Source organism: Phacochoerus africanus, chromosome 8 (assembly GCF_016906955.1).
Source record: "Phacochoerus africanus isolate WHEZ1 chromosome 8, ROS_Pafr_v1, whole genome shotgun sequence".
Taxonomy (NCBI): domain Eukaryota; kingdom Metazoa; phylum Chordata; class Mammalia; order Artiodactyla; family Suidae; genus Phacochoerus; species Phacochoerus africanus.
In genome coordinates, this window is record NC_062551.1 from 92,462,672 (window position 1) to 92,606,265 (window position 143,594).

The window sequence follows — 143,594 nt, forward strand, 5'->3', positions numbered from 1 at the left end:
AATAAACAGAATTGGGAGTTCCCGTCGTGGCGCAGCAGAAACAAATCCGACTAAGGAACCTGAGGTTGCGGGTTTGATCCCCGGCCTCACTCAGTGGGTTGAGGATCTGGTGTTGCTGTGAGCTGTGGTGTAGGCCAGCAGCTACAGCTGCGATTCGACCCCTAGCTCGGGAACCTCTGTGTGCCTTGGGTGCGGCGGCCCTAAAAAGACAAAAAGACCACAAAAAAAAAGATAGAAAGAAAGAAGCAGAATTGTGTTAAGCCATTAAGATGTGGGGCTCTTTGTCATTGTATCTTAGTCTAACCTAGCTTAATTGCAGTTTCTTATTGGCCTACTGTGTGCCAATAACTGTGCTAAGTGCTTTACATGCACCATCTCATGAAATTCTTACAGCACCACCCCTACCCCCACCCCAAACATTCCAGGCACAACCTGTTTTTAACTAACTACATTTACATTTGAGGAAACTGAGGTTTAGAGGGATTAAGTAAGTAACTTCCACAATTTATCACACAGCTAGTAGGTGGCAGAGCTGGAAGTCAAGTCCAGGACTGTCTGATCCCAGAGCTGAAATTCTTTTTTTTTTTTTTTTGTATTTTGTCTTTTTAGGGCCACACTCTATGGCACTTGGATGTTTGCAGGCTAGGGGCTGAATCAGAGCTGCAGCTGCCAGCCTACAGCACAGCCACAGCAATGCGGGATCTGAGCCTCGTCTGCGACCTACACCACAGCTCACGGCAATGCCAGATCCTTAACCCACTGAGCAAGGCCAGGGATCGAACTTGCATCCTTATGGAAACCAGTCAGATTCGTTTCCACTGAGCCATGATGGGAACTCCCAGAGCTGGAATTCTTAACACACAAATTCCAGAGAGGCTACCTTAGGTTTTTGGCCCTTATTGGGATCTAGGCATCAGGGCTTGGAAAGACCCAAGGGAGCCTTTGAAATCTGTCTCTAGAGAGTCCTAGGCATTAGTGGAATCCCTGAGTGGAGTCAGTAAAGGGCTATAAGCATCCTAGTCCCTGTTCCCTTGGAGTTCACAGTCTGATGGGGACCAGCCAAGCAAAAGTGTGGAGGTTGGAATGAGTGGTGTGTGTGTGTGTGTGTGTGTGTGTGTGTGTGTGTGTCTGTATGTGTATGAGTGAGGTGGGGTAGAGTAGGTTCAGTGAGGAGGCGGCTAGTCTGGCCAGAGGGGAAAGTGTGCTGATGAGTAGGGAGGAGACCAAATGGAACCACCCCCAACCCCACCTCCACTGGGGAGAAGTAGAGATGCTGAGTTCACTGGGGGCCATAAGTCTACCCTTTACCATCAATCCTTCCCGAGGGGGATGCTGGGCTTCCTGACCTGTTTAGAAGCCAGGAGACTATAGCAACATACCTCTTCTTGCTTTTCAGGTTGTAGAGTGGGGCTGATGACCCCAGAAAGCAGAGTGAGGAACCCGTTTATGGATCGCGGTCCTATCAACCCTCGCAGAAGGCACTGAGCAGTGATGTTTGGCTCAGTTCTGGCTCCTGTAGGGTCAAGGACCCCCTGAGCTGGAGATAAGAGGGTATGTAGAGTAGAAAGAGGCTGTGGGTTCAAATCCAGCTTTTACCACCTGTCCTGAGTGACCTTGAACATATCTCTTTACTTTCAAATGTCAGTATCTTCGCCTGATCCATAAGAGCAATTACATTTCCCTTGAAGGCCACTTGTGAGGACGTCACCCGCAGGCAGTAAGTTTCTCTCCCTCCTTCCCTTCCCCCTCTTTCAGAAATGCCTTCTCCAGCAGGCCCTGGATGGCAGAGGCCAGGCCACAGGTGCCCTCTGGCTGCGGGACTCCCTTGGATTCTTCTATGAGTCCCTGGAGGAGGCCTGCCTGAGGGCTGCCTGGGACCCAGCTGGGGGTGGCCCTGCCTTCATCCAGAAAGGAAAGATCAACTCGAACCTACAACTCCCCCAACTTCCCCCAGCAGCGCATCCCCAGAGGGAGTTTGCAGGCGGAGTAATGTATGGCTCCATTTTTAGATGTTGCCGAATTCCATTTGCCGGAGATCTGTGTTTTATTGCCGTATCAGTGTTTCTAAATTGCACTATATTTTCTTAGCTTGATGGGAATTTACGGCATCCGGATTGGAGCAAAATTGGGCTCTCCCCGCGGCTCGGAAATCACGGGGGTCGATGGCGATGGCAGCTGCCTCCCCGCTCGGACTCTTTCTGCTAATTATTCATTTTAAGAAGACTCCGAATCTGAGAAAGGACACCCAGGAGGCCCACTTGGGGAGACGTTCATGAAGACGGGGAGGTCTGTGGCAGCTGCCCGTGGAGACCTGGGCTGCCCAGGATGAGGCGGGAGGGCTATGGCGTGGGGTGCTGAGGCAGAGATGAATTTCAGGCTGGGGAGCCGCCTGGAGCATCCTGCGGTGCGCTAGACATTAGGTTGACAGCCAGAGCAAAAGGGACAATAATGTTGCACTTTAGAATTTCCCTTTAGTGGCCTCAAAGCACTTCCATGTTTCCCTAATTCTCTGGTGAGGAAAGAAGGACAGGGGTTTTCAACCCCATTTTACAGATGAGGAAACAGAGGGCCTCGGGGACCAAGGCACACCGTGGAGCTGGGATTGGAACCAGGACTGTCTGACTCCAACCTAGTTCAATCCCCTCCCCTCTCACTTCATGGGGTCTGGTCCCCTCTCCATGTCCATGCTGGAGACCTAGATGGGGTGCTTGTTTACAGAGCCCTTGCTGTGAATAGGCCTGGAGAAGATTCCAGCATCAACTCCTCTAAGCCTCCTAGAGGTGAGTATGACTCAGCCCATTTTACAGAGAGGCCTCAGGATGTTAAGTCACTTTTGCAAGGTCATGCAGTGACTACTCTGAGACAGAGCCGGATTCAGCTCCAGGAATATCCAACGCCAGAGCCTGTTCTTAGCCGCCTTGCTCCACTGTTGCCAGCTAATCCAACTCCTGCAGGGACAGGAACGAGTGGCCCTGCCCGTGGGTGGGAGTCAGATGGTGCCTGTCTGGTGCTGCCATACTGGCGGCTGTGGCTTGCGCGAGGAAGGCCAAGGTGCTCAGACGGCCCCTGTGTTTGAAATACACAATTTTCCCAACTGCAGCCTCCCAGGTGGCTTCCCTGCCACCCAGGGCACTGGGCAGGGAGAGGAGGCAGTTGCCAGGACCCAGCTGGGGACTGCAGGAAGCTCTGGCCTGTCCCTCTGGCAGGTCCTGGCAGTTTATCTCACTTGGCAGTGATCCTCTGTCTAAAAGCACGTCCGACGTTTTGTGCAATAAAGTTAATGGACTTCTCCATCTTAGAGCAGCTGAATTCTCTTGGAGCAGATGCTGAGGGTTATGGATGTTCTAATTAGGAAGCTGCCTTTGGCACTGAGGGAAGGAGGGGAGGCTCTGACGTTGCACGCCCTGCAAAGACCCCCTGCCAAACCGCTTTCCCGGAGCTTGCCAGAACAGAGCCGCTGTGCAGGGAAGAGAGGTGGTCCTCCCCGCCCCCATTCCCCACTTCACTTCCTGTACCAACGGCCCTCCTTATTTCCAGAAGTGACCATGGGCTCCCAAGAATGGGCCACGGCCTCCCAAGTCGGAGCCACCACAAACAGGGTTTAGTGTTGCAATCACATAAAACTTACACCCAAGTTAATCTGACACATTTATTGATGTGCATAATTGTTATTGGACTGCACTGCAATTAGGCATAAATGGTAGGTCGTTCCTGTGAGCGGCTGTAATTAGTAATTCTCGTTTTTGGCCCAATCATGTTTGGATTTTTTTTTTTTTTTCCCATAAGCATGGAAGTTCCCCAGTGTCTGTAAACAGCATTGGTTATTGACTGTTTTCTGATTCCCTCAATCATTTAGCCATTTACTTGTTTATCAAATCCATGACATGGAGGTCCCAGCTGGACAGCCTCATTTTGATGCTGACCAGGGAATTGTGGGTGAGTTATTCTACGGCTTGTGGCCTCAGCTTCCACATCTGTAAAATGGGAATGATGTCTGCTAGCTCATAGGGTTATGGTGAGAATTCTGCGGGGTGAGGTATTGCAAAGTGCTAAGCACTGTTTAGGGTCTGAAGCTGTCACTCAAGTAGCTGGAATGTATTATTACTGTTGTTGTTGTTATTTTATTACTCTTGATAATTTCTCCTGGAAAATAAAGAGCCAGGCACTAAGAGATCTTATGCTTTGGCCCTCAGACGAGAGGGCGATTCCAAGTGCAGAGGGGACCTACCTCTTGGACTTTATGGGGGACTGGAGGTCAGGGTGATGCAAGAGAGCACAGAGCCAGTGACATTTGGCTTATGGCAACGGCTGTGACCTTATTCCCTCCACACCCCCTTCAGATGAGTGGGGCTGGGAAACATCTGATTTCTTGCATGTTTCATCACATCACTGCCTGACTCTGGGGAAAGATGAAGCTGAGTTAGACCACCTCGTAGAGAAGTAGGGAAGAGGTTCTTGTTAAATGTTTGGTCTGGAGTTCCCATTGTGGTGCAGCGGAAACGAATCCGACTAGTATCCATGAGGCTGCAGGTTCGATCCCTGGCCTTGCTCCGTGGGTTGGGGATCCAGTGTTGCCGTGAGTTGTGGTGTAGGTCTCAGATCCTGTATTGCTGTGGCTGTGATGCAGGTTGGCAGCTGTAGCTCCAGTTGGACCCCTAGCCTGGGAACGTCCATATGCTGTGGGTGTGGCCCTAAAAAACCAAAAAAAAAAAAAAAAAATTGGCCTGCTCCTGACCAGGAAAAATGCATTGTCAGGCTTGCAAGATTCCCAAGACTGAATTAGGGAGAAGGAGGGGGGAGGTGGTCCCCACAGCACATTAACTGTGAAGGCTTGGGCCAGAGGGACTAGACAGAGGCCGGACCTTCTGGAAGGAAAACCTCTCCGCCTCTGAGAGCCTCTGGCCTGACTCAGGAGCATGTGAGCTTTTCCAACACAGCGCTTGCTGGGGAAAAACAGCTGGGGAGACAGCCTGGAGCAGGTGTGACCTGTGGGGGCTCTTAGAGAGCCCAGAGCTGCAGAGGGAACCTGGGGGAAGTCTGGGCAGGTGAGAGGGAAGGACAGAAGGCCAGCACACAGTCTGGTATTGGAGACTCCCGGAGCTGTGAGGCAGGCAGCCCTGGGTTCACTCTGCCCTGCCACTTGCTCGTTGGGCAAGTTGCTTGGCTGCTCTGAGCCTCAGGCTGTTCATCTCTAAAATGGGGTCTTAGCTGATACGGTCGGTGTCTTACATGAATCTCCTGCCCTTAATCATGTTGGCACAAACCACTCAATTGCCTACGGCCACCACCTTTCCCTGAGGCTTTGTCTTACCCCAGAGCCCATCTTGCACCAGTGGCCTGCCAAGAGCACATGGGATTGCCAACTTCTGGAGACCAGCCTAGACCAGAGATCGGTGTATCCGTTCCCCAGCTCTCTCCCCCTTGAAGGGGAAACTGGGTTGGTAATTACATGCAGTTCTCAGAAGTCCTTGGCAGTTGAACCCCAGTTGTTCCCCATCTTTGACTGAGGCCTGGGCCAGGCTGAGCTGACCCTTGGGTCATTGGAAATAAAGTACCAGGGCACTCCTATGGCAGAGGAAGGGCCTGGGGGGGCTTGTCTGGCAGGAAGTCATGTGTACCGGGTGGGGCAGCTGCTCCGGAAGCCGTCTCCACAGGGCCTCCTCATCCCAGATCCTGTCTGGAGGCTGAGGCAGGCCATAAATCCCCTCGGTGGAGCTGGTCCCAGCATGGGCCACCCTGCAGAAAAGGCTTCATCAGTGGTCTCATTTGCATAAGATAATGAAACCGCAGTAAAAATAGTAAAAGAAAAAATGGCCTGGCAACTTTGTTTCCATAATGACAGATGCTTCTTAAACCCTCAGCTTCTGTTTCCCAAGGAAGTGTCATCAAGGCCCCAGAGGGAGCCGCGTGCCCTGGCCCAGCCTGATTCTCGCAGTGCCAACCCTCACCCCCTCCTGCTCCAAGCTCACTCCAGATGCACCTGCGGGAGAGGGGAGGTAGACTTGGGAGGAAGGGAAACTGACAAAAGTGCAGAGAAGGACCCACCCACATGGTTAGCCTGATGTCTCACACTTAACACACCTGCTTTCTTTCGTTCTAACGTGAGCTTCCTGAGGCAGTCAAAATGAGCATCCGCATTGCATAGGTGGGTAAGCTAAGGCTTGCGAATGGCCCAAGGTCACCTGCTTAAATTAGGTGGCAGAAGGGCCTTGAAGCTTGTCCCTGATTCTGACATGAGTGATGCTAGGAGGCCCTTGCCACGAGAGATGGCAGGGGAGAGGGCACATCCCTGTCCTAAAGGATGGTGGGACCTGTGGGAGGTTAAAGCCAGCTCAACGGGTCTCAGACCTCTGTGCTCTGGGCGGGGTGAGGGGACCACCGTCAAAGGGAGCCCTTGACATCAATGGTACGGTTATCTGGAATGAGATTTCTCTAGACCTAGAGGCCAAAGACGAGTCCAGCCAGAACTGCTTCAGTACTGTCTTTTCTGGAGTTCCTGCTGTGGCTCAGTGGGTTAAGAACCTGATACAGTGTCTGTGAGGATGCAGATTCGATCCCTGGCCTTGTTCAGTGGGTTAAGGATTCAGCATTGCCATAGGCTGTGGTGTAGGTTGCAGATGTGGCTTGGATCCTACAGGGCTGTAGGCCAGCAGCTGCAGCTCTGATTCGACCCCTAGCCTGGGAACTTCCATATGCTTCTGTAGGTGCCACCCTAAAAAGAATGAAAAAAAAGAAGAAGAAGAAAAAAAGAACTGTCTTTTCCTATTACCGCTAAGCCACCAGGCTCTACAACTGCCTGGGGAGAAGAAATTGCCACCACCTCCACAATAAGGATGATGAGAATAAAACAATGGAGAAGGGGCTTGTTCTGAGGCTCAGAGGGAAATCTCTAGCCCAGTCCCACTTGGTTAGAGGTGGGGAGGTGCCTGGACACACCACCAACTTCCCTCTATGGGGTCGGGACGCTGTTCTGATTTCCTGATTCAGTGAACGACACTTGGCCTCATGGGGTGTGGAGGATGGGGTCTGAGCGAATTCTCAGGCTACAGAGGACTCTTGGCTCATGTTAAGATGGCCAGGGGCTGTCACCTGGTGGCTGAGGAAGCTGTCCTTATGGAGGTGCTGAGGGTGTCTAGCGGGACATGTGTCCCCAGGTCTGTCCAGGACTTAGACAGGTGGAGACGGGAACCCGCTTCCTGGAATCGTCCTGCACCTGACCCCATTTCTCTGTGGCCATCCCTCCCCAGGTTCCCTCCTCCAGCCTGGGGAATCTGTGGCCTCACTTGGGAAGTGGTGGGAGGGGAATGGAATCACATGTTCTTCCAGATGTTCTGAGTCTTAGACAGGAACCCAGATCTTTGAACTTAAAGGCTGAGTATCTGGCCATCTTTTAAAAATAATTTTATTTTTTATTGTTATAGTTGATTGACAATGGTGTGCCAGTTTCTGCTGTACAGCAAAATGATCAGACATAAATATACATTCCCTTTCTTATATTATCTTCCATCATCGTCTAGCCCGGCAGGCTGGATATAGTTCCTTCTGCTATAGAGTCGGACCTCATTGCTTTTTCATCTAAATGTAATAGTTTGCATCTACTAATCCCAAACTCTCCGTCCATCCCACTCCCTCCTGCTCCCCCCTTGGCAACTACAAGCCTGCTCTTCATGTCTGTGAGTCTGTTTCAGTTCTGCACATAGGCTCATCTGTGCCTCTTTGATTTCTCTGTCTCTAGCTCTTGGAATATCAGGGAGGGGTCCAACCATTTGTTACTTTCCCTCCACAATAAAAGCTACCAGCCGTTGAGCTGTACAGGTTCAAGGTCGGTACGATGTCATTGAACCCCCATAATGCCCTCTGAGGTGGGTCTAAGTCTCTCTTTTCTGCAGGCAAGACAACTGAAGCTTGAAGAAGACTCAGCAAAGGGTAGAGCCCAGCAAGTTCAACTCTGGTGTCCCTGATTGTGCTGCTTGGAGGGGCTTGTCATAAGGCCTAGGGATCTGATGTCCCCTCCAGCCTAGATATTCTGGGGCCAGATGAGAGGGAGGAAGAGGGCAGTGCTGTAGGGGGCTGAATTAATAAGTATTTCAGATGGGGAGAGTTAAGGGTTAAAAGGGGGCGGGTCCAGCTCTGTGCTGCTGTTGAATGGGGTGGATGGACCTATGTCTTCAGAATTGGGAGCCGTGCGGCACCACTGCTCCCCGCTGGGGCTCGGCTACTCACTGTTCGGCAATGGACCAGCAGCCCCAGAATCACCTGGGAGCTCGTCAACAATGCAGAGCCTCAGGCCCATCCCAGACCCACTGAACCAGAGTTTCCGGTTTAAGGAGATATCTGGGACATTTATGTGCTTATTAAATTGTGAGAAGTGCAGGTCCAGAGCTGATTCTCGGATACACCCCTTCACTGAGAATTTCTCCATCCAGGCCCTCCGCTAAAGGGGTGACAGGCAGTGTGGAATGGGGATATTTTCACACTAGGGCATTGCTGTTGGGCCCTGGAGCAGGGGGGACTTGAAACCAAGACTGGGGTGGCCATTTATTGCCATGAACAAGGAAAAGGTAGAGAGAGAGAGAGAGAGAGAGGAGCTTGGCTGTGCTTCAAAGTCTCTTCTTTTTCCAGTTAGAGAAGGTCTCTGTTCTTGCAGAGACCCTGACTGAAGAACCTTCTCGAAGGTTCTGGTCTGGGGGCTTGCTACATAGGAACTAGGAGCCAGTGTCTTGGTGACTGGAGACAGGAACACAAGGGACATCGATCAAGGAGAGGGAGAGGCAAAAATGGCTCCATTAACAGCAGCTGGAGCCTAAGCCGCCCCAGCCACATGGCTGCCCCACCTCGGGACCCCCACCTCAAGGCTTCCGGATTGCCTTCCCCTCCGCTGTTTGCCATCCCTCCTTCAAGAGGTGGCAGAGGAGGGAGGGGCTTCATCTTGAAGGGGGAGGTCCTGGGAGGAGCAGAACAGAGAGGGTCCAACGGCCCCTTTTGGTTTCCAGCTCTGCATGTGGAATTGTGCATGGACTAGCTGTGTGACCTTGGGCAAGTCCATTCACTTCTCTGATCTTTTGCTTCCTTAACTTAAAATGGGATATAACAGTGCCTACCCCAGAGGGTCATTGTTCAGTGGGTGGAAAATCGTATAAAATGCCAGGAGTGATGCGGGGCTGATATTAAGTGCCTGGTAATGGGGGCTCTGTTTCCTTCCATGGAGTAGGAGCAGAGAGAGCTGCCTCTGTGGGGAGACAAGCAGCAACCCTGCTTTTAGGGGTGGGATGGGGGTGGGACAGAGGCAAGGCCCAGAATCACCTCCTTGTCTCATACAGACAGAGCCATGGCGAGGGAGCTCCGTGCCTGTGAGGGCCAGCAGGTGGTCACCCGCTGCGTGGCAGAGTGGTGGGCTACCCAGAGAAACTGCCCAATCCAGAGACACTCAGAGCCACCCCACTCTCCCAAGAGGCCTGGCTGACCCTCGTCCAGAGCCTAGAGTGTCACAGACAGGCTTTTGGGCCTGTCATAAAAACTACTGTCACTTGTGGGCTTATGAAATGCCTCGCCCTCTGCTAAATGCTTTACTGTGTGCTTTTTCTCATTTAAGCCTCATAGCCACTCCAGGAGGCAGAGGTTTTTATGAGCATGCATTTTATAGATGAGGAAATGGAGGCTCAGGGTTGTGAGGCTGCTTGATCAAGGTCATGCACCCTAGCCGTGGCCAAGCTGGAAGGCAGACAGAACATTTACGTCTTTAGGTGATGGAATAGGAGGGTGTGTATTTTATGAGGTCTGCCCAATCTGCTTGGCTTTTGGGGGGAATTTTCCAGTGTTCTCAACCCTCCTAAAGCAAAGGCCCTGAGTACCATGATTGGGATATGTGATCCCACTCACGAAATACACATGATTATATCATGTGACTTCCCCTGGCCACAGATGATTGGACTCTGATTATGATGATGTCATACAGAAGTTTGGAGGGTTCTGGTTGCAAATTAGTCTCTGCCAATGAAATCTGCTTGCATGCGATTTGGAAGGAAGAAATGAGGCAGAGCCCCTCTTTCTGCCCCTTCTGGGCTGTTTGGGCCATGGGAACGTGAGGTTTTTCCAATAGCATTGCTCCATTTTGCTGGGTGCTGAGCAGCCATTGTGATGGGGTTAGTGGTGGCTGCAACGTCTTTCTTTTTTCTTTGTCTTTTGTCTTTTTAGGGCCGCACCAGTGGCATATGGAGGTTCCCAGACCAAGGGTCAAATCGGAGCTGTAGCTGCCAGCCTACTCCATAGCCACAGCAACGTGGGATCCGAGTCACTTCTGCGACCTACACCACAGCTCACGGCCACGCCACATCCTTAACCCACTAAGCAAGGCCAGGGATCGAACTTACCTCCTCATGGATACTAGTCAGGTTCATTAACCACTGAGCCACAGTGGGAACTCCAGCGGCCCCAACTTCTTGATCCAGGCTTTTTGGAGCCTGGATTGCAGCTCTGGTGTGTTTTGCCTCACAGTTCTGGTACCTGTCTCAGAGGTGGTCACTCCTCTAGTGGGTCACTTCTATATTGTTCTGGGAACCGCTGGGGGCCCAGCACGGCCTCGCTCCTTCACCTTGCATCGGTTTTGTAAACATCTGTATCCAGTCCCTTCCTGCTTAGTGTCCTGCCTTGAACCCTTTCTCTTGTGTATATTTTCCATCTCTGAGAACAAGTGACTGAGAGCTTTCTTTGTTTCCAGTTTGAAAAAGCTCTGGCGAGACCTCTGATTGGCCAAGCTTGGACGAGAGGCTCACCCAGCCTCCCCAGCTATTGCCAAAGGGACAGAGTCCCATAAGGATGTGGCAACATCCAAGGTAGCTATGTGGCAGCGAAGTTAAGTGGCACGACTGAACTGCCAGCCCCCCTCTGGTTCTAAAGAGAGAAGCAGAGAACACACCTCCAAGGGGGCCCTGTTTTCTAGAAACATTTCTTTATTTAAAATTTAAAACCATATTACTTCATACAGCAAACTGTGCACTTTGATATATCACAGTGTCTTAAAAAGGAAAATAATCGGATTTGTTTGGAAATTTATTTACATCAGCCTAGAATGATTGGCAAGTAACACAGTTACTATGAAACCCAAATTGTTACAAAATGTTTACAAAAAACTATATTCATAGAAATTCTGCGTGTCCACAAAGGGCATCCCCTGAATGGCCCAGAGACCAGTGTGTGGGAACCATGTTGAGTGGGGTTGGGGGGCATCCAGGCACTCTGGTCTGGGTGGTGGGACAGGCCAGGGGGCTCACATGGTGCTGTCTGGGGGCTCAGCTGAGGGGCCTGGGAACCCAAGTCCCCATTATGGGAGGCCCAGCCAGGAGGCTGGCCCAGGCAGAGGTGGGTGGGGGGCTTGGAGCACAGTGGCACGGGGGCCTCTGGAGTCAGGACAGGCCCCTCCTCAGGGGGCTGGGTTCAGATGTGCTCTGGCCAGGACCCCAAAGGCAGACCCAGAGTTAAGGACAGACCAGTCTGAGGCATGGGCTGAAGCAGAGGGCGGGCCAAGGACCACGCGGAAGCCCACTCCAGGTCTTTTCTCTTGCGCATGCTCCAAAGATGCTCTGACCAGCGATGGAGCAGGACCCCTAGCTCAGGACTAGAATGGGAAGAACGGGTGGATCCAAGTGGGGCAGGGCAGAGATCTGCAGGTACTGTTGCGGGGTGGGGGGTGCTCTCTGCCAGCTGCCTTGCAGGGGGAGGTGCAGAGGGGAGGAAAGGCCAACAGAGGCACTGGACTTCGCTCAGACAGGAGTGCCTGCTTTGCTTCCCCTCTTTCACCCCGTGTCACTGTCTGCTCTCGTCTCTGCTCCTTGCTCACTGCCTGACACCTGGCCTCGGGGTCCAATGGAGCTGAGGAGGCTGTCCGAGGTGGGCCAGACTCTTGGCTGGAATTACTGGGTCTGTCGCTGCTTTCCTGCATCTGGAGGCCTCAGAGTTCTGATCTATAAAACAGAGACACGCTGTGGCGTGATTTGAGGTCTGTTCTAGAAGGCAGGGGATTGGGGCAGGGCCAATACCTAGGGCATGGGGACATTCGACTGGCATGCTGGCAAGGCCCAGGAGGCCATTCTCTTTAGAAAAGGGGTTTCCCTATGCGTGAGCCATGCCTTCGTTTGGGGTTGAGAATGAGGCAGAGGCCTTTGCTGCCTAGAATAGTCCAGCCTTCTATGGTATCCTGGGTGGAGCCTGATGCCTACCTGGTGGTCAGGCAGGCAGGTGTTGAGAGCAGGTCTGGGGAGTGGCCCCTCTTTCTCAACCCTTCAGTTCCCTGTTAACTGCCCTGACACCAGCATGTCACATCGGCTCAGGAGCGAAGGACGGGTATGACCTTGCTCCCCAGACACGGGCCCAGCTGTCCTGCCTCAGACTCTCTCAGATGCAGACGAGGTCCCTGGGCCACTCCTGCCCGTGCCCATGAGGCCCCGGCTGTGCAAGGCCCATCTGCCAGCACCCACTCCCTGGGTTCTCCCTTCCCCCTCCCCATGGGGGCTCTCTGCCACCCCGTCCTGGGCGGCCTCCATCCCAGACTTTGCAGCTGCAGCCCCCATCTCTCACCTGGTCCCCACCCATACTGGCTGGGTTATGTACACTCTGTGTGCAGACGTGCGGGGACGGGTGCATATACACATGGGCTACAGGTCATATATACACTGTGCATATATATATATATATATATACAGCATATATATATATCTTTTTACATTCATATATATAATGTACAGAACATTAACCTTCTACCAAAAACGGTTTGGTGACTTTCCTGGACGGCCGCAGCTCTGAACGTTTTAACTCCAGGGTAAATCTAGAATGGAAATGAGGGCTTGATTTAAACTGGCATGTGGACAGAGGGCAGGGCCCTTCTACTGGGGCAAGCAGCTGGGCCCATTCCAGATGTGTCCACCCAGCCCGGGGCTGCTCCTGATGTGTCCATTCCAGAGACCTGCCTACAGAGCTGGACTCACTTCTTGCGCCTGTCCATGGGCTGGGCCCATCCTGGATGTTCTGTCTACACAGCTGCTGGTCCAGACCCCTAGGCCCTTCCCAGCTGGCCATCTGCACAGGGCCATAGGCGTGGGCCGGAGCGGGGCCTATTTCCAGCTGTTTGTGCAGGTAGCTGGGAATAGCTCCGGGAGGGGTCAGCTTCACGCTGAGTGAAGCAGCAGTGGCCACAAGCCCGTGCACAGCTGGCCCTGGAAAAGATGGCGGGGAGGGGGCTTCTGATTGTTCTGGGTGAGTTTGTGCCTGCGTCTGACTTGGCTTTCCTGGAGTTTAAGAAAGGGGAGTGGCTTCTAACCACGTGGAGCCTTCACGCACCACTGCCAGACACCCGCTCCGTCCTGGGCTGGACTTGCCTTCTGCCCATGCCTGGAGCCTTGGGGGAGCCCATGTGCTCTTCCCAGGGGAGACAGAGCCTTGGCTGCGAGGTGGGGAGGTGCTCCCACCTTTCAGAGATTCAGCGTTAGCTGTCGGCCAAGGGGGCCTTAACCTTCTGAGAGACACTCACAGCAGGGGGCCACCTGAAGGGTGACAAAGTCCTCAGGGTTTTCTTATCTGTCCATAGAACAGAGACCAGTAACAGGTCAAGAGGAGAGAGATGGGGAGGCCTCAGGGCCCCAAAGCCCCAAGGCCTTGGCGGGGTGTGTGCGTCTTCACTGCTGCCCTCAGTTTGGCAGCTTGAGCCAGCTGAGAGGAAGCGCCAGCCTTGGGGGAAGGTAGGGGTGCTCCTGTCTTCAGGGCCGGCCTGCGAGGCCAGAGAGGGGCAGCCCAGCACCTGCTCAGCCCAGGCCCACCTTCTACTCCATCCAAACCAGTGCTGATGCTTCCATCGCTCCCAGCCACCGGCCTCAGTGCCTCCATGCGCATGCGCCCACGCCCCTGGGGCTCAGACCCACACCCACTGGCAGGCAGGTCTGAACCTTAATTCCATGTGACTTGCCTTGCTAAGAATAGCTCTGCACCCAAGATGCAGGGGCTCCTTCAGGACCTCGGGAGAGACACAGCTGATAGGTGGGCAGAAGTGGTCTTTGCTGGTTCCAAAGACAAACACAGCCAAGCAGAGGCTGAAAGTCATCCGCACACATGGATATAAGGCTTGAACGGGAGGCGAGATCAGGCAGCGTGTCCTCCTGCTTCCTGTCCTCCTGCCTCCGTTGAGGACCCAAGAAACCATTTCAGTCCCTTTCAGGGGATTTCCCTAAATGTGCCTCTGATTTCTGCCATTCTCCCCTCCTCTGATGCTCCTTCTCCCCCTGCCACCTCCCTGTCCTCCTCTGGTCACAGTCTACCTAGGTGCATAGCCTCAGAAGGAATGACACGTTCAGAGCGTGTCACACACGAAAGCACATACACGCGTGTGTGCTAGGAACACGGATGAGGGCACGTGCTATGAAACTAGATGGGCTAAAGAAAGATAGTGGTCCATGTCTGTGGTTGATGAGAGCAAATTGGCAAACACCTTCACCAGAATCTGGCGATCTGGGCACTGCCCCTCCCCCAGTGTCATTTTCCCTTCCAACAGGACACTCTACCTGGGGCAAAGGAGTTACCAGCCAGGAGTCCCTGAAGTATTTCACCCTCACGTGGCCAGCGTCCTCATGCCTACGCCTATGTCATCTCAGCAAATCTTCGTGACACAGGATCTCTCCCCGTGACAGAAGTGCACAGACTCTGGCTCCCTGCCTTCCTGATTGTCCATCTGTGCTCCTGCTGTGAGCTGGAACTTCTGTGTGCATTTGAACACAAACAGGTGAGCGTGCTCACACACACACAAACCCCAGTCCCCCATGGCTTCTCACATACAATGTGCATCGCTCTGGGTGGTGCGGGTTCCGTCCCCCCACCCCCACTGCACACACGTGCACACACACGCTCACACCTGGGCCCCTTGATGACATGGCTTCTCTTTGAAAACATATTTGGCAATGTTGGCAGGTTTGATTCTGACCTCCATCCTCTGCCATTCGGTGCACAAACGCACGCGCACACACACACACACACACACACACACACAGTCACATATGCATGTGTACATATGCATACTCACCAGAACCCCATTACCACATGGCTTCTCCTGTTTTTACATGTATGGGGCCCTGCTGCCTGATCTCTCTCCTTCACCCCCAGTTCATACTCATGCCCACGCAGACGTCAGAACCCCAAATTTTCTCCTATTATTGCATGCCTGAGACTGTCACATGCCTCATCTGCCCTCCATGCCCAGCCCCCAAAGATCATACATACAAAGACAAACACATGCACACACACACTCTCCTATACCCCGGAGCTCACAACAGCATGGCTTTTTCTATCATGACATGTGTTGTCTACACGGCGTGTTGTCTACGAGGCCTGTTCAGCCCTCTGCTCCCACCACCAGTGCACAGAGCCTGTCGGAGCTGCTGTGAATCGGGAGACCAGCTGGTCTGGCCTCACAGCTCCGGTTGGAGGGGGGATAGTATTTATCACACGAATCTGCTGCGCACTCCCACTTTGGGAGTCCTAAGGGGAACTAGAGGTTACCCTTCACCTCCCCTCTGAGAAGGTTCTTGAAACCTGAAGGCAGCTCTTCCCTAACCAGAGTCCCCAAGCAGAAACAGGAGAGGGGTGGAGGTGGCTGGCTGGCGTCTCCTCCTGGGTTCCAGCACACTGCCCACCCCATTCCCACTCAAAGCCCGCCCTCTGCCCTTGGCTGTGGGTAGCCCTGCTGGCCCCTTTGTGTTCTCTTTAAGGACACTTTGTTCCTAATTCCTCCATGTCCCGCACGTCTCCCAGAATCTTGGGGTCACAGACCTCTATCGTAGTCGTCACAGCGAGCTGGAACCCCCAGCTCATCGGGACCACTCTTCTCTGTACCTCATCTGCTATTACTTCTCTGCTGAACCCCCAAACCCCACAAGGTCCCAGCTGCTCTGGACAAGAGACCAGGGCCCATAGTGACCTTGTGTCTCTGCGTGGGGTCTTTGGTTAAATCTCGGGATGCAGCGTCTTCCCACCCTCGTGGCCTTTCTCAGGGAGGCTATCCTGAGCCTGAAAACTTCCTTGAAAACTTCCTGGAGCATCTTTAGTTTGGCAAGGAGTTCTTTAGGGCCCCCTGGCTTTCCCCATCGCCCCCAAAGCAGGCCTAGGCAGTAGGCCTCCATCTCTGGAGGAGAGGTGATGGCGTTTGCTTCTATCTCAGCTACTTTTCTCCTTCTGTGATGACAGAAGAAGGTCAAGGTCAACTGGCCAGGAATGGGAGTTGCTGAAGAGTATATGGCAAAGAGCTCATGCTCCCTAATGCCACGAGGGTTTAGAAAACAGCTTGGTAACCAGGAAAGTAAAATCCAATGTCTCGAGGGCCTGCAGGATTGCCACGAAATCCGCTTTTCCTCTGGGCTTCAAATATCGGCCGTGTCTCTGGGAATCCCTTGTGAGAGATTCAGGGGGTCCTCTCTCCTCTGGCCAGAATGTGGGGAAGAATTTGCTCTGACCCCCACTCCCCACACCTAGAGACCTCCTGGAGGAGGGAACCCACTGGGACATTGTCCAGAAGAATTCAAAACGGCAGTCTCTGCGCATTCTCCACGCTCCCAGACGCCAAACTCCTTTCTTAACCCATGGGGCTCTCTGTTTTCAACTCTGCCAAAATGGGAGCTGCCATGGGTGGTGTCAAGTCCAGGAGATCAGGACCACGTGAGCAGCCCCTGGGGGAGAAAGTCTTCCTTTTGCCCAGACAACGTGGGTGGCATCCCCCCATCTTCGGCTCCCATGGGCAGCCGAACTCTGATATCCTTAAGGTCCCCAAGGTCTGTGTCTCTGGTCTCATAGTCAAGTTCCAGGAGGCCTGGGCTCACGGGGAAGGAGTGGCAATATAAGAGCTGTTTCCCATTTCCTTTGGCCCCGCAGGACCATGGTAGAAACTTCTGCCTGTAGAAGAGAGTCGAGGGGCAGGTGAGTTTGGCCTGAGAGAGGCCTGTGCTTCCTTTGGCCTTGGCTGTCTTGGCTGGCAGCTTTAGAAACCCATAGAAGAAAGAAGAGGAGGGTGACGCCCAAGCAGCTGGCCTGGGGGCCCGCTGCTTTCCTGGTAGGGAAGAGCAGAGGGCTCCTGGTCCAACAGGCGGGCAGCAGCTCCTGTCCCCAAGCCCAGTAGGGGGACTGGGGACGTTCCTTCCACTCTCCTTTGCTCTCCTCCACCTTGTCCCCAGGCCTGCGGTCCCCAGCCCACGGGTGCCTAGGGGAACACAGGGGCCAGTGATGTGCTGCAAGTCATGCTATCCTTGCCCGGAAGCCGGCGATCATTGAACGTGTGCATGTTGATGACGGCGTCGGTCTTGACCATCATGGGAGGCTGCGGCTTGTGCTTGACCCGACGCTGGCAGGTAAGGGAGAAGCGGATCTCGTCGGCCACAGTGCTGCAGAAGGAACGCTGGGGTGGGGGGTGGGGAGAGGAAGGGGCACATGGGTGAGATCCGACCCTGCAGCTCCAGCCAACTCCTCCCCTTCCTCCCAGAGCCTGGGCTCAGGGTGTCCCTCACGCCTGTACCCCCACCCATCCTCTCCCCACCTGATTGATTCGTTTGGGCAGCAGCCCGCAAAGCAGCACATTCTTCCTCTTCTTCTTTTTATTTAGGGCCGCACCTATGGCATATGGAGGTTCCCAGGCGAGGGGTCAAATGGGAGCTGCAGCTGCCGGCCTTCACCACAGCCACAGCCATGTCTGATCCAGGCTGTGTCTGCAACCTACACCATAGCTCACGGCCACGCCAGAGCCTTAACCCACTGCTCGAGGCCAGGGATCGAACCTGCATCCTCATGGGTGCTAGTCAGATTCGTTTCCGCTGAGCCACGATGGGAACTCCTGGTGGTTCTTTTCGGATGTCATAATTTTTTAAACCATTCCCTACTAATGGACATTGAGATTTTTTTCATATTTTTTCAGGTTATGATTAATACTTTAACAAACATCCTGGTCCATAAAATTGCACTTGTCTTTGGCACTTCCATTGGCTGCATTTCTAAACGTAGAGCATGACTGGCCAAAACACGTGGCCACGTTTAAAGACTCCGACCACACTGCAAAGATGCCTTCCAGAAACACCCTCTTGGACTCCCCCCAGCAACACAGGAACAAGTCCCTTTTCTCACACCCACGAGAACTTGAACTCCAGGAATTATCTTTGCTCCTGCTCTTTGCTGACTCAAGCTTCCTGATTACGGAGGACTCCCTTTTGTTTTGGATGGATGTATACACGCATCTGGACATAGGACTTAACTGCCATCTCTTTCCACACCCACCCTGTATCCCTTTGAATGTCTCTGTGGGAGAAGCGTCCCCCCCACGGCCCAGTGGCCCTCAACTCCAGGTGCACATTTAAATCACCCTGGTCACTTTCTTAAGAAGCCAGTTCCAGGCTCCAGCACAGACCAATTAAAACACAGTCTCTGGGAGTGAGGCCAGGGTATTAGCACTTAAAACAGTCACTCCCTGTGATTCTAATTTGCTACCGGGACCCAGAACCGCTGCCCAATCACACTTGAATTAATCAGATGGGTTGAACCTAGCAAGCTTGGGCCGGCCCTCTTCACTCTTTTTCTTTTTTAAACTTTTGATTATGGAAATTTCCAAATATATGCAGAAGTAGAGAGAACAGAATAATGAACCCTATGTAAGCATCGTGAAGCTTCCACAATTACCCTGGAGGGTTTTATGCAGGGAAATGACATGGTTTGAATTAAGTTTTAAACAGGGCCGTGACCGCTGTAGGGAGAGTGGCTGGGAGAGAGAGGAGGAGTGGAGGCAGGAAGGCCAGACCGGAGGCTGGTGCATGGTCGGCTGCAGATGGTGGGCGTGGAGCCATGGTGATAGGAAAGCCCGCTGGAGTCAGGGCAGAGGTGGGGCTGGCAGAGCTTCCTGGGGGATCAGGTGCAGAGTGGGCTACAGTGGGGATGGGATCAGGCACTACCTTGTGCCTGGCAGGGAGGGGGGTCTGAAACCAGCTCGGATCCTGTTCCGTCTTCGTCCCTTCCCCACGCGGGTCCCAGTTCGGGGGGCTCACCTGCTCTCGCTCTGCGGTTTTGCGGAGCTTGTACACGAACTCGCCCACAGCCACCAGCACAGACAGGACGAGCCCGGCGGCCAGGACAATGAAGATGCCCCCGATCTTCTGGATGCCCAGGGCGCTGGCCTCTTTGTTTTCCTCCTCCGGACACCCGCTGCCCCGCCACCACTTCTCCTTCATGATGTGAAGCTTGTCTTCCTCCTGCAGCTGCAGGATGGCGATGGTGATCTTGTCCCGATATGGGGACCCTGAGTCGGAGAGAGAGGCGACCCGACTGTCAGCAACCTTCTGAACGCGAGCAGGGCCCTGGGGGGCTCCTGGGCACACGAAGCCTTTCTGGGTCCCCCATTTCTTGTTTTTAGGGAATAGGTTTCAGCCTCCATGACCTTCCCTGAGTTCCAAAGGGCAGGTTCAAACAGTTGCTAATCAGGGAAGGGAGGGGAGGCAGAGACAGGGGAGGACCAGTCAAGGGACAATGGTGCAGGGTTGCGGCAGGGTCCTGGTTCCCAGCATCCCCATCCCTCTTGTGTACCCCTGCCAATACCCTGGTGGGTGCCAGCCACCATCACGTTCCCTCTCAGTAAACGTGTACAAAGGGGGACCCGAATGCCAAGAGGCCCCTCTTTAAGTCTGTCTGTGGCATCTGGGTGGGAGGGAAGGTCCTAATTCAGGATGGAGAGACTTGCTTCTGAACCTCTGTCTCCACAGGCCTCTGGAAGGCCCAGTGTATCTGAGCTGCCATGATAGGGATGAGGTCACGGAGAGGGGGCAGGATCTCTGAACTGACCCCCCACCTCTGTGTGGGTCCCAGGTCTCCCCAGGGCTGACCTCAAAAGGCTTGTGGCTCTACCCCTTTGTCTCCGGGCTGAGGATGTGCCGCCCTTCCAAGCTCAATAGGGTGATCTGGGAGAGGGAGCGGGAGGCCCTGTGTGCGCCCACCCTCTGCCCCCACCCGCGCCCCCGCCCTCCCGCCTGCGGCCCCACGCTCACCCATGGGAGTGCCGATGCCATAGCCCTTGGAGTCGATGAGGCCCCCGATCTGGGTGAGGTTGCAGTTCCGCTGGGTGACGTACTCGATGGTGGTGGACTCCATGAGCAGCGCGTAGTCGGCCGTCAGTGTCCGCTGGATGCCCTCCTCGTTGTTCTTCACCAGCGCCGAGGGCTTGCTGCTCATGAAGGCCCACATCTTCTCGAAGGTGGAGATCTTGGATTTCTGGGCCAAAGGGGGTACGGGGGTGGGGAGATGCACACACAGTTACTGAGCACCCAGGGGCCAAGCACTGCTCACCCCCACTTCGCAGGGCTCGGGTCCCTGAACTTGGTGCATGGCCCTCATGGACAGGCAGTGCCACCCACTGCTCAGATGTGGAAACTTAGGCCGTGGAAGGAGAGGTTCCCACACACAGCACTGCTGAACGATAAAGCTGGGAGTCAGACTCGGGCCCACCTACCTGGAGACCCTCAGCTCCTTGTCATGGCAGGAGTGGTTTTCAGGCTGGTTTTTTGTTTGAAATGCATTTTCCTTCTCTACGATTTCTGAACCAATGACGCAGGCAGGTCCTGCTCTACATGCTTTCCCTGCATCAATTCACTTGTTCTTCCCAGCAATCATAGGGGGCGGGTACTACCATTAGTCCCATTTTACAGATGAGGAAACAGAGTTTAGCCATGCTTCGGTTCGACTAAAGCTACTCAGACACAAAGTGGCAAAACCAGGCTTCAAACCCAGGCCACCTGGCTCCAGGGTCCATGCGTCTAGGCACTCAGCTGCACTGCCTCTCAGAAACCACCATGAGGGTAGAGGGGGGGCGTGGATGCTGATAAATCGGTGGCTTCTGGGACCACTCCCACTTCAGCCAAAGCAGGTCCCTCTTATTCTTACCCTGTCCTGGGGGGAAAGAGTCTGAGACAAGGGTTCCTGTCTGTTCTCCTTCAATAAATGGGAAGAGGAGATGCAGGGTGAGAATTGCAGAGAGGGGAGAAAAGTGGAGGCAGTCAGAGCAGGTGGTCCACAGGCCCCCTGACACCCTTGTCTCCAGAACATCCTGGGTGGTATGCTGCTCCGTGATCGGAACCAGCACCTCCAAGATCAAGCCTCGGGGGTGGGCTGCTGTGCTTGCCCAGCCTGGCTGGGGAGAATCAGAGGGGGCCTGGGGCCAGGAGAGGGGACAGAAGTTCAAGTCTCTTGCTGCCTAAGGAGACTGAGCAGATCAGGGAGAATGGCATTCATGACCCTTCTTGAGAACTTAGTGTCTGCCACCTGCCTGGTTCCAGCTCTGCCTCTGCCGATCCCAGGGGAACAGGTGGCTCTGCAGGCCCCATTGTTCCCGGCTGTTTCCAAGTCTAGCTGTGCCTGTCTGTGATGTCGGCCTGTCTGACTGGCACCCAGCCCAGCTTCTGTGTGCGTGATGGCATGGGTGCGTTGGAACGGGCTGGTGCGGGGCTGGGGGACGGGGAGAAGCTGTGCCAGCCAGGAATGGTGGGGGAGGGGCTGGGAGGAAAGCGGACCTTCTACTCTCCAGGGGCTTCCTAGCTCTTAGGGCTGTCCCCTCCAAAGCCAGCTCCTAGAGACCCGAGCAGGCACCTGGGGGAAGAGAGCACCCCAGGGCAGCAGGTAGCACCCCATCTGAGATTCCGTCTGAGCCCAGATTCCATCTGAGTACCAGTGATGCCTCCTCTGCTCACGGGACCTGAGGGCACCTTCACAGATGAGCAGCCACTCCCCACCTGCAAATTTACCTGCCCCAAAGCCGAAGGCCTGGAACGGCTCAGATGCCTGGAGCCCTCCGTGGGCTCCATCAAAGCAGAAAGCCAGCTGCCACAGCTCCTGCCAGTCCAAAGCCTGTCCCACTTTAGGCTCCTCCTTCTAGGGAGCTACTCCACCTCCGTGGTTACTCTTAACCTGTGCAACTCCTGCCTCCAAAACTTCTGTGCTGTCAGGCCATCCCACCCTCCAGCTACTCCTCCGCAGCCCCAGATGCTCCCCCACCGCTTCGATACTCTTGTCCTCAAGAACATTCCTGATCTCCAGCTCTTCTGCTTCTTCAGACTTTTCTTACTTTCTAGATAATTCCTTCCTTCCTTCCTGGGCACTCCTGTGACATATGGCAGTTCCCAGGCTAGGGGTCAAATCAGAGCTGCAGCCGCCAGCCTACGCCACAGCCACAGCAATGCCAGATCCAAGCCGTGTCTTAGACCTACCCCACAGCTTGTGGCAATGTTGGATCCTTAACCCACTGAGAGAAGCCAGGGATTGAACCCACGTCCTAGTGGATACTAGTCAGGCTCTTAACCTGCTGAGTCACAACGGGAACTCCTTCTGGTATATAATTTCTGATATCCAGACTCTGCCCCCTCCAGCTTCTTTTTTCCCTCAGGTCTGTTCTCACTCTGCTACTTTTCCTGCCCAGAGTCTCTGACTGGAAGCTTCTAACTGGTTCTGATGGTCCCCATTCCCAGATTCATGCCCTGGTGTGATCCCCTCCCCTTGACTGTGGGCTGGGCCCAGTGACTTGCTTATAAGTCCCCACAGGAGTGATGGGTTGTCATGCCTGAGATTAGGTTACAAGGGACTGTGACTTGTGTCTTGCCCACCCTCTCTTTGCCTCCTCTCTCTTGCTTCCCTGATGGAAGCTGGCTGCCATGCTGCGAGCTGGCCCATGGAGAGGCCCACAGGGCAAGGAACAGAGGGTGGCCTCTAACCAGCAGTTGGTGGAGAGGAAGCCCTCTGTCTAACAGCCCTGGGAGAGCGGCATGCTGCCGACAAACACGAGTGAGCTTGGAAGCAGAGCCTCGCGATGCCTTCAGCTCTGGCTAGCTTGGGGGTCACAGCTTGTGAGAGGCCCTGTACCGAGAGCCCAGCTATGCTGTGCTGATTTCTGACCCACAGACAGTGAGGTCATAATGTTGTGGTTTTAAGACACTAAGTTTGGGGTTATTTGTTATGCAGCAATAGGTAACAGCTACACTCTCTTACACATATACTCATGAGCTACTTCTATTCCCAATAAAGTTGCTTTTTCAGATAATCAGTTCTGACTAGTCCTCTGATTAGATTATACAAATCCAATCATCCCTGTCTTCCAGGGACACATGGTCTCAGAATATCTGCCCCCTTGATTATTGTAACTAAATACTGTTTTCCCATGAGTGGTTTCGGCACCTTGGCTCCTTTTCTATCCTAGTCTCTCCTGATTTCCTAAGGTCATCAGGGCTCCCCTTACACCTCCTGATGCATGCATGCATGCATCCAGCCTATCATTCATCATGTTGTTCCTGTTCTCATCCATTCGCCCACACACTATCTATGACTAATTAATTCAGCCAGCTATCCAACTATCCATCCAGCCTTTTACCCATTCATCTACCCATCCATCCACCCATCCTTCCACCTCACTCATCTTACCTACTCTTTCTCCCACACAACCAGCCATCAGTAACTTGCCAATGAACCACTCAGGGAGCCCTGCCCCACTCCTTCTGTCTCAGAAGGGATGAGAACTTCTCTTTCTGCAAACCCCTCCCTGCATCCTCTCCCTAGCGCCCCATTCTTCCCATACATAGATCTGCCTGACATCAAAACATATGTTCTTCCCAGTGATATCATAAACATAGAGACAGAAACTTCCCCTGGAGGGTGGCAGGGGGAGGGGCTAGAGGGGCTAATGTTGAGGTCAACAGACTTTGGGGAGAGACACGTGAAAGCCTGCCGCCGCCAGTAAAGGAACGGAAAGAGGAAGATGGGAAAGGATGCCAGAGAGTTTGGGCCAGTTAAGATGACAATAAGGCAGAAAGCTGGCTGTGATGCTGATTTCAAGCTGTTCTGCTCTCCCAGCTCCAGTGGCAGCTAATTCATTGGCTCCATCACCTTTAGGCAGATGGGTCTGAAATTTGCTTCCCTAGAACGGCCATCCTCGTGTTTATCTCATATTTTGGGATCTCCATTTTTCAACCACACCCACTCATGGTTTCTGTCTCTCTGTCCTTGAGTGATTCTGTGGTTCCAAGGACATCCCTGAAAAACTTCCCTCTGGCACCTTTGAGGCTGGGAGGGATATAGCCAGGGCCCCTCCTGGTGTCTCAATCCCCTCTCTTATCTTCCTGAGCCTGGTCACCAGAGGCCCGAGTTCCTGTCACTGACCTGAGCTATAGTCACCGCCCCAGGGAATGGAATCCCACATTCCCATGGCTCCAACGTCATCCTGCCTGCCCCAGCTCCATGGGAGCCTTAATCAGCATTGCTTCAGGGCCAGTCACCCAAATCAATTAATGGAATCGTTCGGAGCAGCCAATATAGGGCGACATGCCAGGATGGAGAGGCTTTTTTTATCAGTAAAATTGGCAAGAAAGTAAGTTTCGGGCTCACGACTTTCAATTCCAGCCTCCTCAAAGAAGTAAATTGATTTTCCCCAACTGAAGATACTTAATCTTGAGAATTTAACATTTCTGTACAAGAAAATGTATATAGGTATACACATATATAAATATATATCAATTCCGAAGGGAGCTGAATCCCAGGGAACATGTGCGGGGAGGCAGCGGCAATGTGCTTCCATGCAAGACCGAGCATATTCTCCATGTTGGAAAGGAGACCTTTTCCCAGATTAATTGGCTTTCTTATCCCTGGAGTGGAGGGTTTCCCTTATTGGATCCATGTGCTCGAGCAGCTAATCATATCTCTTGGGTTATTTTCTTAGGGACCTGGAGTCTCCCTGAGTCCCCTGCCTCTGCCCACTGTTGCAGCCCACCGGGCCAGAACAGACTTTCGGATCCTCTGGCCCAGCAGCTGCCTCTGCTGTTTGCACGTGACCCTGAGGCCTGTCTGTGCGGGGGCTGCAGGCTGGCCCCTGGGGTGGGGGGGGGTTTGGAGGTGAGGGCTACAGGTTATTAGGCCCCTGAGGGTGGAGCCCAGAGGTGAGGGCTACCAGACAGGCTGGGGATGGAGGAGGTGTGGGGGCGAGGTCAGCGCCTCTGCATGGGCTCTGATGTCATGCCTACCTGGGTTCAAATGCCAGCAGCTTCTGTGACCACAGGCAAGTGACGTCACATCTCTGAGCCTCATTTTCTGCATGTGTAAAATGGGGCTAAGCTTAGCCCAGGTTCCTAGGACGTGCTTGAGAGTGGCTGGCAACATTCCCTTGCTCTCTCTCTTTTTTTCTTTTTTCTTTCTTTCTTTTTTTTTCTTTTTTTTTTTTTTTGCTTTTTAGGGCCGCACCTGCTGCATACAGAAGCTCCCAGGCTAGGGATCGAATTGGAGCTACAGTTGCCAGACTAAGCCACAGCCACAGCAAGGCGGGATCTGACCGCATCTACGCCACAGCTCATGGCAACGCTGGATCCTTAACCCACTGAACCAGGCCAGGGGTCCTCATGAACAAACCCTCATCCTCATCGATACTAGTCGGATTTGTTCCCGCTGCACCACGACAGGAACTCCCTTCTATCTTTTTAAGCCTCCTTAATTCTCTTTAAGGCTCAGTTTTTCTCATCTAGAAACTGGGGATAATAACTTCCAGAGTGCAGAGTTTCTGTAGAAATGAAACAACATAATACTCAGGGGTAGAAAACTCCAGTGCTGACAGGGGGCCAGGCAGGATGCTGTAAATAAGTAAAGACCGCCGAGTGGAGTTCTGTAAGCCTCTCCGCTCCTGACCGTCCCTCTGCGGGAAAGCCAGCTCAGTGATGTTCCATCTTTCACATTTTCAAGAAGCTGGAGCTGTGAATTTTTTAAACGGCAGACATCTCCCCATTTAAAAAGGTTCGCAAGCAATTAAAAATATATGAGAAATATGGGGCCCCTAAAATGGTATCTGTGGGCTGAATAGGGCTCAGTATCACCAAGAATACACAATAAAAACAGTTAACATGTATTGTATGCATCCTCTGTATCAGGTACGGTTTTGAGCTGTTTATATGGATGATCCCATTTAGTCATCTCAACAATCACTTCCTCAAGCTGGAGGAGCTAGCTGGTGGTGGTACTATTAGTACACCCATTTCGCAGGTGAGAAAACTGAGGCACAGAGAGGTTGTCAGTAACCAAGTGGTTTTCAATAGCTTCCCATCATCCTTGGGCCTCCCTGCACCTGGTGCTGCCCCTCTGCCTCCCGGCTCTGGGTCTCTTCTTTTCTGAGGACCACTGGGCTCCTCCTAAAGGGCTCAGCTCTGTGCAGAAGTGGATGGCTCTCCCGTGACAAAGGCACCAACATCCTCCCCAAAGCCCCCGGGCCCAATCTGCAGAGACCTGGAAGAAGAGAGACTCTCCAGGTGTCCACTGGCTGGAGCTTCCCCGTGGGGCTCCAGTTAAGTCCTTGGCCTCAGGACGGGACTACGGGGCCGGCTGGCTCGCGCATTTTCTGGTTCAGCCAAAGGAAGGGGCATTCAGAGAAGAAAGCCTTTGCTTTAGGTGCTCTGTGCGCCGGCCTGCCTACTGCATATACGGGAGCTCATGGAAGCTCCTTGCTCATTGCCGCATGGCAGGCTTCGGGACCCACGTCATCCAGGTGAGCAAACGGAGGCTCAGAGAAGTGAAGTGACTCACGCAAGGTCACCCAGCACAGACAACACTCAAGACTCAAGTCCTGGTCTGTCTGACTCTTAAGACGAAGGTGACCGCACTGTTCCAGGCTGTGCCGCACTGAATTCTGCCCAGTGGCAGCATTTCTGTCCTCCTATCCTGCTTCTGCTGCAAGGCAGGGCTAGGCTCTCTCAGAGAGGCCAGTAGATTGGTCAGGAGTAACTGGCAGCTGAGATGGGAAGCAGCCCTCTGGAGCCTTCCAGCCCAGGGACGCATCCTCGGAGCAGCTGGAAGGCGGAAGAGGGACTGGACCTGATGGCCTCTCCAGGCACCTTCCAGGCTCAATTACCAGGATGGGCCAAGGCTGTGCAAGCGGGAGGGTCTGGCAGTGCCTGGGGGACTGGGGGAGCCTGGGGGGCTGGGGGAGCCTGGAACTCTGGGACCCTGGTTCTGTCTCTTCCCTAAGTGGCTGCCGCTCATGCTGTCCCTCCCACGTGTGAGATGCCTCTCCCACCGCAGCACCAAAGAGGGCTAAATCCTCGGAGAGGCTAAAGCTGCCCAGCCCTCCCCGCAGAGCACACGCTTCCCCAGCATCCTCCTTTACATTTTGCCTACATATTTTTACAGCCAAATAGCGCTTTCAAAGGCCTCCTTTTTCATCTCCTAATTAATTTTTATCTTCCAAGACGGAGGGAGGACAACACAGGAGACGCTGTTTGTGATGTTTGCTGCTCCCTGACAACTCTTCAAATGAAATTTCCTTTGGAATGATGGGCTGCCTCTAGCCACACGTCTCCCAGGCTACCGGGTGGGAGTGAGGGATTTGGAGCCCACTCCACCACCACCACCCCCATCCCCCAGAGACCGGTGTCCCACTTCTTGCTGTTGTCATCTTTGGACCAGAATGGGCTCTCCCCCTCGAGTGCTACTCTCAGCCAGAGGGGGTGGGGGGTTGCTTTTTAAAATGGGTTTTCAGGAGTTCCCGTCGTGGCTCAGTGGTTAACGAATCCGACTAGGAACCATGAGGTTGCGGGTTCGATCCCTGGCCTTGCTCAGTGGGTTAAGGATCCAGCATTGCAGACGCGGCTCGGATGCTGCATTGCTGTGGCTGTGGTGAAGGCCGGCAGCTATAGCTCTGATTCGACCCCTAGCCTGGGAACCTCCATATGCCTCGGGTGCGGCCCTAGAAAATACAAAAAAAAAAAAAATTAAAAAAAATAAAATGGGTTTTCAACTTAGCCAGAAAACATGCTAGCCACAGAAATGAGGTTCATCCGCTCGGAGCTCTGGGACATTCAGGGGTGCTACCTGCTGGGTTCCTGTTGTATTTGCTTGACTTGGCTCCTGCTGTCTTTTAATTCCAACCATTAACTCAATAACCGCATCCACTCAGTGTGGATTATCTGAGCAACCACGATGTGCCGGGACTGCTCTAGGCTGGGGAAATGGCTCAATGGACTGTGGCTTCACTCTTCCCCTACTAACTCCTGGACTGTGGCTGGCTCCACAGAGGAAGGACGTGGGCATAGGGACAAGGAGCCCAGGAATTGGACTTCCTGGGTTCCAATCCAAACTCTATGTTTAACCAGATGTGGGACATTAGGCAAGAAGTATGAACTCAGGTTACTTTCTGAGCCTTCCTTTCATCATGTGTTAAATGGAGGTGATAGAAATACTCTCTGCCTTCTAGGGCTGTTTGAGGATGACAGGTGTGAACACAGGTAAATTTCTTGGAACATTGTCTGGCACACAGTAAGTGCTCAATTAAACATTAATATGATTGTTGACTTTGCCGGTGTCGCCTAGACATCTGATGGCCTTCTGGTGCTGATTCCTCTTCAACTCTACTGCCAGCCTTGTATATACTCACAGGCAGGGGAGAGGACCACCCCTCTGGAAGAAGACCCTGGAATGGCTGTGGGAGAGGGTACTGTGTGTGCAGGCAGAATATCTGACCGCCATCTGGTTCCATTGATCGCTGACCTGCTGTTTGGTCAGAGGCAGCTCACCCAGCTCCTCTGGGCCTCTGATTCTCTAGTTTGTTCTTTTTTTTTTTTGCTTTTTAGGGCTGAACCCATGGCACATGGGGGTTGAATCGGAGCTGTAGCAGCTGGCCTACGCCACAGCCACAGCAACACCAGGTTCTAGCCGCGTCTGCAAACTATACCACAGCTCATGGCAACGCCGGATCCTTAACCCACTGAGTGAGGCCAGGGATCGAACCTGCAACCTCATCGTTCCTAGTCGGATTTGTTTCTGCTGCGCCACAACAGGCAACTTCTGATTCTCTAGGTTAAACTCAGGTTTCCTTTCAGCTCTAACTTGAAAGTGACCACAAGGAGGCTACCGCCTGGCCTGATGCAGGGGTGGGGTGGGGGGGCACGGCATGACGATGGAAGGCAGGGTGGGGGTGGGGCAGAGAGGAAGTAGGTTTGTCCAGGGACCTTCTGGGAGGGTCTTGTGCTTATAGCTCCTCATTCAAGGTGGGGTTAATGTACCTACGCTCAGGTTCCTCTCTGCCTATGCAACAGTCCCACCGCTGCCCCCGAGGGGAGGGAGCCGGGGCAAGAAGAGCTTCATCTGAATTAAAGCAGGAGACAAGGTGGCCAGACAGCAAGTGGAATTAATCAGCGATCAGGAGAGCGAGGAAGGGGAGTTGGTTCTGCAGGGGGATGTGAAGGAGTTGCTGTGTCTGGCCAAAGGCCCTCGTGAGCCCCGGCCCCTCGGCCCCAGCATCCCAGCTGGGTGGCAGCCTCAGTGTCCCTCCTCACTGCACCCTTTGCAAGGAAGGTGGGCGAGGGCGGAGCAGGTTGCGGGAGGTGCAGGTTGCGGGAGGACAGCAGCTCGGTGGGGAGCAGGGACTGGGCTCCTCTTAGCGTGGAGGGAGGCAAGGGCATCCAATCAGCGGCAATGAGCCTGCACCAGGCTTATTTATGCTGCTTCCCTTTGATCGGGAGCCCTGCTTAGAGACGGGCTCATGTGTAATGCATGAGGGATGCTCTGGCATAGTCAAAAGGCTGGGCTGCAGCCTGGGGATAGGCAGGAGCAGGCACACATGGGCACATGGCACACACACACACACACACACACACACACACACACACACACACCACACAGGTCCATCCCCCCACTCACACTTATCTAGGCACACCCATGGGGACATTTAAGCAGATAGACAATGCATACTCAGGCACATATCCATGGAGACACTCTGGCACATGTACACAATCACAGGCACAGGTCCATATGCCCAGTCGCAGAGATGCACACACACATATGGTTGCTGGTACATACACATATATACACACAGTCATGTCCAAGCATAATGATGCACATAATGATGCACAGACACCCACACAGGCTGACTCTTGTGCACAGGCACACGCATTCACACACACACTCAGGTGCATTTACATGCTATATACTGTTACATGCACAGTGCATGCCTTCTATATATACTCACACACTCACAGGCTCCCAGACAGCCCTGCGCTGGCCCATGACAATGCTTTATCTCCCCCACGCTCTAAATACATGGTGGTGACCTCTCAGGAAGACCACGCTTGCCAGTAGCAACATCCCAGAAGGGGGCTTGTTGCCTCTCTTTCCTTTTCACTAAGCAGCTGCTTCCTTCCTTAAGACGGGGTGCAGGGGAGGCCCCCAGGCTTCTGGGCTCCATGCCCAAGAGGCACAAGCCTTTCCCACCCAACTCCTTCCTTCTCTCCTCACTCAGGCCCCACCGGCGCCTCACTCCATCACTCAGAGGCTTAACCTAGAAGGCGGCAAGGGCTGAGGAATGGGGAACCAGGGCCTAGAGGAAAGGAAAACCCCCTAGACTTCCAGAAGGCTCGAGAGCACTTGACTACTAAAAAATACATGAATGGGAGTTCCCATTGTGGCACAGGGGAAATGAACCTGACGAGGAACCATGAGGTTGTGGGTTTGATCCCCGGCCTCACTCAGTGGGTTGGGGATCTGGCGTGGCTGTGGCTGTGGTGCAGGCCAGCAGTTGTAGCTCCCATTTGACCCCTAGCCTGGGAACCTCCATATGCCGCGGGTGCAGCCCTAAAAAGCAAACAAACAAACAAACAAACAACAACAAAAAAACCCGTGAATGGATGGACCCACAGCCACAGATTTCCCAAACCCTGGCCATTTCTGAAAGATCACTAGAATAGTGGGCCTCAAAATGTGGTCCCTGGACCAGCAGCCCCAGCGTCCCCTGGGATGCGTTAGACATGCACATGCTCAGGCCCCACCCCAGGACCTAGGCAATCAGCAGCTTTAGGCGAGGGGCCCAACAATCTGGGTGTTCCCAAGCCTTCCAGGCGATCTGGACTCAGTCAAGTCTGAGAACCTTGGCTTACTTCATGGGCTTTGGAGGATGACAGACCTGGGCCCGTCTCTGGCTCCTTCGGGGGTGAGTCCTCAGACAACCTGCTTAAAATGGCTCCAAGCTTTAGTTTCCGCACGTGAAAAGTGGGGATAATTGCAGTAGCTACTTCACAGGATTTGTCATGCAGATTAAATGAGGCCAAGCATGGAAGCAGTGCCTGGCCCACCATGAGCTCTCAGGGGTGGTGGTATAGTTATTATTACGTTAATTTCCAGAAGAACATTTACAGCTCCTGGTGGTCAAGGTCAGCCGGTTTCCTAAACCCTGGGCTACTCTAGCAGAAGGTGAAAAAACATTAAGAAACTGAGCCAGGGCTTTTCAAAGCCAGAAGGAGCAGCAAAGTCATGGCCAGGTCCCCATGAGAGCAGGAACCTGAACAGGTGACAGGGACACCGGCCTTCCACGAGTGTAACATGCTAAAGAATGTTTGTAAGTGCTTGCTCGAGTTTGACGGCTTCTCCTTTCCTTGGAGGATATGCCCCCTGTGGCCCCCCTAGTGGTGGCGAGCCCACCCCAAGCCCAGGCCAGCCTCTTGGAGATGGAATCCACGGAGACCCAAAGTCAAGGGTGGGAAGCCTACTGGCTCCAAGGCCTATTTGTGTCTGGGCCACGCTTCTCCTTCCCCCTCCTCCAGCCTCCTCTCTCTACCTGTCCTCCTCTGATGATTTAAGGAAACAGCACTTTCATGCTGTTTGTCCTAGGTATGGAAACTTCTAGTGCCCATGCAGTAACCAATCCAGATGGTCATATCATCACAGCGCCCCAAAGTCAACTGGTCCCAAACAGGGAGGGGTGAGCCCCGGGGATTTCTGGCCCGTGGGCTCCTTGGGGTTCGAGATGGACAGTGACGGGAAGGAGAGGGTCTCACCTTGAAGAAGGTCATGGTGGCTCCATCCTTGACGGCCCCATACTCGATTTTGGTTTGCTTGGCCAGGTCATCGGCAGAGTCGATGGGCGATTCCATGCGCTCCACGGTCAGAAAGGCAGCCAGGTTAGCCGTGTAGGATGAGATGATGATGAGCGTGAAGAACCACCAGATGCCACCAATGATGCGCGTGGACAGGGCTTTGGGCATCAGTTCAGACCCTGGGAGGAGGAAGGAGACAGGTCGTCCGGTGACCCGGGCCAGGGCTGTTCAGGCCCTTGGGGTCATGGATTCCATGGAGACCTCTTCCTTAGATCGGTGGTTCTCAAAGTGTAGTTCCTGGGCCATCTGCATACCTGGAAACATCTTAGAAATGCACATTCTCAGGCCCTACCCCAGGACCTCCTGAATCAGTAACTTCAGGGCTGGAGTCCAGAAATCCGGATTTGCTAGGCCCTCCGGCTGACCCTGATGTGGGCTAAAATGTAAGAACTACTGCTGGAGAAGAGCACACACATACACACCATTTCCTAGGCCTGTCAGACCCTCTGATGCTTATTTGTGGACTTCTGTGTGGTCCCAGGTTCCCAACCCCTGGAAGTCAGAACTCTTGGGATCTTCAATGGATCCCGCTCTTAGCCCTCTGGGTGATCCACTTTCCCTGTCTGGGACTCTGCAAAGCATGGACAATTGTCCTTCCTCTGTCCTGGCCTCTTGCAAATACCAGGATGCTGCTGCCATGATCCAATGTGAGGAGAAACTGTGTTGAAAATACACGTGGTTTACAAACATACGATTGCTAGATGATGCTTTGCAGGAGGAGAAGAATCAACACTTTTTGAAGTTCTTTGCCAAAACAGATCACCCTTCCTCCCCGACCTTGGGTGCGGAGCACAATTTAGCTGAACCCTTCTAACTAAAGTAATTAACTAGGCAGCTTTCAAGAGATTGAAATAGCAAGTGACTCCTGAACTTTCCAGAATCTCTGGACCTGCAATCTGAAAATCGTCTGCTTTGATATGGATGATTTTTTTTCTTCAAAGAAATCACTCAAGGGAGAGGTTTCAAATCCACAACTATTTTCTCCCTCCTAATCAAAACCTCACGAGGAATACATCAGGGGCCAGGGCTTTGAATGGCAGTAGGAGGTAGAAGAGAAGCTATTACTGTGTGGAGGGCTCTCCAGGTCTTCCTCAACTGTCACCAAACAAAGATGACGGACCAGGAAGCAAGGTGAGACTTTAGGACACTCATTAATGGTGGGGACAGAAAGAGGCGCTTCCCTCCAAAGCTGCCTGTCACTTCCTGGCTGCTGGAGCTCACTGCCCCACCAGCCACTCCCAGCCTCATCATCCCGGCCCTCTCCCCGATTGCTCCAAGCCAGGGCGAGAGCTGCTCCAGAGGGAGAATGACTTAATTCGAATTGTTGTCTGGGGAGCTCTGCCAGGCCCTGTTGGACCCCTGCCCTGGCCTCTGTCATGGCTGGGAGGTCACTCAGGTCAGCGGGCTTCCATTCAAGTGCCCAGCACAGGGCTTGGCCTGTAGTAGATGCTCAGGACACACTGCGATGACATCAGTCATTCATTCCTTTGGCATTTGCTGGTGCATATTTACTGAGGTCCAGGGTTTGTGCCTGGCCTTGAGGATACGCACAGATGGGTGAGGGACAGGGAAACTGTCCCTTGGATCCCCTTCCCTTCCTGGCCCCCTTGTTGCCCATTCTCCCTCACAGGGACCCTGACACAGGCAGAGACTGTGGTCCCCTCATTCCCTGGGATAAGAGGCTCTGACACATGACTCAGTAGGCAGAAGCAATGAGCACTTGGCTCCTGGCCCACTGGGCATGGGGTTGGGTGGGGAAATCTCCCAGGGGCCTTTCCTGGCTGAGATCCCCTCCCCCTGTGCTCCCCCCTCCAGCCCATGGCGTGTCTGCACCACGCTTCTTACAGGTGCTTGGCTCTCTGAAACATTCGAGCGGCTGCAGAACCATCCAAAAGTTGGACCTCCAGCCAGGGCAGGTGAAGTATCCCAGGCCTCCCTCAAGAAGATGTAAGAAAGTTGGGCTCTTCTGTGTCTATCAGCGCTGATGCACTCAGGCTAATGTCTTCAACTCAGGCTCCTCCGAGAAAGGCAGTCACCAAGGCTAGTTCCTGCTACATCCTAAAGTTCTTTTAGTCCATCTCTGCCCTCCATCCCCATGGCCACTAACCTGGGCTCATTCCATCATCTCATGCCTGCAATGGCCTCCCTCTCAGCCTCCCTGCCTCCGGTCTCGCCTGAATCCTCAGCTCAACTTTGTTCAATCAGATTCTGTGGTGGTGAGGCCATCAGTGGAGTCTGCCCCAGCAAACAGGAGGCTGAAAGCAGGAGGGGCTGGGGCTGAGCCCTGCCAGCCGCAGGTGGGGGCAGCTTATATGCTTCAGCCTCAGACCCTAAGCTGGTCCAGCCACAGCAGCAGTGGAGCAGGGGACCTGGCAGAAGGCACACACTTGAGCATCTGGGTGTCTCCCACCTTCTGAGGGCTCGGCAGGTCTGAGGCTACCCAGGAGGCTGGACTGGCTCTGCTGACTCGGGAGAGGAGGCTGCTTGGGGTGGGGGGCACATACCTTGCTGCATCAAGGACCCCATTCCGAACCAGAAACTGTTCAGCAGGGTGAAGTTATTTTCTACCACTTCGGAGCCGGGGTTGCAGGGGTGAGCGTCGTACCACTCATAAGGGCTGAACCTGCAGCAGGAGGAGGGGTGCAGTGAGGTGGGGCCTCGGAGAGATGGGAGGGAACCGGTATCCAGGGTACACGAGCTGGTGGTTTAGCAAACAGCGATGGGCCGACCACTGTAGCAGCATCAATGCCCTCATTGTGCTGCTGGGGAGGCAGAGAATGGGAATCCAGGGCCACTTTGCTTCTCGATTTTATTGTTAGTGCCCTTTTCTGGTGATAGAAGTAATTCAGCAGTACCTCTTCAATTTAAAAGCGCACATGCCCTTCCACCCAGCAATTCTGTGACGAATTATCCATCCTGGAAAAAAAACACTCCTACGGGAGCATAAAGAGAGGTGCGTGAGGGCATTTATCAAAGCATTGTTTGTAAAAGCAGAAAACGGGAAACAAGCTAAATGTCCTTCCGAGGAATGATTAAAGAAACGATGCCGCGATTGTACTTTGAAACATCGCGCAGCTCTTGGAAGAGATGTACCAACAGGGAAAGATCTTCAATGCATATTGGTTTGGTTTAAAAAAAAGTGATAAAAATAAGAACAATGTGATCCCATTTATATAAATAGATTCCTGAAGACACAGTTTTACACCTATTTATGTGCATTTGTATATAAACCCATATAAAGTGTCAGGGAGGATCCATCTCTCAAAAATGTATCAGTATTTACCTCTGGGGAGGGGTTTTAGAATGACAGAAGCAATTTCACGGAAGCCTGTTGCTTTGTATGTATTACGTGAATGTGGGGAAATGAGAACAGGCTGTGGAATTACTTGTATACTTAAAAAAAAAAATCCTTAAAATGGAAAAGTAGTAACAGGCACTCTTCATAAAATAGCCGAGCAGTACAGAATACAATAGAAAGTGAAAGGACCCCCTGCTCCCACCCCCTGGGGAGAACACTGCACCATGCATGTTTACCAGACTTTTCTCCCCGCATGTACAAATACATGTATGACAGAAAAAAAATGTTATTTAAAGCCCCCCACTGCCTTCTAAGGAAGAGAAATCTTGCTAACTGGAGGGATCTTTGTTTATCGGGTGAATTCCAACTGAGGAAATGGAAATCCATATTTTCTGGAGGGGTCTAGAACATGCTGGAGAGATTGAGAGACCTTGGAGAATGTCTCCACCAGGGTGGAGTGGCTGGTGTGGGGTCAGATGCTGAGATGAGAGACCCAGAACGAGAGATGCGTCCAATGGAATTCTGTTTTTTTTTTGTTTGTTTGTTTTTTTAATGTGTAATGATCTTTATAATGTTGTGACGTCCCATCCCCCTTCTCAAAGCTTTAGTAACTTATACAGTGATCACCGATGCTCCCAGGAGATGAATGTTGTTTTCATGAAGCAGGAAGCGTCTACACATAGGAAATTCCAAAGCAAGGCTTTAAACCAAGATGGGGATTTTAAAAAAGAATGACCACAAACTGGTTAGAAACTCTAAAAATCCACAAGGAAGAGACAGAGGAGGAAGAGAGTAGAGCTGAGAGGCTGTTGTGAGAAGGGTTTTAGAGAAACCCTCTGCAGAGCCGTGCATTCGGTGGTCCCTGCGTTCTCCCAGCCACCTTCGAAGTCTAGGGAGAGGGGCTTCCACGGGGCAGCTGGGGGAGCTTGGTGGGGGCTCTATAACTGGGCGGATGTGCTGGACACGGCCTGGGAGGCCTGGAGGGCAGGGGTCAGGCTGATGCGTGCTTCCCAGGTGAGGTGGGAGGATGAGTCCCTGCTCCAGGGCACTGGCTTGCAGGCCAGAGGCGACAGGGCTAAGGATGCTTCCCTGGACCAGTTGGGCCCATGCACAAGAGAGAGCAGCCCAGATCCCCCCGGCCTCCTATCCGAGGAGGCCAATGTGACTCCAACAGGGGGAGGCAATGGGGTGGGGGCTGCTAGAGGACCAGGCGCTGAGCAGGGAGCGGGCCCACCAAGGAGGCACTGCCAAAGGGGGCCCACGTGGAGAGATGTCTGATCTGTGAATGAGGGAAGAACTCTGGGGGACCATGCCCGACCCAGCCTTCCAACTGCTGAATTGAAACAGCATGTGTGTGCTTTAGAGAGAGACCTAGGGTTTCTGTGTCCTGGAGGTGAGCCAAGAAGTGACAGGTCCTGACAGACTTTTCATTGTGGCAAAGAATGTCAGCTCTGAATGCACTGGAAGGTCGGTAAGAGACAAAGTAAAGATAATTTCTGATGAGATCTCATGAGCCCTGCTATTTTTATGTACACACACACACACACTGTATGTATATGTATATATACATAAATATGAGATATATATGATAATCTTTTAACACTTAAAAATCATATCATACCATAATATTGTCCCACTAGTATTATTCAGTGAAAATATGTTAATTTTTTGAGGTCACCGGCCTTTATCCAGATCAGTTCTTCCTGATCTCTTTTATTCTCTATTAACTACTCAATAGGTGTTTATTTAAAAATACATTCTACTTTTTTACTTAAACATTTTTTTCTTTTTACGGCCACACCTGCAACAGATGGAAGTTCCACGGCTAGGGGGTTCAAATTGGAGCTGCAGCTGCTGGCCTACACCACAGCCACATCAGATCTGAGTCGCATCTGCGACCTATGCCACAGATGCCACAACATCAGATCCTTAACCCACTGAGCGAGGCCAGGGATAGAACCCGCATCCTCATGGACACTATGTCAGGTTCTTAACCCACTGAGCCCCAACAGGAACTCCTCAAATACATTTTTAAATGGAAGTATAGTTGATTTACGATGGTGGGTTAGTTTCAGGTGTACAGCAGGGTGATTCAGATTCTTTTCCATTACAGGTTATTACAAGATATTAAGAATAGTTCCCTGAGCTGTACAGTAGGTCCTTGTTTGCCTAGTTTACATATAGGAGTTTGTGTATGTTAATTCCAAACTCCTAATTTCTCTCTCTCCCCTACCTCCCACTATCCCCTTTGGTAACCATAAGTGTGTTTTCTTTGTCTGTGAGTCTACTTCTGTTTTGTAAATAAGTTCATTTGTATCATTTTTTTAGTTAATAGGTGTTTGTTTTTGTTTTTTTGTCTTTTTAGGGCTGCCCTCATGGCATAGGGAGGTTCCCAGGCTAGGGGGCCAGTTGGAGCTGTAGCCGCCGGCCAACGCCAGAGCCACAGCAACTCGGGATCCAAGTTGCATCTGTGACCTTCACCACAACCCACGGCAACACCAGATCCTTAGCCCACTGAGCAAAGCCCAGGATCAAACCTACATCCTCATGGATGCTAATTGGGTTTGATAACCCTGAGGCACGATGAGAACTCCCAAGTTGATAGGTATTTCTAACCAATCCTCTTTTGGAGGCACTTAGGCTGGCCCTATTTTCCACTGTGTACACTCTGCTGCAAGAAACATCCTTGGATGCACTTCCGTGGGTACCAAGGACGGTTCTGGACCTGCGTCCTCCCTCCTGAAGAGGCTGACAGAACAGTGGGCACCCACGTTACAGAAGGGGAGGTGGCCTGGAACAGTCTAGGTGACGGCGGTCTGGCAGTCAGGGCCCAGATTTGAACTCCAGTGCGATGGGAGGGAAGAGGAGGGGGATGGGGGCTGGACCTTGAGGAAGGTGTCACCGGAGTGAATGGTGGATCTTGGATTTACGACTTGTGGCTGCAAAGGGTTCTCCCAGTCTTGCAAGTAAAAGGGAGCCAGTAGAGGCTGACCTGGACCTCAGGGGAGAAGGCTAAACTCCAGCCCCCAAGAGAAGTGTAGACAGAGCACTGACGGTGGCCGGGACCGTCTCTTTCCTGAGATTCTCACTGGTACAGGGTCTGGCCGGAGTGACTCCAGGGGGCTGGACTGGCAGCTCACCTTCAACCTGGCCTCTGGGGTCAGGCACTTGGGATCATCTCCTTGTCATGAGTGCCAACTGCCTGGCTCTCTGTGCTGAGATGCACCCTCCCTCCCGCCCTCCCTTTTTCCTTCTGCATCACTGAGCCTGAAACGGACATCCCGGTGGCAGAGAAAGGCCTTGGTCAATGCCTGGACCCCTGGTGCTAGACAGGCACAGGCCAGGCCAGTGTGTAGGATGGACAGCCCTGTGCCATAGCGGAGCTGCCCACCCTTTGCAGACCCCATCTCTTGGACAGCTGTGTCCAGCTCTGTGGCAGCCAGCATAGAGTGGTCCAAAGGACACAGGCCACTAGAAGAGGGCCACATCCACACTATAGACGTGCTGTGCTTGACCTCGACACTGTAAAACGCTGCGGCTCAGAAGGTTAAGAATCTGACATTAGAGTTCCTGTTGCAGCTCAGAGGAAATGAACCCGACTAGCATCCATGAGGATGTGGGTTCGATCCCTGGCCTTGCTCAGTGGGTTAAAGATCTGGCATTGCTACGAGCTGCAATGTAGGTCACATATGTAGCTCGGATCTGGTGTTGCTGTGGCTGTGGCCAGTAGCTGCAGCTCTGATTGGACCCCCTAGCCTGAGAACTTCCATATGCTATGGCTGTGGCCCTAAAAAGAAAAAAAAAAAAAAGAATGCAAAGAATGCAAAGAATGCAAAGTATGCAAGTTTGATTCCTAGCCTTGCCCAGTGAGTTAAGAATCCAGCACTGTCACAAGCTGCGGTGTAGGTCACAGATGCTGGGTTTGGATCCTGAGCAGCTGTGGCTGTGGCAAAGGCTTGCAGCTATAGCTCTGACTTGACCCCTATCCCAGGAAGTTCCATATGCTGTAAGTGTGGCCACAAAAAAAAAAAAATTGAATTAGTGTCTATGTATAAAAGCCATGAGGCATCATATGAAAAAAATCTGACCCTCTGTCTAAAATCTCATGAACTCCGCCGACTGGCCCTGTTTGGTGCCCTCTGTTGGAGCTGAGCAGGAGAGACCCCTTTCTCCAGGTGTGTACTCGAGTTTGCCTCAGTCCCCACCACGCCCTGCTGCCTGCTCTACTCCCTCACGCTTCCTGGGTTTGCTGCCCCTGATGCAAAGTCGGGCCAGTCTTGGATTGAAGCCCAACTCTGCAAGAAAAGCCTTTCTGACTTTGGGCAAAGACTTATCCCCTCTGAGCCTCAGTCTCTGCACCTGTAGTGTGGGCATAATTACACCTACCCCACCGGACGGCTGTAAGAAGGTGACAGGAAGGACGGACATGGTGTTGTGAGTGCCAACAGGTGTCGCCGTGTGGCACTTATCCTGTGATGCTGTTTATGGCTCTGTGGCAAGACCTTTGTCCCCCTCCTCTCTCTCCAGGCATCCTTTGTCATTCCAGCAGCTCTAGAAATCCCCTATCTTCCAGAAAGTCTCCCCAGCCTAACCTTGGGAGGGGGGCTTCTATCTGCCCGACCAGGAGATAGGGGGTGGAAAGCCGGCTTGGCTGCCAACAGCGGATGAAAGGCCAGGAACTGGAGGGGGAGGGGGCGCACAATCAAATGAGCAGAGCTTGGCTGGCAAAGCTCGAGCTGACGTCGAGGGGATGGGAAGCCGAGAGGCTGGCTGGCGCTGCTAAAATTATGGTGAGAGCTCTGGAGAATGGCTCCTGGCTTTCAAAGGCTGGTTAGACCATTAGAGACAAGAGGCATAATAAAGGCCTCGCCGTGGCAGGCAGGGCTGCCGGCTGGGTGAGCAGGCAGGCAGCTCCGGGCTGGCAGGCAGCAAAGGGCTTCGGAGGCAGGGCAATTTCCTCTCTCATATCCTTCCCTTTGGTCTGTCTCTGTGTGGGAGGAGGGGCGAAAAGGAGCAGGGCTGGGGAAAGCTTTCAAAGAAGCCTCGGGAGAGAGAAAGGCCGAAACACCAAGTCCTTGGATCTCAAATTGCTTCTCCCCGGAGAAGTCTCCCTTCACACTTTGTTAGCATTTAGACACAAAAGAACCAGGGCAGGGACTGGGGCTGGAGCCTGGAGGGAGCGGGGCAGAGGGCCCAGAGCTCAGGGCCCAGCAGCCACCAACTTGGGGTGGGAGCAGAACACAGATGTCCAGGTGGCCAGAGATGTGGGTGGCAGATAAAACACTTGGTGACCTGAGTGCATGTTCCAGATGTGTCCCTAATGGCTAGGATGGCCTTGGTGAGTGCTGAGCCTTTCTGTCTCAGATGGCCCCCTTCACAGGAGGCTATGAGAATTAAATAAGACAATGGCTCTAAAGTACAGAGCATGGTGCTCAGCACACAGTAGGCGCTCAGTAAACACTGAGCTAAACGTGTCCTGAGTGACCTCTTCTTCCCATTCACCCACAGGATGGGCTGTGTCTACTTCATGTGAGCAAATAAATATGCAATAAATATACGTGTTAGAGGCAGGTAGGAATGTGCGTGTGTCAAGTTTCTGCATGTGTGTGAGTTTGCGTGGCACTATTTCTCCTGCTGTTGCGGATTGGATGGGCATAGCCTGCTTTCCAAGTCTCAAGCCACCTGCTGGGCTGCCCAATGCCTGGGTGTGCTGCACTGGATGCCTGGCCCAGGTGGTGCAGCTCTGGGCAGTGACTTCACCTCTCCAAGCTTGGTCATGGGACCCGGGATCCAACTGCTGCCTCTCAGAGTCATGGACACAGACCAGGGTGAGGACTGGGAGATTTAAGCTTGGGGACCATGGGATGTTCCTTGAGGGATATGAAAGGACCAGAGACTTATGGAAGGAGAGAGGAGCAGCTATGGCAGTGGCCCTTCTGTGGCAAGAGCTGGGGGTGTACGGGTTAGCCTGGCTCCCTGAGCCCCCAACCCTGGGCCAGAGCTCTGGCCAAGGCATTGCTCATACCTGGCGATGACAAAGAGGACACAGCTGACCCCCAGGTAAGCGAGAAGCACGTACATCCAGATGTCTGGGGACAGGGGGTTGAGAAAGGAGAAGACACTGGGGTTGGTGCCATTGGGCTTGCGATACAGGATGCTCACACCGAGGGTCATGAAGGGCTTGGAGAAGTCGATGGCCTTCTCGCGGACGTGGGTGATGGTCAGGGGGGCCACGGCCAGATCTGCCTTCTGTAAGGAAAGACAGACAGACTATGAGCAAAGCCTAAGACTAGCAGGAGACGGAATATTGCTTCTTGAAGGAGGAGAGACAAGGCAGTGGAGTCTGTTGCTTGAGCCTTGGGTCACTTAACCACTTTTCAGTTTCTTTTTTCTTTCTTTCTTCTCCTTTTTTTTTTTTTGGTCTTTTTGCCTTTTCTAGGGCCACACCTGTGGCATATGTAGGTTCCCAGGCTAGGGTCTAATAGGAGCTGTAGATGCCAGCCTATGCCACAGCCACAGCAATGCCAGATCTGAGCAGCATCTGCAACCTACACCACAGCTCACAGCAACACCGGATCCTTAACCCGCTGAGCAAGGCCAGGGATCGAACCCGCAACCTCATGGTTCCTAGTCAGATTCGTTAACCACTGTGCCACGATGGGAACTCCCACTTTTCAGTTTCAATATTTACTTTCTCTGGGACAGGCCATGCCCAGGGTTCTGGGGAAGCAATGATGAATTAGATTTAACCCCTGTTCTCTGAGAGCTCATGGCATTGAGTTAAAGGACAGTGGTCTTAACATGCAGAGAATGGAACCCTATTATAGCTAGAACCCATGTGGTCCATTCTCACAACGGCTTGTCAAATAAATATAGCTCAGCCATCTACAAACATTTAAAAATAGCTCATGTTCTTTGTGACTTTCGAATGTCATGAAGAGGACAGAGAATCCACAAGAATCCTTGTTTACATCTGTTTTCATCTCCTATACATTTCTTGACTGCTTCACTCCATTTTGGATATTCTATATATCTGAAAAGCCCCCAAAACTAATTGGGCAAAAATAAAGCCCTCCGTGGAGGGACAGGGTAAACAGACAAATTCAGAGGTCTCTTTAATGAGAGAGGGGAGGGAAGAGAGCAGAGCAGAGGAGGAAGGGAAGAGAGTGGGGAAGGCTAGGGATATTCATATTCTGATAAATCTTAGCCCATCACAGTTTTAATGAGGGGAATAATTAAAGTTCTATCTCTATGGTCTGAGCATTTTCTGATTAAAAATCTACAATCTCTCAGAGTTCCCGTCATGGCTCAGAGGTAAGAGAACCTGACTAGTATCCATGAGGACGTGGGTTTGATCCCTGGCCCCACTCAGGGGGTTAAGGATGTGGTGTTGCTGTGGCTGTGGTGCAGGCCAGCAGCTGCAACTCTGATTCGACCCCTAGCCTGGGAACTTCCATATGCCATGGGTGCAGCCCTAAATAGACAAAATGAAAAAGAAAAAGAAAAAAAAATCTACAATCTCTCACTTCCATCTTTGCAGACTCACCCCACTGCTCTCCTTCTACATGAGGCCCCGTTTAATGGCTTCCTGTTTACCACATTCCCTTGAGCTTCCTGCTTTGCACACACTCTGTCCTGTTGAGAATGCCCTCTCCCTGTTGTCTAACTCTCACCACCTTCCATATTCCTTTGCCCGTATTACCTCTTACAAGAAGCCCTCCCTGATAGTCTCCAATTCTAACTCCCAGGAATCTTGCTTCATCCCATGGTAAGGTCCTCACCTGCTCAGTTGGAATGGCGGTATGTGCAGCCACGTGACTTTTTGTCACATCTGCTTATTTGCCTGTGAGTACCTAAGCGCAGTTGGGACTGTCTGATTCACTGCCTCATTTTTCCACTCTCGAGCCCCATCTCAGCCTCTCCAATATTTGTTAATTGATGTTTCCCTCTGAGAGGCAGCCCTTGGGCTCCTGTGCATAGTTACATATGAGAGCGTGTACCAAGTGTCATTTCCCTTCCTCAGGTGGGGCAGGACAGAAAGGGAGGCTGAGCACTACAGATCTCTTTGCTATGGGTGGGGGCTGCCTCTGAGAACACCCTTCTAAACAGTCTCTACACAGCCACCCACACTGACTTGGTCCGGCTTAATTAATTATTTTGTGAGATCCACTAGGCACTAGGGATACATGGTTGAGCCAAACAGACATGGTTTCTGCCCTCATGGGGCTTACATTCTAGTAGCAGAGATGGACATTAATCAAATTGTTTACTAAGTGGCAGCTGTCAGCACATCTCTGACTTCACCAATCCTAGAACAGGAATCAGAATCCAAGTTGAAATCAGACTTCAAGATGGGGAGGACCGGTATAAGTAGAACCCTAGCTCCTAAATGACTCTGTGGGTGTCCCAGGCTGGAGGACAATGACAAACACACAACCCTGATGTTTCACCCCAATGCTTCTCCTACTAACATCAGCTCCCACTGATGTCATCAGCCCCCTAGTGTTTATTGACACTAGGAACCAAGGATTTGGTGAATCTTAGAACCTAGACAAATCAGGGAGGAGGAGCCTATTACAAAGGATGTTTCATACAGGGATCTTCCTTTTGCAAATTTTTGAATGTGTGAGTTGGGACTTGCCTAGCTTTGAAGGCAGAGGAAGAGGAAACAGGCAGCTGCCGCCACCCCAGCTCTATGAAGCCTCTCAGTTCAGGGTATGCACAAGGGAAAGCAACAGAAGGAGAGAGAACTGTCAAAGAAGATGCAGAGTATCTAATGTGTGCCTGTTCAAGACCTATTGTGTATCAGTCTGGGATAAGAGGTGAGCGAGAGACCTAGCTCTGCTCTCAAGGAGCTTCTGGTCAAGGGAACCCTGGCTGGGTGCTGTGAATAGGACTCCAAGTGGAGTGGGAGCTGGGATGGGACATTTTTGAGGGTCCCTTTCAGTCCTGAAGTTCTAGGATCCTCTATAATGTTGAAATGATAGGTGTCATGGCTTTTGATTATAGAACTTAGCCCCCGCCCCTCAACCCGACCCCTGTACCTACAAAGCACATTGCTTTGAGAGGCTCTGTTCTGACTCCAAAGCCATCATCACTGTTCAGAGTGCATTTGGAACTGCTCTCTGGGAAGGGTTTCTGGGGCTTGGAGTAGGGAATAACCTCAAAGTCAGTGGTGGCAGATCTTCCTTTGGCTTTTAATGGCAGGTTGGATGAGACTGTAAGTAACTGTGGGATCAAGGTGTTTTCAGACAAAGCTTTTCCTAGTAGGAGTGTTCTAGGATTGGCAAGGAAGCCAACCACAGGGCTAGAGGCCCTCTTTCTTCCCCAAGGCAGTCTTAGAAACTTAAGAATATCCCCACCAGCCTTCTGTTCTTTGGCTCTAACAGTGTTGGAAGGCAGGGCCATCTAGACATTCTGCACCTACAGTACCAAGACAACTGGTCAACCTGACCTTCTTCACGAGAAGTTTTGCTATATGTTCTCCCTTGGGCTTCAGGAAAGCTGGAGTTCTCCACTTTGATTTTGGTTTAGGCAGGAAATACTACATTTCACTGTTGGTTATGATTTCCCTGAAAAATGCATTATTTTGTCCAACTTCCCTTAAAAGAGCTGAATAGATGTCAAGACTTTGCAGTTTCAGTTCATTACTCAGAATGAAAGGCCCAATCTTGGCAGCTTCTTCCCACCTGTGCAAGTTTTCTTTGAGGATGATTCATAAAATCATAAACTGTCAGAGCTGGACAAGAGACCTTCAGTAACATCTATTCCAACGCATATTATTTATGAAGGGAAACTGAGGCTCAGAGGAGGCCCAAGGTCTTTGTTCTCATATGTACATGTCCTTGAACAAACCAAACCTCTGACCTGCCCAACACATTCATTGGTCATTCTATGGACAACTTGATGACCCCTTCTGCCTCACTGAGGACCTTTCTATACCTTTTTTATAAACCTCTGGAACACGTGGGACAGCGCTTTCAGGACACTACTCCATCCCCATAAGCAGCTTTCCATGTACCAAGAATCTATCAGGACCTGGCTGGCTCCAACTGTCCTATTCCCTTCCATGCTCGCATAAGGTCCGTTGGCACCATGTGCTCTTCCACAATCAGAAGTGAAGGCAAGAGTGACTTAATTAGTTATAGTTCCCCATTTTTGCCCTTAGTACCCAGCCACCCTGACTCCTGTGCAGATACTAGCCTCATATTCCAGAGTGAGGCAACCTCCTCCCAGGTTCTAAGAACAAACTTGTGAGTATGGTCCCAGTTCCGGCAACTTATGACTGATCAGGCTTTTCTTAGGACAGAGGTTCTCCTGGGGAGAAGATCTTTAGCCCTAGCTTGCTACCTGAGCCTGAGTTTGCTACCTGTGTCTGGTGTCCCTGTTGGCACCTGCCTACTTGGTTTCCCAAGTATGGTCTCCACCAGATTCCCCACCTATGTGCTCTGCCTCTGGGTTGGGATCCCCCAAGGCACCTGCTTGCTCAAACCATGAGCTAATATAGTTAAAATAGTAAGAGCAGCTATCATTCATAGATACTTCTTATACGCCGAGCATCGCTAAGTGTACTACATATATTACCTTATGTGCCTCTCCCAGCAGCCGCATGAGGCAGTAAACATTATCACCATACTCCAGGGGAGGGTACTGAGGCTCAATCAGGCTAAGAGGTTTGTTCACGTTGGTGAGGGACCAGTGGCATTGGTGGTATAGTGGTGAGTGTAGCCACCTTCCAAGCTGGTGAATGGCTGAGCCAGTACTTGGACCCAATGCACCGTGACCTCAAACCCCAACATTTTACAACTCTGCCCTACCAGCCACATGTGATGGGTTGAACTGTGCACCCGTTCCCCAAATACGTTCAAGTCCTAACCCTTGGTACCTGCGCATGTGACCTTATCAGGAAATAGGCTCTTCCCGCACAACAAAAACAGTACTTTATTATTGCCCCTGGGATTAAACAACATTGGAGAGATTCCTGGGTAGAGTAACTGGGGCTGTGCCAAGGGAAGACACACTTCCTATCTCTTCAGTGGGTGTGTTCACTTCTCCATAGATCTGTTTCTCCCTGGCTCCCTAAATCCATCAGTGTGCAAAAGGGCTGTTCCCGAGTGTGCAGCCTTGCGGAAGGCTCCTGGCATGTGCCTGTTTTCATTTAGACTCTGCCTCACAGCAGTCCCATGATATGTCTCCCAGCAACACTCCCCACGTGGTTTAAAATCCCCGTAATGCTGCTACTGCATGCCTATCGGAACCGCCCAAATAAAATAAGGTTGATAATACCAGGTGATGGTGAGGACGCAGAGCAACTGGATCGCTCATATTGTTGGCGCTCATATTGTTGGTGCAGCCCCTTAGGTGATTGGTTATTATGAAAGGATTGAGACGTTCCCGTTGTGGCTCAGTGGGTTAAGAGCCTGACTAGTATCCACAAGGATGCGGGTTCAATCCCTGGCCTCGCTCAGTGGGTTAAGGATCCGGCATTGCTACAAGCTGCAGCATAGGTCACAGATTCGGCTTGGATCTGACATTGCTGTGGCTGTGATGGAGGCTGGCAGGTGCTGCTCCAATGCAACCCCTAGCTCCGGGAACTTTCATATGCCGCAGTTTCAGCCCTAAAAACGTTCTATAAATAAATAAATAAATAAATAAATAAATAAATAAATAAAAGGATTGAGGACCAGCTAGATGGAAGAGATACACAGGACAAGTTATGCGGGAAGCGGTGTGGTACTTCAAAGCTTTCTCTCTTTCTCTGGGGGTGCCACTCTCCCCACAACCCCATGTATTCACCAACCAGGAAGCTCTGGAGAGTAGGTCTTTGCAGAAGTCATCAAGTTAAGATGAAGTCAGACTGGATTAGGGTGAGCTCAAAATCCAATGAATGCTATGTATGACCAGCTCACTTAGCTGTACAGTGGAAACTGATAGTACATTGTAAATCAACTGTAATAAAAAAAATCTTGGAGTTCGCATCGTGGATCAGCGGAAGCGAATCCGACTAGCAGCCAGGAGGATGCAGGTGCGATCCCTGGCCCTGCTCAGCGGGTTAAGGATCCATCGTTGCCATGGCTGTGGTGCAGGCCGGCAGCTGCAGCTCCTATTCGACCCCTAGGCTGGGAACTTCCATATGCCTCAGGTGCGGCCCTAAAAAGACAATTTCAAAAAAAATCCAATGACTGGTGTCCTTACAAGAAGAGGAGAGGATACACGGATACACACAGAGAAGGCCCTGTGGTGATGGAGGCAGAGATTGAAATGATGGAGCTTCAAGTCAAGGTAAGCCAAGGATTGCCGGCCGCACCAGAAGTGGAGAGAGAGGCATGGAACAGATTCTCTCTCCAAGGGGACCAACTCTGTGGACACTTTGACTTCTGAATCCTGCCTCCAGAACTGAAAGAGAATAATGTCTGTTGTCTTAAGGCCCCGAGTTTGTTGCCATTGGTCGTTACAGTCCTAGGACACTCAGACATGTGCCACTTAGATCCTGGGCAGGGTGCACGCAGCTCCCTGCACCCTGCACGTGTCCCACTCTGAAAGTCAGACTTTATGGCTGGGACCACCCTGCCCTGCCGGAGCCCATACTGTGTCCCCAGACACCTGACCTTGAGTCTGGCTCCTGACCATGACTGCTTGGGCCTCCCCACCACATACTTTGCATCACCTAGTCGGGCTTGGGACTTTATGGCTGCAGGAACATGTTGATTCACCCCTAGTCCCCCTAGGTCCTTGTACCTCTACTTCCAAAGTCACCCAAGAAAACTGGTTTCACTCCTGCCACACAGGCAAGACTTGTCCCCAGGGCTCTGTCTGCTGGCTCTCTGTCCACGTCTCTGGCATGTGGTATCCATGGAATTCACCTTCCACTCTTTCCCCAAAGTGTTGTTTCTCTAACTAGACTCTTCCCCAATTTCCACTGCTGCTTAACATATGTCAAGACATTTCTCTCTGCCCTTTAGATAATTTTATTTATTTATTTATTTATTTACTTTTTAGGGCTACACCTGCAGCATATGGAAGTTCCCAGGCTAGGGGTCAAATGGGAGCTGCAGCTGTCGGCCTACCTCATAGACACAGCCACACGGGATCTGAGCGGCATCTGCGACCTTCACCGTAGCTCATGGTAATGCTGGATCCTTAACCTACTGAGCAAGGCCAGGGATTGAACCTGCATCCTCATGGATGACTAGTTGGGTTTGGAACGCACTGAGCCACAATGGGAGTGTAACTGATTTACCTTGTTGTGCCAATTTCTGCTGTACAGCAAAGTGACCCAGTCATACATGTACTACATTCCCTTTCTTATCTCCCATCATGGTCTATCCCAAGTTTCCTGTGCGATACGGTAGGACCTCACTGCTTATCCATTCAGGTCATTCTTATGGTGGGTTCATGAAGCCATTCATGATCTAGCTGGCGCTGTCCAGAAGAACTCTCTGCAATGACGGAAATACTCTATGTCTGCTCTGCCCAATATGGTAGCCACCAGCTACCTAAAGAACTTGAAATGTGGCCTGTGTAACTGAGGAACTGAATTTATACTTTGATGGCAGTAATTTCCAATGAAATAATTTAAATGAATTAAACAATTGATTTTGATTAAGTTTAAATGTAAATAACCCCATGTGGCTGGTGGCTTCTGCACTGGAAAGGCAGATCTAGCCCTTTAGCCCATGCAGCCTTAACTGGCATCTAATTTCCCCCATCCTCTTCCTAGTGGCTTCTTTCAGACCCTCCAGCTCACTCAGGACCTTGGCTCAGATACTCTTCTCTCCCTGGAGCTTCTTCTTCCCCAAACTCTGTCTAGCTAATGCCGCCTTCTCCTCCAGATCTCAGCTCAAACATCACTTCCACAGACAGAATCCTCAGGTGAAATCAGGCCGCCGTGGTGATGATGCTCACGGCACCAGGTATTTGAGTTCCTAGCACTGACCATGCTTTTAGGGATATTGGGTGATTTCTCCCCCTGCCCCCAGCCCACAAGCTCATGAGCCCTGTCTTTTCATGACTGTCTGCTCCACTCCCAGCATGGTGTCTGGCTCACAGCAGGCCCTTGGGAGAGCTGAGGACGGAATCAATGGGATGTTGCTGGTTTGCAAGAGACACGCCCAGCAAGCGGGTCCTCCGAGCCAGCTGGCTGAGCACCTGGCAGTTTGTAAGAGGGCAAAGCGAGTCACAGATGGTGTCCATGGATGACTCCCAGCTGCCAAGCTTAGGAAAACACAGCGCCCCTTGGAAGACCCTGGACATCAACCTGACAACCCACACCCTCAACAACCACTCATCCGAACAAAGGGGAAAAGAGTGCTCGTCAATTCACGAGCATGCATGGATGGGTCAACTACCAACATGCTGGCCTCCTGAGCTGACAGCAGCCTCACAGCTTTGGTGGTGAGGACGATGGCGCACCCGTCCCTGGCCTGGGAGACCTGCTCATTCCTGAGTCCCAGCAGGCTCTGTGCTGCGCCCCTGTCCTTCAGGAAGGATGGGCAGGTCCTCCCCACTTCATAGCCACAGGGACACCCCCCCGGGATGGACCATAGCTCGGTCTCCAGTCTCTAGGGGTCCTCTTTTCCCATCCCATAGGGTCCTGAAGGTGGCGTCATCCCAGGCAGACCCTGCCCAGCCCAGCTCAGGGAGCTGGGGGCAGTGTCCCTGCGCCTGTCCCCTCCATAGGCTGTGAGGTCAAGTTTATACATTCCTGTAGCCCCTGCGCTGCTCCCCAATGCTCTTATCACAGCTGAATTTTTTTTTTTTTTGGTCTTTTTCAGGGCCGCACCCGTGGCATATGGAGGTTCCCAGGCTAGGAGTTGAATCGGAGCTGTAGCTGCTGGCCTACGCCACAGCCACAGCAACGCCAGATCCTTAACCCAGTGAGCAAGGCCAGGGATCGAACCTGCAACCTCATGGTTCCTAGTCAGATGTGTTTCCGCTGTGTCACGACGGGAACTCCGAGATCGGATCTTCTGGTCACATCTGCCAGCCTAGCTGGAGGCTGGGAGACCAGAATGCAGGGTCTCAAGGCCATGGCTGATGTTGGGGGGCATCTCCCAAGCCTACGTCCTCCTTCATGTGCCCCTCCCCTACCATCTTCTGTGGTACCCCGGGGTACAAGAAACGACCCAGACCCCTCCTGGATTTCTCTGTGTGCTGTTGGCCAAGGGGACGGCCAAGGCATTTCTGGAGCTACCCGCATCTCCCACAAGGTCTCTGGGACCTTTCTCCAGGGTTTCCTGGGATGGAGCAGCAGCGCCTCCTCACTGGTTTCTGATCCACGGGATCTCCCAGCCCATGCCTCAAGGAAGCTCTTCCACCTGGGCACACTCCTCTCGTGGAATAGCCCCATCTATAGTCATTCCTTCCTAGATTACTGCCTGCTTCCTCCACTAGAATGTAAGCTTCTGAGGCTCAGGGGATGGATTCTGACGCTTAGGCCCACACTGTCCACAGCACCGAGCATGGGGCTTAACTGAACACACAGAATGAACAAATGAATGACTTGATCAATGGGAGAAACAGATGGATCCACCTGCCGAGAGTTGGAGGAGGTCACCCAGTGAGCCCTTCCTTGGGGTCTGCAGTTCTCAGGGGGGTACACGGAGTCTCAGATGGTATCCACGGATGTCCCATCAGCCAGCCGGTGCCACACTTAACAATCAGCACTATGGCCACCCAGAACTTTGGAAAAGCCTGTCTATATCTAAAGAGATGGGACAGGTGCTAGAAAATTCCTAAGTGTTGACCAAAGGGTCATGTACCTGTGCTTCACACATAGGCCTCCTGAGCTGCCGGACACCCTGCAGTGGGTAACGAAACCTGTGCCTTTCCCAGACCTGGGAGTACAGTGGGTCCCTGAATCCCACCAGCGAAGCCCTGGTGGTGTCTTTCAAAATGGCTCAGGTGGTGTTCCCGGCTTCGGGGTTGCACCACCCCAGGGGAGGGATCCTGATAGTTTTGCTCACCACACCTCCATGCTCATCTCTAAAAGAACTCCCCTTCCCCACTCCCCATGTGGCCATGAGGCCAGTGTCCACCCAGGGTCTGTCCCGGCACAGTTGCTGTCAGCCCTGCAGGATGCCTGGTGAGGTGTGACCCACCCAGGTCGGTACCGCATCCACGCCCTAGGAGTCTCTTCCTCATTCTCCAAGTCTCGGCTCAGGAGTCACCTCTGCAGGCAAGCTCGAGTCATTCCCCCATTTTTCTTTGTCTTTTTCTGTCTTTTTAGGTCCGAACCCACAGCATATGGAGATTCCCAGGCTAGGGGTCCAATCGGAGGTGTGGCCACCGGCCTACACCACAGCCACATGAGGTCTGAGCTGCATCTGCGACCTACACCACAGGTCACGGCAACGCCGGCTCCTTAACCCACTGAGTGAGGCCAGGGATTGAACCTTCGTCCTCATGGATGCTAGTCAGGTTAACCGCTGTGCCATGAGGGGAACTCGTCATTCCCCAATTTTATACTCCCCCAGTTCCCCATAATACTCCCCCTTGCTGCACCAATGAAAATTCTAATGAAATTTAACTTGGCTGATTCATTGCTTGTTTCCTTCCCTCTGGGACCTTGGGTGCTCTGTATCTCTAGTCACCACCCTGGGTCTGGCATGCGATTCGCGCTTGGCTCAGACCCCTTTCATGCACCAGGTCAGACCCCCTGGCTACGACCAACCTCATGCAGGCACAAGCTGACAGGCTCTCACTTCCTGCCCACCTGGACACCTCTGGTCCCCCGCTTTCCTGTCTCTGCACAGCCCCTCTGCCTGTTTCCCCCACAACTTCCCGTGGATGTTGCAGCAGCGTCCTGACTGGCTCTCATGCCTGCCCGGCCAAACCCAGAAATGCACGGAAGTCAGGAGCCCATAGATGAACCTGCTCCCCCTTCTCTCCTCACCCTGAGAGGTGGTCCTGAGACACACTTCATCAGGCTTTCCTGGGGCACAGACTCAGGGATGAGTCTCACTCCGTGGCAACCGGCTCAATACTGTGTCCTTGTATCAGCTCTCCCTCCCTCTGGCTCCACTATTCTGCCCTGAAGCTCCTGGGCATCCCATCCCCAAATGCAGTAGCGGCATCTACGCCTCCACTTCAGGCTCCACCCCCCAGGAGCCCAGGCTAAGACAGGGCTCTATCAAGCTTTGCAGAGAGAATGAAGGAATGAATGGTCCTGGGCGGGAGGGTCGGCTTGTTCTCGCTCCCTCCAACCTCAGCATCCCTCCAACACCCCCTTCACCCCAGCAGCTCCATTGCTACCTCCTTGCTGCTCAGCCTCCTTTGCCAAGGATCCTGGTTATCTGGACCTTGACCTCCTGCCAGGCTCTTTCCAGGTCTTTCCCAGGCTGGTCTCTGCCCGCTGAGTCCTGGCAGCTGACAGCTCTGCAGTGAATCTCAATGTGGCTCAAGTCGTTCCTGCATCTCTCCCCTGCTTACCTAGTCCTCAAGTAGAACCTAAGCTTCCCTAGGGCTCCTCAGTCCTTGCTCTGGGCCTCCTGGCTGCCCTGACAAGAGGCTAGTTTTTCAGTCCATCTGTTTCTCTGCTCTCAACTGCCCTGTCCCATCCAGGATTCTGACCTGCCCCGGGTGAGCTCCCAGCATGCCTTGCTTCAAAGTGCACTGACCAGCCTGAAGGAGGTAGCTTGGCAGAGCCTTTCCTGGCCAGCCAAACAAGGGTTTGGAGCCCTTCCTAACACAAATGCATGCCAGCCAGAACGACGATCGGGTTCCTGGTGGGAGGGCAGGGGACACCGTGTGTGATGGGGTCACAGCCTTGACAGCAGATCCTCCCCTCCCACACTTGGGATGGCAAGCTCAGGGGTCAGGACCCCACGGCCATGACCCTGGGGAAGGTGTGCACGTCCATGTGCTCATTCACGCATCCCTCATTCATCACCGCCAGCTTGTGCCTAGTCCCATGCCAGGTGTGGGCAGTGCCAGGACAGTCCAAAGGCACTGTCTGTCTAGAAGAAGAATCAGGGAAACGGTTCCTTGAAGCTGTGCCACCCTCTGCTCTGCTCTCAGGGTTTCAGGGAGGCAGAGGGACCTCTGCCCAGCGCGACTGCTTTAATAGGGGAAGGGAAGCCATGACAGGGGTACCCACCACTACTCCTTGTCTCCATCTTGGTCAAAACCCATCTTGGTCAAAACCCATCTTGGTCCAGCCCCATCCAAGAGCCAGGGAAACCACCTCACATGTGAGGATTAAGATGTAACAACTTGGAGATAAAAGAATGAATGGCTTCCTGTGGCCTGGAGGGGCTTCGTGCATCCATTCCCTAGAGGCCAAGCTCCTTCTCCCTCTCCTCCCTGTTGGAGGGCCTGGGAGAGCAGCCAGGATGGGACTCCTGGGTCTTTGAGAACAAGGTTTACAGGAGGCCAGGCCAGGGGTGCTCAAGGAGCCCGTGCTGGGGCTGACCCTGTATCTCCGGGAGAGCACACTCATGCCAACTCATGGATGCTGTTCCATCCTTGTCTCCTTCAACCTCCCCATCTGCTGCTTGAGATCCTGCATCCACCCTTCCCAGCAGCCTCTCCTCCTTTGGCTTCTGTCACCCGTGCTCCCTGGCCTCCCTCCCTCCTCTCTGGCCTTGCCGACTCGGGTATCTTGCTGAAGCCTCCCTTTCATTGCCTCCTCATACTACCTTGCCATTCAGGATCCTGCCTTTTCTCAACTCTTTTCTCTCCAGCAATCTCTGCCTCTCTCTGTGTCCCAAGGCTTGCCCTGAGGCTGTGCTGGTGACTCCAAAGCTCAGCCTCCAGCCCTGCTCCCCCCTCTGAGGGCCCAGCCACCTGCAGGGACACCGACCCTGACATGATCTCAGAGCCTCTCCCCAGTCCTCTGCTTTTCCAGGAGGCTCTTATCTGGGGGGATGGCAACACCTCCCCAGCTGTCCGAGTGAGGATTTCACACCGTGTCCTCTATTCCTCCCTGCCCCTCACCTGCTCCACCCAACCAGTCACCAACCTCATCGATTCTCCCTTTGTGTCTCCATCCCGGGTCACCTGCTCCCCTCCTTTCTGAGCATGACCCTCTGAGGCCACCAGGCTCTCTTCCACCCAAGTCCCAGAGACGGCCTCCGCACTGGCTCCAGTTTAGCCCAGTGGCACGAGTGCCACCTTGATGCCACTCCCCTGCTTCTGCATCTTTTAGCTGTGTCTTGTAGCTCTTGGGATTAAAACCAAATAAATCCTCGCTTTGGCACCCAGGGCTCTTCCAGGCTTGCCTCTTGCCCCTTCTCCAGCAGTAGCCTTTCCTCTTGGACTCAAGCTTTCCATACTTAGGGCTCTGCTCCCTACTCCCCAGAAGGATCCTGGGGACCTGGTGCCAGAACAGAGCTCTGGATGACAGGTGTCAGGAAAGGCCACCCCCCACCCTGGGTGGTAAGGGGTGGTGCCTCAGTGTATGCCTCAATTCCTTGTCAGTCTGATCAATGCGAGTCAGTTACCTGAGGCTCCCTGCTTGGATTCAGAGGGGCAAGGTCTAGATGCTGGATCACTGGGGCCCACCAGGGTGACCACGACCGTGGGACCAACTCTCCCACTGCCACCGTGTACACTCTTTCGACAGGAGGAAATGGTGAGGAAGAGGCAAGGGCAGTTCTAAGGTGCTGAGCAGTAACTGATCTCCAGGCACTCAGCTAAGCATTTCTGTGCTGTACCTCATTAAAGCTTCCCAAGAATCCTGGACAGAAGACTTTTTGAAAATTATTCCCATTTCCTAAATGTGGAAATAGAGGCCAGAGAGGTTTGCTTTTTTTTTAGGGCCACACCCTCGGCATATAGAAGTTCCCAGGCTAGGGGCTGAATCAGAGCTACCGCTGCCAGCCTTCACCACAGCCATAGCAAAGTGGGATCCAAGCCACCTCTGAGAGCCTGGTGGCCTCAGAGGGTCGTGCTCAGACTACACCACAGCTCACCGCAATGCTGGATCCTTAACCCACTGAGCGAGGCTGAGAATCAAACCCGAGTCCTCATGGATCCTTGTCGGGTTTGTTAACCACTGAGTCACGAAGGGAACTCCCGAGGCCAGAAAGGTTGAATAGCTTTCTCACTGTCAGCAGGCAGTAACAATGGAGAGAGTGACGAAGTGGGAGAGAGATGGGTGATGGATGGAGAAACCACGGCTCTGTCCGATCACCTTTTTTTGCTCCCATAATTGGAGGCCACTTGAGGCAAGGTGAGAATGTGAACAGGAGGGAACCCACTAGGTACCTGTCTCCCCCCCATAACCCTGGCTTTTCGGAAGGCCTGTGGCATGGGACAGAGATGAGCAGAGAGTGTCAGGGAAGGACTTCTTAAGTCCTGCCGGTCAGAGGTTCCACCCAGGGCCTCCAAATGGGCCTCAGGGGGCAGATTCTCGCCAAGGTGGGCATTCATCATTTTTACATCTACGTTCAGATCCCTAATAAGGAAGTAATAATATTGCCAAGCCTTTACCACGCTTTCTATGAGCTAGTGAGAAGACTAATTATCTGACGACACTAATAAATGGTTATGATGTTATTAAAAATGGCACCAAGCTAGGATTAATAGGCTCATCAATTGCAGGGAATTGGGTTTAACAAGGTCTCCGGCGTGTGCTGTCGGGGCCCGTGGTCTTGATGGAAACGGCTGCATGGAGCCAGGGAGGAGACCCCCTCTTTTCTCCAGCTGAGGGTCAGCTTAGGAAGGGCTGGCAGTTGCTGGGTTATCAGTTCCAGCCCCTTGCAAATGACTCGGCAAGGCTCTTGGGCTGCTGGAGATGCTGTGGGTGGCCGGGCCAGCATCAGCGGGGCTCACTTCCACACATGGCCTCCACTTTCGGTGTGCTCCCTGCTTCCTCCCCAGCTCAGCTCGCCTCTGCAAATGACAGGCTCAGAGCCCACCCGGAGCTCCACACTCCACAGCCCCCCTCACAAAGCTCGAGGGGAGCCGGCAAATGGAGCTGTCTCTGGTGCCTGCTGACTGATTTCCATAATAATTAGTTATTACTAATAACGGTGACAACACCACTCCCTCCCGTTTACACTGAATTCCCCCATCTAGGAGCTGTTTCCCCACCAGTCGTCACCCCCGAACACAAGCTGAGAAGCATGCGGGGCAGGTATGAGTCTTTCCCTGTAAGGAAATGAACTCAGGGAGATAAAGCGACTTCCTCAAGCTCCTTCCCCAGCCTCAAAGGAATAGCCGTAATGAAAAAAATAAAACATAAGAGCAATTACTGATACGGTGCTGTGCAGGGCTCAGATGTCAACTTCCTTAAGTCCTCATGGCCGCCTATGGGGAAGGTGCTGTTATTATCATTCCCATTTTACAGGTGAGGAAACTGAGGCACTGAGAGGTTAAGAAACTTGTCCAGGAGCACACAGCTAATAAGCGGCAGAGGGGGACTCAAGCCCAGGCCAAGTTCATGCTCTTTACCATTAGCTTCTCCCATCAGTCCTTCCCTGGGGGCCCGATGTCCTAGGGCCGAGGAAATGACTCTGCTGGTGAAGCTTTGCTTAAGCCTTTTTGCTCTAAGCTCCAGCCTCCTTCCCTTCCCAGCTCCCCTCTGAGAGGGGCAGGCAGGTCCAACAGAAAGGAGGTCCTGATGCTCCTGCCAGCCCTTGGAAAGGCAAAGTGGATAACAATCCTTTTGGCTGATGCTTTTAGGTTGCAAAGATGTAGCATGAATCTTCCTCTGCCCTGGGTCCTGGGGTCAGGTGGCTCTTCGTGGAAGTCAGAAGCCCAGGGCTTCAGAAGCAGAGGGTGTCCCAGCTCCACTGCTTCCTAGCTAGGAGTTGTCACCTCTTTCTGCCTCAGCTTGTCTGTTAAGTGGGTGGTCATAACAGTACCTACCTTACTGGGTCGCTCTAAGGATAAAAGAAGAGAAGGGATAGAAAGGAGGCGGTACAGATCAGGCTCTTGCCCTCCAGAGCAGGGCTTGGTTAGAAAATGCTCCTGGGGAGTTCCTGTTGTGGCTCAGCAGAAATGAACCCAACTAGCATCCATGAGGATGAGGGTTCGATCCCTGGCCTCGCTCAGTGGGTCAAGGATCTGGCATTGCCTGGGCTGTGGTACAGGGCACAGACATGGCTCGGATCTGGCATTGCTGCGGCCGTGGTGTAGGCTGGCAGCTGCAGCTCCAATTCGACCCCTAGCCTGGGAACCTCCACATGCGGATGTATAGCCCTAAGAACAAGCAGAAAGAAAGAAAGAAAGAAAAAAGAAAGGAAGGAAGGGAGGAAGGAAGGAAGGAAGGAAAGAAAGAAGGAAAGAAAGAAAAAAGGAAAGAGGAGTTCCCGTCGTGGCGCAGTGGTTAACGAATCCGACTAGGAACCATGAGGTTGCGGGTTCAGTCCCTGCCCTTGCTCAGTGGGTTAACGATCCGGCGTTGCCGTGAGCTGTGGTGTAGGTTGCAGACGCGGCTTGGATCCCGCGTTGCTGTGGCTGTGGCGTAGGCTGGTGGCTACAGCTCCGATTAGACCCCTAGCCTGGGAACCTCCATATGCCTCGGGAGCGGCCCAAGAAATAGCAAAGAAAAAAGGAAAGAAAATGCTCCTGGAAAGCTGAAGGCCCTCAGCTGGAAGGCTGGTAAGGTCTAGGATGGGCTGGGTGAGCCTCAATGGCTCCTCTGGCTCCATCTTCCCTGACTCCAGGGCTGTCACCTGCCAAGACGCCCCACCCTGCTGTGCACCCAGGACTTGGCCAAGCCTCCTGGCGAGGGGGCAGGTCCTCAGCTCCCCCCACGTCCCTGCTCCTGCCGCCCTTACGTGGTCGATGAGCTCCTTGATCATGCCGTTCCACTGGCCCTTGTCGTCCTGCGCCCCGTATTTGCCGTCCTCCACCAGCCGGATCTCATAGGAGAAGCCCAGGATGTGGGCCAGTTCCTTGAGCAGGTCGATGCAGTAGCCCTCGAACCGGTCATTCCCGAACAGGGTCCTGTCAGACTTCCGGAACATGACAAAGGGCTCCTCCTGCGGGGACAGACGGGAGAGGGGCAGATGAAGGCAGAGGAGGCGCCGGGCCCGGAGAGCTTGGGCCAAGTCCTCTGCAAGGGTGTTTGAAGCCATCTTTGGGGAGGAGCTCAGAAGAATGGGCTGCTGTTGAAAAAAAAAAAGAAAGAAAAAGAAATAATGCCATGTGCAGCAATAGGGATGGACCTACCTAGAGATTATCATACGAAGTCCGTCAGAGAAAGATAAATATCATATGAGATCACTAATATGTGGAGTCTAATAAAAATGATACAAAAGACCTTATTCACAAAACAGAAACAGACTCAAAAGATTCTGAGGCCAAACGTACGGTTACCAAAGGAGAAATGTTGGGGGGAGGGATGCAGTGGGAGGTGGGGATTAGCCTATACACACGCTTATAAACAAAATCGATAAGTAACAAGGACCTGCTGCATCGCACTCAGTGCTCTGTGATGGCCTATGTGGGAAAAGAGTCTGAAAAAGAATGGACAGAGGTACATGTATAATTGATGCACTTTGCTGTGTACCTGAAGCTGACACATTGTAAGCCAACTACACTCCAAGACAATTTTTTAAAAATTCAAAAATAAAAATATTTTGGGAAAGAAGAATGGGCTGCTAAGTCACTAGAGGGAAAAGTGTCGTCAATTTTGTGACTCACAGATGCACAAGACTTGGGAGGTCCTTACTGTTGTTTTTGTCTTTTTAGGGCTGTGCTCTCGGCCTATGGAGGTTCTCAGGCTAGGGGTCGAATTGGAGCTACCGGCCTACCCCACAGCTACAGCAACACCAGATCCGAGCCGCGTCTTCGACCTACACCACAGCTCACAGCAACGCTGGATCCTTTACCCCTTCACTGAGCAAAGCTAGGGATCGAACCCACAACCTCATGGTTCCTAGTTGGATTCGTTTCCGCTGAGCCATGACGAGAACTCCGATAGGTCTTTATTGATTTGATCGTGCTGCAGTCACAAAGTGAGTAACTGGGGGAACAGGGGTTCAAACTCAAGACAGATTCTGAATCCCAGGCTTGCTCTGCTGCACCATCAACACAGGCCAGGGGTCCTCAAAGTGTGGTCCCCAGACCAGCAGCATCACCTGGGAACTTTTCAGAAATCACCTTCTCAGGTCTCACCCAGACATACTGAACCAGAAACACTTGGGTGGGGCCTAGCAATGTGTGTTTTGAGAAGCCCTACAGGGGTTTCTCACATGTGCTCAAGTCTGAGCTGCCTGCAGCAGAAGGTCCTTGATCATTTCTTCCCCGACCGCTCCCCAAATCCTGTTTAAAAGATTGGATCTAGGGTTAATCTGACTAGCGACATGAGGATGCAGGTTCAATCCCTGGCCTCGACTACTGGGTTATGGATCAGGCATTGCTGCAAGCCATGGTGTAAGTAGGTCGAGGACAAGGTTCAGATCTGGTATTGCTGTGGCTGTGGTGTAGGCTAGCAGCTACAGCTCTGATTTGACCCCTAGCTGGGAACCTCCATATGCTGTGGGTGTGGCCCTAAAAAGACAACCAAAAAAAAAAAAAAAAAAGATTAGATCTTGGAGTTCCCTTGTGGCACAGTGGGTTAAGGATCCCATGTTGTCACTGCAATGGTTCAGGTTGCTGCTGTGAGTTCTGTCCCTGGGCTGGGAACTTCCATGTGCCATGGGCATGGCCAAAAAAACCCCCCAAAAAACCAAAAAAACACAAAAAAACCAAGATTATATCTACATGCTCCCTGATATCTCTCTTTTCAAGGATTTAGTCCCCAGGGTTAGGATCTGCTAGTGAGCAATTCCTGATAACTATGATGTGATAGTTTGCATTTACATGAGAACCTGCTAGGCACTAGTAAACCAGCAAATGAGATAGTGCCCATGGAGGGCCCAGCACAGAGCCCAGTAGGAAGGCAGGAGGACTCAATGGACAGTAGCTCCTACAGCCTCATTTAACCTGAATTTCAACCTTCTGGGGGATCAATACTAGTCACCACAGTCTATAGATGCGGAAAGTAAATTCACGAGGACTAGGTGACTTGTGGGAGGTCACTTAGCTGGCATTGAGAGGATCTGAACTCAGGATGGTGTGGCCCCAGGGGTGGGAGCTCTTAACCACCTCATTGGGCCAGAGGCCCTGAGTGACGTGGGTGCCTCTTCCGAGGGGGCAGGGGGGTCCTCATAGGTGGGCTTGTGGCTTCAGAGCACAGGTGACAGCAGTCCCACATCAGGCTCCCTCCCTCCCAGGTGATGGGGAGCCAGTGAAGGGCTTTGAAAAGGTACTGCTCATGGAGTTCCTGTCGTGGCTCAGAGGTAATGAACCTGACTAGGATCCCTGAAGATGCAGGTTCCATCCCTGGCCTCGCTCAGTGGGCTAAGGATCCGGTGTTGCTGTGAGCTGCGGTGTAGGTCACAGATGCAGCTCGGATCCTGCGTTGCTGTGGCTGTGGTGTAGGCTGGCAGCTACAGCTCTGATTTGACCCCTAGCCGGGGAACTTCCATATGCCATGGGTGTGGCCCTAAAAAAAAAAAAAAAAAAAAAAAAACAGAGAGAGAGAAAGAGAAAGCACCACTCTGCCTGATTCCTCATTTAGAAATAAACTCCTGGAACTCTGCAAAGAATAACTGGCAGTGGAGGCAGGAAGACCCATGGAAAGAAGCTATTGAGCTCATCAAGGTTGAGATACACGGAGTGAGGAACCGCCGTGGATGGGCTCAACTCGGCAAACTCGTGATTTATTGAGTTCCTACTACGTACCAGCCACTGACCTAAACTCTCTCACAGGCTGTTTGATTTAAGCCTCTTAAGCTTGTGAGATAGGTGACATTGTCCCCATTTGATAGATGAGGAAACTGAGGCTCAAAGAAGGTCAGTTAGTTGCCCAAGGTCACAGAGATGTTGAACTACAGTCTGATGGAGCTCGGGTCCCCGTGCCTCCTGCCTGTAGCTCCTTGGCTTCTTTCTGGGCCTTCACCTTTCCCAAGCCACCTCAGCACCCCCACATGTCAGAAGGCCTCAAGCCTTCAGCTGATGGGTGACAATGGTTAGCTGACTGAATACGCGTGTGTTGGGAAGCTCAGGTCCACAGGCCCACGAGAAGGGCACACACCTCATTAGGGAGGCCCCTTGTCATCCTCTCAATGGTGGGGCCATCCTATGACACTCTGGGCCCCTGGAGCTGGCTGAGCAGTGAAGAGTCCTCATCAGGTACAGAATTCCACCTGTAGCCTTGTGCCAGGCTCCTGCCACAGCAGGTGGCCTCAATTCTCTGGCCCTGGTTCCCTGGCAACGCTACCTCTTAAAATCCCATCCCTCCCCATGCCTGATTCGCTCTAGATTTTCTTCCATCCCTTGGGATGCTCAGAGAAAGGGCAAGGAAGTGTCTGCATCCCCAAGGGCTTCCCGCCTCTCCAGGGATTCTGAGAGAACCACTGCTCAGTCTAACCAGATAGAAAGCTGGGTTCTCGGGCTAGACTCCGTGCTAAGCCTCAGTGCCTCCCATCGCCACCCTCAGCCAAAGAGGCAACTCACAAGGTTGGAAAAGAGTCCAGGGGGCCCCGGGGAAGGGGCTGGGACTACCCTGAGGGCAGGGGACTCAGGCTTGTGGGGACACTTCCACTGTGCAGTCCCTGGCAAGTCTCTGACACTGTCTCAGGGTAAGCGCTGCCCAAACCTTGGCCGGGGACCTGATGAGAGGACCCGAGCGAGGTTCCAATCCTACCTCAACTGCTACGTCAGACACTCTTGTGCAGTGAACGAACTGCCCCACTGCACTGGGTGGCCCTGATGTGAGAGCTCAAGGAAAGAATTGGAGAGAAGGTTCCTTCTTGGCCGGGACAATCGCCAAGCACACATAGATTCCAGAGCAAAATCTACCTCCTTCTGTAAAATGGGGATAATAACAGAACCTACCCTCTAGGTTTGTTGTGAGGATTAGATGAGTTAATCTCTGAAAAGCACTTAGAACAATGCCCAGCAAATGTAAACTGCCATGTTATGGTTATTATATTATTATTATTAACATCATTATCATCTTTCTGTGCGCTGGGTGGCCTGGTACTGCAGTGACCTTTCCAGCCTAGAGACCATGCCCGATGGCGCTAAAGGTTAAACATCACAGCCAGCGGTGGAAAACTCTTTCAGGAAAGGCCCCCCAGATAGCTCGCTTCCTGACCCTTCTCTCCCAGCCCCTCCCTGGCCCTATCCTCTAAAATTAGCCCTTCATTTGGGAAGCCACCACAGCCCCAGAATCTATACATCTCCATATAAATACGCTGCCTTTGGAGCAGCTGTAAAATGCCATTAATTTCGGGAAGTACTTTGCGGCTGGCATACATATTTAACAGCCAAAGCCCAGAGCGTTAAAATGGTGCTCGCCTTCGTAATATGTCTCTAGACCTGCAACGTTTCCTAGGGGGTAATTCTGAACTCCGCCAACTACTTATTCATGGACTATTTCACAATTTATTACTGGAAATGTCCAGACAGCCAATTCACAAGCTCTCTCGGCTGCTAATCGATTGCTCAGTGAAGGTGCCCTCAATTTCATAACTTCACGCTCTCCTATTGCTCTGGGAGAACAGCCGTAGGAACAGGGGTAATATTTCTTTGCAACAAGTCACAGGAAACAGGGGTCCAGAAAAATAACCTTTTCCGACTTTTCGTTGCCAGAGCTCTTAGTCTGGTTTCTTAGTCTAGTTTCTCCAGCTTGAGAGCTGGGCCTGGTGCTAATCTTCTCCCAGTGACAGGACCTGTGGAGTTGGGAGAGGGGGTCTTGGGGGGGGTGCAGGGAGAGCTGTGGGTTGGCTACCTAGAGGTGCATTTCCAAGCCCCCTTCTGGCTTAGGCATCTCAACATACTCCCCAACACACACACCTGTTAACAAGCACACATTGCCTCTGGCACGAACACACCACATTCTCGGATGTTCTGTGCTGCTCGGATACAGAGGCCAAGGACCCTGAACCCCAGGCCTTGGCTTCTGCCCGTTAGAACCGGGGCAGAGCATTAGGAGTCGCATTTCCCAGCAGGTGGGACCAGGAGCGGTCCCTGGTACCAGATGGATGGATGGATGGTTCTCCCAGCTTGCATCCTGGCCTCCCCAGTTCTCCCCTCTAGTGTGCAGGGTGCTAGGAGCTGACCCGCCTGGAGGTTGAGTCTAAGTGGGTCACAATGTGCACACAGCACAAACACACCCATCAGTGTGGGTTCAGACACCCGTGTGTAGCCAATCCCACACCTGCGGGGGTACCCACATGCATGCCAACATGGTTGCTCACTTCAGCAGCCCTGAGAACCCTTAACTTTCCAAAGCAGGGCTCCCAGGAGTGAGGTGAGTGTGTTTTCTCGGTGTAAGAGCTGAGGTTTGGGCAGATGAATTTTTCATGAGCTCACGGAAGAGTGGAACCTGAACAGAGGCTGGGGCTGGGTAGGGAGAAGGCAGGGAGGGCAGACTTCCAGCCTCTTGCTCCTGCTGTTTCAGCCTCAGGAATGGGGAAAAGCCTGCGGCTCTGAGAGGCCAGAGAGGGCGGGGTCCGAGCTCTGTTTGTCTGAGTGGCCAGGGTGATGTGCCCTTAGCACCTAACCCCAGAATCAGGATGAGGGACAAGAGCGGGGGCTTTGGGACAGCCCCCACACATCCCTGAGCTCTCTGCCACATCTGGATTCTAGGGACAAGAAGAGGGATAGACGCCCCTTCTCATCAGGGTCTCAGGTCCAGCCCTGTTCTCCAGAGGCAAAGCTGGTGGATGTTTCTATACTCAGGCTTGGTACCTGCCTGTCACTCAAAGCACCGTTGCCCTGACAACACACTTCCAGAGAGGCAGGGGCCAGTGCTCTCTGCAGGAGGTGTTGGCCCTGCATTCAGACTGCTAAGCTTGGAGTTGGGTTTTCAGCCAGAGCAACTGGGCTGGATCAGGCTGGGTCACTCCCCACAAGTGACGCCACTGTCCCCAAGAGCCCACACTGAGAGCACCACACACCACCCCCCTCACCCCACTCAGGGCTCTGGGACATGCAGACCATCTTGAGACTTTCAAGAGATTCTGAGGACATTTTCAGCTGGACACAGAGAGTTTCTTGGACACCACCGTAAAGGCTGGGTGTCATATCCTCTGCCCCCCGATCTACCTCCAGGAAAGACCATGAACTCTGGGCTGTGGGAATGGAGAGAGCCGGGTCATGGGTCACTCCCAGACCCCGAGAGTATCTGATACTGCGTAACGGGGTTAAGATGGTGGGACACTGGCTTCAAGTGGGTCAGCGGCCATGTCAGAGGTCAAGGCAAAGGAATCCAAGGGTAGCGAATTACCATGATGTCAAGACCAAGGCTCAGACTTTGGCCAAGGCAGGAGATGAGGTGGTGGCTGGGAGGTAGAGTTCTATGTGTCAGTAGGAGATTAGAGCTCTGAGGGCTGCAGGAGGTCACAAGCCCTAATGCTTTCAGGGACCAGTCAGGAAACAGCTGTGTAAGAAGCAATAGCGAGGGCAAACAATAGGGAAGGGTGGGGTCTGTGGCACCTGAAAGGCATTCAAATATAAGCTCAACGTTCCTAACACACCTCGTACCAGGCAGAGAGAACCTCTGTGATCGTGGTCAGGCTCAATCTTCAGCATAGTTTAGGGTCCTGCTTGTGGATGGAAGCAGAGGTTTTCTCTAGAACTCTTACTCTCTTTACTGAATTAAGCCTGAGCTTCCTGGGACTGGATTTATAATCAGTAATAACTTAGGGCACACTCTGTGCCATTTATTTTTGTTAATCAGTCATTCTCTCAATTCCATGAAGTAGGTTCAATCATGACCACCTCTTTTTCAGAGGGGGAAACTGAGGCACAGAGCAGCTAAGCAATTTTCCAGGGTCATACAGTTAGTGAACAGTAAAGCCAGCACTCAGACTCAAAGGTTTGAGTCTCTTTCATTTTTAATTTTTTTTTAATTTTTAATTTTTAAAATTTTATTTAATAAAAAAAAATTGTTTTTGGTCTTTTTAGGGCCACACTTGCATGTGGAGGTTCCCAGGCTAGGAGTCCAATCGGAGCTGTAGCCACTGTCCTACACCACAACCATAGCAATGCCAGATCTGAGTTGAATCTGTGCCCTACACCACAGCTCATGGCAACACTGGATCCCTCTCACTGAGCAAGGCCAGGGATCGAACTCGCAACCTCATGGATACTAGTCGGGTTCATTAACCGCTGGTCCACGACAGGAACTCCTTGAGTCTCTTAACCATCAGAGTCCTGCCCTGGTGTCCTGGTCGTGCTCGCTTGTCCCCAAGAGCTGTGGGGCTCAAGTTTGCCTGGATGAGAGGCAGTGGGGCAGGTGGAGCTGTGTCCAGGATGCCAGTCAAAAGGGCCTTCTCTCGGTCCCTGGGGTGCTGAAAGCCAGCTGGACGCAGTGGGTGGAACCCCCCCAGGGAGCAAATGAGGGCAGCAGGTCGGGACGTTTGCTTTCAGTATTGACCAAGAAGCTGTGAGAACACAGGATGTCTGTGGGATCTTGCCTCCGCGGGTGTAGAAAAATCTCCTGCGACTTTGCAGCAGGGTCTTACGCCCTTGAAACCAGGCTGCTGCCATTTTAATAAAATTTAACCCTGTGGTCTTTGAAGGTGTGTGCATTTTGCATCCCCTTGGTCTGTTATCTTTAGCTCCCTTCTTATTGTTGGAACATTGTTTTGCGGCTGCATCATCTCAGCTCATTTAATCATCTTTCCTAATCTCTCTGAGCCTACTAGTTTTACCTTTTTTTAATCTTGTCTTCTGAAAAGTGTTTTATTTATATCTCACATTTCATGCAGCTCCGCGTTTAATCTTTTACCAGCTTTTTATTATTTTATTTTTACCCTTGTATAGTTTAGCTTTGTCACACTTTTATCCCTTTACTTTCTGACATTCTGGTTTTACATTTTTCACCTTCTCTAGCCAGAGCCATTAATTATTTATTTTAATTTTTCGTCTCTCTGGATAGCTTTCCTTTTTATCTCATTCCTTATTTTCATTTTTCTCTTTATTATTTTCCCTTTAACCTTTTTAATTTCGCTCTCTTTCAACCCTCCTTTTATCGTTTCTATTTTTACCCACATCAATATTCCTTTAATTGCTCATCACTCTTCATTCTAATCCCTTTGGCTCTTTTTATTTTGGTCTATTTTAAAGCTTTATTTTATGTTTTGCTTTATTCTTTTTTTATTTACTTTTGTATTATATGAATTTCAGGAGCACAGTACAGTGATTCACAACTTTTAAAGGTTACTCTCCATTTAGAGTTATTATAAAATATTGGCTATATCCCCTGTGTTGTACCATAGATCCTTGCAGTTTATTTTATTTTTAATCATATATATATATATACATATACATATATATATATATATATATATATTTTTTTTTTTTTTTTTACATTTTCCCCCTGTTCCTGAGGAGATCTTCTGACTCACTGGTTTTGCAGTCTGATACATTCATATGTATATATATACATATATGTATATGTGTGTGTGTGTGTATTTTTTTTTTTTCCTGGCTGCGGCTGTGGCATGCATAAGTTCCCAGGACAGGGACCGAACTGTGTCACAGAAGCAACCCAACTGCTGCAGGGACAATGCTGGATCCTTAACCTGCTGCACCATAGGCCTCCTGATATTTACATATATATTTTTTAGTGAACAAAAAGACAATCAATAAAGGTAGGCAGGATGTATGGTCTGCGGGAAGATGCCAGTGGGGGTCTCACCTTCAAAAGGAGGGGAGTAGGTGTGTCCCCAGCCTTCTCATTCTGACTCCATCAGCAGCATGTCCAGGACTATTAGGTCTCATCGCCTTTAACTTGGACCCCCTTAATAATGACTATTAAACCTGGGGACTGGGGATAAGCTCCATTGGCTACAACTGCTCCCCAGAAGCTAACGGTGCCCCAGATGTCTGCTGCTCACTGGATTCTTCGGAGAATGAGATTTAACTATCACATCCCTTCCTCCTCCATGGTGTCCAAACCCAGCCACTGAGCATATCCCTGGCACTAGAGGGAGGACACAGGATGGTCCAGTAGGGCCTGGCTGAGCTGCCCTTGGTTGGAGGCAGGTGGGGCAAGCCTTGTCCAAACACCAGCCGTGGAAGGCCCAGAGCGGGGACCCCAGTGCTGCTTCCAGGTTCCATCCTGTGGCAGCCTTGCTTTATCCGAGGGCTGCAAACCAGGTTGAGCTCCCTGTTTTCGGTAGAGAATGGCCTCTGCGCATGTGGTCCTTACAAACATATTCGCTTTATTATCAGGAGGAGATGAGCAGGGCCAGAACTTTCCACAAAGGGTCTTTGGTCAGAATCCACCAGGCTGGGACCGGGCTGCCCTCTCACTATGTGGCTCAGCTTGGGGGCCAAGAGCATGCTGCCTCTCTGAGAGGGTGGGTCCGGATCGGAGCCTCTGACACCCCGGAGGTCTTCCAGGAAGGGCTGGTGCACGTGGAGTGGGCACAGCACTGGCCAAAGGAAGCCTGCAGCCTGGGTGTGTCCTGCTCACTAGGAGCCTCAAGAGGCCCAGAGCCTGGAGACCCCAAGAGCCATCCCTTGGGTTGAAATGGTCAGAGGCAGGAAGCACTATTTGGTCCTGGGCAATGGAGGGAGGGTGGAGGGAGAATGGTCATGGCCATGGCGAGGGTGGCACTGTGGAGGGTGGCACAGGTGTGGGCTCCCAGCACCCACTTGGTTCCCCAGGTGTGGCCATGGCACCTGCCACACCTGGGGAACCAAGTGGGAAGGGCATTTTCCCTGGAAACTGGGGTGGAAGAGGCGGCCCCTGAGTCCTGGTGCAGAGGGCACTTACCCCTCCCTCTTTTCACCCAACATGGCATCAGGGGCTCAGGGACTGGGTGAGGGTGAGATGCAGAGGCCCAGGCCTATGCAGAAGGGCTGGCCAGGCAGGTCCCAGGCAGGCAGGAGGGCCAGCCCGCTCTGCCTTTGGGAAGAGGCCACGCAGTCACCTGCCGGGGTCTCTGGCCTGTGGCCGTGAGCAGCGTTGCTGTGTTCTGGCTGCTCTCTGGGGACCTTCTGAGGGACTCTCAATGTCCCCACCTTCTTGCAGCTCCCCTCCCCCATCTCCCAGCCTCCCAGCAGTCTCATAAGAGTTGCCTGATCTATGCTGGGTGGTGTGGTGGAGGGGTCCCTACAGCCTCGATGGCCAGCCCTCCCCCAGCGCCTCCTGCAGGGCCGTGGCTCTTACCAGCACGGTGGTGACGATGAGGGACCGGTTTGTCAGAGAGTCGGTGACATTAGGGCCTCGGCCTTTGGCGACCTCTGTGATGTTGAGCCCCTCGGCAGGACTCCACACCCCAACCTGGATGGACGGACAGATGGAGAATGGGGGGCTGAGTTCGTGGTCTCTGCATCCTTTCTCTGCACCAACAAGCTGACCCCTGGTCCCCGTCCTTCGTAGGGATTGACATCATCGCTGACATGTTTGGGGCCAACCTTTCTGGCAACCTTGCTGCCTCCCTCCTTCCCAGAGGAAGCCCCCAAGGGGCTGTGTCTCCTGAATTCTGCCAGCTCCCCATTTGCTGGCAAACCCATCACAGCCAGAAGGGAAAATGCAGAGGGAGAAGAGGAACATAAAGACAGCCCGAGGAGGGCCGTGAAACCAGCCTGGGGTGCAACAGATACCATGAGGAATCAGCGTGAGGGTTAGGCTCCCATCCTGTCTGGGACAGAGTCACCCGAGTCCGTTGGGGCACCTCCTGGGGAAGACCTGGGTACCCCAGTCTGGAGCCAGATGCCCACTCACATCCAGGGCAGGGCCTGGAGCAAGGGAGATGTTCATTAGGCATCTGGGAAGGACAGGGACACGTGTCACGTGCAGGAAGGCAGGAGACTGGACTTTGCTGCTATTTGGGGGAGGGTAGGACAGAGCCCAGAACCCTTCCTGGGGGCAGCAGATGCCACCGGATCTGAAGGCAGTTTGCTTTGTGGTTTCACTTCTGAAGCTGGCAGATATGCTAACATTGGCTGAGGTGGCATAATCCCTGCCCCCATGGTGCCCACGGGGGCCTCAGGCCTGTGGCTGGAGGGAGGCAAAGGGAAGACCAAGTTTACAAATTGTTTCAAACACCGGGGCCTCTTGAAGAGCCACTCTGTGCCCATCCCGGCTCCTCGCTTTCAAGGAGGGCTTTGGCCTGCCCATTCTGTCCTTGGTCCAGTTGGGGGGTGGTCCTTGGGAAACTTAATCTATTAAACAGAGAGGCCCAGTGCAAATATCCCATTAAGAGTGCTGTGCAAAGCAGATAGCAGAGAGACATGTAATTATGCTTGGGTAATTCGGCTTTAATCCTCCCAAAGCCACCGGCTGGAGCTGGCTGGATCAGCGATGACCCGGCTTAGCAAACAGAAGTGATGAGAGAGAAGTGATGAGAGGCTGAGCGGGCTGTGTTTGGGGGCTCAGCACCTTCTCCAGGTGGCATCTCTGTCTACACGGACCCCTCAAGGCCAAGAGGAGAGGAGACAGGCAGACAGCATCCAAGAGGCTCTTCTCTTAACAGGGCTGAGATCAGAGTCAAGCCTGGCAAGAGGGACCCTGGCAGCACACTTGGGTGCAGGAGGCTCTCAACTAACAGCTGGCCAGTGGCTAAAGGAACAGCAGGCACCCTCACCCCAGCAAGCATCTGTTAAGCTCCAGCTGCAGGACCTGCTAAGATGCCAGGTGCCACGGGGTTGTGAGAACTGTTAAGACTGAGCAGGACCCAGCCTTCAGAGGCTCAGAGGCTCTCTGCTCACAATCTGGGGTGGCGGGGGGTGGGGGGCACAGGGGGGCCGCTGTAGCCAGGAGCCTCTTATGGAACCTCTGCAGGTCAACCTCTGTCTTGGTAGAACAGAGAGGTTTTCTCGAGTATTAGCCGTGGTTGAGGCATACGGTGGCCGAAGGGCTGGGGGGAGCTGCCGGTGGGCTCAGATGGCAAAAGGGCTCTGAAGGGCCATCACTGATGCCTGCCACGGGTGCGGGAGTGGGAGGTGGTGGCATATGTGCTATCTAATTGCCATCCTTAGAATTTTAGGTTATCTCCAGGGATGGCTAGCCGAGGGAGCAAAAAATGAGATGGCTACTTGAGGGAAAAATGTTGCAGTAGACCTGCCAGCAGAGGAAGGGGCGCCCCAGGGCTGTGGGGGTTTAAATTGGAAGAGGGCTTGAGAAGATGTAGTTGGAACAGGACTGGACCAACTGGCTTCGGTGATCTTTGAAGGAGAGGTCACAGTGATTGTCCGTAGGGGACTGAGGTTACATGGGGCTGGAAGAGTCACAGAGGAAAGGTGAGAGTGCCCCAGGCCACCCCTCCCTGCTCACCGACCCCACGAGTCTGTGGGAAACTCAGGTGTGAATGGAGTCACCTTGGCCACAAAATGCAACCCAGGCAGAGCTGGTCCGTGCCTGCAGGAATGAAACCAAGGCAAAAGGGCACTCCTGCAACCTGGGCGATGGCAGGGCCAAGGGCTGGGCGATGCAGGAGGGGGTGTGACTGGGCCATGGGGAATGTTTCGGAGGTTAGTGGAGACAAGGCCTGCAGGGGCAAATGGGACATTTCCTGGAGAGCCTTAGAGGTTCAGGTTCAGGGGCGGACACTGAATGCCTCGCCCTAGGGAGCTACATGCAGGTCCAGGGCAGGGTGGCTTCATCTGTGTGTGCATCAGGATGGCTGGAGGCCTCAGAAATGGAGGTGGGAAGCCAGGTTGGAGGGTGATTAAATAATCCAAGGCAGAGCCTGGACCAGGGAGGGCGGGGAGCAGGGGAGAGAAATCGAGGGCACCAGAGGTGGCCCCCCGACTCCATTTCTGGCCTCTTTGCATTTCCTAACCCCCATGCCCAGGGTTGGAGAGGTGCCCTGGTGGCTTCCAGGGACCTGCCGGCAGTGGGCCCCAGGTCTCAGGGGATGCTGAGAATCAGGGGCTAAAGTTAAATCTCCTTCTCAGCCCAGTAGCCCGATTTTGTCAGAATATGCTGAGAGTTCCCAGGGATCAGAATTGGCCCCATTATAAATGTTACTATGGTAACCAGATGTGAGGCCCCAGCCCCAAGGCCCTGCTTTCCTCATTGAAATTCCCAGAATCGAAGAGGCCTTAGAAGCTTAGGGTGGGGGGTTCAGAATCCATGGGCTTCAATCTCTCTCCAAGGGTAAGAATCACCTCCAGTCTCCCAGACAAGCAACGAGGTTGTTCCATCTTTGCTTAAATGCCTCCAGTGACAGTGAACTCACTACTTCCCAGGTGGGTACCCCCTGGACATTAGCAAGTTTCTCTTACCCAAGGCCACGTCTGTCCCTCTGTCCCCATGAGAGTCCTGCAGGGACTTAGAGGCAGTCTGTCTGCCCCATGAGCCTTTCATTTGACCTTTCCCAGGTCAAGCATCTGGGGCGGCCCTCGCTCACAGGGCAATCTTTGGGTACCTGCCACGGCCAGGCCACTGGGTTCTGTACCCTTGGAGTCAGACAAGAGCTGACCTGTGTTCTCTGACTGGCCACACCAGGTCACACTGAGCCAAGGGGGCAGGGAGACCAGGTCTTGACCCCTTGATCTGGGTGTCTGCCTGGGTCTGGGTCTCTATCGTCGCCGATTTAAGGAGGCCCTGCTCTTGGCCTGCCCTCCCACTCCTGAGCCCGCGCACCTTCTCCAGGCCATCTTCCTTCAGGCTGATGATGTCCAGATCGAAATCTGTCCGTAAGCCACTGGTTTTGTTGAAAACAATCCGTCCAGTTAATCCTTCCCATTGAGCCTGCCGGAGGGGAGAGGGCAGAGCGGCAATTCCTCGGGCTCATAAATCATCATTCCGTACAACTGTACAATGCTTCATTTTAATTACTCCTTGCACTGATACTGTTCCCCCAAGACCATGATTAATTAATAATCACCTCCATCATTGCTAGGGCTATGGTGCGAGCCAGCGATTTCCATAAATTCTATTATGCTCTTTAGCCAGCTTTACATTTGCACCTTCTCATGTACAACATCGATCTTGGATGCGCTCAAATGAGCCCCCGCCTCGAAGCCACGAGAAGGGGGAGCTCGTGTCAGGTGCCCAGGGAGGGGCAAGGAGGCAGGGGCGAGCTGGGGCAGGTGAGACCTGCCGAGAGGGAGAAAGCAAAGGGGCCAAATCTGTTCTGGCTGAAGCTCCAGACACTTGGAGTGGCAGGGCCCACAGAGAAGGTCTCCCACCCCAGCCCCACCCATGTCCTAGTTAAGAACTGGGGCCAGAAAGCTGGGTCCAACCCCCAGGTAGCTGTGTGACCTGGGGACTTCATTTCGCCTCTCTGCCTCAGTTTCCTCATCTGTAGAATGGAACTACTACTACTACTAATATCCATCTTATCCAGATGCTATGAGGATGAAACGAGGTTAATGCGGAAAAAACCAGACCCGTGCCTGGTACAACCTGTGCCCTGAATAAACGGCAGTTTTTGCTACCTTTTCCTGTCCTGAGCATCACGAACACAGAAAGAGGCGGGCAGAGGTTCAGAGAAGGTACAGGACCCAAACTGAGAAGGACTCCATCTTCTAAAGCAGGGATTGGCAAACTACAGCTGGTGGCCCAAAGGGGCCCACTCCCCGTGTCTATAAGCAGTTTATGAGCTCACAGTAAAACCTACGTGTTTACCTATGGTCTTTGGCTGCTTTTGTGCTGCAGCTTCAGAGCTGAATAGTAGCCACTGAGACTGTCTGTGCCGCCAAGTCCAAAATATTTCCTATCTGGCTCTTTTTATGGAATGAGTTTGCCGACTCCCCTTCTAGATAATACCTATCAGGTATGCTAGCCCTGCAAGGTGCTTTGGGCCGCTCACCTCATGCAACCTCCACAGCAGCCCCAGGAGGTGGGCCTGGGGGGGAGGGGTCCTCATCCCCCTGGGGTCGTGACCCCTGCAGATTCTGAAGAGGCTCCAAAGCCTTTCCATGGCTGATGATCTCCTCCACCTCGACCACGCAACCCAGGCTCACACGCAATACGACATACAAGTTCATGGGCTCCCAGATCCCTGGAGGCCTGTCCGCAGCCCCACACTAAAGCCCATGGGAAGCTCCGAGCACTTGGGCAGCTGTCTGGCTCTGTCAAGTCTTGTGTCTAAGGGTGGAGATGGGCATGTGGGCAGAGGGGCATGTCTCTGAGGCTCCAGGGGGCTGCAAAGCCAAAGGGGATGGAAGCTGGGCTTGGCACCAGGGATCCAGCCCCTCTGAGCTTCAGGAAGGGGAAAACGATCTATTTCACAGGTTGTTAACAGGACATATATAAAGTGCTTGGCTCCGTGCCTGGCATCCACAACACAGGCTATTATTTCTCCTTTGTCACGTCCTTCCGTGGGGCTCCCTTAGATGAGAGCTGGCCCAAGACCTCAGTAGAAACCCTATCACAAAAGGCTGATCTGTGGTGAGTTCCCACCACAGTCCTGCCAGGCAGGTGTCCGGACTGTCCTCACTTTACAGTCATGTCCACTGAGGCTCAAAGAGGGACTAGGTCCCAAGTGACAGTGAGGCTGGGCAGATGTCCTCTGTGCCGAGCGGAGGTGAAGAGCTGGGGTCATCATGCCCAAGTCGAGTGGGAAGAGCTTATGGAGCCCAGGGAGCAGGAGACTGAGGTTGGTGACAGAGATTTAAAGATGCATTAGGATTTCCTGTTTTGGCTCAGTGGTAGCATCCACGAGGAGGCGGGTTCCATCCCTGGCCTCGATCAGTGGGTTAAGGAGCCAGCGTTGCCATGAGCTGTGGTGTCGGTCACAGACAGGGCTCGGATCTGGCGTTGCCGTGGCTCTGGCGTAGGCTAGCAGCTACAGCTCTGATTCAACCCCCAGCCTGGGAACCTCCATATGCCGCGGGTGTGGCCCTAAAGAGAAAACAAAAGATGCATCAGACTCATAGATAGAGGGCAGACTGATGGTTACCAGCGGGAACAGGACTTGGGCGGTGAGGGAAAAGGGTGGAAGGGTCAACTATACAGTGATGGATGGTCACTAGACCTTTAGTCGTGACCACTGAGTAATGAATCCAGATGCGGAATGAAAATACATACACCTGAAATTTAGATTTCGTTGGACGCTATTTTACGTCAATTAAAAACACGCATCGGAGAAGGTGAAGCGTGCTGTTTATGACTTTCTAAGAAGGCTTGGCTTCCCTGAGGCTGGCTCCACGTCTCCCGTCCTCTGCCTGGGGCTCCAGGCCCTGGGAGGGGGGACATCTCGAGGTCCCCGGGGGAAATCGCAGCAGGTGTCTTCAAGCCTCCCTCGCTGTCAGCTACAGAGGAATTAAATGTCAGCAGGTGCGCAGGCTGTCTGTGGGCGGGTGGGCAGGGGCAGGGGCAGGGCCAGGGCCCGGAGCTGCCAGCAGCTCCTCCCCGTGACATTTTCCGGCCCTTCCGCCCCTTCCAGCCGCCGCTCAGGACTCGCTAAATGAAAGATGCTTCACACGCTCTGAACTCCGGCCTGGTATTTTCCAGCTCCTCTCAGAAATGCCAAGTCTTTAAAATGATTTACTGTCACGCAGTCACATGGGGAGACGGGCAACTTGGAAATGGTCTGCGGGAAGACGAGGGGCTGGGCTCAGGCGGGGCACCTGAGTCCTGGTCGTGGCCAGCTGGGGGGCCGGGGCGGGGAGCTCTGGGCCTCCACTCCACCTCCCTAAAATGGAGGTAAGACAAAGATGTTTCTGGAAGGACTTGGTAAGGGAAAGTGAGTGATGAGAGATTGTTCACTGGGTCAGGACGCAGGAGGGCCAGGTACACCAGTATGGACCACGCAGCCCCACTGGGGAGAAGGGGGCCCCCTTTCTGTAGCCTGGGCAGTGATGAATCTGCTCCCCTCGGAGCTTCAAGACAGAGCCTCGAGCACTCCAAGGGGGTGAGAGGTGAATGGGTCAGAGGGTCCCCTGAGGTTCTGTGGCCTGGGGATCCCCTTTAGGAAGAAACCCACCAGGGAGCAAGAAGCCAGAGCAAGATGTCAGAGGGAAGAGTAATAGCAGCCAATCAGATCAGTGCTTGCTCTGTGCCAAGCGCTGTCCTACGCGCTCACACACCGAAACTCAGTCCTCAACTACCCCAATAGTATCTTCATTGTACAGGAGGACCTGAGGCACAGAGAGGTTCAGGAGTTTGCCTAAGGCCACACAGCTAAAAGTGGTTAAGCTCCAAAGCCACTTTTTCTGGCTCCTAAGGGATCTGGAGTTGTGGCCCCAGTCACTGAGAAACTCATGCCAGCCTCTGGCCACTCTGTTGGAGGCTTGGGAGGAAGGAGACTCAGGGGGCTGGAAGTCAGGCCTCAGAGTTCCCTGAGATCAAGCCGATGATCACCCAGGCCAGCCAGGCCCCGCTGAGGGCATTGGACAACTGGACTTCCTCTGCAGCTTTGAGGGGCTGGATGAGAAGGGACTCTCATGGCCCCTTAGACCAAAGCATCTGATACTGGTGTCCCTTCTCCGGGTGAGGGGATAGGTACCAAGGACTAACTGCTCCCTCACAATGACTACGAGACGGGGTTTGCCAGGTGAGGAAGCCACCACTCGGGAATGCCCAGGGCCATTCAGGGATGCCCAGGAATTTGTCTAAAGCCACGGAGCTGGGAAGAGGCAGTGATAAGCCCAAAGGCACGCACATCAGACTCTGAAGCCTGTGTCTTATCCACATGCTTCTTAGTGTCATTCTAAAATGCAGGGGCTGTCACTGGCCTCGTCCTGAGCAGTGACGGGGAACTGGGGAACCTCTGGGCAAGCTGCCCTGTCTGTGGAAAGTAAGGTGGTGGGCTTCTCTGTGATTTATCCCCCCAGCGCTGCCTTCCTTTGCATATGGGATTCCATTCACTAATGGGATGGCTTGACTGATGGCTCCCTAGGCAGCGAGCTCTATGCGTGCAGGGCCCTTCGGGTTTTACCCCCATTGGATCTCCAGGGATGGCTCAGTGCCTGACACCCAGCAGGCCTGCACAAAGAGCTATTGAATAAATGAACGAACTCCCAAGGCAGCCTGCTTCATTCCTGGTCCACTGTGATGGCTCCAAAGAAGAGACGGTCTTCCCCTTACTGCATGTGGTGTCGCCCGGGACAGGTCACTCCATTTGACCCAGGGTAACCCTGCCTAGATCTCGTCCCCCCGAGCCTTCCTCATCTACCATGACTGGGGCCTGACTCTGCCCAGCTCTGGGCTAGAGGTGCAGAGACATGAAGCAAGTGACCCGGGTACATGGGGACTGGAAGTCAATATTGTCTGACCCCAAAACCCGGGCCCTTGACGGCTCTGCGGATCTGAAGCACCACGGCCCCCAGGAGGCGGCCCTGGTGGGGCGGGTGGGAGGCGGGAGCACTCACCTCCTTGATGAAGTTCATGAAGCGGCCGCCGAAGCGCCAGGCCTTGTGCCGATGGCACTGCAGGGAGTTCACGGTCATCTGGGGAGCCCGCTGGTAGCACACAGACACGATGTGGACCGCGTCGTACAGTAAGGCCGCGTCAGTCTGGAGGGGAGGCCCGGGGCTGCCTGAGGGTGGCTTGGGCCCCCAGAGTCCTCTGCCCACCCTGCCCTGTCCCCTTTCCCCTCCCCCACCGCAATCCCAGGGGGTCCCGGTGAGGGAGAGGCCTTGAGGGTGACCTTGTCCCTGCTTTCGAGGTGAGGCCAGGCCTGGGTTGTCTCTGCAGCTCTGCAGACACCTGACTCTCCCCCTTTGCAGCTCAGACCTTCCCTGCCAGGGCTCTATTGCATCCCGTGGTCCCTGTTGTCGCCTGCCTGCCCACACCTTCTCCTTTCAGGCCTCTCCAGCCTCCTGCTGGCCACAGCTCAAAGTCTTCCATGCCGGGGACCTTATCCCCACTCTCTGTCACCCTCTGTGTATATGCCTGCTCCCGACTTGCGAGGGGCAGGGGGGGGCACTGGGTCTGATTTCGTTTGTGTCCCCGGCCCTTGGCCTAAGGTCTGGCAGACACACGGCAGGTCTTAAGAAGGCAAGTGGTGGGAGGGGAAGAAAGAAATAGGGAGGAAGGAGAGAAGGGAGGGAGGAAGGAAGGAAAGAGGGAGAGAGAAAGAAAGAGGGAGAGACAGAGAAGGAAACAGAGAAAGAAAGAGTAGCCCTCGGGTCTGGCCCGCCAGGCAGCAGTACCATCATCACTCCATCCAACAGGCCGGACTCTGCCCGGGGAGCCGCCTGCAGCCGCTCCATGGACCACTTCTCCACGATGGCCGAGACGTGTGGGTTGTCCACGTTGAGGATCCGGAATCCCGTCAGGTTCACCCCCGAGTAGCGGTAGGGCTCCAGGTCTAACGCATAAAGATCCTTGACAGAGAGAGTTTCCGTAAATAATGCTGCGGCCCTACCTCCCACCCTCCCTGCTGGGGCCCCAGAGTGGCTGCCACTCCCAGCACAGCCCTGTGGCGGTGCCCGGCGTCCGCTTGACCCGTCTGCCTGGCGGCTGACCCCACGTCCTCACTGCCCGACCTCAGACAAGTCGCTCAGCCTGTTTCTTCATCTACAAAATGGGTTTTGTGCCTGCTTTCCAGGTCCCAGGGAAGCAGCTCACAGAAAAGGCCAGCCTGGAACAGCAAGGAGCTTGGCAATGGCCGTGACCGTCATTTCCTCTGATGGTGGAGACCCGCTTTGGGAGGACAAAGGGCGCTGGGTCTGGGCATCTTCAAGTTACCCAGAGGGAGGCTGAAGGGAGTATTTTATCCCCTCCAAGAGGGGATTTTTAAATGTTTCATCTAAAAACAAACTTATTGGAGTTTCCGTTGTGGCTCAGCGGTTAACGAATCCGACTAGGAACCATGAGGTTGCAGGTTCGATCCCTGGCCTCAATCAGTGGGTTAAGGAGCCAGTGTTGCCATGAGCTGTGGTGTAGGTCACAGACGCGGCTTGGATCTGGCGTTGCTGTGGCTCTGGTGTAGGCTGGCAGCTACAGCTCTGATTTGACGCCTAGCCTGGGAACCTCCATATGTCGTGGGTGCGGCCCTTAAAATGACAAAAATAAAAAAAGTTTTTAAAATAAAATAAAATAAAAACAAACTTATTACCAAAGAGGAAAGGTGGGGGCAGATACATTAAGGGAGTTTGGGATTAACAGATACACTTTACTGTCTATCGAATAGATAAACAAGGACCTACTGTAGAGCACAGAGAACTATATTCAACATCTCATAATAATTTAAAATGGGAAAGAATCTGAAAAAGAATATAGATATAGATGCCTAACTTAATCCCTCTGCTGTACACCTGGAACTAATACAACATTGTAAATCAACTATACTTCAATTAAAAAATTAAAATAGTTTCTTCTGCCTGGGACTGAAGGTGCATAGCTGCCTTCTGCTCTCTCCTCACCCCCACATTACCAGCCAAGTCCCCTCACCTCCTGCCTCCTAAGGAGCCTGTCTATCTGTGGGCCAGGTCACGTCCAGTCTGGTGCAATGGGCAAGCCTTGGCTTAAAAGCAAGGAAGACAGGCTTTCATGCATGGGGGCAGCCCAGCTTCAGCTCCTTCCTGGGGCAAGGTGAGTGGTGAGGGAAGGGGGCAGAGGGAAGAGGGGGATTGGCTGTAGCCACCATGTCCTTTTCATGCCACATGGAAGCATTGCTTACCGGGTCCTCCGGGGACCATGTAATTCTCTGGGAGAACACGCCTGGATTTGACTCCACTGTCAGCTGCCAGTTAAAGGCCTGGATTCTGGGTCAGTGTGTGGATTTTTGCCCAGAACAAAGATAATCCCCAAGGTGGTGGCGTATTGCCCTCTAGGACATTCATCCATTTTTTATCTAACCTAGCCATCTTCCGGCATGTTTTCCCCTATACCAAATACCTAGAAATCCTCGATACTTCAAATGCTCTTTGAGCCAGCATTGTCATCCTACTGGTTCCTCTGTTCATGAGTTGAATACATCTTTGGCACATGTTCATTCTATATGTGCATAAGAGTCATGTGACTTTTTGAAACGTATAGGCTCACAATCTAGATTGGCCCCATCTCACTAGTGGGGACAATGAGTCTTAAGTTCTTAGTCTGAGCTCTTCCTCATCTATTGTCTATTCTTTTTCTTTTTCTTTTTTTTTGGTAGGGCCACACCCAGGGCCTATGGAAGTGCCCAGGCTAAAGGATCGAATCAGAGCTGCAGCTGCTGGCCAACACCACAGCCACAGCAATGCCAGATCTGAACTACGTCTGTGACCTACACCACAGCTCACGGCAACGCTGGATCCGTAACCCACAGAGCAAGGCCAAGGATCAAACCCGTATCCTCAGGGATACTTGTCCGATCCACCACGCCCCACTGGGAACGCCTTGTCTATTCTTTTCCACACTCTCCCCTCACCCAGCTGCCTTCTACCCTAGCCCCTGGCCCATCCTCTTTCCTGGGTCCCTCATCTCAGCCACTCCGTCTCATGCTGGGACAGAGCGGCCGAGGACAGTGGGCTTGTCTCTGTAGCTGCAGCCATCAGGGGCAACCTCCGGGCCCATCACAGTCCCAGCCTCCATCAATCCATGATGGAAACGATGGAATAAAACCCGGAGCCCACAGAGCAGCTCTTTCACACCGTGCTGGCTTCCTCTGATCTCTGAGATGCTCCTAATCCTGCTAAACGCCACCTGTCCGTCCGACTGGCCTCCTAGAACACACTGTGTTGGTTTCCTCTTTGAAGATTTAGCGATTAGCCACTTGTTCTGGGAGGTGGTAGCGGAGATTCCTGTATGAGATGCAACTTTTGAGTGTCTGATCTCAAAGACTCTTTTCACTTCTAATATTTTAGTTTTATTTTGTTTCGTTCTATTCTATTCATTCATTTAAAGAAAACATTATATTACGGATAATTTTAAACATTCGGGAAAGTTGAATTTACTGTGAAAACCCATACACCCACCACACAGATTCTACTTAACATTTTGCTATAATTGTCCTAACACATCTCTAGCCATCTTATTTTCTGGTGCATCTCAAAGTAAATTGTAGACATCAGTATGTGTCTCCTTAACCACTTCAGCATGTATAATTTTTAAGTAGAATTCAAGATTTTTTTAGTTTTTTTAGGTAAAATTTTGACAAATGATTTATACCTGTGCAATCTTTTTTTTTTTTTTTGGTCTTTTTGCCTTTTCTAGGGCCACTCCTGCGGCATATGGAGGTTCCCAGGCTAGCGGTCGAATCGGAGCTGTGGCCGCCAGCCTACACCACAGCTCAGGGCAACACTGGATCCTTAACTCACTGAGCAAGGCCAGGGATTGAACCTGCAACCTCATGGTTCCTAGTCGGATTCGTTAGCCACGATGGGAACTCCACACCTGTGCAATCTTAACGCCCTTCAGATATAGAGCATTACTACCACTCTAGAAGTTTCCTTCCTCTTCTTCCCCCTCAATCCCTGGCCCCTATCCAGAGGTACCCACTGTTCCCTTTTTTATAAAACACAATGTTAGACTTCCTGTTGTAGAACTCCATGCAAATGGAAGAACATCATGGACTTTGGTGACTGGCTTCTTTTAGTCGGGCTGCTATTTTTGAGACTCATCATTCTTGCTGCCTGTATCCATAGTTTGTTCACTTGATTTCTGACCAGTATTCCACTGTGTTAAGACACTACAGGATTTTTAAAGATCCATTATCCCATTGATGGATATTTAGGTGTTTTTTTTCCCCCCAGCCCTTAGTTATTACACATGAAGTTGGTATAAACTAAAAAGAAAAGAAAAGAAAAACAAGAAAAGAGAAGCTTTAGGGATTAGGGAAGAGGCTGGGAGCAGATCTGAGCCCAGGGAATGAAGTTCAGTCCCAGCCTTGCCCAAACAAATAGGGTCCTGATTCTAGGCCAAGATTCAGGATGGGGAAGGGGCTGGATGGGAGCAGGAAGCAGGGTCTTGAGTAAGTGGAGGGGTCTCCAGTGAATTGGCCAGAGGGTGATGGTGTGGCCCCCATCTTGGTGGAAAGGGGAGAGTGGGCAGTGCACTCAGCCCTGTGTCTGGAGTCCATTATCTGATCTCCACAATGCCCAGTAAAGTAGGTGTTTCATAGTATTTCCTTGTTGGAAATACTCTGTCACTCCCCTGCTTGACAACTTTCTTTCTTTGCTTCCTCCCTCCCTTCTTTCTTTCTCTTTCTTTCTTTCTTTCTTTCTTTCTTTCTTTCTTTCTTTCTTTCTTTCTTTCTTTCTTTCTTTCTTTCTTTCTTCCTTTCTCTTTCTTTCCTTCCTTCCCTCCCTTCCTTCCTTCCTTCCTTCCTTCCTTCCTTCCTTCCTTCCTTCCTTCCTTCCTTCCTTTCTTTCTTTGCTTTTTAGGGCCGTACTCCCAGCATATGGAGGTTCCCAGGCTAGGTGTCGAATCAGAGCTGTAGCTGCTGGCCTACACCACAGCCACAGCAACTAGGGATCTGAGCTGCGTTTGTGACCTACACCACAGCTCAAGTCAATGCCGTATCCTTAACCCACTGAGTGGGGCCAGGGATCGAACCTGCATCTTCATGGATACTAGTTGAGTTCGCTACTGCTGAGCCACAATGAGAACTCACTGCTTGAAATACTTCAATGAAATTACTTAGTATATTTGAGAAGACTCTCTACCCCTCCAGCCTCACTTTTTTTCCCACCTCTTCTCAATTTTTTTTTTGGCCCCGAGAGAACACCAAACTACTTCCATCCCCCTTTCCCATTCCTCACCCGCCCCTGCCCCCATCCTGCTGCTTCTCATCCCTGTGCCAGTGTCTTTGAGTGCTCTATCCCTGGGCCAGCACACCTGTCTTCTTGGGCTCTCCTCTGAGATTCATCTCAAGTGTCACCTCTTCCAGGAAGCCTTCCCTGACTACTACTCTACACACACAGGGTAGGGTGGATCAGGAGTACTTCTGCTCTTATCCTGGGACCTCTCTGCTTCCAATCCACTGATAACGACTGTCTATGTCTGCATCCATTTCCCCTATGAGTCCCTGAGCCAAATACTTCTGTTACACACAGTGGGGAGATAGGTTGACTAGCTGAGTAGATCTTCTGGCCACCTAAACAGCACTGGGAAAAGCCTGATGGGGAGACTCATGTTTTACATCCTGTCAGGGAGAACTTTCCATGGGGCTGGAAGTTAGGGGTGGTTTGGCAGATATCCTGGGGTGGAGGATGAGCCCCTCAAGGGGACTGCTTTAGAAGCAAGAGATCTTCCCCAAACTGTCTTTAAGGAGCTGGGTCTGGGGAGATGAAGGGACTTTATTTTGTAGAGGGGTGAATGCAAATTTGGGGCCAGAGCAGAACTGCTGGGGCTATGAAAGAGAAGCTGAGCTCTGCCCCCAGGGGGCGCCCTCTTCCCTTGCACAGGGCTCAGCCTCTTCTCCACTTCAATATTGACCTGATACCTACAGCCTGAAAGATGCTCCGTATTAGCCTGCTTAGGGCCTCTGTGACTCTGCTCACCCTCCCCTAGGACCAGAGGCCAGCCACACTCAGGGAGAAGGGTAGCATCTCTGGCTTCTGTGGGGGCTTGGGCATTGGTGACTTCAGTCCTTCCAGTTTCCAGATGCAGCACTGGCTTGGCTGCCCCTCAGTGGCTGTGGCCAGTCACAGCCTGGGAAGGGGAAGGATGGGGTGTCACTGCTGGGGTCACCTTCATCCCTGTCGTTCTGAGCCTGGCCTTAGCTACAAAGTGTTGTAAGGCTTGTGGCACTCAGCGCCACCATCCTTGCGACATGAGGGTGGTGGCAGTGGGGAGCTGGAAAAGAGGCCTCTTTGTCTGGCTCCAATTTTTGGTCCAAACTGCCCTGGGCTGAGACCCCATGTGCTGTACACAGTGAACTGTGCACAACCTTGCCGCTTGGCAAAAAGTTGCTGTTCTCCGTGCCAAATGTTGACACATTGAATTCAGTATCGACGAGGGACCTTTTAGAAACATTCAGCATAACATAATAGACTAATTCATTAGCACCCCATGGGTCTGACTGGGTAGAAGCTGAAGCTCGGAAAACATCGCCTTAAGGAATGACAGATGAAAATATCTTTCCCATGATATAACCGTTATTGCCGAGAAGTGGCATTAATTGTGATTGCTTATCTATTAATTTATTATAATTCTTTTTTTCACCTCCAGGCTTTTACCTACACATGACATGTACCAGGGGCTCAGCGGGGGCTGATTAACACGGGGTGATCTGGGAATGGCTCAGAGCTGGCTGCAACAGATAGTGGTAGCCAGGGTAATTAAAATATCTTCTGTGTGGGAGAGGCAAGTTTGGAGAATTTTTTTTAGAGGCGAAGCATTGGTGACATGGGCTTCCGAAAGGGGAGGGGATAAATGCCAAATGCCACTGTCCTCCCAAACACAGCCACCACTGACCAATGGGCACAAAGAAGTGGAATCACGAGGTAGACTCTCAAGCCAACGGGGCGGGAAGGAGGATCTTGGAGCTGGAGCCGGAAGCAGGATACGGGGACCTAGGGGACAGAGCTGATGCCCTGGCATATGCGGAGCGGTGGGGAGGTACCCCTCCCCCAACCCCCCACCCTGGCAACACACACACATCTTCCACTGCAGAGCTATTTGTACGCAGACTATACCTCCTTGGAAGGATGGGCTCTTTCTGACCCTCAGAGAGGTGTGGGGAGGAAGGGCAGCGGGCTGGAATGGGAGTCAGGAGACAAAGCTGCTATCACTCATCTGCTGTGAGACTCTGGGCAGTTCACACAACCTCTCGGGCCCCAGGTTTCCCCATCAATCAACGGCGAGCATAAACTCTGCTCTGGGAAGAGGAAAATCAGTGATGTGGAGAAGGGGCTTTGGAATCTGTGACATGTGGGTGCTGCTGGGATTCGTGGAGGCTTTGTTCCCCCCATTAGTGTCAGTCTCGTGATGCCTGGACCATCACAGCCTGAGGAATCCGAGCTGGAGCCGGCCAGAGGAAGCCAGGCAACACAGCACATGGGTTCTCAGCACGAGCATCCGCAGACAGTTTTGGAGCTGGACAGCTCCCAGCTGGTTCAGTCCTTGCTCTGCCCCTTTCTTACTGAATGACCTCTTTGAGCCTCCGTTTCTACTTTTCTGTAAAACTGGGAAGGTCATACCTCCCTTGGAGAGTTGTTCTGAATTTTGGATGAGACGGGATATGCTGAGCACATAAAAAAACATAAGTAGGAGTTATTAATTAATCAATTTAACTCTTACATAGTCCTAAATGGCAGGCACTTTGCTTAGTGCTTTACCGATGTCAACATACTTACTTAATGCTCAGTAGAACATTCCTATGAGGCGAGATAACTTGCCCAAGGAAGTGGAAGAATCTTGAGTCTAACTCAGGCAGACTGGCTCTGGAGTCCCTGGTCTTCACTGTTGCTCTGGTGAGGATGTTAATTTCACCGATTACTTTTTACTTTGTATTGTATTCATTCATTCATTCATTCATTCATGAACGAGCACCTGTTGTATTCTAGGCACTATCTGGGCACTGAAGAGATAGAGGTGGGCACCATCCTTGATCCTTATATGCATGAAGGAAGCCTACCAGTTGCTGAGCTTTGTGTCGGATCCATCTCTGGACGCCCCCTCCCACTCAAGTGCATCGCTCAGGACCCCGGACCTCGAGGGTATATGTATCTGGCTGCTGGATGAGTGAGTAAATGAAACTGAACTAAGGAAATGCAAAAGCAGCTCAAGTAGGTAGAGATCCAGAAGGGGCTCGGAGGAGAAGGGGCCTGGTCTCAGTCACCAGCTTCCAGGATCCCTCTCTCCCATCATCACTCCTGGCGGGTCCCCAGGTCTGAGCTCTGGGTCAGGAGAGTGGGCAGGGGGGGCCCCTGAGTTCTTCCATGGGCACAGGCTGGAGTGGGTGGGGGTGGAGACAGGGTAACTATCAGTGGGGTGCTGGGAAATGCTTATAACCAGCTCTCAGGGGAGGGAGGGTAAAACTTCTTATTTGTAGTATTTTTCCAGCTTCTGTGGTATAGACACTCCCACCACGGCAAATTCCAATCTACCTACGTGGTAACACTGAACACGGGAGTTTGGAAGAGATGAACACAACTGGCTCTCAACCAGCACAAGCCTGATGAGCTAACCTGCCTTCTGGCCTTTGCTTATGCTGTTCCCTCCATGCAGAATACCCTTCCACTCTCTCCTTGGCGAACTCCTACTGATCCTTCAAGGCCCACTTCAAGCATTTTCTTTCCTGTAAAGGCTACCTGAAATCTCCCACCTTCCACCAGCACCATGGCCCCTGGCACCTCTTTCTGCTGTGCCCTGTGGCAAGAGCCTGCCATCTAAGCTAGACAGAGATGCAGGATGGACGGGATGGGAATGCCTTGAGGGCAGGCCTCAGTGCCAGTTGTCTTGAGCAACTCAGCCAAGCACAGGTGGTGGGTAAGGGATGCTCACTGGGTACCGGGTGCTGGATGAGGAAGGAACACAGAAGGCCGCAGGGCCACAGCAGCAAGTCTGATGCAGATTTCGGGGGCTGGTTTCAGCCACAGGATGGTTACAGATGCCCCAGCCCCAGGCTGAGTGGAGGAGTCCGCCCAGGGCCCCAGTGACATCCGAGGGCATCTGGCTCCAAGGCAGGGTGGCTGGGGGTGGTACCCCTTTGGCACCAGTTTTCTTTATTCTGCTGATCTCAGGCCACAACTAATTACACTAATGGGTTTAAATGGCCCTAAGTGTTCTCAGGGTTTGGACAGGACCCATCTGCAGCCTGCAGGTGGGCTGGCCCAGCTGAGAGCAAGTGGGCAGACCTGAGTGCAGATGCCACAGGAATCCAAAGTGGCAACTCCCATTGTCCTATGAGACCAGAGACCTGAGTAGGGACACGTGGGCCAGGGGCCGAGGGTCACCGCCATCGTAACAGCTCTTCCCATGAGTCTGGCCCGGCTCTCAGCACTTTCTTTCGTGAACTCATTCGGTCCTCACAGAGTCCCAGGAGGGAGGAGCCATTATCATGCCCATTTTGCAGAGGAAGAAACTGAGGGAGGTTAAATGACGTCTGCAAGGTCTCCCGGCCGGCAAGCAGAGGGGCTTGAGCTCATACCAGCAGCTTCCGGAATCCCTACCCTTAGTCACAACAAGGCCGCTTCTAGAAGCAGATGGGCCATAAAGACAAGTCTGTGCCCTTGCCTGGGGCCACGCCTATGGCCTCAGGTGGCAAGTCTAGCCTGCGACAACCGCCCCCTCCCCCAAGGCTGACCTTGTTTTGGGGGAGCCCCTTCCAGCCCGGGCCAGGACCCAGAGGTACGTTACCAGGGTGGTGAAGATGAAGTGGTAGTACTCGGTCATCATGCCCATGGCCATGGCCTGCGGGAGAACAAAGCATTAGCAGCCCTGCAGGGGACACTGGAGAAGCCCCTCCCCCTCCCCACTGTGGAGGGGAGAAGGTGGGGAGGAGGGGTGCAGCACAGGCTGGCGGACCACTCAGAGGGGGATGTCCTCTGAGACCACCTCCGGACAGTGACAAGGACTGGCTGGCAGAGAGCCATGGATTTCACACCGGGGTGTGCAGCAGATCACCTGCGGCACATTAAAATGCCAGCATCTTGGGCCACGGTCTCCAGAGATTCCACATTCCACAGCCTTCAGGGGTCTGCCTTTCGGATAAGCATCCCTCTCCTGCCACACTTGGAGAAATGCTGATGGAAGCTACCCGACACCACCTTCTCAGTGGAATGAGGTAGGCTCCACACAGCTGAACTTACGGTCCTGGCTCCAGAAAGATGAATGTGGGAGCCCAGCCCCCCTCCAGCCCAGCCAGGGCCGAGGAGGAGGGTCTGTCCTCAGCCTGAGCCTCACCAGGAAGGGCTGAGACATCCTGCCTTCTGGGTCCTGACCACACAGTGGACCACAGGGCTGTGGTGAATTATCATCACACATCATCATGAAATCTACATTATACATTATGTATTTTATTAGAAGCCTATAATCTATAACACTAATGACCGTAATGCATTTGCTATAGCGTTCTTCAGAAAGCAGCCCCACGAAGCGCTCGGGGGGAATGTCACTGGGTCAAGTACACTTTGAAAAGGCCTCACGTTCCCTCCCTCCCGGTTTTGGAGGGGATTCACGACCCGCATCCGCAGGTTTAAGGCTCGAGGCGTCCTCAGGACACAGACGTGCTCACTTTGGTTTAGTTCAGTGTTTCACCGACCACAGAATCGTCATTTTTAATTCTGGAAGTTTTCAAGTCAGAAAACTCGGGAGTGAATTCTGACATTCTGACTGGATGACCTTGGCCCCGTTACTTTTCCCCGGAGCCTCAGTTTCCTGTCTGTAAATGGAGCGGGACAACGGCCTCCACCTGCTGGGTGGCGGTAAATGAGGAGCTGGGTCTTAGTGAACCTGCGCCCTGCCCACCTCTGTTGCTCTGTGGCCCATGCCCAGGAAAGGAGGGCGGTGCTGGGGGCAGCTGGCCCAGAGAGTGAGGGTTAGAACTTCTGGGGAGCGTGTGTCTCCACCGCATCAACTTTAAAGATGTCCTACATCCAGTGCTGACTGTGCAGTGGGCACCAGGACAAAGTCCTCCCGTCACTCATCTCATGGAATCTTCCAGAACCACATGAGGTAGAGCATTCACTCCAGCTACAGAGGATGATTCCCGGCCACTCACTCTAGGGCGCATGCATGCCACTCATGGACAGAAGCAGGATGCAAACTCTCAAATGGGCTTTTCAGCCACTGCGTGAGGGCATCTGGGGTGGGGCTTCCTCTGGGGGAACACGGAGGCTGCTGTTCAGTTCGGCTGGGGCACTCCTTGCAGGGTGGGGGGCGCCGGCCCTGACTACATCCCTGGCCCCTGCATCCTTGTGTCCCAGCCCTGCCACCTGCATCTCCCGGGGTCGTAGATCAAGGTCCACAGAATGCCTCCCCCAGTCACCCGCGATGCTTCCTGGGACTACGCAGTTGCCTTTTACACAAAGCCTTGGCTCGAATCAGAGCGGTTTGGGTTTTAGCTGCGGCACCCTTGGAGGGGGCTGTGAGCGACTTGGCTGTTAATTTCTTAGGTAGCTGGCAGAGTTCACTCTCGTTCCCAGCACACCCATCCGGGCTTGTCCGGGAACGGAGGGCTGGCCAGGATGGACGGCCATTCTCCTCCCCCACTGTCGCTGCAGAGCTGAGCAGATGGTGCTCGGAGCCTCGATAAACCTCCTCGTCACAGGAGAGTGACACTGCGTGCCAGGGACTCTGGGGGCTGTCCTGAGGCCTCTCTATGCTTCCCGAAGTGTTCTGTTCCCACCTCCCGCCTGCACAGAAGTGACCTGGAAACTAGCATTTACTCAGCACCCTCCATGCTCATCAGCCTTTCACCCCATCCTCACACCAACCGGGAGAGTTGAGACCACTGTGCATATTTTGCTGCTGCTGAAACTGAGGCTCTCCAAGGCAAAGCGACCACCCAGGGTCATGCAGCCAGCAAGAAGAGGCAGACCAGGGATCAAACCTGGATCTGGCAGACATCACGTCTGAGTCTGAGAAAGGGGTGGGTGGGGAAGTGGCCGGCGGACCCCAACCATCCCTCCCGCTGCCCGGCGCTCACGCACCTGCTTGAGGATCTGGGCGGCCATGGTGTGGCTGCAGTCGAAGATAATGCGGAATTCCCTGCCTCGTTTCATCTCTTTGAGCAGCGGGCGTGAGTCATCAGAGTCCAGGGGGAGCTGGCGGATCTTCAGGCGGATGTTGTACCTTGACGGGGCCATGATGAGCTCCTGCAGTCGGATGAGCCCTGAGAGGCCCCGGGGCACAAAAGACACAGGTGTGCACACGGATACACAGCGGCAGGCGCTGTGTGGCCACAGGCCTGCAGACACACACGGACCCTGACACATGGCTTGTGAAGATATGTGCATGAGCATAGCCATGCCTGTGCAGACACAGGCACCAGCACACGGGGGCACAGACATGTGCACCCATCCATGCACACCCACATATGTACACAGACATGTGTGCACACAAACCACAGGCTGACACGTGCATGCATGTTTATACAGACAGGACAGACACGTGGGTTGATAAATATACATGTGAATGTGTAGATAAGGGTGTGCGTGCACAGAGATACACGTACACACCTGCAGCTTCAAAAGCAGGCACCGATAGATGGCAAATTCCCACTGACTCCACCCCCCCCAACCCAGTGGGTGTAGAGACTTATGGAACCTGAACCAGAGGCCACCCCCTCTTCCTCCTCCCACACCCACAACGGCGTGAAGCATGCGACATAATCTTCCTAACATCCCGAGCGACTTGCTTCCAGGATGTGGGGCAAGGGGCAGCTCCAGGCTCAGCTGTACCAACTGTTGGATCAGGTAAGGCCAGGTGGCATTTGTGCCCAGTCCCCTCCCCACCCCACCCCCACGAGCAGGCTGCCTCAGTAAACCTCACCCACTCCTCCAGGCTCAATGCAACCACCTCCTCCAGGAAGCCTACCCGTACTGCTCTGCCCGCACAAGATCTCCTCAGCACATTCCGATCCTGCTCCCTGCTACTTGGGGGCCTCCTCCCTCGGCACTAGCCTCCTCTGGCCTCATCTCGCTCTCCTTGTTCTGTCACGAGCTCCTTAACAGCAGGGGCTGGGTCTCCCCACCCCCTAGCACAGAGCCTGGCGCTTCGGTTGATTTCAACACAGATGTCCATCATCGGATTGACTACTGTTTTTTCCTCCTCCCCCTGAAAAAAAATCCATCCTCCACCTTGGCATTTTGCAAAATCTCGGAACTTCTCAGGAAAACTGAATGTCACTTCCTGGAGACAAATGGCTTGCTTGGGTCTAATTAAGTTCGTTTCCATCCCTATGTCAAGGTCCATTCTTGCTGGCTTAGCCTGGAAGCGAGCCTACTTGCTGTTCTCTGTAGCCCCACCCACTGCCACATGGGCTGACGCAACGCGGGACCTGGGTCCCAGGGTGGCCATCCGCTCCGCCTGCCAGGCTCCCTTCCCAGGTTCAAGGGCTCGGTGTCTTCATTCTGGTTGCACTGTCCACTCAGCCATGCGCCATCTCCCTGCTAACAGCACTCTGCTTTTCCCTTGGGGAACAACTCTCCCCCAACCCCACGCTCAATCCACGTGACTTGGGAGGGCTCAGTCCCCACTCCAGGGGCCCAGAATGTGACCCCTGCCTGGTGGATCAGCACACGCCTTCCTGTAGGCATAGGTACAGCCTTAGGAATGGATGTGTGATGCCAGCTGGTCCTATCAGATGACTCCCAGGAACTGTGCCAGAGCAACTGGCAAGAGATCCCCCTTTTCATTAACTCCAAATGGGGAGGAAGTCAGTCCAGGGGTTGCTACATAGAACCCGAGAAGGATTCCAACAGGGCAGAAGTCAGACACATAGGAAGAAAATAAACCCTAATGACACTGGTTTGAGCCTCTAAAGCTAAAACTGCTCCTTAACTTTCCTGTAAACGAAGCCAACAACCCACCTCTTTTTTTTTTTTTTTTTTTTTTTTTTTTGCTTAAGCTCCTTTGTGATGGATTAAAGTTTGCCGTTAATGGTTGCAGGGCTGCCTATCTGGACAGAGTCGCCCTACCCAGACAGCCCACTCCTGGGGCCTTCCAGTAGAGTGTGGGTTTCCAAAGCCACTTCTGGTAACTACACTTGGGTCTCTTCAGCCTCTCATCCCCATTCCTCAGGGCTGCACATGAGGAAAGCAATCCACTTGGTACCCATTACTGCACTCTGCTGGGGAGGGCAGAGCTGTATCTCTGGGACCTAAGCCTCCCCAAAGAGCTCCCAAACAAGCTTTGCCAAGGCTGTGGACATCCTGACCCCCCAGCTCCCTGGAAGGTCTCAGATCTAGGCGCGTGGGCGGTGAGAGGGCTCTGGAGTCCTGGAGTGATCTGGATCAAACAGGGGCCCCAGGGGCCTCCTCATACCAGACTTAGGGCGCAGGAAGAGAATATCAGGTGACCTTAGCAGAGAAGAGAGGGCCACAAGATCTCCCCAGACACACACACATACCCAGCCTTACCCTTCCTCCTCAACCAGTCCCAGAAGTTCTTATTTGGCTGAACGATGCTGCACACTTACACCTGTTACCCGAGAGGCCCCGAGTGCACACCTTGCTCCCACTCGCTCAGTTTTCAGAACTAGGCATGGCATGAGTAGGCACCTGGGCTTTGGGGACCCAGGACATGAGGACCGGGACAGCCTGGCTGCTGGAGCAGAGGCCACCAGAGCTTTCTTGTCAGCCAAGTTCATTGCCCCGTGTAATACACAGTGACCCACATTCTCCAGCAGCAAATGTCAGACTTCCTTCCCATCAGTGTATTCCCAAAGGAGACCAGAGGCTCAGCCTGGCCCACCCCAGCAGAGGGCTAGGCCCTGTGTTTGCCTGAGATGAGCTCTCCTTCCTGGCTGCTCCCCTAGTCAATCTCTCTCAAAATATCTGCAGTGAATCATGGTTGTTGAAGTCATGCTTTTCACTTACAAAGCACTTCTGCATTCATTACCCTATTTAACCATCTCCCTGTCCTAGAAGGCATGCAGACTGAGGCTTGTTTCAAAGTTACAGATAAAGAAAGTGAGGGCCCTAAGAGGTTAAAAGACCCTCCCCAAATTTTGCAGCCAAAATTTTGCAGCATGCTAGCAATGGGGTCAAAATTTGAGATCTGATCTTTTTGGCTCTTAGGCTGGGCCCTTTTCCCCCACCCCAGCTTTTTCTAAGCCCCTCCCTTCACCCTTTTTTTTTTTTTTTTTTGCTTTTTAGGGCCACACCCTTATCCTATGGACGTTCCCAGGCTAGAGATGGAATCAGAGCTGTAGCTGCCGGTCTGCACCACAGCTACAGCAACGCTGAATCCCAGCTGCATCTTTGACCTACACCACAGCTCACAGCAATGCCGGATCCTTAACCCACTGAGCAAGGCCAGGGATCAAACCCGCGTCCTCATGGATGCTAGTTGCGTTCATAACAGGCATGAGCCACAATGGGAACTCCTCCTCCCTTTCACTCTTGATATGAATTTGTCTTGTTTGCACAGATCAGGTTAGGAAGGTGGTCCCATGGCAAAGCCCATAGGGCAAATGCTTTTGGTTTCTGTCATCTTCATTCTTGATATTCTGTAACCGATGAGCTGGCATCCTGAAACCCAGGGGCAAACCCATGACTAGAGGCGTCTGTACCCCTATAACCCTTGCGTTTTCCTGGGCACACAAAAAAATCATAACCTCTCCAACTGCAAACCCCATCTCTCTTTTGCTTCCTTCCCATATGGGATGTTCCCACCTAACATGTTCCACCTATAGTAACAGAGGCAATAGTACAGTAATAAGCCATAAAAGCTCTTGCCCATGCTTTCCCCTTGCTCATGCCTCTATGTGGCCCTGGACGTCATGATGTGTGTGCCCCCTTCTGCATCTAGGGAGCTGTAAGCAGCAACCCTTCTTTCCTTTGCTGTTGACCTCTCCATGTCATCATTCAGTCATACCTTTAGATCCCAGGTACTTTTTAAAATAGTTCAGGAGTTCCCGCTGTGGCTCAGCAGAAACAAATCTGACTAGTATCCATGAGGACACAGGTTGGATCCCTGGCCTCGCTCAGTGGGTTGGGGATCCAGCATTGCCATAAGGCATGGTAGAGGATCTGGTTCGGATCTGGCTCGGATCTGGTGTTGCTGTGGCCGTGATGCAGGCCGGCAGCTGCAGCTCCAGTTCGACCCTGAAGCCTAGAAACTTCCAAATGCTGCAAGGGCAGCCCTAAAAAGCAAAGCAAAGCAAAGCAAAGCAAAACAAAACAAAACAAAACAAAACTCTCTTCAATAGATTGTGATGAATTCCTTAGCCCTCCCTACTTCCACATCCTTTGCCACGTAACTTGGCAGTGCCCTCCAACCTCGGGCAGGTGACTTGCTCTACCCATGAAACTGACTTGTTTCAGTCGGTGGGGTATTAGCAGGCATGACACGGGAGACACTTGAAGTGGAATTGCACACTGCACTTGTTCTTTTCGCCTTGTCTATTGTCATGACATCATGCCTGGGCCAGCCTGCTGGAGGATGAGAGATGTGGAGGAGAGCCCAGCTACCCCACCATCTCAGTCAAGGCCAGTCTAGATGAGCCAACAGTCAGCCAGGAGTGATCTAGCCAAGACCAGAACAATCACCTAGCTAATCTCAGTCAGTCACTGACCTCACAGACTTGTGAGCTAAACAAATTTTATTTTAAGCCACTAAGTCACTACATTTTGGGGGTGGTTTGTTACACAGAATTATTATAGAAATAGGTAAATGATGTACCCTATGCTAGCATCCTAAGAGAGCCATGCTTTTGTTTGACTGGCAATGTGTCAGCCCCAAGACATGGCTCATGATGAGTGAAAGCCAGTCAATGGCATCCCCTTCCTATTTGGGGAGATTTAAGGTAGCAGGAGTAGACTCAGTGAGCTGTAAGCATGGTGTGTCGGATGGTTCTAAAACAGATTTTCCTCCCCGATAAGAGGCACGTGTCACATTAAGAAAAATCCCTTTGGCTTCTACCTCTTCCCTTCCTACTTCCTGGGGTGTCATTATATGAGGATGTGATGCTTGGAGCTGCAGCGACTTTATTGTGACTATGAGGGGGAAAGCCATGAGATCTGCAGTGATACTGACCCAGCACCCTCACTGTGTTGAACTAAACCAGCCCCAGAAAGGCCCATCTCCAGGCTTCTTGTCAGCAGGATAACTAAGTGGCTACAGCTCCAGTCAATCCGAGTTGAGTTGTCTGTTACTTGCAACCAAAACAACAACCACCAAAGCAGACGCAGGCAAACCCTATGACAAAGCGCATCTCACTCCATGGATCTGATGACCCCCAAGGTGTCCTGCACCCTTGAAATATCCTGATATTGGGAGCACATCTCTTACTACTCGCTAATCTTTATCAAAGTTATATTAGTTGACTGAATGCAACCCTGAGTCCCTAGTACCAAGTGTCTTCTTGACCGAACCAGGTCCATCACGGACTCTCCTGTTTTATGCTATTTGTTGAATTGAACTGAATATCAAGTTGAATTAAACAAGAACTATATACTGCAGGAAGCAGTGTGTTGGGCACTAGAAAGGGGGAAGAGATGAAGATGTTATCCCACCTTCTTTTGAGAAGTTAATCATATTATAGCGACCCATCCGGAGGTCACTGGTCATCAGAGCTAAGAATCAAGTGACGTGTACACACAGTCAGAGCTAGACATCCTTGGACAGAGGAGACTCCGGGCCTTAGCATTTACTCTGACCAGTCTCCCTCGTAGAGGGTCCGCCTTTGTGCCATAGCATCTTTTTCCTCTGCAAAGCCTCTGCCTCAGCCTCATTCAGACTGGGGGCCCCAGGTCTGTGGGGCAGGGGTTTCTGCCACTGTCTATTCTGGCCACTCTGTGTCCATGACACTCTTACATATATTCAGTATATCCAATTCTCTTCCACTCTGGCCCTGAGTTTTCTTCCAAGAGGCCCCTTTGTTCCCGCCTGGACCAATACAGCCACCTCTGCCTCAGTCTTCTTGCTCCAGGTTTCCCCGTCCAAACCTCGGTGCATTGCCACCCTTCTAAAACTCCACTTTTGTTATTCTACTTCTTTGCTCAACAAGACATAGTGGTCCTGGGCTGCTTGCGAGATGAAGTTTGAACACTGAAGCTAGACAGCAGAGACCTCGCCCACAGCCAGAGACACACTGCTTATCTGACCTTCCCCCACAAGGTCTAGGCAAGTCCTCTCCCCAAGTGTCTCCAGCTCTGACTGTATGTACATATCACTTGGTTCTTAGCTCTGATGGCCTAGAAAGACCAGTGACCTTTGGGTGGGCACTCACTCCCTTTCCATGTGACTAACATCCCGAAAAGGAGATGAGATAACCACGTCCTTCTTTCTTCTTCCTTACCAGGGCCCTCCACTCCTTTTCCGGTGATGTTGAACTGTAGCTAATTGCCATGTTATTTTCAGGTCATTTCAATTCATTTCAACAAACAGTTAAACATCTACTTTGTACCAGGAACTGTGTTAAAAGGCACAGAAGGCTCATGGTCAGGAAGCAGAAACAGGATCACAAACAGACCATCATTCACAGCGGTATGTAAAGACAGGCAAAACTAGAGCGTTGCAGAAGCAGTGGGCGTGGCTTGAAGCTGGGCGGGCGTGCCTCTCGGTGGCTGGGGGCACTGAGCAGAGGTGGGAGTTATCTGCCCTCTGAGATCGTCTCCCTGGTGCTCTGGGTGTAGCAGCAACTCAAGAGATGCTTGCGAATCCCGAGTTAACTAAACAACTTCTGATTGTCTCTTCCAAGGGATTCTCTCCCCACTACTCCCACTCCCCATTAGGAGGTACTCAAGGGCTGACATTGAATCGCAGGCAGCTGAGAGCTGGAGGGCTCTCTCCAAGTGGGACGCTGGAGCTCTCGGCTTGTCACATGGGCAAAGCAGGGCCAGATGAGTTAAGTGACTTGCCAAGGTCACTCTCTCTTAAGAGGCTAGGCTAAGAAACATTTTGGGACTTGAGTCTTTGGAAAGAAAGAGGAGGAGAGGAAGCAGCTCCGTGCTGCCCAGCTAGGAAGCTCAGGGCAGGCGCACACCATGGACTGTTTGGTTTGAGTCCAGCGCCTGTGCTCATAGCCAGCAGGGAGCTGGATGTATTGGCTGCAGATGAGAATGTGTGAATGCAAGGGTGCCAGCAGGTGGGGGCGTGGCTATGCAGGTGTGAGCACAGATGCTCTGGCGGTGGGTGCTGAGCTTAGACTGGAGCATGCTGCTGGGGTGGAGCTGGGAGTGTGGGGCAGGTGTGAAGTAGGCTGGGCTGGGTGAGTATGGCTGGTGTGCTCGAGGCCATAGGTGAGCGCAGGGCGAATATTGGTGTAACCAGATGAAGCTTGGGTATAAGAATGGACCTTTTCACCTGGGGCAGCCGAGTTGGGTGAGCAGCAACGAGCCTGATCCTGGGACTCTGCCACTCTTGTCCTCTCCCCTTGGGCCCACTGGACCGGCTACCCACCTGTGCTGTCGTCATAGACCACAGTGGCCGACCGCCACTTGAGATACTGGACCAGGTCGAGGATGGCGTGGCTGAGAGAGGCGTAGTCCGGGTACAGGTTCACGTAGAAGGTGTCTTTGTTGTCCAGCGGGTGGTGCTTCCAGCGCAGCTGGATGTGGGGCACCTCCAGCGCATTGCAGATGGACTGGACGGCATTGGTGCAGGAGCCCTGGGACGGCCCGAAGATCGCCACCACCCCCAGCGCCAGCTGGTCACAGGCTGCAACGGGAGGAGGGAGTGCAGGATGGTTTAGAGGTGCTGTCTCCTCAGGCAGCTGTGGGCTGTGGGTGGATGACTGATGTCCCCTCTGAACCTTGGTTTCCTCATCTGGAAACTGGAGTTGTTGCCCCTGCCTCAGGGGGTCACAGGAAAGTCAAATAAGGCAATGAGTATACACTGTCGGTGGGAATGGAAATTGGTGCAGCCACTATGGAGAAGAGTTGGACAGTTTGGGTGTTCCTTAAAAACTGAAAGTAGGTTACCATATGATCCAGCAATCCCACTCCTGGGCATCTATCCAGAGAAAACTCTAATTTGAAAAGATAACATGCACCCCAATGCTCACTGCAGCACTGTTTGCAATACCCAAGACACAGATGCAACCTAAAGATCCACAGACACAGGAAGGGACATAGATGTCACACACACACACACACACTCTCACACATAGTGGAATATTACTTTGCCATAAAAATGGCATAATGCCATTTGTAGCAACATGGATGGAACTAGAAATTACCATATTAAGTGAAGTAAGCCAGACAGAGAAAGACAAATATCATCTGATGCCACTTACATGTGGAATCTAAAAAACTGATACAAATGAACTTACAAAATAGAAACTCACAGACATAGAAAGCAAATTTAGGAGTTCCTGTTGTGGCACAAGGGAAACAAATCTGACTAGGAACTATGAGATTGCGGGTTCGACCCCTGGCCTTGCTCAGTGGGTTAAGGATCTGGAGTTGCATGAGCTGTGGTGTAGGTTGCAGACGCAGCTTGGGTCTGGTGTTGCTGTGGTTGCGGCGTAGGTCGGCAGCGGTAGCTCTGATTCGACCCCTAGCTTGGGAACCTCCATATACTGTGGGTGTGGCCCAAAAAGACAAAAAAGAAAAAAAAAAGAAAAGAAAAGAAAAAGAAAGAAAGAAAGCAAACTTACCAAAGGGGAAAGGAGAGGGAGGGATAAATTAGGAGTTTGGGGTTAACATACACACACTACTATATATAAATAGGCGAAAAACAATGACCTACTATATAGCACAATATAGCATATTACAAAATGCACTCAATATTTTTTAATAACCTATAAGGGAAAAGAATTTGAAAAAGAAAAAAAATATATACACACACACACATACATACATATATTTATGTAAGTCTGTATAACTGAATCATTTTGCTGTACACCTGAAACTAACACAAGGTTGTAAACCAACTATACTTCAATTTATTTTATTTATTTATTTTTGTCTTTCTGTCTTTTTAGGGCTGCACCCCTGGCATATGGAAGTTCCCAGGCTAGGGGTTTAATAGCAGCTGTTGCTGCTGGTCTACACCACAGCCACAGCAATGTGGGATCTGAGCTGCAGCTGCAACCTACACCACAGCTCATGGCAATGCCAGATTCCTGACCCGCTGAGTGAGGCCAGGGATCAAACCCACGTCCTCATGGATACGAGTTGGATTCGTTTCCACTGAGCCACCTCGGGAACTCCCCACCACCACTTTTCTGACTTCATCTCCCATCCATCTCTCCCTCTCTCACAGCCTTCAAGCCCCACTGGCTTCCATGATGTTCCTCAAACATACTAAGCACACACCTGCCTCAGGGCCTTTGCATGTGCTGTCCCCCTTGGCTGGAATGCACTTCCTTCGGATTTCCACCTGATTCCCCACCCTCTTCCTCCAGGTCTCTGCATCTTTGTGTCATCTTAGTAAGGCATCACTGCTCAACCTGCAATAGCAATCCCTGTCCAGGCACACTCTTGAAAACCTACGGCTGCCTTGTTGATTTAATTAAATGACCACTGAAGCCTTGTTCATTAGTTGACTTTCTCCTCCCACTAGGATGTTGTCAGCTCCAGGGAGGTAAGGGCTTGGTCTGGGTTGTTTGCTGCTGTGTCAACAGTGCTGAACACTGTATCCGATCTGAGTAGGTGCTTCATCAACTTCTGCTGGGAGAATGGATGCTGAATCCCTGCCTTCAAACAACTCACACCCTGGGGGAGGCCCAACGGCTCAGGCAGTTCAGACAGCAGATGCTTCTGGGAAGGACAAACATCGTTGGGCACATCGTTGAGCCTGAAATGAGCAGACCCAGGGCAGCTGGGGCTCAAAGGGGAGCATAGGCTCATAAAGGGATTGTGCCTAAAAGATCCATAAAGTGGGACCTCTCAGGGACCATCAGGGGGTGGGCTCCCCAGGAGCCATGGTCCTTTATCTGGCAACTGTCTCGAGCGTTCCTCTGGGTTCCACTGCCTTCTCCCCTCCAAACATCTGAGTAGGGTGAGGGATCCAGACCCAAGGAAGACTGCTCGCTCACCACCCCCAGGCCACAGCCATTGGTTTGGAGGGTGGTCATGTGACCACGTGCAGCCAATGGGGTGGCATGAGACCTCCCCCCCCCCCGGAAGGGGGCCCTTTCTCTCGGTAAAGGATCGGGGAGGAAGGTACCATAGTCTGGAGGTGCCATAGTCACCTGTGCTCACAGAAAAAGGGCAGTGCTTGTCTTCAAATGGAGTCAGTGTGGAGGTGAGCAGAGCTAAGAGAGAAATGGGGCTAAGAGAGAAATTGGTTTGGAGGGTGGTCATGTGACCACGTGCAGCCAATGGGGTGGCATGAGACCTCCCCCCCCCCGGAAGGGGGCCCTTTCTCTCGGTAAAGGATCGGGGAGGAAGGTACCATAGTCTGGAGGTGCCATAGTCACCTGTGCTCACAGAAAAAGGGCAGTGCTTGTCTTCAAATGGAGTCAGTGTGGAGGTGAGCAGAGCTAAGAGAGAAATATGAGCCATGGTAAATATGATCAAGTTGAACCCTGGACTTCAGTGACGTGAACATGAACTTCAATACATTCTCTCTTTGCTTAAGCCCGTTAGGATTCGGCTTTCTGTTACCTTCAATCATCAGTGGAGAAGCGGCACACATGCCAGCCTGTGGCCGTGGGAACGACACCATGTGCACACGTGTAATGCATGTAAGACAGGCAAGACAGGCATACACAGTGGATTAGGACACACGGCTGCCCCAAGGGCCCCTGGGAATGACCTACTGAGCTCAGGCCCACCCTGCAGATTTGCAAGGCCGGTGCTAGAGAATAGAGGCCCACATACCATGTGGCTAAATCTCTAAACTTTTTTTTTGCTTTTTCACAGCTGTACCTGCGACGTATGGAAGTTCCCAGGCTAGGGGTAGAATCTTAGCTGCAGCTACCCGCCTACTCCACAGCCATAGTAACGCCAGATCAGAGCCACGTCTGCAACCTACACCACAGCTCATGGCAACGCCAGATCTGTAACCCACTGAGCAAGGCCAGGGGTCAAACCCACATCCTCATGGATACTAGTTGGGTTCGTTTCCACTGAGCCACAATGGGAACTCCCAGTATTTAAACATTTTAAGTCAAGCTAACAAAGTGTTGCAGAAAACACACCCTTCCCTCCCACCTTGGCAAATATGCCTTCACAACAACCTGGAAAGTCAGGTGAGCCTGGAGACTTTAGCCCAGTGATGGGAGAGGTGGCACCACCCCCCACCCTTCTCTTTGACCACTGGCTTGACCCTCAACCATATGTGGCCTTGAACTCTCCATGTGACGCTCCAGGTCTAAGCTCTGTCCACACGCCTTGCAGACAGCTGTTCCCCGGCTGCCCCTAGATAGGGCCTAGGGGCGTGACCGTGGCAGTGGGGCCTTTCCTCCAGAAGACAGCCCAGGGCAGAAGCTCATACAGGCCTGGAGGTGAATTCAGAACCAACTGGGCTGGAAATTTCAGATTCTAGATGGTTGGAGCAAAGACTAGAAGGGCAGGGCACAGGTTCCTGCTGAGAAGACCCCCTGTCCTGAAGGGGGTTGCCGACCAGAGGCGGTGAGGGCAGCCCCTCCAATGCATGGGCCCTGGGAAAGGTCCCCTCTTGCCCGGGGTAAGGGATCCAAAGAGACAGGGTTGTGTGCATTGGTCAGAATGTGTGTCTTCAGGGTATTTGCCTCTCTGCTGACAATTGCCCCACCTCTCTCACTGCCTCTTAGGAATAAAAGAGGTGATGTTCTATAAAGTAGTTATTTTTCCTGAAATTTGTACTCCTGCAGGAACAGCAGAGAATGCCCCTTCTGGTCTGGGTGAAACGCGGAGCCCTCTGGGGGGCAGTCATTGCTAGGAGTCTGCTGAACCAGTCTGGAGCTAAGTTTGTTGGTAAATGGTTCAACTTGGAGACAGGTCTCCTTTTCAGGGCCCTCATCCCAAAAAGGCCATGCCTGACCTACACTCTCACTGTGCATTCATGCTGGTCTCCCACTCTCTGGGTTCGTTGAATGTCTCTCTGACCACTCTGTCCCCTTAGAGCAGGTGCTCCCTGAAGGAAAAGACCATGTGAGAGCATTTTGTAGCCACAGAGGCTGAATTCCAACATGGAAGAGACAGTGATAGTGAGTGACCACCACCCAGGCCTGGTCACTCCCTCTTGCCCAAACCTGAGGAGGGAGGCACCTTGTGAAATCCATAGGTTTCTCTCATGCTCTGCCTCCTCTCTGTTTCGAACCTTCTAGCGGCCCTCTGATGTCTCTGGTTTCCATTCTACTGTCAACTGTCTCTACCCTTTGTCTTTTCCTTCTAGGATCTTCTGATTGACCACTTGGGTGAATAACTTTTCTGTCTCATTCCCTCCCACGGCGCCCTCCAGGAACCCAACTTTTGGATTTCCCTTTTGGATCCATACCTTGAAGCAGGCAGGCAGATGCCACCCTGCCACCCCCACCCTCACCCAACCCCCTGCCCAGTCCTAGAGTCTGGGGATCCTGTTTGACTGGGGCAGGCGAGAATGGACCCACCACAAATTATGATGGGATTTATTGCAGAGGATGGTAAGAGGGATCTTGAAGGAAGTGATTTTGATTTTGACATTGATTGTGAGGATAATGATAAAGGGGACTGTAGTGGTAGCTGTTGTAGTCACGATGGGGGGGACCCCATGGTGGGGCCGTGGATGATCATGGCGTTGGCGCTGATGATGGTGGAATGGCGATGATTTTGTGACCCTGGTGTGGTGAGATGATGAAGAGGGGATTGATGATGACAACTATGTCAATGCCATGACAGCAACGGTGATGACGACGGTAGGAATGAATGATGACGGTAAAGTAAGCGCTGATGAGAGGAGACGATGACAGTGGGGATGGTGGTAACAGCAGTGGCGCTGCTGATGTTGGTGATGATGGGAGGGGACGACACAGATGCTGATGCCATGACGGTGATGGTGATGATGACTGCAGAGGTGGAAATGTTGGCAAGGATGAGAATGGAGTCGAGAGCGGTTTTAATGGTATCGATAACATTGGTCGTGATGATGTTAATGCCGTGATTGCAGCAGAGATGGTAACGGCAGGAATGGTGGTGCTGTGGTTGGCACTGATGAGGCTGGTGATGCTGAAGACGTTGCTACCACTGCAGTGAGGCTGATGATGACAGTGGGGATGAGGATGGTGATGGTGACATGTGAGGCGTGGAGGGGACACCATGGCTGACGGTGATAGCAGTAACTGTGGCGATGGTGCCTTGCTGCTGATGGGGGTGGCAGTAGTGGGATAGTGTGGTGGGCACCACACTGCGTTTCATTCTGCCAGAGAGGTAGTGATCACATCTCACTCTCGGGTATGGGAAGCATCCACCCTGTCCTCCACCTATGTCTTCTCCACGGCCTCTCTCCACATCCCTGTTCCTGTTCCTCCAAATTTCTTCCACCCCTGGAGGATCTTCCAGCCTGGATGAACACTGCTGGCCCAAAGGGTCCAGGGTAGGGTTATAGCAGCCGGAGAAATAGCAGCAGCTTTATCTCCAGATGTTTCCAGGGCAGCAGCCAACTCTTGTTCTGGCAGCCCCAAGCATACACAGCAGTAATTACATTATTTGTGGCTTCAATTTTGAATCCATTTTCTGGTCATTTTACAGTAACTCAGTGGTTCACAGTCATTGCAGGAGTCCACAGCCTGAATGCAGTCCCCCGCCCGCCCCAACCCCCTTTCCATGGCAATTGTAGTTATAGCAAAAATTATCCCAATCAATTTGTGTCTTAAAAGGAATTGAGCAGCCCAGAGAATAAGTGAAGGCGGAGTTGCCTGGGGAGGGCTGGGTCGATTCCAGGCCCACTCCGGTCAGGCTTGGAAGAAAACACAGACGCTCTCTGGGTTGTTGGCTCAGGCACTCTCTGGCAGTGACTCATCTTTTAATTTTCCACAAAACATTTAAAATAAAGACAATAACTGAAAGTCCCTGTTAATGGGGAAAGGCCTCCTGGGCCTCATGTGGAGGGGGGGACTCATTCACCCAGAGCTGGCGGGGCAGGCAGTGCCAGGCTCCGCGCCTCTGCACCCCCTCAGCCCATATGGCCCAAGGTGGCTGGATCCAGCCGTGATGAGAACCTCTGCCTAGAGAAAATGAATTATCATTGGGTTAATTAGAATGAGGCCCAAGTTCACCCCCCTGGAAGAGGCCTAATGATGCTCCTGAGGAACACATTTTTAAAAACCAAAGATCAAAGGAAAAAATAAAGATCAGAGAACATAGGGTTCCCCGAGGGATGGAGGGGGCCCAAGGGGGGTGCATGATCCAACAGCAGAAATGCCTCCAGGGTCATACAGTGGTACTTCTAAACACAGCAGGGGTCTGTCTTAGGTATATTATCAGAAGGACACTAAGGGAGAGTGATGGCAGAGAGGTGCCACTTAAATCTTTTTTTATTGAGATATAATATAATACAGGAAAGTGCATTAATTCTAAGCACAGACTTTTATGAATTTTTACATGTAGCTGTACTCAAGTAACTACTGCTTAGATCAAAGTATAGAACATTTCCAACCCTGAAGAAGGTTCTGAATTCCCCTTTCCAGTTAATATCCACTGGACTCCCTTCCTGAGAGGCGATCACTATCCATTCACTCAACAGTATGTCTACGAGCCCCATCCACGATGCTGTGCATGTGGCAAGAGTTGGTTCTGTTTTTACTGCTGATTCAAGTCCACCGTATAACTGTACCACTGTATAACTGTACCACTGTATAACTGCTATCTCTTCTTCTGCGGATGGACCTTCAATTTATTTCCAACTTTCGGCTATTGTCAAGAAAGTGGCAGAGTTCCCATAGTGGTGCAGCGGAAACAAATCCGACTAGGAACCGTGAGGTTGCGGGTTCGATCCCTGACCTCGCTCAGTGGGTTAAGGATCCGGCATGGCCGTGAGCTGTGGTGTAGGTTGCAGACGCAGCTCGGATGCTGCGTTGCTGTGGCTCTGGTGTAGGCTGGCAGCTACAGCTCCGATTAGACCCCTAGCCTGGGAACCTCCATATGCCACAGGTGCGGCCCTAAAGGGTAAAAAGACAAAATAAAAAAAAAAAGTGGCTAGGAACTTCCTTGCAAACATACATTTCCCTTTAGTAGATCCTTCCAAACAGTTCTCCCGAAAAGCTGAACCAGTTTTCACTCCCACCAGCATTGCATAGGGAAAAATAAACCTTACCCCACACCTCCCACCATACCCAGAAAATCAATTCGAGATTGCTCATCCAGCTAACTATGAAAGAGAAAACCAAAGAGCTTCTAGAAGAGAACAAAGGAGAATATCTTCATGACCTTAGGATAGACAAAAATGGAACACAAAAGGCATTAGCTATAATGGAAAATATTGATAAATTGGACTCCTTTCAATAAAAAAACTTTGCTCCTCAAAAGATACTACTAAGAGAGTGAAAAGGCCGGCTTATCTGCAACACATATATGCAATATATATCTCCAACAAAGGCTCTGTATCCAGAATATATAAAAGACTCCTATAAATCAATAAGAAAATGACAGGCAACTCAATTTTCAAAAGTGGTTGAAAGGCTCCAAAAGGCACTCCAGGAAAGAGGAGATTCAAATGATCCATTAGCATATGAAAAGATGCTAAAGATGCTCAATATCTCTGGCCATCGGGGAAATACAAAGTAAGACCACACCACCAAAAAGAAAACCAACTTTCCCACGAGTTAGCAGACATGTGGAGCAACTACAGCTGTCCTGCGTTACTTGGGGTGGGGTGGGGGATGCCCATGGGTACAGCAACCCTGAAAAACTCTTAGCCTGAACATATGCACATCAGAGGACCTCACCTTGCACTCCTAGATAGGTACCCAACCAAAAAATGTGCACATGTGTGTGCCAAAAGACATGGACAAGAAGGTTCATAGCAGCACCACTGTGTGGCCTCAAATGGAAGCAACGCAAATATCCAACGGTAAATAAGATGTTTTAAAAACTGGGATCTACTCATATAATGGAAACAATAAAGAACAAGAGACTACCGTTACATCCACCAACATAGATGAATCTCACAGATCTACTGCAGGGTGAATGAAGCAAGACTCAAAAAAGCACATGTTAGTATTCTATTTTTGTGAAGTTCAAAACCAGCCAAAACTAGTGTATGGCACCAGCAGTCAGAACCCTGATTCTACAGAACACCAGTGAAAAGGCAAAGGGATGTACCATCTAATGGATGGATGGACAACAATCACATAATTATGCCCACACCCATACAACCGGGGGCCAGGAATGTGAACAAGAAGCCCAGAGTGTTATAAGGTGGAACCAGGGAGACCTGACCTTGCCTGGGGACTTGGGGAGGGCTCCCTGAGGACCAGAAGGCTGAAAGGAGAAGGAGGAGTTATTTAGACAAAGGGCAGGGCAGAGGTGGGATGGGAAAGGGAATTACATGGAAGGGGAGAAGCCTGTGCAAAAGCCCTGAGACGGGAGGAGGCATGGCATCCTGAGGATGGCAGGGATGGCTAGAACCCAGGGGCTGAGGGATCAAGGGGCACAGATGTGGCTGGAGGGTCACGTTGGGACTAGATTAGACAGGCCCTCAGACAAACAAGTCACGTGATCTGTGGGGTGGGGAGGGGCTGTGGCTTTGGTCACCTGGACCAATCTGGCTGGACTTCCAGAGCTGAGTGTTTCTGGCTCTGATCTACTCACTGCCAGGCAATTCCATATAGCGCGGGACTGAGTTCCCACAGGAGGAAGTGCCTCAGCAGACTCTGAAGCGCTGCCCTGGGCTCACTGCTGGCGAAGGTCCCCGCCCTGAACAGCAGGTGCACCACTAGAGAGTCATCATGTTATTTTAGTGAGTTTTAGGGAAAATGGACAGAAGACACCACTTAGCCCTTGGGCTGGTTGTGCCCACACAAGCCTCTGTGTTCTATCTCCAGGCATTTGTTCCGTGTCCTGACCTTTTTACCAAGCAGATTTGATTGAGTTCAGTCATCTTCTAGCTGGACAAGGCCTGGCAGAGGGTGCCAGCATGGACTCGCAGCAGGGAGGTGGAGACCTGACTGCATGGTGTTGGCCACAGGGCATGCTGGGAGAGAGCTAGGATGTGGAGGCCTGCACGCCAGCATGCGGAGAGGAGTGATGGAGCGATGGGCAAGGTTAATAGAGTGGGGTGCCTTAGTTTGTGTGCAGGTCGACACTGAGGCTGTGGCCTCAAAACTGTCAGCACCAACTATGTTCAATTTCAGGGACTACTCCCCCCGCAGCTGCTGACTTTCAGTGCACAAAGCAAGGGGGAGCAGGGCAGGTAAGACAGGGACCAGTAGCGGGAAAGTGCCTGCAGGTGTGAGGCCCTTGACCTGGTGGCTCAGTGGGTGAAGAGCACAGCCACCAAAGTTCAATGGTGCATCATATGCACCAGACACTCTTCTAAGCACTTCACACAGGTGTGCCCATCTTGTAGATTTAAAAACTGAGGGACCATGTGTTTTGTGCATGGTCACACAATGAATATCAGATCAGACAGGGTGCAGGTCCAAGCAGTCTGTCTCTAAGCTTGTGCTATGCTGCCTTTCTGTGCTGAGCTGTGGGGTTTGCAGTGGGGCTTTGGAAAACAGAGCCAGTGACAGGCAGCACTTTGGAAAACAGAGCCAGCAGCAGGCAGCACTTTGGCACCACACTGAGCGCCCAGGAGACCTTGATAGCTACTGGGAACCCCTTAGAAAGACAGGGGATCTTGTGGATGGGTCTGTTCTTGCAAGATGCATGGATAATGCTTTCTGTCAGCTCAGCTGACAGGGATCCTGGGCAATGATGCTCAGCCTCCCATACCCCAGTCTCACAGTACTCATTCACTGATTCATTCGGTGGTCATTTTATTGAGCACTTACTATATGCCAGTCTTTTTTTTTTTTCTTTTCTTTTTAGGGCCATACCTGAGGCATATGGAAGTTCCTAGGCTAGGGGTTGAATCAGAGCTACAGCTGCCAGCCTACACCACAGCCACAGCAACACAGGATCCTTAACCCACTGAGCAAGGCCAGGGATTGAACCTGCATCCACCTGGATACCAGTCGTGTTTGTTACCACTGAGCTGCAGTGGGAACTCCTTTATGCCAGTCTTTTAGGTGCCAAGGTTCTATAAGTTAATAAGAGAGAGGCTTCCTTTCAGTGCTGCTGGAGAGAAGGGAAAGACCTTAAATAATACAATTATTTAACTACAAATTCTGATAAGGGCCTTGAAAAAGAAAGGCAAGGGGCTATGATAGCATATTATAGGAAGGATGATCTAGATTTCCCTGAAAATGACATTCCTTAGGTCTGAGATTGTCTTAGTGGAATTCCATGGAACACTAGGATTCTATGGAAGTTATTTCCAGAGTTATCTAAGCCTTTAAATTAAATTCCAATTAAATGTATATGAACAATATTTTTAAAGACAGTAACAAAAGAGCATACTGGTATATTCAAATGCGCTATATGTCACATTGGAAACTGCTAGCTCATTCAAATAGTGAAAATTTACTTCATTTTGTGTGTGTGTGTGTGTATCTTAGAATAACATTCTTCAGTCCCTTCTGTGCAGTCACTGGAGTTTATTATAAATGTGTCACTAATGTGAAATAATGCAGCCCGATATTTTACTTTTGATTTTTAAAATTCATGCATGGGGAAAATGGTTTGATTGGATTTATTACAATTATTTTTGTGAATTATAGTGTTCTTGTTTGTATGCAGCCAAAACAAAACATGGAAACATAACTGAATGCTGAAGCCAGTGTCAGACTTCAAATGTCATTCATAGTCTCTGGGGTCAAATTGTTGTAGTCATGGAAGCAGCTGTTTTTGTTTATCGTAAGTTTTTTATGGCAAGTAGATGTTGCATATTTGAACTTTACCTTTTATGTGTATATTCTAAATACTGATATACTGGGTAGGATTTCAGTGAAAGAAAAAATAAGTTTGAAAATGCTGGCATTGGTTCAGAGGTTTTGGAGACCTGGCTGGCCTTCTTACCCACCTCAGGCCCTTACCCTTCATATCCCACCCCTTCCCAAGGCCCCTCATTCCCTCATGGCCTCTGTCTGTGGCCTGGCCACCACTCCTGGGAGATGACACAGACTAGGCTGAACCAGGCCTGAGGCTGGTCCTGAAACTAGGCAGAAAATACTCTGAGCCTCAAATCTACCCGGAGTGTGGCCTGTTTTCAGGACCTTGGACAGCAAATGCAGCCCGAAACTCCACCTGCCGCCCCACCCCAGGCCAGGAAGAGAGCAGTGGGGGTGACACACTCACCCTTCTTGGTGGCCTCGAAGCTGTCGTGGAAGTGAATCCTCTGGATGTCGTAGGTCAAGGTTGTGTTGGGCAGCAGAGTCCTGTTTCTGTTGATGATGTTGGCAGAAAATCGAAAGGCGTGCTCCTCGGCATTCATGACCTGGGCGTTGGGGCCGTCCGCATACTCAAAGATGCCTCCTGGGAGAGAAGGGTAAAATTGTGTGTGCTGGGGAAGGAGGAGGGCTGCTAAGAAAGATGCTTGGCTCAGGTTTTATGGGCAAGATTCTTCCCCCAAACGTTGAATAATACACTAGATAATTCCCATACATAGAAATTGTGCTGCAGCATAAGAAATATGAAAATCCTCCCAGCTCTTTTCACTCAGCTAGCAAATTCCTGATAACAGAGACTGACAAACTGAACCAAAATAAAACGACCAACTTCTGAATACTGCTAGGAAAATTCTCAATAAAGTACTGGCAAGTAGAATCGACCAGAATATTATAAGGAGAACATACCATGACCACAGATTTGTATTCCAGGAATGGAAGGGTGGTTCAATATAAAGAAATCTATGAATATCATTCCATCACATCAACAGTTCAAAGGGAAAAAAATATGATCAACTCACAAAATGCAGGAAGACATTTGATAAAATTTAGCATCTACTGCTGTTAAGAATGCTTAATAAACCAGCTCTGGAAAAGATACTTCCCTGAAGCATCTTCCGTTCAAATTGGCCTTTAATATCAACTAGTGGTGAAATCCTAGAGGCATTCTCATTAAAGGGGGAAGAAAAGGAGACGTGTAAAGAGTCCACTACACTATTAACCAATGAGATGAAGAGGATAAAGAATTTACAGGCAACATTCTTGGAAAGAAAAAAAAAATTCTTATTTGCAAATGATATAAATGGTTTCCTTAAAACTCTTAAAAGAATCCCTAAATGTGAAAACTAGAAAGAACTAGTAGGGAGTCGAGTTCAATGGCCAGTTAGCACGAATTGTTTCTTTAAATCAGCAACCATCGGTAAAAACTTAATGGCAAAAAGATTTCCTTTACAATATCAACAAAACATTAAATAACCAATTATAAACCAATTCCAAGTTAAAAATGACAACAACATCTTAAGTGAGAGACACAAAAATAGATTTAAATGAGGAAGCACGTTATGTTCCTGGGTAGCCAGGGTCAAGGATCGAGGCGTCCATTTTTCTCCAAATTACTTTTTCAATTTAATACAAGTCCAATCAGAATCATGGCAAAATGATTCTAAAATACATCTGGAAGACTACACAGGAGATAGACTAAAAAGACTAAAAAGAGATGAGAGATGACTTGCACTGCCATATTTAAAATATATCATAAAGTCGAAATAACTAAAACCATGTCCTAATGGCATAGGAAAATACAGATAGATCAATGGAATGAGTTAAAACCCCACCAAAAGAGATTCAAGCAGAGATAAGTATCTAAGACATGATAAACGTGGCTATTTCTAATCAGTAGGTAGAAGATGAATTATTCATTAATTGTGCTGAGACAATTATTCAATTATTTGGGGAAAATTTCAGTTAGATTCCGATCTTAAGCCATATATCAAACTAAGTTCCAGTTGGAGTAAAGATTAAATAGCAAGAAAGTGAGGGAAGGAAGCAGGGAAAACATTATAAAAGTACCTAAAAATACAACATAGGTGAATTTTACACAATACTGAGGTGGAGGACGCCTCCCTAGGCATTTCCATAAAGTCAAAAGCCATAGGAGAAAGTGATAACTCCAAAGAAATCGTCCACAATGTGTAGATTTCAAAACTCCCATAAACAAAATTAAATGGCGAACAACAACCTTGGAAACAATATTGGCTACATGTATGGCAGAATAAAGGGTGATGTTCTTATTTTATAAAAGGCACTCAAAACTCTTTAAAAAGACAAATACTCCAACAGAAACATGTGCAAAGGGCAAATTTCACAAAAGAAAAGAAAGCTACAAAGGAGCTGTTAACATATGTTTGATACCGGAGACATAGTAACTAAATCAATTTGATATATATTGTATATATATACAATTTGATATATATTGTATATATATATATATATATATATATATATATATACACACAGCAGTAAGCATTTAATGACTTGGAAAATATCCATGACTTTTTTTTTTTGGTCTTTTTGTCTTTTCTAGGGCCACTCCTGCGGCATATGGAGGTTCTCAGGCTAGGGGTCGAATTGGAGCTGTAGCCGCCGACCTACACCACAGCCACAGCAATGCCAGATCCAAGCCAGGTCTGCGACCTACACCATAGCTCACGGCAACACTGGATTCTTAACCCACTGAGCAAGGCCAGAGATGGAACCCGCAACCTCATGGTTCCTAGTAGGATTCATTAACCACTGAGACTTGATAGGAACTCCCCATGATATATTTTTTAGGTGAAAGATGAAGGTTATAAGGCAGGAGATGCAATGTGACCCCACATTAGAAGAGGAAGAATAGAAGGAAGATGAGGAAGGATTTCACCGACATAAGCATAGGGGACATTTCAACACAACACAAGTGACAGTCCTATGTAATTGATTTCTTATCTTTTTCTTTTTTTCTTTTTTTTTTTTTTTATGGCTACACTCACAGCATATGGACGTTTTCTCTCAAGGTAGGGACTGAATCTGAGTTGCAGCTGCGGCAACCCTGGATTCTTTAACCCACTGTACCACAGCAGGAACTCTTAATATATTTCTTGTTTTGTTTTCTTTGCTTTCTTATTTTCCCAAATAATCCTTTATTCTTTTTTTTTTTTTTTCTTTTTAGGGCACACTTGCAACACAAGGAAGTTTCCAGGCTAGGGGTTGAATCAGAGCTGCAGCTGCCAGCCACAGCCACAGCCACAGCAATGCCACATCTGAGCTGCCCATGTGGCCTACACCACAACGTGCAGCAATGCACGGATCTTGAATCTGCTGAGTGAGGCAGGGATTGATTGCACATCCTCATGGATACTAGTTGGGTTCTTAACCTGATGAGCCCAAACTGGAACACCCTTTGTTCTTTAAAAAAAAAACAAAAACAAAAAAAACCAACTTCGTTGAGATAGTATTTACGTTAAGAAATTCTACAAAATTCACCACTTTAAGTGTATAATGATTCTGAGTAAATTGACTAAATTGTGGGGGTTCCCGTTGTGGCACAGTGGAAACGAATTCAACTAGGAACCATGAGGTTGCAGGTTCGGTCCCTGGCCTCGCCCAGTGGGTTGAGGATCCCGCGTTGCCATGAGCTGTGGTGTAGGTCAGAGACATGGCTTGGATCTGGCGTTGCTGTGGCTCTGGTGTAGGCCGGCAGCTACAGCTCTGATTAGACCCCTAGCCTGGGAACCTCCATATGCCGAGGGCGCGGCGCTAGAAAGACAAAAAAATAAAAATAAATTGACTAAATTGTGTGACCATCTCCACATTCCAGTTTTTGAACTTTTCTATCACCCCAATAAGATCCCTGGTGCCCCCTTACAATCCATCAGTGTTTTCACCCCTCACCCTCCAGCCCCAGGCAACCACTAATTTACTTCCTGTCTAGACATTTGTCTTTTCTGAGCACCTCATATCAGTGGACTCAGGCAGCGTGTGGTTAGTGAAGTCATCTCAGCATCTTTCATCGAGCGCAGTGTTCTGAGCTTCATCCATGCTGTAGCCTGTATCAGTATTTCATTCGTTTTTATTATTAAACAGTATTACTTTCTAAGGATGTACCACCTTTTACTTACCCATTTACCATCCACTGATGGGCATCTGGGTTGTTCAATTATTCTGGGAAAAAATGTTTTTTAAAGTGAGTGTTTTAGGAATTCCTATGGTGGTTCAGCATGTTAAGAGCCCAACATAGTGTGAGTTTGATCCTTGCCTCGCTCAGTGGGTAAAAATCCAGTGTTGCGCAAGCTGCTGAAAATGTGGCTCAGATCCGGTATTGCTATGGCTGTGGTGTAGGTCAGCAGCTGGAGCCTCTATTTCACCCCTAGCCTGGAAACTTCCATATGCTGTGGATGCAGCTGTAAAGAGAAAAATAAACAAATAACAATAGTGAATGCTCTAAAAGATGAACAAAGAGGTCTGCTGTCCTTCCTGCCCCAACGCTGGTATTCTGGCAGGCTTAGTTTGTAACACAAGTGTACATGCATGTGAGTGCGTGGTGGGGTGGCTGGGTGGGTGCAAAAGCAGGTTGAGCATGTGCGGAACACAAGACGAGACGAATGCATCCCCAGAAGTTAAGAGCGGTTCTCTCTGAGGAGTGTGTGTGACTTTAATTTCCTTCCTCGTGTTTTCCTGTATTTTCAAAAAGTTCTGCAGTGAACATGTGTTATATTTCTAATCAGAAAAGACATCATGTGATTGTGTGTATGTGTTTAAAGGAAAATAAGACATCAAAATACCATATGATCCAGTAATTCCATTTCTACGGGTATAAATTTAGAAAAAGTTAGAGATACACAAACATTTATGTTGAAGGATGTTCTCGACATAATATTGAAAAAAAAAAAAAGAAACAACTTGATGTTCAAAAGCAGAAAATTACTCAATATATTAAAACCCACCCATATGGCAGAACCACTTGCAGGCATTAATAGTCCGGGTATAGGATGGCATGATGCATTGTCTGGGAGTAACTTCAAAATAACGTGAGAGGGGTGGATGCAATAGTGATCAAATAAGTGATGAAAGGTAACGAGTTGCTTGCTGCTGGGGCCAGGTGGTGGGTACATAGGGACTCCTTATACCATTCTTCCTAAATGTATACGCACACATCCTCCTTAATAAAACAGTCTTTATTGATGGGCGTTTGGGTTGTTTCCATGTTTTGGCTATTGTGAAAAGTGCTGCAGTGAACCTGTGAGTGCAAAACTTTTTTTAAGGAAAGTTTTGTCTGGATATATGCCCACGAGTGGGATTGCTGGGTCATATGGTGGTTCTCTGTATAGAGTAACTGGGTCACCATGCTGTACAGTAGAAAAAAAAAATTGTATTGGGGAAATAACCATTAAAAAAAACAAATAAAATAGTCTTTAAAATGAGAGTGTATATAACACGAATATAACAAATCATGGTAGCGCAATCAGAAAAGAGACATATTATTCGCAGATGCTTATTACCCTTCTCTTAAAAACTCAAGAGAATCACATGAAAACCTTGCAGAGAGTAAACAGAGAGCTTGTCCAGGGGCCAGCATATAAAACATATATAGCAAAATGTATAGCCATCCTATAAATCAGCAATAAACAGTGAGGAATTCCAAGGGGAAAAAAAGAGACCCTATTTACAGAAGCAACCACACACAAAAAATAAAGTACAATAAATGTACAATTTCTCTATCAAAAAAACTACAAAACTTTACTGGGGGACATAAAAGAAGACTTGAATAAATGGAGAGACATAACTTTCTCCTGGAAGGGAAGGCTCGATATTGTAAAGATGTCAGTTCTCCTCAAATTAATTTATAAATTTAATGCAATTCCAATTAAAATCAAAAAGGACATACCAGAAGGGCACACACCAAAATGTTAACAGAAGTTCTTTCTAGAAAGTAAAAAGATAATGGATTGCTTTTGCTTGGTGCTTCCCCCCCCACCCCCACCCCCCGCACCCACTGCCAAGTCCTCTGCATTGAACAAGCACTTTGGTAGGAAGGAAAAAAAGCTTTTTAAAGATGCTCTTAAAAAATACCTAATGAAAATGCTCACCCCCCACCCCCAAAGGCAACAAAATAATATTATAGTATGAGACCCATTTATCGAACAAAAAGCACGTATCTGTATTTATAGAAAAAAGACTGGAAGGAGTTGTACTTCGGCACTGGTGAGTTTCTTTGGGTAGAAGAGGTTTATGGACAGTTTCAATCTTGCTCTTTGCAGTTTCTTGATTTTTCCAAATTATTTACAATGACTATGCTTTATTTTTAACACTTTAAAACACAAGACTTTAAAAAAAAATTCTTCCAAAAGAGCCTGGGGAGAAATCTAATCATCACAGAGCTCAATTTCAAGGAGGGTCAAAGGTCAGGGGGCAATGAGCCGTATCCTAGAGCTTCACATGTCCTCGCCTGCCTCTCAAACCTCGGGAGGTGGGGAGGAGAGGAGAGAGGGGTTCTTAAGCCACTGAGACCCAAGCCCAGAGGATACACAATTCTGTTCCCATGGACACACCCACTGGTGTCAGCTACCTGCCCACCTGTCACTGGGAGCTGGGATAAGAGAAGTCAGTCCTGGGCCCCTGCTCTCAAGGAGGACCAGCTGCCAAGGAGCAGATGACCATAACCAGCACATGCAGTGCTCAGCTGTTAGACCCAATAGTAGAGAGGTTCCCAACTGAGGCTCCAGGACAGCCAGGCCTCAGTCCAAACCCCGGCTCTACCCATTGGAGGAAGTCACTCAATCTCTCTAAGACTCAGTTTCTCCACCTGCAAAATGGGGTCCATACTTCCAAGGACTGACTGTTGCAAGTAAGAGAGAAAACAATGCAGCTGAAAGCATGGGACATGGCCAGGACATAGCAAACCACAGTTATGAATGGAGGAGTGAAACAATGCTATTTAGAAAAACAAAATGGGAGTTCCTGTCGTGGCTCAGTGGTTAATGAATCTGACTAGGAACCATGAGGTTTCGGGTTCAATCCCTGGCCTCACTCAGTGGGTTAAGGATCCGTCATTGCCATGAGCTATGGTGTAGGTGGAAGATGCAGCTCGGATCCCGCATTGCTGTGGCTCTGGCTTAGGCCAGGGGCTACAGCTCCGATTCGACCCCTAGCCTGGGAACCTCCATATGCCACTTGGGTGCAGCCTAAAAAAAGACAAAAAAAAAGAAAGAAAGAAAAACAAAATGATTCTGAGCTTCCACATTCTAGGGTAAGGTAAACATTTTTGGCTTTAGGGGCTCGGATGGTCTACTGGACACCTCACTGTAGCATGAAAGCCGTAGCCAATATGTAAACGATGGGGCAGCTGTGTTTCAAAAATACTTCATTTACAAAAACAGGAGGTGGGCTGGATTTGGCCATCCGGCTGTCAGTTTGCGACCTTTTCCAGGGGGAGGGCAGCCTTTATCACAGAGGTAAAAGCACCTTAGGGCCTGGATGGAGAAGATAAGACAATGCCGATACTGAATTGCCCTGCAAAAGAAACAAAGATGGGATGCTGAGGTTTTGTGTAGGAAGGTTGGGAGAGAAAGGCCCAAGAGAAAGGGAGCAGAGAGGAGGTGGGCCCCAAAAAGGGAGAAAGAAGAGGACAGTATATCCCAGGCCACAGCAGGAAGGGCTGTGTTACCAGGGATGCCTGGGAGTTCCCATGTGGTGCAGTGGGTTAGTGATCCACCTTGTCTCTGTGGCACTGCCAGTTCGATCCCCAGCCCAGCACAGCAGGTTAAGGATCTGGGGTTGCTGAACAGAAACCAAGCAGGGCCATGTGGGCTCCTGGACACACAAGCCTTTCTGTGTCCCCCATTTCTTGTTTTTAGGGAATAGGCTTCAGCCTCCATGACCTTCCCTGAGTTCCAAAGGGCAGGTTCAAACAGTTGCTAATCAGGGAAGGGAGGGGAGGCAGAGACTTAGACCAAGACCAGAGCAATCAAGAAACAACAGTGCAGAGTTCCCGTCTTGGTGCAGCGGAAACGAATCTGACAAGGAACCATGAGGTTGTAGGCTCGATTCTTGGCCTCCATCAGTGAGTTAAGGATCTGGCATTGCTGTGGCTGTGGCGTAGGCCAGCAGCTGTATCTCCAATTAGACCCCTAGCCTGAGAACCTCCATGTGTCTCAGGTGTGGCCTTAAAAAGACAAAAAAAAAAAAAATAAGGAAAAGAAAAGAAAAAAAGAAACAACAGCGTATCTTTGGGGGCAGGTCCTGGTTCCTCCTCAAGGAATATAGTTACCAATATCTTTGATTTCTTCCACAGAACTAAAACCCCCACAAATGGAAGATGTTAATGAGGCAGTCTTTATTCCAGAAAGAAGACCACCAGACCACTGAACACCAGCTTTGAAAAACAATGCAAGCGTGCTCTACCCTGATCCTTACCTGCGGCCCCATTTTTCACTCCCCAAACTGTAAAACCACCTCCCAATCTCTCCTAAAGCGGGAAGAGTCTAAGACATGAGCCTGCTGTGACCCTCCTTTGCCTGGCAAAGCAATAAAGCTATTTTTTTTTTCTCCTTCTCCCCAAACTCTGTCTCCTTGTTTCTATTGGGCACCTGTGAGCAGCAGCCGAGTTCCGGCAACAGTAGCTGTTGGCTCAGATTCTATCCCTGGCCTGGGAAATTCCATATGCCACCGGTGCAGCCAAAAAAGTAAACAAACAAACAAAAACCAAAAACAGTGATGCCCGGTCCTTAGTGTCCAGTTGGCCTGAGCTGAACTCTTAACTCCTTCCTTAGAGGAGCCCCATCATTTAGCAAAGTCTGTCACGGTGACTCTGGCCTGGGCTCTTCTGGGACAGTGAAGGAAAGTGGGCAGAGCCCAGCATAGGGCAAATCAGGGCAGAAAGAGGACAAGAGGCACAGGAGGTGGGATGGGAGAGGGGATGGGAAATTCAGCAGAGAAGGAAGTTGGAACGAGAGCTGATTAGGAGAAACCAGAAGCCCTGTGGCATCTCAGAGATGCTGCTACGGAGAGGCTGCCCCCCACACCCCTACCCCTCAGACCCGGTGCAAGGATGGGAGTCATTCGACTTGAACATTAAGGGCAAGGTGACCTCCAAAGTTTGAATGTCTTGGGACAAACCAGGCAGCAAATATTTAGATCCAGCACAGAGGTTCAGAGAGTGGGTTCTGGATGGAGACCTGGGTTTGAACCTGGTTCCATTCACAGGCTGCCCTTTTCTCTCGAGAATTGTTTTCACCTCTGCCCTAGAGGCAGCCCGGGGCTCAAAAGGGTGGTCCCCTTGCCTTAGGATGGGTATAACTCTGTGCTGCACATATGCTTCAGGGCCCCTCCCAACACACCCACTTTGCATCAGACAAGGGCCAGATCTTACCCAAGTCCGCATCTCTGCTCAGCATCTCTGTCTGCATCTCTGTCCCTTTCCCCATCCTACTTTGCCCAATCCCCTCCAGGGTTTTCCTAAAGCACGCTCCTCCCCACTCTCAACCTCAAGCATCTGAACCCCTGACTCAGGCTCTGCATCTGAAGGACGTAACCTAAGATAGGGGTGACGTGGCTCCAGGGAGCGTGTCAACCACACTTACTTTTCAGTGCTTTCGGAGGAAGGGAAGGGGCACAGAACCTCATCAATGGATAAACCTTTGAGGGTTTTTCTACGCTCTCCCCTCTGGGTCCTCTAGCTCCCTTTCTCTTTGGCACAGGGGGTTCTGGAGGGCAGGAAGCTTGGGAAACTCAAGGTCTGATGAGCCTGGGTTCCGATTCAGGCTTGGCTCCATGGAAGAAAGGCCGTTCTGGGTCTTGGCTTCTGAGAGAGCACACCACCCCGCTCAGCGGCAGCTCCCCCATTCAACGGGCTCCTCTCCATTCTCTTCCTTCCCATACATTCCTCATGATCGTTATTTAAAGAGGCTAATAAGTAGGTTGGCACCGTTGATTAATGCATAATCTTAATCATGATTGCATAGTGTAATTGGCATTAATTTGAAGAGCCAGTTCATTATGAAAATAATTGTCACTGCTTTCTGCTTTAATAAAATGGAGCAGAGACACCAGGGCTGCTGAAGAAATGGGATGGGTGTGTGTGTGTGTGTGTGTGTGTGTGTGTGTGTGTGTGCGCGCGCACGCGCATGAGCCCGTGTGTGTCCACAAGCGAGTGTGCTCGCAGGTCCCAGAATATGTTGGCAGGGGTGGAGCATGGGTGCAGCTGGAACATTTTCTTCCAACAAAAACTTGACTGGAAGCCCAGTGGGTAAAACAAATAATAATCATAACAATAATAACAACAACAGCTGATTATGTGCTGGGGTGATGCTGGGTGCTCCCGCTCCACCTCATTCAATACTCACAACCACCTCTGCAACCCCATTAGAAACTACTACTGCCCCATTTAACACAAGGGGGGGATGGAGGCCCAGGGAGATTAAAGATGTCATTAAAACTACTTTATGGTAAATTGTCTTCTCCAACCAGAGCTAGCTTTTAGGGCCAATTGTTAAATTTTCAGGAGTCTTGAAAATGAGTTGTGGTTCAATGGTTGGCAGCTTAAAATCAGCCACAGTGAGAGTATTTACACCACAGAAATAAGCAGGTGCTACAAATTAGACTTTTTTTTTTTTCCCTGGAAAGTGCGATTACTAGCACTCTGCTGCCCTAGCCCGTTTCCATCCTCTGGGCTCTTAAAGACTGGATGCCTCGGTTCCTGAGAAGGCTCGGTAGCCCCCAGGGACCCACCTGGCAGGAAAATCACTGCTCAAAACTAACCCCAACTATAGACACTAAAACAGTGCAGGGCCAGGGGTGGAGGAGGAGGGCTCGAACTGGCTGTGTCAACTGGAACAGACTTCCTTCTTGTTCCTTCTACAATGACATGTCGTCATATGTTTCGAGAAGCATTCTGACTGCCCTAAGCATCAATGCCCCTATTTTTAAGATTCCTTTTTCCCTCTCTGGAAGTGTGCCCAAACAGTGTCACTGCCCTGCCTGCCAGAGGATCTATGGTGGCTGTGTCAAGCTGAGTGTGACCTCAAAAACCCAATGCTCTCCTGCCACGCCTCCATGAAGTGCAAGTAGGCACCCCCATACCTCTGCTCTCCTAACATACCCTCCCTCTGGGCCAATGGCCCTAGAGATCCCCCAACACACAGGGCAGATGGGAGCAGAAGGCTGAAGCCCATGACCTCATGACTGCCAAGGGCTGGTCTGGAGTCTTGGGGATTTCCTTTCTCTTAGACCACTTTGTGCTCATGATTTTTTTTTTTTTTGTCTTTTTAGGGCCGCACCTGCAGCACATGGAAGTTCCCAGGCTAAGGGTCAAATTGGAGCTTGTAGCTGCTGTCACAGCCACAGCCACACCAGATCCGGGCCACGTCTGCACATCTGCAACCCACAGCCCATGGCAACACCGGATCCTTCACCCACTGAGCAAGGTCAGCGACTGAAGCCACGGTCTCATGGATACTAGCCAGGTTCCTTACTGCCGAGCCATGACAGGAACTCCAATTTTGTGCTCTTGAATTTGGCTCTTGCAAAAGCAGCCCAGCCCCAACTGCAGTGTGCCTGGCAGACTCAGGCAGGGCCTGCAGCATGCCGCCACCTGCCTGTCTGGCAGCCGAGTCCCAGGAGACATTCATGTTCCCAGCACCAGGCCCATGCACCGTCTGTCCTCCGGGGCCTGAGCCTGTTCTTTCTTTTTTAGTCTGCTTTGTTCTTTTTCTGAAGTTTCCAAGGTGTCGTAGAGATTAATTGAGACGCTGATCAGTGAGATCGTTGCTAACAGCCTCTTCCCGGGGCCGCCTCCCTGTCTGTTCTGATCAGGGTTCTCTCTTCTCCCTGCCAGGACCCCTGCGGCTCTGCGCAGCCCGTGGGTTGGAAGCACCAGGCTCTACTCTCTACTGAACCTTAGCCAGCTCTTCGGGGGCACTGCCAGTGCCTCAGGACTTGATTCTGGGCCTCTCTGTGCCCTGGTCTCAGCAGAAGGAGAAGCTGGGGGGGATACACTGGCTGGCTTGCCACACGGGGCATAGTAGGTGGTTTGTAGAAGGTAAGCAGAGCCCAGTTGGAAAGGGCCAGGGATAGGCTTTCTGAGGTCGTGGCCAAGGGAGGGGAGACAAGGAGTATGTGTGTATCCCCTCATGTGGTTGGTTGATGGGCTGGCGCATTCATTCATTCAATCATTCTTCAAGTAGTTTCTTGGTGCAACTATAAACAAAGGAACAGCTGGGCACTGGATGAGTCAGGCAGAGATGAGGCATATATCCAGAGCTTCAGGAGCTCAGAAGAGGAAATGAGAAACAGGGGCACAAATAAAGACACTGTAGGAGTCAAAACTCTCCATGTGATCAGAACCTCTGGCAAGAAGAGGGAGTCAGGGGTGTCTCCATGGAGGAGGCAGCATCTGCGCTGCTCAGCACTGAGTTGTGGAGGGACCATGGAACCAGTGGGGGGAGAGAACGGCCTTGGGTGGGTTCACAGGGATGAGGACCTAGGCTTGGGCGAGGCCAGTGGGGAGGGAGTGAAGGAGGGGCCAGGCAGGAGGGGAGCTGCTGGGTTTGCTTCTCTAGGACTGGTCAGTGATGAGATGACGGAGGAAGGTGGGGGCCTGGGAGAGGGCGCATCGAAGCTGTCCCCAAAGTCTGGTCGAGGACAGGAGTGCAGTCAAGCCTGAGGGCTCCACAGCCAGGCTGCCCAGATCTGGACTAACCCTACTGCTTTCCAGCTGTGCGACCTTGGGCAAGTCCCTTCCCTGCCCTGCACCTCTTTTATTTTTTATCTGAAAACAGGGCTATTAATAGCACTTACATGGGAGTTCTCATTGTGGCTCAGCCTTAAGGAACTGACTAGTATCCATGAGGACGTGGATCTGGCGTTGCTGTGGCCATGGTGTAGGCCAGCAGGTGCAGCTCCAATTCGACCCCTAGCCTGGGAACTTCCATATGCAGCAAGTGCGGCCCTAAAAAGAAAAGAAAAAAAGCATATATATATATATATATATATATATATATATATATATATATAGCATTTACAGCATAGCTCTATTTTGAAGCTTAAATGGCATCAATCACCTAAGGCACACTGTAAAACCCTCATAAGGGCAAAAAGTTATTATTATGCAGGGTCAAGGAAGCTGGGGCAGGAGGCTTTAACTGAGGTGGGGGCACCCAGAGAAAGAGCAGATCTGAAGAGAGGCTGTGCAATCTCGGGGGGGGGGCCCAGGGGAGGGCTCCTGATTGAGTCCCAGGGCCTGGTGGCAGTTGTCTTAATTGATCCGGTGATACGTGGAGCTTTGTCCGTACAACTCAGGGACGCGCAAGTCAAATATTGCAGAATCGACCGTGTAGGGAGGATGGCTGGAGGCTCCCGTGCCGCCCAGAGACCCTGATGACCGATGGGCTGTCATCAGGCGGAGGAGCAGGAGCCGGGGCTGCTGGGAAGGGGGCTGCTGCAGAGGGGGGCGGGGTGGGCAGAGAATGCCCTTGCCAGAGGGACGGAGGGACAGAGGAATGAAGATTCAGGACCAGAGACACTGGCGGGCGGTCCCACCTCCTGGGTGGGCGGAGCCGCCACACAGCGCACCCCACGCTCACATGCCCACAGCAGAAAGGCCAGCCCGAAGCCTGGCCTTCGAGGCCCTTCTCGGTCCAGCCCGACCGCCTCCAGCCTCAGCTCCTCGACGCAGGACATCCTCACCCACAAGGCACATGTCACTCTCCCATTCGTGCCTCTGTGCCTTGCGGGCCTCCTCTCCCGGGGTCACCTTTCCTTCTGCTTCCTCCTCCCAAACCCGGCTTCTATGTTTCTCCTCTGAGCCCTGTGTAGCAGACGCTGTCCTTATGTCCTCATCCCATCCCACGGGCCACCTATGGTCATTTCCCCTGTCCCCCGCCCCCACCTCATGCTTTCTGGATCTCGGACATTCTCTGGTGGTGGTGGTGTGAACAGCGCAGGACAAGACCCAAGAGCCAGGGACTTGAGCTCAGCAGAGCCTCAGCCCACGGGGCAGGGAGCCCATGGCGGAATCTGGCTTCCTCGCCCCCAGGAGGTGCAATTCCAAGGCAGTTTTTCAAAGGGCCCCCTCTCCATACCCTGGGCCCCGCTCCACAGTGATGTTAGCATTTGGAAGACAGCCTGCAGCACGCCCCCCACACCGGCCCTGTCCCCCCAGTGCCAGCCTGCAATCTCACAGCGGTGCCCTGAGAGTGCCAAGAGGCCAAACTAAGGCCACTGGGATGCAGTGTGGGCAGAGGCAAGGGGCAGGGGGAGCTGAACCTGGGAAATGAGCGGAGGAGGAAGAAGACAGCCCGTTCTGCATTATTACTCTCATCCTCATCTGTTTTAAATATCAATTGCTATGCAGGTTAAATACTTATTCAGATGCCTTTTAGCTTAAAAGCAAGCTAATTGATCTCTGGAGATCCTGAATGAACAGTGAAGAAACTGCACTAATTATAGAATCAACCTCCATTTCTCTATTTTGTTTTGTTTCGTCTCTGACAATGCTGCTGGAGTGACAGACAGGGGTCTGGTGGAGCAAAAACACATGTTGGTTGATAAGGCAGCAACAACCACCGTCGTGCCCTAGGTGCCCCCCCACACCCGCCCCATAGCCCCTGACTCAGGGATGAGCTCTCCCAGGTGAGCCTCCTGGACACACCTCTCCCAGGTGGGAGCTCTCAAAGGCAGGACTTTAAGATGCTGAAAATATCAGGACAGTGGTCTGCTCTTGATCCACCACCCTGCAGGCCCTCCCCCACCCCATTAAAAAAAAAAAAGGCAACACAAATGGGGGCTCAAGTTGCTCCAGGTCCATTTCCTGTTCACATACTCTGACTTCTCTGAGGTCTCAGCTCAGGATTTTGCACTGCCTCCTGGAATTCTCACTACAGCTCTGCTCACCTTGGCATCCTTCTGGCCCCTCCCACAGCTCCCCATTTACCTGGGAGGCCTACACTGCCGGCCAGTGTCTGGATCACAGTGAGGGAGCCGCCTGGGCTCCTCAGCTAAGAACAGGAGCTTCCTCTGTGTCCTTTTGCTTTCTCTTCTCTTCCCGCCCTGGGTCCCAGGCTCCCTCTACTAGGCTACCATGGGGAGAACCGATGGGGACTTCTGACTTAGCTGGAGGGAAAATCGTGTCACTGCTATTTCAGCAGTCTTCCACGTGTTTGGGAAACCACAAGTACAACAAGGTTGAGCAGGTTTCTTTGCTGCAGCACTTCTCTGGGCACTGACTATGCTCGCACACAGCCTTGGCAAAGTAGGGAAGCAGCATAAGGCCCACTTCCCGAACTTACTTGACAACCGTGGAAACCTTTTCTGGCAGAGCATCTCACTGAAAACACGCTTTGGGAATCGCTGCGTTACAGTGATTTGGGAAAAAAAAATTTTTTTTTCTTTTCCCCCTCTGAGAAATAAGCTATTTTGAGGTTCAGGGCTAAAGCCTTCATATCTCAGTCTGCCCCATATAACCCGGTCCCTGGCCCTGAGCACAGGAGACACACAAGGAAGAATGAAGAAAGTATGACAAGGTGTGATGGCAAAAGTATTCAATCTACTGAGTACCAACCAGGGGCCTCGTATGACAGGTTTTGTTTTTTACTAGATTGATCCTGGGATGTCAGTGACAGGTTGTTTCAGCACATCTTAGAGGTGTGATTACTCTGCTGGGCTCTCATTAGCATGTGTCTGTGGATGTGTGTGCACCTGGGCAGGTGTGGGCACACAACTCACAGGGTGGGGGGGGGGGGGAGCAGGGAGAGAAGCTTGGGGAGCCAGTTCATCAGTCCAATACTCTGTGCCCCTCTCCCCAAGGCACTGGGTTGAAATGAGAGATTCTCACTTAATTATGATCATTAGCAAATGAGACTGCTGGCATCTTCACATGCTCTCAGTTCCTACAAAGGAATTCCAGGCAGCCTTGTCCCCCTGCCTACAGCACCGATAGATGTGTTCACTCAGCCCTTCCTTCACTCGCCAAACCCTCTGCGAGCACCTCCCCGTGTCATGCACCAGGTATACAGCAAATACACAGTAAGGGAGGGGTTCCCGTTGTGGCACTGTGGAAACGAATCCAGCTAGGAAAGATGAGGTTGCGGGTTCAATCCCTGGTCTCGCTCAGTGGGTTGGGGATCCAGCGTTGCTGTGAGCTGTGGTGTGGGTCGTGGATGCAGCTCGGATCTGGCGTGGCTGTGGCTGTGGCTGAGGCGTAGGCTGGGAGGTGTCGCTCCGATTGGACCCCTAGCCTGAGAACCTCCATGTGCTGCAGGTGCCGGCCCCCACCAAAGCAAACAATAAGGGAGACCTCTACCCCTGAAGCACCCTGTTTATTTCCCAAAGCTCTTAACGCAGGTTGAAATGATCACAAATATCTATCTACTGTCTAGTTTATGGTCTGCCTTTGTCCCCCCCCACCCCACCACTAGCTCTTTGAGCATAAAGAGCTTATTTATTATTTTCTTTCCAGTGCCGATTTTCTTATAGTGCCTGGCACATCGTAAGCACTTAATAAATATTTCTCAACTATGAATGAATATTATGGAACAGACAAGTATAAGCAAGCATGAAATGGCTAAACGACACAACTCCAGGGAGGTAACACATGGATGGTGGCTTTGGGATGGCAGAAGGGGCCACCACAAAAAAGTAAGAATGTAATTTGGGGCTTTTAAGTGGTTGGAAAGATTCCTTACAGGAGCACTGAGATCAGGAAGGTGAATGCTTCTTGCCAAAAGCCAGGTAGACTCATAATCCCCTCAAGACACGGCCACAGAAAGCCCAAGGCAGTTTATAACAGGCGGGACAGCAGGTGCGTTCCCAGAACTGGAGCAAAATTGCAATCATTTTAATTCGATTGGTTTATAACATTATACGTTCCATGCGTACAATATTATATCTCAACCTCTGTTTACACTATAGCATGAACATTACCAAAAGTTTAGTTCCATCCGAAACCATACAGTTGACCCTCTTTATCCATTTCGTTCTACCGGCACCCTGCTTCCCCTCTGGTAACCACTATTCTGCACTTTGTATCTGTGTCTGTTCTTATTTGGTTTGGCTTGTTCATTTCCTTTTATTCCACATTTGCATGAAACCATAGAGTAAACACTAACTCTAGTCTTTCTCTGTCTGACTTACGTCAATTAGCATAATATCCTCAAGGTCCATCCATGTTGTTGCAAATGGCAAGGTTTTTTATGGCTGAGCGGTATTCCATTCCATGTACAGTTGACCCTTGAACAATATGAGTTTGGACTGCATGGGTTCACTTACATGTGGATTTTTTTTTTCAATGGTAAATAGCACAGTACTACATGATCCACAGTTTGTTGAATCAAGAGATGTGGAACTGAAGATACACTTATATGGAGAGTCAACTACAAGGTATACTCTGATTTTTGACTGTCCCCCAATCCATGCTTTGTTCAAGGGTCAACTGCATATACCACATGTTCTTTATCCATTCGCCTGTCGATGGACGCTTAGGTTGTTTCTATATCTTGGCAATCGTAAAGAACGCTGTGTGACCAGAGGAGCACATAGGTCTTTCCAAATTCGTGTTTTTTTAATTCTTCAGTTAAATATCCAGAAGTGGGATAGATGGATCACATAGTATAGTTTTATTCTTAATATCTTAAGGAACCTCCAGACTGCTTTCCACAGTGGCTCCACCAATTTACACTCCCCCCAACAATCAACAACGCATCAGGGTCCTCTTTCTTCACATCCTCCAACAGGTATTTCTTGCCTTTTTTTTTCTGATCTTTATAGAGCCACATCTCTAAAAAGGTGGCGTATGGAAGTTCCCAGGCTAGGGGTTGAATCAGAGCCACAGCTGCCAGCCTACACCACAGCCACAGCGGTGCCAGAACCGAGCTGCATCTGTGACCTATACCACAGCTCCTGGCAATGCCAGATCCTTAACCCACTGAGCAAGGGCAGGGATCACACCCGTAACCTCATGGTTCCCAGTTGGATTCATTTCCACTGTGTCATGATGGGAACACCCTCTTGCCCTTTTGATAACAGCCATTCTAACAGGCATGAGATGATATCTCATTGTTTGGATTTGCATTTCTCTAATAATTAGTGATATTGAACATCTGTTTGTTTGTTTGTTTGTTTTTTTGTATTTGCTTTTTAGTGCTGCACCCATGACATATGGAAGTTCCTGGGCTAGTGGTCAAATAGGAGCTGTAGCTGCTAGCCTACACCACAGATACAGCAACACCAGATACTTAACCCACTGAGCAAGGCCAGGGATCGAACCCACATCTTCATGGACACTAGCGAGGTTTGTTACTGCTGAGCCACAACGGAACTCCCAATATTGAATATCTATGCATGTGCCTGTTGACCATCTGTATGTCTTCTTTGGAAAAATGTCTATTCAGAAAAATGAAACAATTTTTCATTTGGGTTGTCTCTTTTTTTTTGTTGTTGAGTTCTTTATGCATTGTAGATACTAAACCCTTATTGGGTATACTATTTGCAAATATCTTCTCCCACTTGGTAGGTGTCTTTTTGTTTTGCTGGTTTCCTTTGCTGTGCAGTACTTTTTAGTTGATGTAGCCTCATGTGTTTACTTTTGCTTTTGCTTCCCTTGCCTGAGGAGACATACCCAGAAAGGCATTGCTGAGACTGACGCTAAAGGGCATATTGTCTATGTTTTTTCCTAGTTTTATGATTTCGGGTCTTACATTCAAGACTTTGATCCATTTTGGTTTACTAGCAGAAAAAGAAATTAAGAAAACAATCCCATTTACAATTGCAACTACAAACAACAACAACAACAACAACAAAAACCTAGGAATAAATTTAACCAAGGAGAGAAAGACCTATACACTGAAAACTATAACTCATTGTTGAATGAAATGGAAGAAACACCAAGAAATGGAAAGATATTTCTGCTCATGAACTGAAAGAATTAACATTGTTAAAATGTCAATATTACTCAAAGTAATACATAGACTCAATGCACAATGCAATCCCTATCAAAAATCTCAATGACGTTTTCCACAAAAGTAGAATGGAAATTCTAAAATTTATATGGACCACAAAAGGCCAAATAGACCTATCCTGAGAAAAACGAACAAAGCTGAAAGTATCACACTCCACAATTTCAAATTACATTACAAAGTTATAGTAATCAACATTGCGGGATATTGGCAGGAAAACAGACACATAGACCAGTGGAATAGAACTGCAATCCCAGAAATAAACTCACGCATATACGGACAATTAATGTATGACAAAGAAGCAAAGAACATTCAAAGAAAGAATAGACTCTTGGGGAGTTCCCGTCGTGGCGCAGTGGTTAACGAATCCGACTAGGAACCATGAGGTTCCGGGTTCGGTCCCTGCCCTTGCTCAGTGGGTTAAGGATCCGGCGTTGCCATGAGCTGTGGTGTAGGTTGCAGACGCGGCTCGGATCCTGCGTTGCTGTGGCTCTGGCGTAGGCCGGTGGCTACAGCTCCGATTCAACCCCTAGCCTGGGAACCTCCATATGCCGCGGGAGCGGCCCAAGAAATAGCAACAACAACAACAATAACAACAACAACAACAAAAAGACAAAAAAAAAAGAATAGACTCTTTAATAAATAGTATTGGAAAAATTGAACAACCACATGCAAAAGAATAACTTGATCAACTATTTCACATCATACACAAAGTTGTTATCTTAAAATCTGCAGACTGTCAGCAGCCATAGAGAAAAGAAGAAGCTTGCATTTTTAAGATACAGGCTTAGTAAACAACCAAACTTTACACCAAAAGGAAATAGAAAAAGAACAAACAAAATCCAAAGTTAATAGAAGGAAAGAAATAATAAAGATTATAGCAGGCATAAATGAAAATAGAGACTAAAAAACAATGGAAAAGATCAATGAAAATAAGACCTGGTTCTTTGAAAAGATAAATACAATTGACAAAACTTTAGCCAGACACATCAAAGAAAAAAGAGAGTGCCCCAAAAATTAAAATCAGAAATGAAAAAGGAGAAGCTACAACCAGCACCACAGGAATAGAAAGGATCATAAGAGAGTACAATGGACAATTACATGCCAATAAAATGGACAACCTAGAAGAAACAGATAAATCCCTGAATATGTACCATCTCCCAAGATTGAATCAGGAATAAATACCCAACATGAACAGAGAAATTACCAGTAATGAAATTGAATAAGTAATTTGAAAACTCCCAACAAACAAAAGTTCAGGACCAGATGACTTCACAGATTAATTCTACTGAACATTTAAAGAAGAGTTAACACATCACCCTGATACCAAAACCAGATAAAAGACACGACAAAAGAAAAGAAAGAAAATTACTGGCCGATATCACTGATGAACATAGATGCAAAATCCTCAGCAAAACATTAGCAAATCAGATTCAACAATATGTTAAAAGGATCATATACCATGATCAAGTAGGATTTATCCCAGGGATGCAAGGATGGCTCAATATCCAAAGATCAGCCAATGTGCTACCTCACATTAACAAACTGAAAAATAAAAATCATATGTTCATCTCAATAGATATGAAAAAAGCTTTTGACTCAATTAAACATCCACTTATTAAAAAAACTCTGAAGGAACTGGGTATAGAGGCAACATACCTCAACATACTAAAGGCCCTATCTGACAACATCATACTCAATGGTGAAAAGTGGAAAGCATTTCCCCTATGATCAGGAAGAAGACAAAGGTGCCCATCTCAGCACTTTTCTTCAACCTATTATTGGTAGTCCTAGCCCCAGCAACCAGATAAAAAAAAGAAAAAAAGGAATTCAGATTAGAAAGGAAGAAGTGACACTGTCACTGTTTGCAAATGTCAGGACATTATATACAGAAAATCTTTAAGCTGCTACTAAAAAACCATTAGAACTAATAAATGAATTCAGTTAAGTTGCAGGATACAAAATTACTAAACAGAAATCTGTTGCATTTCTAAACACTAACAACAAAGTATCAGGAAGAGAAATTAAGAAAACTATCCCATTTACAACTGCATCTCTTCGAATGGAAGCATTAATATTGTTAAAATAATCGTACCACCCAAGGCAATCTACAGATTCAATGCAATCCCTATCCAAACACCAAAGACATTTTTCACAGAACAAATAATCCAAATATTTGTCTGGAAACACAAAAGACCTGAATAGCCAGAACAATCTTGAGAAAGAAGAACAAAACCGGAGGTATTGCACTCCCTGATTTCAAACTATACCATGAAGCTATAGTAATCAAAACAGAATGGTACTAACATAAAGCAGACACATAGATCAATAGAACAGAATAAGGAGTCCAGAAATAAACCAACAATTATATGGTCAATTAATCTACAGCAAAGGAGGCAAGAATATGCAATGGGGGGAAAGATAGAACTTTTAACAAATGGCACTGGGAAAATGGACAGCTATATGCAAAAGAATCAAACTTTCTGAGATCATATACAAAAACAGGAGTTCTCTTGTGGCTCAGTGGGTTAAGGATCTAGTATTGTCACTGTAGCAGCTCAGGTTGCTGCTGTGGTACAGGACTAATTCCTGGCCTGGGAACTTCTGCATGCTGCAGGTACAGCCAAAAAAGAAAAAGAAAACCCTTTGGGGGTTCCCATCATGGCTCAGCAGATACAAATCTGACTAGCATCCATGAGGACACAGGTTCAATCCCTGGCCTTTCTCAATGGTTAAGGATCTGGGTTAAGTTGCTATGAGCTATGGCGCAGGTCACAGACACAGCTAAGATCCCATGTTGCTGTGGCTGTGGTGTAGGCCAGCAGCTACAGCTCCAATTCGACCCCTAGCCTGGGAACCTCCATATGTGGGTGCAGCCCTAAAAAGACAAAAAATAAAATAAAATAAAATAAAATACCCTCAAAAAATGGATTAAAGATTTGAATGTAAGACCTGAAACCATAAAATGTCTAGAAGAAAACATAGGAAGTACACCCTTTGACATGGTCTTAGGAATATTTTTCTGGATATTTCTCCTCAGGCAAAGGACACAAAAGCAAAAATAAATAAATGGAACTACATCAAACCAAAAAGCTTTTGCATAGTGAAGGAAACAATCAACAAAACAAAAAGCCACCTTACTGAATGGGAGAAGATAGTTGCAAACAATATATCTGATGAAGGGTTTATATCCAAAATATACAAAGAACTCACAACTCAGCAACAAGCAAACACCCAGATTAAAAAAGTGTCAATAGACACATGAAAAGAAACTCAATATCACTCATCATCAGTGAAATGCAAATTAGAACTACAAGGAGATACAACTTCATACCTGTCAGAATGGCTGCTATCAAAAGACAACAAGTAAGTGTTGGAAAGAATGTGGAGAAAAGGGAACACTCATGCACTATTGGTGGGAATGTAAATCGGTGCAGCCACTAAGGAAAACAGTATGGAAGTTCCTCAGAAAATTAAAGTGGAACTGTCATATTGTCCATCAATTACACTTCTGAGTTTTTTTCCAAAGAAAACAGAAATACTAATTAGAGACATATGCATCCCAATGTTCACTGTTGCAGTATTCACAATAGCCAAGATATGGAAGCAATCCGACTGCCCACTGATAGGTGAACAGATAAATAACTTGTATGATATATATATAAACTTATTAAATATATGCCACAATACCACTATATACATTATACACATATGAATGATAGACTATTACTCAGCCTAAAAAATAATGAAATCTTGCCATTTGTGACACCATGGATGGACCTAGAGGGTATTTTGCTAAGCAAAATAAGTAAGGCAGAGAAAAACAAATACTGTTTGGTTTCACTTATATATGGAATCAAAAACAAACAAACAAACAAAAAAACACATCAAATGAACAAATAGAACAAAACAGAAATAGTTACAGACACAGAGAAAAAAGCAGATGGTTGCCAGAGGGGAGAGCAGTGGTAAGGGAAGAGTGAAATAGGTGAAGGAAATTAAGAAGCTCAAACTTTCAGTTACAAACTAATGAGTCATGGGGATGAAATGTACAGCATGGGAAATATAGTCAATAATTCTGTGATATCTCTGTATGGTGACAGATGGCAACTAGACTTATCATGGTGATCATTTAGTAATGTATAGAAATATTGAATCACTATGTTGTACACCAGGAACCAACAGTGTTATAGGTCAATTATGCTTCAAAAACAAATTCATTGAAAAAGAAACCAGTTGCAGATGACAGATACTCCATATAGAGAACCCTGAAAACTACAGGGTTCTCTGTATAGAGAACTATTAGAACTAATAAATGAATTCAGCAAGGCAGCAGGACACAAGATTAACATACTATTGTATTTTTTACGTAATAGTGAAATATCAGAAAGAGAAAGCAGGAGTTCCCATCGTGGCTCGGTAGTAACGAACCCGACTAGTCTCCATGAGGATGCAGATTCGATCCTTGGCCTTGATCAGTGGGTTAAGGATCTGACGTTTCCATGAGCTCTGGTGTAGGTCACAGACATGGCTCGGATCCCACATGGCTGTGGCTATGGCATAGGCCAGCAGCTACAGCTCTGATTTGACCCCTGGCCTGGGAACTTCCATATTCCTTGGGAATGGCCCTAAAAAGACAGAAAAAAAAAAAAGAAAGAAATAAAGAGAAAGTAAAACAAAACACAACAAAAATCCATTTAAAATCCCATCCCCCTAAAAATATATATAAGAATAAACTTAACCAAAGAGGTTAAAGACCTATATGCTGAAAACTGTGAAACATTTGCTAAAGGAAACTGGAGATGGTTCAAAGGAATGGAAAGATATCCTACGATCCTGCCTTAAAGATTTAATTTTGTTAAAATTGCCATACTACCCAAAACAATCTACAGATTTAATGCAATCTGTATCAAAATACTCATGACATTTCTTCACAGATCTAGAAAAAATAATACTAGAATTTATATGGAACCACAAAAGACCCAGAATTGCCAAAGTAATCCTGAGGAAAAAGAACAAAGCTGGACATAACCCTCCCAGACATCAGATAATACTACAAAGCTATAGTAATCAAAACAGCATGGTATTGGCACAAAAACAGACATAGAGATCAATGGAACAGAATGGAACCCATACATAAGGCTCATACGCATACAATCAATCAACAAAGGAGGCAAGAATACACAGTGGAGAAAAGGCAGTCTCTTCAACTAATTGTGTTGGGAAATCTGGACAGCTACATTTGTATCAACGAAATTAGAACACTCCCTTATATCACACAAAAAATAAACTCAAAATGGTTTAAAGACCTAAATATAAGATACGATACCATAAAAATCCTAGAAGAGAACACAGCAAAAAAATTCTCTGACATAAATTGTAGCAAATATTTTCTTAGATTCGTCTCCCAAGGCAGAAGAAATAAAAGCAAAAATAAACAAATGGGGCCTAATTAAGCTTAAAAGCTTTTGCCTAGCAAAGGAAACCATCAACAAAATGAAAAGACAACCTAGGGAATGGGAGAAAATATCTGCAAATGATGCTACTGACAAGCAGTTAATACCCAAAATATAATATCAGCTCATAAAACTCAATATCAGAAAACAACTCAGGGGGTTCCGTTGTGCAGTGGTTATGAACAAAACTAGTATCCCTGAGGATGCGGATTCAATGCCCTGGCCCTGACGATTTAAGGATCTTGCATTGCGGTGAGCTGTGGTGTAGGTCACAGATGCAGCTTGGATCTGGAGTTGCTGCAGCTGTGGAGTAGGCTGGTAGTTACAGCTCCGATTCGACCCCTAGCCTGGGAACCTCTGAATGCTGCAGATACAGCCCTAAAAAGACAAAAGACAAAACAACAACAACAAAACTCAATAAAAAAAAATGGGTGGAAGATCTAGACATTTCTCCAAAGAAGACATGCAGTTGGTCATACAGACCAACAGGCACATGAAAAGATGCTCCACATTGCTAATTACAGAGAAACCACAGTGGGGTATCACTTCACACCAGTCAGAATGGCTATCATCAAAAAGTCTACAAATAGTAAATGCTAGAAGAAAGGGAACCCTCCTACACCGCTGGTGGAAATGTAAATTGGTGCAGCCACTATGAAAAACAGTATGGCGTTTCCTTAAAAACTAAAAATAGAACTACTGTATGATCCAGCAATCCCACTTCTAGGCATATATCTGGAAAAGACAGAAACTAATTTGAAAAGACACATGCACCCCAATGTTTACAGCAGCACTATGTACAGTAGCCAAGACATGGAAACAACCCAAGTGCCCATCAACAGACCACTGGTTTAAGAAGATGTGGTACATATACACAATGGAATATTACTGAACCATAAAAAAGAATGATACATTGCCATATGCAGCAACAGGGATGGACCTCATGCATATTACAGTAAGTGATGTAAGTCCGAGAAAGACAAATATCACGTGATACCACCTTTATGTAAAATATAAAAAATAGAAATGAATTGATATACAAAACAGGAACAGACTCATAGACATAGAAAACAAACATGGTTCTCAATGGGGAAAGGGAGGGAAGAGGGGTAAATTAAGAGCATGGGATTAACAGATACAAACTACTATACAAAAAATGGATAAGCAACAAAGATTTACTCTATATGCACAGGGGAAAATATTCAACATCTTGTAATAACCTATAATGGAAAATAATGTGAACAAAAAATGACATCACTTTGCTGAAACCAACACAATACTGTAAAATCAACTCTACTTCAACTTTTTAAATAACAGAAAGAAAAAGAGATAAAAAGACCTGTGGTTACCAGAGGTGTGGGGTGGGGAGTGGAAGAGGTAGAACTGGGTGAAGATGGTTCGAAGGTACAAACTTCCAGTTATAAGATAAGTATTAGAAATGTGATGTACAACATAATTAAAATAATTAACACTGCCATATACGACCTGTGAAAGTTGTTAGAGTAAATTATGAGTTCGCATCACAAGGAAAACATTTTTTTCTTTTTTATCTATATGAGATTACATAGGTTCACTAAACTTACTATAGTAACCATTTCATGATGTATGTAAGTCAAACTTTGTTGGACACCTTATCCCCGCACCGTATGTCATTATATCTCAATAAAACTGGAAGAAAAAAAATACAGGTTTAAAGACATCCTCCACTGAACCCTGCCCTTTAAACAAATGCAAAGACAGAATTTTCTGCATAACCATCTGGTGTGAATTAGCAGGGGAACCAAAAGCAGTCCAGGAGTCATAATAACAGTGACAAGAATCACTAATACCCATTGAGTCTGTGATCTAAGCCTTCTCCACTCGCTAGCTCCTTTGATCCTTGAAACTCTATGAGGTGGATTCTACCATAATTCTCATTTCTTCAGAGGTGACCTTGAAAGCTCAGAGAGGTTAATGATTTGTCCAAAATCACACAGCATCTGCAGATCCAAGAGTCATGCTCTACTCTAGTTTTCCACAGAAGAAATACTAAGACATACTAAGATTGTAAACAGCATATGGGTGATGAGCATCTAGCCCAGCACTGAGAAGGAATTTCTTTCCTAAGCCACATCCAGAAAAGGACCGCACCTGGTAATTAACAACGATGCCCAGAGAGTCCTTAAATCTATAGGTCGCTTTTATATTAGCGTTGCTAGATTTACCTTTAACCATTTAGTCAGTGGTGTGTAGTTCCCATTCATGGGTTCAGTCATTTCCAAGTAATTCTTCCCTTGTCTTAAATGGTTATAATTAACAATATCAACAACAACCACCTTCAGGTATTTCCAAACAGAGGGAATTGGGCCACAAGAATAAAACAGGTGAAAACTTGTTTTCCGCAAAGACAGACCAAGTCAATACCCGCTTCCAGGATGGGTCTGTCCATGCCCGTGTGGGCTGCCTGTCATCCTTGCCCAGAGAGGAGTGTTCTGCCCCATTCCCACACCCCGTGGCCTTTGATGGCAGGTCGGCAGCCTCCAGGCTATGGACAAGGAACAGGTTTTTGTCTGGGTAAGAATCTCTGTCTTGTGATCCACCTTCAAATTCTTGATATCTACAACCCAACATTTCTGAAATCAAATACAGCATCTTTGCCCCAAACCGACTCTTTCCCTGGGCTTCCCATCTCAGGGAAATGCACCAAAGCCTTGCAGTGGTCCAGGCTGGAAAACTTGGTATCATCTTCATCCCCTGGCCCCATGTCCCACATCACTCTTTGCCCTTAAATGACTCTGAGATCTGTCTTTCCCATCTCCATTGTCACCCTCCAGCCCCATGACCTGGACCACGCCCTCCAGCCATGCCAAGACACTAGCCTCCTCATGCTTTCCGTCCCTCTGTGCTCTCTTTTCCAAGTCCGCCCTCCCCACATCAGCCCCAAGGAATCCCAAAGCACAAACTCAGTGGTACCAGTGCTTTGCCTCACACCCTCCCTGGCTTCCTCCTGCCCAGAGGATCAGGGCTCTAGTTTTCTTTCTGGTTTCCAACCACTTCATAAATCTGGCCCACATCTATCTTTCTGCCTGATCTTTCATGGAGCCTCTCCATGTACATGTCTCCACATCAGTTTCTCAACTACTCCATTAACTTCCACATCCTGATGCCTCTGCTCATGATGTGATGTTCCTTATTAATGGCAACAAAGTATTCGATACCTCCACATGCATTAGGTTCTGTGACAAATGCTCTATGAGCATCATCTTTTTTAACCTTTATAATATCCCTACCTGTTAGATTCTCATCATATTATGAATGAGAAAACCGAGGTTCAGACAGAGTAGTAACTTCCCCTCCACTCACACCTGGATCCCAGGTGTGTCCAGGTGTGTCCTCTCCATACTCTATAGTGATCAGTTCAATCTTTGGGTTGATATTTACCTGCCACTGTTTCTATGTCAGTCTCCCAAACTAGACTGCAGGCCTTCAAGAGACGTGCCATCCTGTGCCCAGCACCATGCCCAGAAACTGAACAGGTAGGAATAAAACACATCTTGGGACCTGTGTGTCTGAACTCAGAGCAGCAGCCTTCCTTCCTTCTTTCCTTTCTCTCTCCCTCTCTCTCTTTTTTCTTTTTAGGGCCACACCAACGGCATATGGAAGTTCCCAGGCCAAGGGTTGAATCGGAGCTTCAGCTGCTTGCCTACACCACAGCCACAGCAATGCCAGATCCAAGCTGCATCTGTGACCTACACCACAGCTCAAAGCAATGCCGAATCCTTTGGGATCAAACTTGCATCCTCCTGGATACTAGAGTCAGATTCATTTCCGCTGCGCTACAAGAGGAACTCCCAGTGCAGCATTTTTTTAAAAAAATTCATGCATTAATTCAACAAATATTCATTGAATACCTACTCTGTGTTAAAGGACTCTTTCCAGGATTGCAACGGTAACATCGCTCTAAGCAAACAAGCTCTCTGCCTTTTAAGTGCCAACCTTCATGTTATAAAAGCTATGAAAGGAATAAACAGGTGAGATGATAGCCAGTGCCTACAGGGGACTGTTTTTTATGCCTCTCTCAAGGGAAGTTCAATGCAAAAACCATGGGTACCTTCCCAGGCAGGGGAATAGAAAACAGGGAAAGAGTAGTTGTTTCCCTGGGTTGCTCACAGATTGAAGGAGGAAAGAGTCAAAGAAATAATTAACAATAAGGGTGATGCCTGCTCTGTTGTGATTAATGTAAAGTGTTTTAGGGAATGAAATAGCCAGGAGAAACCCCAGAAGGCTTCTTAGAGGAGGTGATATTTAAGCAGAGCCTTGAACAGTGAGTAGAAGTTGGTTGAGCAAAGTAGTGAAAGCACTGAATGGGCAGAGGAACAGCAGGAATGAAGCATGAAAGAACCTGGTGATTTCTGCAAGCAGGCAGGAGCCAGGTGTGGTCATGTACAGGCCCCACCTGCCAGGCCAGCTCCTCTCAGGTATGTTTTCTCAAGCCCTGACTCAGAAAGATGTACTGCCTTCAGGAACTGCTGTTCCTTTCTCCAGCGCAGCTGTGCTCTGCTCACAGCTGACACACTGGGACTGCATCTCCACAGCAACTCCCAGCAGGCGCTGGGGCTGCCAGGGAAGCCAGCAGTGGAGGACTAGAGAGTCTTGCAGAAAAGCACAGCGCCCAGGGCCTCCCTCTCAGGCTCCGCCTACTGCTGGTGAGCACCCTCATCCTTAGCAGACAGGCATGTGGTGCAGGCAAAAGGAGAGACCATCCCTCCTATAGCCGGACAGGCAGCTCCATCCTCTTGCTGTCAACAGAAACACAATAGCTGTAGCTGTGGATACCGAGTGGATGCTACTTGGTTCCTAGTTCTCAAAAGCAAGATCTATGTTCCATGCACCCCTGCCCCCATTCAGCCCAAGGCCCAGGGCTGAGCAGGACTGGGAGGGAATTCATGAGCCACAGCATACCAGCCCCGGCAGCTCTACTGTGCTGATGTGTGGCCCTGCTCTGGAAGCTCATTCTGCCCTGCCTGTCTTGCTTGTCCGATGCCTCATTTCCTTAGTAGGACCAGAACACAGCCGTGCGGGGCCAGACAGCTTTGGTGCAGTTCACATCCAGCCTCAGCCATTGACTAGCCATTACTTACCCCCTCTGAATGTCAGTTTTCACATCGGTGAAATGGGAATTTCGCTTCCCAGTGCTGCTGGGAGGGTTAGAAGAAGTGATGGACCTAAAGCTTTAGGTCCAGTGCCAGACACAGAGGGGACAGGCCTCTGATTCTCCCTTCCTGTTGCTCTCTGCCTGCAGCTCGTGACAAGGTTGAGTCCTGTATGTAGAGTTCCAACCCTACCTCTTGGCCATGCCTAATCCCCAGGAGCCACCATCTGCTGTTGAGGTGGATTTCAAGCCTCCCAGTACCCCTGGGTCTGTCTGTTCAGCACCTGCCCCTTCTCCCTACATCAAATGGGCCCTGGCCCTTTCCATCCACCTGAAGTTATTGGGGCCAAGTGTCCCCCGTGCGCCAGCTCCACATTCCCACTTGGTTCTCCTTCGAGGAGGCTGGGCTCAGGCTGGCTCCCAGGGTCTCCCTGCCCCTCTGTGAGGGAGCCCGGGCTGCCCTAATGCCATTCCCCACACCCACGCCTGGATTTTGCTCCAGCCAAGGCCCTCACTCCGCTTGCCTGGTTAATGGTTGGGGGAGTGAGCTGATGGGCAAAAAAGAGGCTCCATTTCTCTCTGGGACCAATTTGCGAGTTTTCGAAGGCAGCTCTCGCTCTCTCTGTTTCTGCCTCTGCCTGCCTGCTGCTCCCCCTCATTCTACTGGCTGTTAGGATTCTGAAGGAGGCCAGAGAGGTGGGAATCACCCTCTACCGGCCAGCCAGGAGGGAAAGCAAATGCCACTCCAGAGGGATGGGGTGGGCAGTGGAGAGCAGCCTCCAGGAGATGGGGGAGGGCCAGTGAGACGGCGCATCCTGTAGGTGGACACCTATGTAGAAAAACCCACTTTGACACCCTTTTCTCTTGAAGAGGCCATGATGCCTAGCGGTTAGAAGTGCAGCCCGGGGTTCCATGGAGCAGGGTCTGAGGCCCAGCCCCGCCCCTGCTAGCCCCTAAGAGGATGGTGAAAAGGGCAGCCAATCTCCCCCACCCCCGACCCCCAGCTCTTCTGCCACCCACAGGCTGCATGACCTCAGACGAGCTTGTCAAGCTCTGTGTATCTCAAAGTTGTTACATACAGATTGGCAGACTGATCTTGCTAGCCTTTGAGGATAGTGAAACTACTTAAGTATCATTAGGATTGCCTCTGTGACCCTGTAACATGGCTTAACCTCTCTGAACAATATCTCAGCTCACAGGGTTTGGGAGGACTGAATGAGATGCTGCACGTCCAGCCCTCGGCAGAGAACTCTTGATAAACTGCAGTGAATGTTGTTATTACCATATTTCATTGATTCCACATCACACTGCTTTTCCCTCCACATTTTAACATCCCTGAAATGGAGCTGAGTCTTGCAATAGATGATAAGAAAGCACTGTGTCATAGTTTAATTGGTGGCATTTTTTCTTTCTTAGGGAGGTACATAAAATTATGCATCTTATAGTCCGTGGTGTCCGTATTTATGAAACCAAAGCAGAACAAGGCAAGTGGGAGAGTTCTCACTGAGGATCTGGTCCTGCTGTGTCCTCAGGGTATCCCGCCCGCCTTGCCCCTCCCACCCCATCCGCCACCCTGGGAACCAGTCCTTCTGGTCACCAGGGGTCCAGTGACCCCTCCCAACCCACCTCTCTCGCGCCCCTCCTGACATCTGCCTGTCCTTCTCTCTGAGAGTGAGGTCAATGCCCTTCCCAATAGAGATGCTCAGAGCCCTTAAACAGAGAGGCATCTGCTCTGCTTTTATGTTGCTCAACAGGGCCCCCTGGAGGTGAGGGCGGGTGAGAGCTGGAGGCCAGGCAGTGGGTGTGCCCTGGAATCCAGTCCTTATTGCACCGCTAGGTGGGAGCACAGTGTCTTTGCCACCCCCTAGTGACCCCAGGACTGTGGGAAAATGGGACACAGACTTGAGCTGGCTGAGGGCCAGTCCCACAAGGGCAGGTTCCTAAGTGTGAGAGCACACCGGGAGCTCTGGCTGCTTCGTGGTTTCTCAGGAAGGAGTGTGAAGCTGAAAGGCGAGACTGATGGGAAGACAGATTGTGGTTCCGGTCCTATGGCTGGTGCCACCCTGCCCCCGCAACCTCTTCAGCCAATGCCTCTGGAACCCTCCCTGGGATCCCCCTCCCTGAATTTCCCATGATCCAGCAACGACATGGTTAATGCCTGGCCCCTCCCCACCCAGACTGGCTGTTACTTATACAGAATATCTCCTGCGTCCCCCGAGGTAATTCTGACTTTCAGCTTCCTCGGGATCAACCCAGAAGATATGGGGCCAGGAGATTATTTAGCCTCAAGGAAGAAAACCTTCTTACACGGAGCACCCACTTGGCGCCTGGCCCTGTGCCTGGACTTCACATAGATTTTTCTCACTGAGTTCTTCCAACAGCTCCAAGAGGTGGGTGGGGAAACTAAGGCTCAAGGGTGCAGCTCCTTGCCCTGAGAGAGGCCAGCAGAGTTCAGATCCGCCTGCTGGCCTCTCCTGGCTCACACAGCCCCCTCCAATCTTTTGTCTTTTTGCCTTTTCTAGGGCCACACCTGCGGCATATGGAGGTTCCCAGGCTAGGGGTCTAATTGGAGCTGTAGCCACCAGTGTACACCATAGCCATGGCAATGTGGGATCCGAGCCATGTCTGCAATTTACACTACAGCTCACGGCAACACCGGGTCCTTAACCCACTGAGCAAGGCCAGGGATCGAACCCGCAACCTCATGGTTCCTAGTAGGATTCGTTAACCACTGATTCACAGCGGGAATTCCAGCCCCCTCCACTCTTATTGTAAGCAGGGATCCAACGTCTCCTGCATCTCAGGATCTGCCCACAAATGATGATCAAAGGTAGTGAGGTGGCGTTTGTCTGGAGCCTGGAGTAAAAGCAGGCTGTAGTGCCAGCTGCAGGCTGGGGCCCACACCTAGCAAGGAGAGGGCACCCCCACTCTCACCCTTGGTCTGCAAAGCCATTAAATATGCAGAATCTCATCTTGTTCCCGGGCAGCCGAGGGCTCTGAGTCACAGGAGGTGACATTGCTCTCCAACAGGTAAGTTGTTCAACAGATGGGCAGTCGAGTGGCAAAGAAATACATTATTAATGCTTCTGGTTAAATTAACTGATTAAAACCACCCCAGGTAAAAATGTACGTATCAGCGCTTAGCCCATAGCAAATGAGGAATTAATGGAATATGGCTGTGTCTTTGTAATGAAACACAGACAGGGGCTGTCTGAAAAGGTTCTCTCTCATCTGCCGCAGCGGCAGGGGGTGGGGGGTGGGGGCAGGAGGCCTGACCCATCTGTTAAAGGGACCTCCCCTGATTGGCACGGGGCGAGGTGGGGAAGAGAGCCCTAAGGGGGCTTCCTCGGGCCTGACCAGAGACCTGAGAAGTCTGGAGTCTTTAGACTTTGATTTTCTGGAGCCTCAGGGGGGCTCAAGGCAGAAGCAGTGGGCCAGCCACAAGGTGGGGTGGCATTGGGGGTTGGGGATACCGCTCAGGAAGCAGGATCTTGGGATGAGGCTCCAGCTCTGCCCCTGCAGTCTTTACACATGCCTACTTCCTGGAAGGGCCTCAGTTTTCTCATCTGTAAATTGGGGAAGAGAATTGAAACCCTCTTCAACACTCTCCTCCCAGCTCTTGCTTCTTCTACATCATAGGCTTCAAGGGTAAATCCCAGTGTTTACCTTGACCTTGGCCTCAGCACATAACCTACTGGGAGGTGAGCCTCATCCAGGATATATCCAGTACCTCCTGCCCTTGCATGGCTTTTGGGAAACCCCTGTTCTGACACAAGCACAAAGGGGCACTGGTGTGTCTACGCTGTTGGTTATATGCACATATATGCATATATATGTACACATGTGTACACACATATGCACTGGCTGACCCACACAGGCACACATCTGCCTCCAGGGACCCACACATAGGGCAGGGCTGCATGCAGACACGTGCCTTCTCAAGGCTCCCACAGAGTGCACACACGGCTGCACAAAAAGTGAAGCCCCGTCCTGGTCATGCGCAGGAAAGAGGGTATCAGACACATTTCGGAGACAGCAAAGGGGCTGAGGGACAGGAAGGGTGAGGCTGGGGCAGAGGATCAAGGGCCACTTTTCTCATCAACGAAGAAATAGGTTTCTTGTCAGGGCTTCAGGAGCTCCCTGAGGCTGTGACCCAATTTAGACAAGAGGGAGGTTTTGCATAAATTAACAAGTAATCACATCCGTACTACGGCTTCCCTTGATCCAGAGACCTGGAGCGGCTGGAGTCCCACAACTTCAGTTCTGGTGGCATCTGGACTAAAAGCAGAGGTTGGCGCTGTACCACATTAGACCTCAATGTGGATCAGGAGCTCTCCAAGGTGCTGATGGCTGAGGGCAGGGAGAGATTGGCTAAGAGGAGAGGTTATTATCCTCCACTGCTAGCCTGCCAGCCACAGGCAGGGTGGGGAGTGGCAGGGGTGTGGGTTGGATACCGAGCCCCACTGTCCTATCTCACACACACCTGGCTGTGGGTGCCACACTGGGGGAGTGGGAGGGAGGCGCCAGCCGGTAGCCTCCTAATGACTTCCACCCTGCAAAGAGGCCCTCGAGGGGGTCAGCACCGGCATCACAGTATCATTAACTGTTTACTCTAAGAAAGTTCACACTTCCAGAGGCCGCGCTCGAGCTGTCAGAAACACTGCATGCTGCGCCGGCAGCTCTGCCAACTGTGCTCCCCAGGGCCCAGCAAAACAAATATTTAGCAGGCGCCTGGTTCTTAAGCACACGTGCGCACACCTACTCACACGGGGCACAGCATGCCAACACACAGATACAAATATCCACACAGGCTTACTCCCCAGACGCACACAGAGACCCAGAGACACATGTACCATCAATACACAAACAGATGCACACATGCAAACATGCACACCCAAACCCATATGTCACGTGTATTGTGTGCTTACTTGGTGTATTCTTTCCAAATGATTAATATGCATTATCTAGTCCGACTCTCCTGACAACTCGCAATGACAGTCATGATCATGCTCCCATTTTTCAGATAAAATTGAGGCTCCAACAGTCCGACTCCACAGCTAGTGTTCTTACCATTCATTACACCATCACATACCTGCCCACCCAAAGGCACGTGTATACTCCGACACACACACATAGACAGACAAGCACGTAGAGACACATTTGGACTGCCACACACACCCATTCACATAAACATACTTGCACACGCACACACACAAGGCACAAGCACTTCCCTCCAGCCCATCAGGGGCCTGCACACACTGCCCCAGGGAGCCAATTCATGACTTCTGAGCCCTTCCTTTGCAACTTCTCCAGGTTCTGGCCAAGCTCCCTGGCTGAAGTCGATAACAGCACTGGCAGCCAGGAAGAGAGGGTGGGCTTTGATCGAGAGCAAGTCCAGATGGTGGCGGTAAGCCCCAGATGTTGTATGGAAACAAACAAGCCTGCTGAAATTGGGAGCTCAGCTTCAGCCTAACCCTGCAGAGAGGCCCTCCAAGAGGCTGGGGCTCTGCTAAGGGTGCAGCCAGTGTGGCCCTCACTACAGGCCAAGAATGGCACAAGAGCCTAGCAACAGAGGGGGTGGGCTCAGCGTTGATGCCCAGACTTCTCCAGAGCCCTGGGCAGCTCAGCAAAAGGCTACTTGGGTCCTAGCAGCCCAGGGGACAGAGAAGGTTTAAGTGCCTGTGTGGTAGGAGTCTGGCTTGGGAACCCTAACTATCACCCACGTCTAAGCCCCCACTGGCCTTGCCCATGGGGGCACCTGGCCTGACCCACTGCCCCCAGGCCTCTCTGAGCTCCCTCCTCTGGATGTCACCATTCACTGATTCACCAGATGTCTGCTCACTGATTTCCAAGGTCCCATGACTTGCTGGTTCTCAAAGTCATTCAAGGAGTTCCTGTCATGGCTCAGTGGCTAATGAATCTGACTAGGAACCACGAGGTTTCAGGTTTGATCGCTGGCCTTGCTCAGTGGGTTAAGGAGCCAGTGTTGCCATGAGCTGTGGTGTAGGTCGCAGACGCGGCTCAGATCCTGCATCGCTGTGGCTCTGGCATAGGACAGCGGCTATGGCTCCGATTCGACTCCTAGCCTGGGAACCTCTATATGCCGCGGGAGCAGCCCTAGAAAAGGCAAAAAGCCAAAGAGCCAAAAAAAAAAAAAAAAGTCATTCAAGGTTGATGCTTTAGACCAACTTCTCATGAATTTTCAAGGTCATTACTCACTGACTCAGGGTCACTGCATGGTAGTCATTGGAAGGAGATCCTTAAGACCATTTCTGTCTGACCCCTGAGATCACAGTGATTCCTAGGTCCAATGCCAAACATTCTTGGGGGCCTGCTTCTACTTGGGGAGGGCTCGACTCTGCCCTCTGCCTTGGTCCTTTGGGCTCCTGACAAAAGGTGAGCCCTGAGCAGTCAAACTCCCTGGCTGGATGGTTAGCACCACAGAGCAAGGGTAGTGGGAGTTCCTGCTACGGCACAAGGGATTGGGGGTGTCTTTGGTGTGCCAGGACGCAGGTTTGATCCCCGGCCTGGCACAGTGGGTTAAGGATCCATCGTTGCC

At 50.6% G+C, this 143,594-nt stretch overlaps 1 protein-coding gene across 1 annotated transcript; it reads right to left on the bottom strand.

The window, feature by feature from the left end:
* Positions 1-15,313: 15,313 nt before the first annotated feature.
* Positions 15,314-108,049, bottom strand: GRIK3 (glutamate ionotropic receptor kainate type subunit 3). The gene is made up of 15 exons (XM_047793377.1): positions 107,878-108,049; positions 96,032-96,289; positions 88,615-88,796; positions 86,321-86,374; positions 77,245-77,418; positions 76,462-76,605; positions 71,786-71,893; positions 68,363-68,476; positions 57,960-58,163; positions 41,258-41,481; positions 34,439-34,557; positions 31,836-32,053; positions 20,046-20,268; positions 19,053-19,303; positions 15,314-17,422 (listed from the first exon to the last, which is right to left on the bottom strand). The coding sequence occupies exons 1-15, from the start codon at positions 108,011-108,013 to the stop codon at positions 17,228-17,230; spliced, it is 2,604 nt and encodes an 867-aa protein (XP_047649333.1). The 5' UTR covers positions 108,014-108,049; the 3' UTR covers positions 15,314-17,227.
* Positions 108,050-143,594: the final 35,545 nt, after the last annotated feature.

Excerpts from the sequence above, each read along its gene's own strand:
- GRIK3 (XM_047793377.1), bottom strand. The coding sequence starts at position 108,013 with ATGAATGCCGAGGAGCACGCCTTTCGATTTTCTGCCAACATCATCAAC. Across the intron at positions 86,375-88,614 it reads CCGCCCAGATCCTCAAGCAG|GCCATGGCCATGGGCATGAT; the intron begins GTGCGTGAGCGC and ends GTTCTCCCGCAG. Across the intron at positions 41,482-57,959 it reads TCAAGGAGCTCATCGACCAC|AAGGCAGATCTGGCCGTGGC; the intron begins GTAAGGGCGGCA and ends CTTTCCTTACAG.